The 124505-nt window shown below is 47.5% G+C and overlaps 6 protein-coding genes across 18 annotated transcripts; 3 read left to right on the top strand and 3 right to left on the bottom strand.

Moving 5' to 3' along the window:
• Positions 1-13: 13 nt before the first annotated feature.
• On the top strand, positions 14-8880 carry TMEM151B (transmembrane protein 151B). Its single transcript, XM_027641352.1, has 2 exons — positions 14-163; positions 7153-8880. The coding sequence occupies exons 1-2, from the start codon at positions 71-73 to the stop codon at positions 8587-8589; spliced, it is 1530 nt and encodes a 509-aa protein (XP_027497153.1). The 5' UTR covers positions 14-70; the 3' UTR covers positions 8590-8880.
• An 11376-nt stretch (positions 8881-20256) lies between these two features.
• On the bottom strand, positions 20257-30925 carry TCTE1 (t-complex-associated-testis-expressed 1). Of its 8 annotated transcripts, none has more exons than XM_027641354.1 (9): positions 30756-30925; positions 30087-30238; positions 29319-29414; positions 28540-28596; positions 28216-28352; positions 26981-27235; positions 24492-25060; positions 22972-23421; positions 20257-21012 (listed from the first exon to the last, which is right to left on the bottom strand). In XM_027641354.1, the coding sequence occupies exons 6-9, from the start codon at positions 27162-27164 to the stop codon at positions 20845-20847; spliced, it is 1371 nt and encodes a 456-aa protein (XP_027497155.1). In that variant the 5' UTR covers positions 27165-27235; positions 28216-28352; positions 28540-28596; positions 29319-29414; positions 30087-30238; positions 30756-30925; the 3' UTR covers positions 20257-20844. The 8 variants fall into 8 exon arrangements, with proteins under 8 accessions (XP_027497155.1, XP_027497157.1, XP_027497154.1 ...); XM_027641356.1 differs by having other exon boundaries at positions 28216-28315; XM_027641353.1 differs by lacking the exon at positions 28216-28352.
• Positions 30926-44692: 13767 nt separating this feature from the next.
• On the bottom strand, positions 44693-63337 carry AARS2 (alanyl-tRNA synthetase 2, mitochondrial). Its single transcript, XM_027641406.1, has 22 exons — positions 63098-63337; positions 62523-62711; positions 61732-61877; positions 59736-59930; positions 59072-59216; positions 58476-58621; positions 58068-58176; positions 57428-57466; positions 56629-56740; positions 55972-56099; positions 55070-55220; positions 53071-53240; positions 51969-52082; positions 51433-51573; positions 50664-50801; positions 50151-50260; positions 48914-49022; positions 47283-47405; positions 46837-46947; positions 45884-45967; positions 45634-45744; positions 44693-45242 (listed from the first exon to the last, which is right to left on the bottom strand). Exons 1-22 carry the CDS (start codon positions 63320-63322, stop codon positions 45078-45080), a joined length of 2961 nt encoding a protein of 986 aa, XP_027497207.1. The 5' UTR covers positions 63323-63337; the 3' UTR covers positions 44693-45077.
• A 214-nt stretch (positions 63338-63551) lies between these two features.
• RNF8 (ring finger protein 8) lies at positions 63552-76728 on the top strand. Of its 4 annotated transcripts, none has more exons than XM_027641407.1 (8): positions 63552-63683; positions 66131-66259; positions 67230-67970; positions 69018-69080; positions 70259-70348; positions 71523-71630; positions 72591-72795; positions 74666-76728. In XM_027641407.1, exons 1-8 carry the CDS (start codon positions 63594-63596, stop codon positions 74809-74811), a joined length of 1572 nt encoding a protein of 523 aa, XP_027497208.1. In that variant the 5' UTR covers positions 63552-63593; the 3' UTR covers positions 74812-76728. The 4 variants fall into 4 exon arrangements, with proteins under 4 accessions (XP_027497208.1, XP_027497209.1, XP_027497211.1 ...); XM_027641408.1 differs by having other exon boundaries at positions 72591-72802; XM_027641410.1 differs by having other exon boundaries at positions 63576-63683; positions 66141-66259.
• Positions 76729-79225: 2497 nt separating this feature from the next.
• On the top strand, positions 79226-105651 carry CMTR1 (cap methyltransferase 1). The gene is made up of 24 exons (XM_027641722.1): positions 79226-79474; positions 81002-81147; positions 84525-84667; positions 86979-87137; positions 87538-87630; positions 88356-88427; positions 89384-89478; positions 89583-89655; positions 89834-90032; positions 90767-90885; positions 91138-91234; positions 92481-92613; positions 93818-93997; positions 94411-94467; positions 95442-95499; positions 96150-96218; positions 96394-96525; positions 97025-97147; positions 97860-97951; positions 98573-98641; positions 100019-100066; positions 100646-100758; positions 101303-101411; positions 103159-105651. Exons 2-24 carry the CDS (start codon positions 81018-81020, stop codon positions 103289-103291), a joined length of 2496 nt encoding a protein of 831 aa, XP_027497523.1. The 5' UTR covers positions 79226-79474; positions 81002-81017; the 3' UTR covers positions 103292-105651.
• A 435-nt stretch (positions 105652-106086) lies between these two features.
• On the bottom strand, positions 106087-119109 carry CCDC167 (coiled-coil domain containing 167). 3 transcript variants are annotated; one of them, XM_027641727.1, is made up of 4 exons: positions 119028-119108; positions 111612-111706; positions 109028-109080; positions 106087-106924 (listed from the first exon to the last, which is right to left on the bottom strand). In XM_027641727.1, exons 1-4 carry the CDS (start codon positions 119064-119066, stop codon positions 106821-106823), a joined length of 291 nt encoding a protein of 96 aa, XP_027497528.1. In that variant the 5' UTR covers positions 119067-119108; the 3' UTR covers positions 106087-106820. The 3 variants fall into 3 exon arrangements, with proteins under 3 accessions (XP_027497528.1, XP_027497530.1, XP_027497529.1); XM_027641729.1 differs by lacking the exon at positions 119028-119108 and adding an exon at positions 114383-114484 and having other exon boundaries at positions 106092-106924; XM_027641728.1 differs by lacking the exon at positions 109028-109080 and having other exon boundaries at positions 106092-106924; positions 119028-119109.
• Positions 119110-124505: the final 5396 nt, after the last annotated feature.

Genomic DNA, 124505 nt, shown 5'->3' with positions numbered 1-124505 from the left:
CGCCCGGCGGCGGGCGGGATAATGCGGCTGCCCAGCCCGCAGGCACCGCCAGCGGGGCGCCCCCGCCGCCATGTCCCCCCCGGCCTCGGCGGCCGCCGCCAGCGAGGGAGGCAGCAGCACGCCGGTGCCTCCGGAGGAGGAGGCGGAGGGGGCCCGAGAGGAGGTGAGGAGAGCGGCCGCCCCCCGCCCGGGGCTGACCCCAACCACCCTCTCTCCCCGCCCGCTTTGCATGGCGCGTTCATTGACCGCTCCGCCGCGGGCCGGGCCGGGCTTTGCCCGCACAGGTACGGACCCCCTCTCCGGGAGCCCCTCGCCCCGCTCCGGCCCCGGGGCTGCGGTGCGGGCCGGCGGGGGGGGGGCGGTGGGTAGGCCAGGAAACCCACCCGTCGGTCCCCGCCGCCCGTGGACTGCCCTGGCGCTTCGCTTCTCCATCGCTCGCCTGTCACCTGGGGATCGCCGCGGAGCCGCCGGGGCTGGAAGGGACGCAGCAGCCAACGCCGCCCGCAGCGGGGGCCGGAGCCGGAGTGGCCAGGGTGGAGGAGGAAGGGAGAAAATCACAGAAGAGAGGTCTTACTGCCACGGGCAGTGGTTGTTATGCCTGGTAGGAATGGAAGCGGAGACCCCCACCTTGCTGCGCTCTGGCTTCTGGGGGCATCCAGGAGATGGCACAGCTGCCTAGGTCACTGCGAGGGAAGACGCGGTGGATAGCACGGGAGAGGGCTTGGGGATCCAGCGCCAGGGACTGTTGCTGGTCGCTGCTCCCAGCTGGAGGTTGGCTGAGGAGAGTGGAAGGTGCAGACTGGGGCAGGCCAGGTACCACCACAGCTTTGCCTCCACGTGTACTGCAGTCTTCCCTTTTTGGAGAGGCTTTTCTGGAGTCCAGGCAGCAGATGCCAGAAGTGCTCAAGAGCAGGGTGCCCTGTGCCTAGGGAGCAGTACCGGTAGGCAGGTGTGCCAGCCCCTTTGTCTGCCTCCACAGATCCTGCTTGCAGCTTGGGATTCCCAAGAGGAGAGAAAGCAACTGCACCGACTAGTGAGAAGCACCTTATGCCATGGGACTGGTGACCCATGGAAGTCAGCTGGGCAGTGTAGGAAGGACAGCATTCTCCTGGTGTGGTGGGTTGTCCTCTCTGGTGAGACCACAGCTCAAAGGGCAGCTTGTGGGGTGCTCAGGAGCTGGTGCATCACTTGTCCTCTGCTGCTGAGGAGCTGCAGTTAGTGAGTACTGCATAATCCTGGTATTCTCTGTCTCCTTGGCTTAGGCAGAACATGCATGTTCATGCACTGTTATTCTATATATACAGCTTATATTTAGATATAAATAATTGCAGGAGAGGAATGCTGAAGTTCAAGGACTGGGAAGCTGTACAAATACTGTGTACTCTGCTCTGTGTCTGTTCCTCTCTTCCTGCTTCCATTAAACAACTCCTGATGCCCTCAGCCCAGCTCTCCAAACAGATCCTGACCAAGGTAGCTAAACTATGAGGTCCCATTTTAGCATGAGGACATGGTTGTGCCATGCTGTGACATGGTCTCTTACTGCCAGTGCTCTGCCAGTGCTGGTGCTACTTTCAAGACAGCACAGTGGCTTTTCAGATGCTAGTTCAAGAGCCACTTTGGATGAAATAAGTGTAACAGGGGCGGCATCCAGGTAAGTTTCCCTCACCTGTGGTGTCCCCTTGTTCGCAGGGATTACAAGAAGATTGTCTTGGCTTCGATTGCTCTACTGTGGCTGCCAACTAGGGTGTCAGTGTAATCTTACACCATGAGAGTAGGCAGAAGGGGTACAGTCCATGACCTGCACTTTTTAGGCTAAGGGCATCCTTCCTGTGGCCAGAAGCTGTCACAGACTTGCATGAAGCAGCTGGTGCAGGACAAGAAAGCTGCAGTCTCTCCTGATGGTGCCGTGCTTACTGGTGTCTTGTGATGCAATGAATCACTTTAGTGGGAAGGGGAACCTGGATTCGTGGACTGACCTAGGGCAATCCTCTTGTCTTCAGAAATATTGGGAGGGGAGAAGGACAGGCTGTAGTGATGTCCTCATTTCCATCAGAACCAACTGTTGGTGCCAATATCGCTGAGCATCCCAGTAGTGTGGCTGAATCCCACATGTCAGGGTCTGTTGGCCAGGGCAGGTGGGGAGCCAGAGGAGATGTCTGGGGATTGGAAAATGGGAAATGTGCTCTGTCCTCTTTGAAGGTACCTCGTGTTAACCTATCTCAGGTTGCTGTGTCTAGAAGCTAGGCAGGGCTTCAGGTGCTTCTTGGTCCCAGAAAGGCAAGTAGCAAGAACTAGTGACCAGAGCTGACTGAGCCCATGTTTCCTCTTGGCATTACATGCCTACACATACACATAATGGTGGTTAGCTGAATTTCAATCAGCAACGCATACTTGGAGGGTAGGGAATACCAAGGGAAAAGCTCTTCAGCCTGAGAACAAGCAAAAAAATGTCCTTGTCCTGCTGCTCAGGTGGGATCTGATGGAAGGGACCAGTCCTCCTCCTCTCCTGTGTAAAATGGAGAACTTGGTATCGCTGCAGGATCTGACTGCTGGCAGAGTTCCCTGGCTCCTAGATGCTCAGCCTTCCTCTTTCCTCTGCAGCTGGCAATGCTGCCAGCCTCATCTTGAGCCACCTCAGGTAGCTCCTGAATCTGGGCTGTAGGCACAGGGTGTGTGATGTGGGTGTTTGCTTGGACCATCCTGGCCAGGAGTTGCCAATGTCTGTCCAGGGCCTTGGAAGACAGTGGCAATTCCTAGAAATGACTGGATTTTCCCTGCCTCCCTTATTCTGGGGATTTGAAGTCAAAGGGATCTTATTAATTTCTTGCACGACATAAGTGAATGGTAGGGAAGAGCCATGGAAACTGATGCTCAAGAGTCCCACTGGAGTCACCTGCAAGCTGCTGCCACTGGCACTCAGGAGCTACCTGGGCCTTCAGGCTGCTGCTCTGGGGCTTTTTTGATTGTTTTTTTCAGTCCTGTAGAGGGCCGTCTCTAGAACGCCTAACCCTCTGAACCCCAGGGGGTCTTGTAAAGTGACAGTTTAGCTCTGGAGGTGAATCAGAGATTTAAGGCAGGTCTTTGCAGGGAGAGACAGGTAAGAGGATGAGAGGTGATGACATGAAAACACTTTTTAAAGAGGGGGACAGTGGATGGGGCCAGGGCTGAACTGTTACAGAGAGGAGCTTGAAGAACTTGAAGGATTTCTGAAGTTGTTTAGTGTTCAAAGTTGCAGGGTCAAGGTTGCAGGGGTGATTAAGGTTTTTTGGCCCATGTGCTTAGCCACTGGGGTGCTGGGCATGTTTGTCTCCTCAAGGCTTTTTTTAGAAGAGGATCCCTCCCCCCCCACTTTCTATTGCCTCTGCCCTGTACATTGTGGGAATCTCCTTTTGTTTCACGGCTAGTTGTAAGTCATTCCCTCCATCCCTCCCCATGCATCCCAGAGCAGCAACGTCAGCTATGGGACTCCATCTCTGTGTATCTCAGGGACAATGTCAGGGAGACACCTCAGAGACAAATGCCATGTACGAGGCAGGGGAGGCTGTAGCAGCAGCCCACCTCTTGCCTTTTCAAACGTGTGTTACAGTCAGCACCCAGGTGCCTGGTAAGAGTTGCCTTGTCTGTTCTGTGTGGTGAACTGAGACACTGGGATCCTCCAAAGGGGTCAGCCAAGCCTTGGCCGGACCAGTTCTGCCCTATAGCACTGCAGAGATGTTTCTGTGCACCTGCAATAGCAGATTTGCTTATCGTTCTCCAGTGCTTGAGCCTGAGCCATGAGGGAGGCTCCTGGTGATGGAGGGAAACCCTGTTTGCAGTGAAGTAGGGCAAGTATTTTGCCTCATTCCATCAGACTGCGGTGGGCAGATGATGATGGCATTTATATCAGATACTGCTCTCCTCCCAGTGACACTGTTCTGGGACAGATTTCCCTTTCCCTAGCTTTTTCATCTGCTTGTTTGCTATGCTGGACTTATCCAAGGCTGGTTAATAGCTCAAGGAGACAACCTTTTTCAGCTACTTCTGCGGGGGGAAGCCGTGGAGCTGGTTGTTTGCTCCTGTGAGCCCTTTGCAGCCTGGGAGAGGAGCAGGGATGCTGCAGTTCCTACTGGGATTAGACTCTGCAGCTGGCTCCTCCTCCGTCTCTGCTGTGGTTGTATCCCGTCATAGGCACTTGATCAGCTTTCGGAAACCCCACCAGTGCTGCTGAGGTGTATGTGTTTTACCTCAAAAGCCTAAGACAAAACTGGGTTGTAAACAGTTTACAGCAGGGGTTACTGTGACCCTGTAAAAGCTCTGCAGTATCTAAATGCTGCGTAGTCCTAGGAGGAGACTAATGCATGGACTAGAGCCCTGCTAACACAGTTCCTGGAACCAAGCCTGGGCTGCATCGTGCTCCCTGCCCTGGATAGGTAACCGCAGTGGGGCTTGCCTGCATCTCCTCAGGGTGACAGCCAGCATCTCCCTTCTCCTGCGACACAGGCAGTGCAGAATATGAAGGTCTGGGGAGTGACTGGGAGGTGAAATTTGCTTTTCTGAGGCAGACATCTCCAAAGACTTTTTTGTTTACGCCCATTCCCCAGCTTGGCAAATGAGTGAGCTGGATGCTTTGCTTTTTTCCCTGTGCTCTGTTTGCAGATCTGCCTCCTGAACAAGGTGCTGTTTCTCAGCCTTCTTACCCCACAGACACCCTGGGTTTAGTATGTACCTTGCATCTCCCCAAGGCTCCTGTTCAGACCCTCGCCATGCTCCTCCTTTGGCTGAGCAGCTCCCTTAGATCCTCACAATCAGTGCTGCTGCTGCCAGGGAAGATCTGCAACGTGGAAGGCAGCAGTGGGAGAGGAAACCTTCGTCTGCCTGGGTAGTGGTACAGCATTCCAGCATGGGAGAGTCATGCTGCAGCTGAGCAAAGACAGAGGGATCTGAGCAGGTTCTTGTAACTGCAGTGTGGACCTCAGGAGGGAGGGCACAGCTCAGGAGGCTCTGCCTCCTGAATGGCTCCCCCTTCCTCTCCTCACTCCCTTTTCTCTTACCTGGGGTTCCCTTCTTGTCCCATGACCATGAGGCTGCTGCAGTGTTGGGTTGCAATGTGAAGACTTGGCTGCACATGTGTCCATGCTGGCGCTGCCGAGCAGAGCCACCCTGCACCTCTCCGTGTTGCCTGAAGGCTGGCACTGCCCCACCTGCCAGCCCTGGGCTCGGTGTCTGTCTCCAGCTCTTGCTGTCAGCCGGTGACTCCAGAGAGGGGAGCTCAGTCCTGCTGATGCTTGGGACTGCCAGTGGGATGTACCACCATGCCCCTTGCCACCAGTGGTCCCTCTGGATGTGCAGGCTGGCTGCTGGGGTGGGCAGGCAGGGAAGCTCCCTGCTTCTGGGAGAGAAACCTCTGTTGGAGATTTGGGCTGGATCCAGCCCTGCTGAGTGCAGTGGCAGAAGACCCACTGGCATGGGGTGGACCAGGGTTTGACAAGGTGTAGGGAGGAAAGATAAGCCTCTGGGACTCTAGGGGGCCGAGCCAGCACTGAAGGACTCTTCAGGAGAGCACAACACATTTCTTAAAGGAAAGAAGAGGTATAAATCTGTCCCTAGACCTGCCAGTGGTCTTGTGATCTCTGGTTTTTGCTTTAATTTTCCTTTTCATGCCAGAGTGGAAGTGCCCCTCCTGCTTTCTAGCAGTGTGAGCCCATTCAGCTCTTTGAGATCCCTGGGTGAGAAACCTGTCCAGCCCAGTGTGCTCAGAAATGGAGAAGAATGGAGCCAGGCTTGGACTTCAGTGCCATGAGTGGTGTCATTACAGCTGGCATTAGCCCCTGCCATGGCAGAGGTGAGCTCAAGAGCCGTGCTCCGTGCAGGTGGGGAGGGAGAACAAAGCTGGAAGCCTCTTAGTGAGTTTCATGGCATCTGCACAGTGCTAGGGTTCTTGCCTCCCTCTCTCAGGTTGCCCATTTGGAGACTAATGGATGAAGTGTAAGAAAGCAAAGAATCTTTCTTTGGGTGGGATAATGTTAGGTCTCACAGACCAAGGTGGATCAATACTTGAGACTGCAGAGTGTTGCAGAGTGACAGAAGTTTCCTTAACCAGGGTTTTTTTCATGGATCTGTGTGAAACCCTGCACTGTTCCTCTGGTAAAAGCACCAATGCAGTCCCTTTAAAAAGTCCTGTTTCTGAAGTTCTGCCCTTTCCTCACCATGAAAGACCTGAGAGCAGTTTTCTTCTGGAAGTGTGGGCTGTCACAGCTGAATCCCAGTGCAAGCAGGGACATTTGCTAGCAGCCATGAGTGGCCTCTTGCCCTCCCTGCTGCTGCAGATTGGTGGGATGCTCTTCCAGCCTGAACGCTTTTTAGGATGTTATTCCATATTTGCTTTCTCTCCTGCCAGAGGCGGCTGCATTTCAGTTGTGGAAAAGTACTTTCCCGTTGTTGTGATTTATACTTGAAAAGCACTTCAGAGCCCCTTAGGCTGCCAAGTGTTGTGGTGGGAATTGCCATTGCCATTACCAAACAGAGACATTCCCAGCTGCAGAAGGTCTGTTTCTCCACCTTACAGGCACCCTAAGCAGCTTGTGCTGCCCTGGTGGGAGACATTGGAATATTGCTGGTGCTCGTTACTTGGAAGAGGGGAGCAACTGATGTGTGAGCAGTGAGAGGTGCACTGGGATGAGCTGTGGGGAGGGGTTCAGGTGGGACAACCCATCAGTTAGAGCTGCCTGCACTGGTGGGATGGGTGCAGAAGCTGAGGTATGTGGGGGAGATCCACAGTCTCTGTCTTATTCTGCTTCATTGGACCTCCCCAGGATGTGGCAGTGGTAGGGATTACTCTCCCCTGAAAAATGGGAATGCTCAGGGTGCGACTGGCAGAGTTGTCCTCTGTCACTCTTCTTCACATCCAGCTGGGATGTCTCCTAAGGAGGGGCAGAGCACCGTGAAGGGAAGTGGGGGTGACAGTTGCCCGCACTGTGTGATTGTCATCCTGGGAGAGATCCCGGCCTCCGGCCTGCCCGCTGAGGCTGGGAGCCTCAGGCATCTGCTGTTTTGTCTCCACAGAGCTATAGGTGCTACCATAGCACCCTTCTGCCTTCTCCCTTCCCTCTGCTCCTGCAGTCTACTGACTCCTCTCTTGTTTTCTCTCCCCTTCTTCCCGGTCCGCCGGAGCAGCAGCGGCCAGTGAAGCAGTCTCTCAGCAAGTCTCTGTGCCGAGAGTCCCACTGGAAATGCCTGCTGCTGTCCCTCCTCATGTACGGCTGCATGGGAGCCATGACATGGTGTCATGTCACCAAGGTGACCCGGCTGACCTTTGACAGCGCTTACAAAGGCAAGTCCATGATGTACCATGACAGCCCCTGTTCCAACGGCTACGTCTACATCCCCTTGGCTTTCCTGGTGATGCTCTACGTGGTGTACCTGGTGGAGTGCTGGCACTGCTACACCCGCAACGAGCTGCAATACAAAGTAGACGTGGAGAGTGTGCACGAGCGTGTGCAGCGGATGCAGCAGGCGACTCCCTGCATCTGGTGGAAGGCCATCAGCTACCACTATGTCCGCAGGACCCGGCAGGTTACCCGCTACCGCAACGGGGATGCCTACACCACCACCCAAGTGTATCATGAGCGGGTCAACACCCACGTGGCAGAGGCTGAATTTGATTATTCCAATTGTGGAGTTAAGGATATCTCCAAGGACCTCATTGACCTGGAGAGCTACCCTGCCACGCGGCTCCGCTTCACCAAGTGTTTCAGCTTTGCCAATGTGGAGTCAGAGAACTCCTATCTGACCCAGCGGGCCCGCTTCTTCACGGAGAATGAGGGCCTAGATGACTACATGGAGGCCAGGGAGGGGATGCACCTCAAAAATGTGGACTTCAAGGAATACATGGTGGCCTTTTCCGACCCAGACAACCTGCCTTGGTATGTATCTCACTATGTCTTCTGGGTGGCAGCTCTGCTGACCCTGTCCTGGCCCCTGAGGGTGCTAAATGAGTACCGCACCTCCTATGTCCATTACCACGTGGAGAAACTCTTTGGGTTCGACTACGTGGCAGTGACACCGGCCGAGGAGCGCACCTTCTGCCGGAGGATGCCCCGCGTCAACACAGTGGATAGCACTGAGCTGGAGTGGCACATACGATCCAACCAGCAGCTGGTGCCCAGCTATTCAGAAGCGGTCCTGATGGACTTGGTGGGGCTCTCCGGCTGCACCAGCTACTCTGCTTGCCGGTATGGGGGCTACCGGCAGAACTGCGAGCGATGCCACAGGACTATAAGCAGCTCCTCCATCTTCTCCCGCAGTGCTCTGAGCATCTGCAATGGCAGTCCCAGGATTCCCTTCAGCAGCAGCCGCTTTTCTCTGGGCCGCCTGTATGGCTCACGACGCAGCTGCCTCTGGCAGAGCCGGAGTGGGAGCCTGAACGAGCAGAGCTGCCCCACTGAGCAGACACGCCTCTCCAGCCAGGTGACTGTGGAGGAGGAAGACCCCCCTCCTTACCAGGATGCCCTCTACTTCCCCGTTCTCATTGTACACCGCAACGAAGGCTGCCTGAACCACGACCACCGTCACCTCCATCGCAACGGGTCCTGTGTGGAGACCTCACTGTGAAAGCAGAGGGCGGTGAGATCTCATTGTCTGTTGCCTGGCCCAAGCCAGCACAGGATTTGGGGAGAGGAGCACAGGGGGGACAGCCTAAGAGGACATCAGGATGGAGTGGACATGGCATCTTGCTCCATCAGCCAGCGAAAGCTCCCCACAGTGTGGCTCTGACCTCCCAGAGGGGTGGGTGCTGATGCTCCCCTGACATGGCACAGAACTCTAGGACCAACCACCACATGCAAAAAAAGAATAAATAATTCAACCAAACCAACCCCAAAACCGTAATTCATGGCATCAAGATCCAAAGGGGAGAATAAAAAGATAGGCCTGATGCAGGGAGGGGGTGGTTTTTGGCTCCCGGCCCTGGCTCCAGGCTGGCTCATGCTCCAAGGAACCAGCAGCCATCAGAAAGCACCTTGCTGCACCTCTGCCCACTCTGCTTCCCATGCTGGAGCAAGACCCCTTGCAGTGTGGAGGGGAATGGGCCCCTTGGGAGCAGGGTGTAACTGCTTGTAACGGAAGGTCTGGGGCGTCCAGGCACGTGAATGGAGCGGCAGGTTAAAGCAAAGGCTGAAAGCCATGAATCCAGCTCTTCCCCTTCCCCCCAACTGTTCCCCACCCTCCCCACTTTTTTTTTTTTAGACCACGCTCCGACTGTTACTCTGTTCTCACTGCTGGGAATGGCATCACCTCCAGAGGATCCCAGGCTCCTCAGGAAGGTTCGGCATATCAGCTCTGAGTCAGCATCCCTTAGGTAAAGGGTTTTCTGTTTGGGCACGCAGCACCGGGGGAGGGATGAATGTGCAAACCCAGATGGAGCAGAGATCTGCAGCGCTACTGATGTGTTTGCTGGAGGAGGGCTCAGCTGGAAAGAGAAAACGGTAGGCCCCTGGTGAGCTGAGGAAGGGGAAGAGGATGGCACTGGGACAGGCATCATGGTATCAGGTGGCACGTCAAGTAGCTGGGGACCCTTCCTGGCTTTGAATTGAGTCCTAATTGGTTCAGACAAGCATCAAGGAAGGCTCTGGTAGGTTCAGCTGCAGTTCACCTATTGATAATGGAGCAGCAGGTTGGTGCATCGCTGCGTGAGTGAATTTTGCATGAGATCCAGCTGGGCTCTGGCTGTGGACTCTGAGCTGCAGGATCCTGACAGCCTGGTTTTGGGAGAGAGCTCTGAGGGGCTAGGAGAGAGAAATGCAAAAGCATGCAGGAGCATTGAGAACCTGGGCTGGGGAAATGAGGAGCAAAAGGATTCCCTTTCTGTGGGACCTCACTATGGGTGCAGGACCCATGCAGGAGGCATCTTCCATGAGAGATGCTTTCTGGAACAGAGGCAAGGGATGTGTTAGAGGGGAACCTGCTTAAAACTGAGCAGTTTGCACTACAGAGGTTTTTGCAGGGAGGTGTCAGGCTGTGAGAAGTGAGGTGACTTCTGTGTAGCCCATTAGCCCCTGGGTTCTTCTGCCTTGCTCTTGTCAGCGCAGGTTGCTCTGAGCTTTGTGCTGCCCCTTCTATCCTGTCGGAAGGGATCTTGGTGACGTTGGGCAAGGAGCCTTCCTATTACTGAAGCTTCATCAGTGGCTGCAGCATGCAGACGCCCAACTTTTCCTCAGAAAAGCTGTCTCCTTTTCAGTCAGCTCTTTGGGGGAATGCATGCCAAATCAGCCAGCGATTTCTCCAAACAGCACTGCTTTTCAGCCTCACCACACTTCCCTCATCAGCTGGGGCAAACAGCTAAAAGCAGCAGGTCTTGGGTGACAAGGGTAAGTCCTTCAGCACCTGGGCATTTGAGCTTGATGTCTGCCTCCACATCCATTGCAGAAAGGCGAGATGTAACAGCAAACAGTGAGGCATCGTATTTAGTCCAGCCTATCTTCCTCCTGCCAGCTATTAATGAGGGCTCTGTTTCTCTCATCATGCTGCTGTATTACTTCGCCTCCTAGGTCTTGAGGAGGCTGCAAATGCACCCATGCATCACATCAGTCCTCTTGAAAATCATCTCTTGCTGGCAAGCCTGGAACGGTCAGTGCCTGCGGGTGTTGTAGGGCTCTGCTTGTCTTTTTCCCCAGAGCAGTCTGTTCTGCTCTTTGTGTGCCCTGTGTATCCTGGTCAGTGTCTCTTTCCCTTCAAGTCAGCTTGTACTCCTTGATCCCAAGTGCTGGACTCCAGACAGGGGTTTGGAGAACAGTGGTTTGAACAGAAAGTCCCTTAAAATCTCACTCTGTTATGATTCTGTCTTGTCATCTGCCCTTTCTTGCCCTAGACTTAGATGTTGGCTAAAAGAGGGTCCCTGGGAGGCCAGAGAAGCATAAGATCTCTGGTGTGGGCACATCCCTCTCTGCGTTTTGTTCTCATCATTTTTGGCACAGTTTCAGACCGGGTGAAAGCAACCCTGGGATTTCCTTGCTCAGTAATGACATTTGGCTTGCTGTGCATTTGTGCTTCTCTCTCCAAGGGCTTAATGTAAGCCAAGGCCAATGTTGAGTGTCCACGTGACTCTAGGGAGATAATTGTGTGTTCTTGTATGTCCCAGTGAATTGAGACAGTGGAGCTGCAATGGGTCATTAGTGAGGAATGTGGTCACCTTGTCCTTGCTGACATATTCTCTTTGAAATCTCCTACACATTGCTTTAATTAGGCTGTGATGGCTCCTCTTTCTGTCTCCAGCATCCAAGGTGCCTTGGACAGATGGATTTATCTAAGATTTGGCAGGCCTTTTAGCTCCCTGGGGCAAAGACAGTCTTCAGAATAGGGACAGATTAGCAGGGTCTCTGGGCTCCCCATCCTTTAGCACCTGCAGCAGAGTTGCAGGCACCGTATCCTTGGCTCTTTCTGGGGCTTTCCATGAGAATGCCTCACCTTGTTCTTCTGCCCCATTTTCTCCTGTGAAATCTTATTCTGGAGGTGATCTGTCCTGGTGAACGTGGATCTTCGAGGCATGGCTGCTGCTAGGACCAGCAGGATCCATACAGTCTTCCTGTTGCTGAACACCTTCCCCATTGTACCTGGTGCCAGCTGCAGCCAGGTCCCAGGCATAGTCCCAGTGCCACTGTCTGTGGCTGTCCCAGACCCTCAGTACCCTGAGAAGTGGGACCTCTCTAGGTGGTGCTTCCTGCTGGACACCAGGATTTCTTGGAGATCCCCTTCCTCATATTCTTGGCCCTGCTACCCCACTACTCCTGGTGGAACTGCCCCTCTGGTCCAACTACTCCATTCTTGCAAGGGTAGAGATATTTGTGCCCTGCCTCAGGCTCAGGAAGGGGGGATGACACACATGGACATGGTAAGGAGCAGGACTGGGCAGGAGGAACAGGAGCCGCCTGCTGGCTTGGCAGAGAGGTGGTAGAGCCGAAGAGGACAGACTGAAACTGGGGTTCTTCCTGGCATGTCTAGCTAGGCAGGGAAGTTCAGAGCAGAAAACTGGGCTCTCCCTTCCCTCTCCTGGCATTGGACACCACCAGCAAAGTTTGTGTATAAGTTTCCTCCTGAGTGTTGGTAAGGAACTGCAGTGCCCTCAGCAAAAGCAATTCTTATGACACAGGTTACTAGCACAGATACCTAGAGATGGTCTGTCCCTGCTCTGGCAGCACAGCCTCTCCACAGTGGAGTCGTCCTATCTCCCCGGCACACAGACACCCACCTACCACAGCTCCGGGCTGAGTAGCAGTCAGGCATCTGCTCCTCCTGCAGACTTGTGTCTGCTCTCTGCCGTGTCTGTGTTGGTGATGACGATTCCTTTGGCAGCTCATTCGATGGCCCAGTCTGCTCCTCTCGTGATAGCCTTCTCCCTTATATCTAACCTGAATTCTCCCTGCTGTATCTTAATCCCATTACTTCTCCTTCATTGACTGGTGAGTCTAATTGGCTCTGCTCCTTTTCCCCATGGCCCTCCTGACACAAGCAGGCGTTATCTAGTCTCTATAGCCTTCCCTTCACCAATCCTAGGGTCTTGATCTCACTTGCCAAACTCTGGTTTGAGTGGTGGTGCAGAAGCTTTCTCTGTGTAGTGAGTATGTCACTCCTGCTCTGAGCCCAGCCTGGGCAAGAGGAGAGGGCCAAAGGTGCAAGCAATGCCTTGGTCTGTCAGGGAGGCTTTGTCCTCACTTCCAGAGCAGATCTCATCAAAGTGAGTGGAGTACACAGAGCTGCTGGCCCCTTACGCAAGGAAAGCCAGATAGTGCACATCACCCTCTGGGAAGGTGAAAGCTGTGTGCTTGTCAGTATGATGAGGGCAATAACTAAAGGATCTCCACAGTCAGATGGCTTAGGTTTTCTCCATACATTGTTCACCCATTGCAGCTTTCCATGGGCTGAGAGTCAGGCTCAACATTGCACTTATCAGCAAGCTTTCCTCACATACTAGAAGGAGTGAGACAGGAATGCTACCAGCTCCTCTTCCTGGCCCTTCATGGTGCTAATGCATCCCAGAAGAGGGCTAGTCCTTACTGCTGCGAAGCTGGACAATAAGTTTGGGCTATTTGATGTTTGCTGTTGCTGTCAGTATACTTGTCAGATACTTAAGAAGCTCTGAATTAGCTGATCTTCCAGACACATGACCACCCATTTATCTATCTTTCAGCACACTGGAAGCTTCCCAGATAGCGCCTGGCACTTTGCTTGGGCAGAAGTGGTCGGCAACACCAGCCAGCCTGGTGGTACTTCCTGAGCCCACTGCATGTCGTGTCTCTCTCTACACCAAGGAAGGAGGTTTCAGAGAGGGCTGTCAGAGTGAGCAGCTGTAGGGGCATTTGTTAGGATGGGGAGAGGGAATATCAGCTTATGGTGAAGCCCAGGCCTTCCAGAATTACACACCAGGCAAATGTGCAGTATTAGGGCTGGGGGAGTTGCTATACATTCCCCTCCCTTTCTGCTCCCCATAAAATGCACCTTAGAGATCCAGCCAGTCCCTGCCCTCTTTGTTGTCTTTTCACTCAAAAGGCTGGAGAGATGTTTAATAACTGATGGATGCCCGTGGGGAGAGGACTGCAGGAAAAGGTTTATTTAGTGGAAGTTGGAGAGAGTTAGGTAGCATCCAATGTCAGTGGAACAGTGCCTGCTGATTAGCCAGTGGGACAAATAACACCTTTTAAGCTCTTCTTCCAGCCTTTCCAACCACAGCTTAAGTACAACTGTCTAATATCACCAGGATGCTGCCTTACATGAGCAGGGTACAACCTTGCTGCAATGTGCTCCTACTCTGCCACCGTAGCTGTAGGGTCTGAGTCTGAAATTACTATACCACCACCAAGATGTTGTGTTACCAAAGAGCTGTAAGTCTCAAGTTGGGATATGTGCTTCTGATCATGTTTCATTCATGTTCATATTAGAATAAGGTCTGTGTGAATATGATCTGTATCCAGGTGATCTCAGAAATGAGACATGGTTTAAGTGTAGTTCTGTTTGGTGCTGCTGCCTCCAGTGATGCACTTGGGCCTTGAGTCTCCACCGAGCCAGGTATGCATGGGGGCCAAAGGCTAGTTCATAGGACCTGGGAACCCAGTGAGGAATTGGGGCTGAGCCTACCTAGGGCTGTTTCCCCTGTGGGCATTCTGGAAAAAGTGGAAATTAGCATAGTCACTTTTCAGGTAGAAATTAATGGGCTATGCTCATTCCTAGTGTAATTTTATTGAAGCCAGTGGTACTGTACTAATGTGAGCTTGGCTTAGCAACTCCTCAGAGGGGGTCTGTCTTTGAGTCCAGACAAATTGATCTGTCACAGTGTTGCTTTGATGTATAGAATTTGTGTTGGGACTTGACCAACATAAATGAATGTTGAATATCTACTGTTTCTGCAAGCAGTGGGTTGAATTGTTTTGCTCTACTGCCTCCATCACAGCTGCTCCATCAAGGGGAACGTTATGCCCATGGTGAACTGACCTCCACAGCACTGGGAGAGGAGCCTTCTCCCACAGGACCATAGACTTTCTGCACCTGAGGGAAAAGAGGTCCCAAGGACAGAACTGAACTGGCAAGACCCATGGCCTCGTGGCCTGCCCTCCCTCCTTCCCTCCTTACCTCATATGTCTGTCTTGGGGGAGGGACAGTTTCCCTGTGGAGTTCAGCAAGCTCCTCTTCCTCGTACAGAGGCTCATACACAGGCTCTACCACAAGTATATCATCCACCTATGCAACTCTTCCAGAAGCTGCCAAGTTTTCAGGAGCTCATTACGATGTGCAGCATGGCCATCCGGGACTGAGAATAAGCACAGAGGCTGCTGGAAACCTAAGTGGGTTTTATTCCTCCCCCCATTCCCAAGGACGACTGTTTTTGTTGGGCCATTTTGTTTGTTCCGTTTTTGTAAACTTCATTTGGGGGAAATGAAGCTTGTGAGAAATTGGTGCCCATCCTGAACCCTCCCCAGTCTTTTGAACTTCGTGAATGGATGGATCACCTACTGTGATTATAATTTAACGGATTTTGTAGAACAAAATAACTTCACACACAGACACATGAGGTTCTTTCACTCTCCATCAGCACAAGCTGCTTCTGCGATCTTAGCTACTCACGTTAGTGGAAGAAAAAGCCTAGCTAGAATGTGGTGAGATGACGTAGTACTTTGTATCAGTCCCATGGTCCCAAAGTCCATTAGCAGCGCTGTCGGCTGCTGTGCCATGAATTCGGACTTTGGATGGCAGCCCATGAACCAGTCAGGGTAAAAGTTTGGAAAAACACAAGCCTGAGTCTAGCGCATCTCCAGAAGCAGATGCAGTGGGAGGAGCAGCTGAAAGCAGGCATCACCTGCGGCTTGGCTGTGCCAGGAGCTGGTGGGCTCTGTGCTGCACCTGTCCCCCAGGAAGAGCCTGCCCCCAGGGGCCAAGCAGAGGAGAATGAGAGTAGTGACATGTCTGATGGAGCAAAATGCACAGCACAGCTCAGCCACTGGGAAACAGCAGTGACAACTAGACCCCAAAATAACAGGATTTCACTTTGGAAATGCCAACATCTTTTTTGAACTGAAATGAGACTAGGAGGCCTTAACAGTTGTGAGAAGTGTTTAATGTTGCTGTTCCTTCCTTAAAAAAAAATAATTTTTGGTGATGAATTGGGTTTAAACTCTCCACTCGTTCCAGCCCTTGTTGTGGTGGTGGAGAAGAAACGCTCAAGGCAGATTGGGATGGTGGCCCTGTGGCTTCGCAGTGGGGTAGGCTGGAACAGAGGCTGGAGTTTAAAGTCTTCCTCTGAGGTGTGACCTGGCCATCCACCTACACATGCACGCATGGTAGGGTGGGCTTCCGCATGCTTGTGTGCACAGCTGGGACCCGTGGCCCTGCAGAGGGTTGGTGTGTTTGTGGCTCTGGGCTGGTGACACCCATCTACCTTTGCGGCAAGGGCTTTTCAGGGTGACAGCCTTGCTTGTTCCTTGTGAGAGGAAAATCCTGACCTGGTTTCTGTAAGATGGTGTGAAGTGTCACATTTGCTGCAGTGAGTGCCAAGGAGCAGGGATAAAAGCATGGAGCAAGCTGTGTTTAAGAACAAGCCAATCCATTGCTGGCTGCCTGAAACAGGAGAGCTGCTGGATCTGCTCCTTGGACAATATTTTCCGTCTCTTCCCACCCTCTCCAAACCTGATAGGAAAACTGTCATTCCTATGAGGTAGCCAAAGGGCCCCTCTCCCCTGAACTCCTCTGAGGCTGTGTGTTCACATCATTTGGGTCCTGTCTCTGCTGGGTGTTGTGGGCCAGCCATGAAATGCCAGCAGACACATGATGACCGCAGGCGTGCTTGTGGGCAGAACTCACAATACCCTGCTGGTGCACAGTATTCCAACAGTGCTCCCTGCCCTGGCATGCCTCCTCCTTGCTTGGTGGAGAGAAACCGTGCACATCCTGGCATCACCTTGTGCTTTTCCAGAGAATTTCACAGCACTTGTCTGAGCCTCGGTAATCAGGGTAAGTTCAACAGACCAAAGTTAGAAAATAGAAGGCCTTGACATTTTGGTGGTCCTGGTCCCCAAATCTTTGGTGCTGCCCCTGGAGAGGAGAGGCAAGTTGGCTGTTGTGGGAGTGTGGGGGCAGGGAACAGCATCGTAGTGAAAGCAGCATGTCTGCTGGAGTCTCCAAACGTGTGCTCTGTGCTTCTCTGCTGGGGCTGAGAGCAGCTTTGCTGTGGGCTGCACAAAGTGCACTGATGGAGGGCAGAATAGCATGTGAATGCTCAGCAAGATGTGGAGAGGAGGGTTGGTAGGAGAACAGCTGTAAAAAGGTTTGCAGGTGCGGTGGTTTTTATAGGAGACAGAAGACAAGACAAGGCAGGAGGCTGTGGTGCTGGAGCAGCGGTGATGCAAGGCGAGGGGGGGAACAGAGGGAGCAGGGCATTTGATGGAGAAGCTTGGGAACAGAGTGGGCTTTCAAAGCAGTCCGTGCATGCTCTAGCTGAGAAGACAGGCAGGAGGTATTCCCAAGCCGAAGTGCCCAGGCCATGTCTCGCTGCACTTGTGGAACAGTGGTGTTGCCTCTAAACCCAGCGCTGACAGCTTGAGCACGTGTCACCAACCGTGATGGCTAATGCAGCCACAAGGTGTAAGTGTCACTAATGAATAAATTGCCCTGTGCCTTGGAGAGGCTAATCCATCACGGCCAGAGACAGGGATCTGACAGGCTTGGCTATTTCAGGCATACCCTGTGGGGAGGAGGAATGCTTCTTTTCTGAGCCATCCCCTCCACCTAGGGAAACCAGTGCAGGGTTTGGCTCTGTGCCACCCCTCAGCTTCCCAGTCGCATAAGCTCAGTCTTCATCCCTTTTCACTGCAACTGAAGGAAGAAGCAGTAAAGGATCTAGGTTAGCCAAAAGTTCCCTGTCAGCAGGGTGGTGCATGGGGCTAGCTGGTAAAGGAGTTTGGCGGGAGACTGCTGCACAGAGGACAGGGGTGATGTAGGGGCTGGTGGCATAAATTGGTGGGTCCCCAGCAATCAGAAGAGCTTGTGTGAGTTGTCTGGGTTGTAGAGTTGCATGGGCTGGACTGTGCATTTCAAGCCAGCAGTGCTTGGTGCCATGTTTTACAAGCATGCTGTTTCCTCCCCAGTTCCGTTTCGTAGTTTGCCTCTATAAGAGGCAACCTGGAAATTCTCTGAGCCTGCCCCAGCCCAAGTTCTCCCCCCATCCAGAGATGGCTTCACTGTGCTGTCCCAGAGGCAATGCACAGGACACTCATTTTCCCCCCTGCTGTTGAACCCCAGCCACCAGCACTTCGTCTTAACTGTGCAGAGGGCCAGCAGGTACCCAAGCAGGCAGGGACAGAAGCTCAGTGTGGACAAATCCAGCTCCATGGGAGCAAAGAGAGGCTGAACAGCAACCATTTCAGTGCACAGCCTCTGCCCATCGCCCTGGCAATCTGCTTCTCCTCCCCCAGTCAGTGCTCAAAATCAGCCTGCCATCCTGTTTGCAACATATGCCAGTGTGACACCTTGCAAATCAATGCCTGGGTCGCTGTGAGCAAAAGCCGCCAGGCTTGGGAAGCTGGCCACCGTCTCCTGCTGCCGCATGCACTCTGCTCAGAGCAGTGGAAGCCGGGCTCACCATCTGCTCCATGAGGGAGTGAGCTGGGCACCCCTGCTCCGCCCTGATGGGGCACCTGCTAGCATAGCCCAAGTGCAAGCCCTTGTGTCATTCCCCCTCTTTTACTTTCCGGCCACCCTCATCTCTCCAGCACAGATCCATGGGCGGGGGGATGTTCCCAGCTTTGCTGGGGTTCCTCTGCTGCTGAGTGCCACTCATGCAGCATTGGTGGGTGGTGGTGGTGCTGGAGGTCATTCCCTCCTTCAGACAGAGGCCCACAGATGACCCCCCTCCTCAAAGCCTGACAGTACTCCTTGGGGATAGATCTCAAAGGAGAGCTAAGGGGTCTGTCCTGGCCCTGTGCTGGCACATTCCTTTCCCAGCACAGAGTGATCAGATAGTTACCACTCTGGAAGGCAGTCCCACCGTACTGTAAGTGGACCTGGAGCTGACAAGTGACCCAGCTACAGTGGAAATGTTTACATTCATACAGTCTGCTGTTGCTGGCAGACCTTTAATTTTTAGCCAACATGTGTGTTGTTTGACATAGTTACAGCCCTTGCAGACTGGCAGATAGTTGATTGTTAGTCTTGCGTGTGGGCAAGTGGTGCAGGCAGCTTGGTGTGGACTTTGCTCTTTGGCCAAGAGATTGATGGGAGGGAGGGCAAAGGGTTCTCCAGGCAACAGCTAACTGTCCAGGCATTCCTGCCTGTGGCAGCCCAGGAGTGGGTTTGAGGGGTACTTAGGTGGTGTTAACAGTCTCAGGACTGTTTGCAGGAAAAGGAGCAGTGAATATCCTGGAAACCAAGTCAGCAGTTTTTCTGGTGATGACATGTTTTCCCAAGCCTTTTCTTTCCTTCCTTTGTCCTCACTGGCTCTGGCAGTCAATTCCTCCTCGTGTGCCTGCTAGCATGTCTGCAGGATCTCATCGCTGCCCTCCCAGCATGAGCTTTCATTGCACAACTGGCTGACCAGCTGCAGCCCTGTCCTTAGAGCTAGAGGCAAGCTTGCCCAGGACCAGGCCAGTCCCATTAAGCCAACACCCTCACTGCTGGAGCTGTTGCTTCATCAGCCTGATGCTGATCTGGGTCTTTTCTGCTGTTTCTGAACATGAGTTCTCATCTCATTGAGGTTTGGTTATCCAGTGGAAATATTTTGTAAATGCAAATAAAAATAAATAAGTATATTCAATACCTCGGTCTCGAGGATGGGAAACAAGTAGTGGGAGATGCCCAGATAGGGAGGTTTCACAGCTGCTGGTTCTGGTTAGGAATTCTTGTGGATATAGCCCCTGAAGCTTCCATCAATAGTTGGGAAGGGAGCTACGCAAACTTGTGAGGGCTTGGGGCTGAGCCTTGTCAGCGCCCCTTGTGTGGCCAGTGCCACCGGGGACAGCCTCACACTCCATCCTTCTGATCTGTACGGGTGTGACACGGTGCAGGTAAAGGTCCCGTCGGCCGGGGGCTGGCGGCACCACAGGTGTCTGTATCCATCAGGCAGGGCAAGGCAGAAGCGGGTACGTGGTGGATAAATTCTTTTGTGAACACTGGGAAACAGTTTTTACTATTCAACTCTGTCAATATGATCTAGCTCTGTCTGTCTCTCTATATATGTACAAACAGTATATCACAATGTTGCCTTTTTTGTTGGAAATATCAAAGTACAAAGATTGTAAACCAAATCGGTGTAATAAAAGTTTCAGATGATTCACTGAGGTGGTTGCCAGCGGTGGGTCTGTGAGTACTGGCGCTGGGCAGGTTTAGAGGAATGTGAAGCCCCCTTACCATTGCTCAGAGGGCAAGAGGGGATGGAAGTCAGCCCACTTGCTGAATTCCCTGATGACATCTCCTGAGCAGGGTGGTCAAAGGACCAAGGCAGTCAAGTATGTGCCCTGTCCTTTCCTCAGGTGGCCACAGCTTGTTGAGCAAAAGGAAGCTGCTCCATTTTGCTTCAACCCCAAAGAAACTCCTCCATTTTCAACACTGTGGACTATGTGGGCTAGCAGTCCTGCAGGGACCCCTCTAGCTTAAAGTTTTGCAAAATACAGAATTTTTTTTGTACAGATTTGCACAGAAGATCACTACTAGGCAAGGTAAGCATCTGGTTATAAAGAATTCACCTGTTTGCAAAGCAGGCTAGCACTGATCAAAGGCATAGCAACCTAAAGCAGGAAACCACAGTGGCGAGACCTATGATTTATTGAATTTATTTCTTAGTGCTTTTCACCATCCATATCAGACTCCAGACAGATTTTGCTATAAATACAAATAAATTCTTGAGTAGAGCAGTATCCAGAAAAAGCTGCCAAGGAACTAGAAACAACATTCCCTCAATCCCCTATGCATCTCACATCCTCCTCAGCAAAATCCTTAAAAAAGCTGCCTGCCCTGAAAGTTAGCTCTGGACTAAACTATTTAGATGGCAGAGGCTTCACCTTAGCTGCTTTACAGGTGGAACAGTTACCTGAACTCAGCTTACTGCTGGGGCACTTTAGAAGCACCACAAGAGGTGGAATATAGTCTGGTGTGCAATGAGAGAGGGGCTCAAGAGGCAGATTGCTCTGTGGTGCCACTGTGGTGCCACTACAGTCCCTTCAGGTCTAACGTCTGTCTCCTATTAAGCCACAGGTTGGATGATGGGGGTCTGGGAAAGGCTATGATGACAGCCACAAGATAAGTGTTTCTCAGAAATACAAATAAAACCAAGACTCTGAAGAAAAGTATCTCCAACACTGTACTTCCCAAGCTTGTTGTGCTGGAGCATTTTATTCAGGGGGGCTTGGCAATGGGGTGCTGCAGCCTCACTGCTTCCCTATTGGCCCACACAATTTGGTGAATGAAGTACTCAGCCTCCTGGTCCACCTCTGCCCGGCGGAGGTCAAGCTCAGTCAAAGTCTTGTTGTCTGCCAGCCCTGCAAGCAGCTGCTTCCCACCATCCTGCAAAAGGATGAGAAGGAGTGGTTAAGGGAGGAGATCCAAAAGGGAGGTGTATTGCTCCTTTTCTCTCCTCCCCAGGGCAACTTCTGCTGTTGGCAGTGGAAAGTCCGTGAGATAGTGCCACAAGGGATGAAGGCCTTCACCCAAGCCTGAAATGTTGCTCACAGGAGAAGTGCAGGGAAGGAGTGTAACCTTATGCAGCTCTCAGTGATATGACACATGCTAATGACTCCCTCTGGGTACCATGTCAGGAGTTCTCAAGCTCAGACTGGTTAATAACACGTCTGTCTGGCAGTGATAACCTGAGAGGAGTCTGCTCCCCCCTGTCCCCCAGTCCCCAGCTCACTGCTGGCTGGGGACAAATGGTAGTGTCTGCTGACAAATTAGTGTACTGCTCCTCATTCTGCTCCTCCTCTCATCAGTGGTGTGAGCCCCAGTACTGGCAGTTTCCTGCCTGGATGCCATTTCCCAGACTGGGTTGGCTTTTCCAAGGGGAACATCTCACACAACTGAAGTCCAGCCTGCTTTCGACAGAAAATGTGATGTAGATAGCCTTAGGGAGGCAACTCATTCTGGGGCATTTCCCTTTGTTACCCAAAGCACTGTATTTAGGCATGTGACAAACTGAACTTTTTACCATCTTAGCTATTCTCTTTCAGGTACCAAATACACCTCCTGCCCCATCTCCTCCATCCAGATGGTCCTCTCATCCCACCACCCTCTCTCTTAGCCCTTTTGCCAAAAAGGGCAGAGCAAAAAGGACTGGGAAGAAGTCTCTTTTTTAATGAGGTACAGAGGTCAGAATTTAGTGCATCTGTAGCAAACCCCCCAATTTCCCCAAAGGTAATATCACCAGCTGAGTTTTGGGCTGCTCTGAGGCTTCACAAATGGGTAACAGGAGAGCTCAACAGAAGGAAGATGCTAAGCATAGAGATTATTATTTACTAAACAAAAATCCTTCTATCCTTTCCAATCTTTGCCCACTTGTATCATTAAACTCAAATGGTTTTCCACATCCGGGACCATAAAACTCAGAACTCACAAAAGGTTTTCTGCCATCAAATCCTTTTAAAACCGTTGTCAAACACATTGATGCCAATATTCCTGCCAGCAGGGACAGCTGGTATTGCTGTCTTTTTATTTGACGGAGAGAATAATTGAGGCAGTGCAGAAAGTTTAAAAGCCAGCATGATTGCTTTTGGCTGCCTAGTTTCGGATTTCTAAAGCTCTTTTAAATCAGCAGTGGAGAAGCGGTCTGGTTTGTGGGCATGTTGCATACTGCAGCTCTTTGGGATGTCGTAAGATCTGTGGATGCTCTTCTGTCTAGAAAATGTAAGCCTGTGTTTTAGGAGCCACTTATAAGCACCCAGATGTGACACTTCTGACCCAGAGCACTGCTCCAGGGCTGCAGAGTGAGTTAAAGAAGCTCAGCAACTGAGCCAATTTTCTAACAGTCTCCTCTGAGCATGTGATGGATGGGAGAAATTCTGGGAAGGGTGAGACTATCTGTGTGCTGTTGAGTGACAGATGGCACAGCAGATCCAAAACACAGAAGATATGCAAGAGGCCCTCATCTCACGTCACCTATCATTATTAACTATTCTCACATGTGCAAAGTGGCTGTGATTTTTCCCAGACATACTCCCTGGTGTTCAGTTTCCTGGGAGTGGGAATCCCTCCCTGCCCAAAAGCCCAAAGCCTCAAAGCCAGATTCAGCCCTGTGAATGGAGCTAGATGTAACAAGTGAGATAAATATGTGTGCATGCACAGAAGGTGTCCTTCTTCTTCCTGCCCTCTGCTAGAGTCTCTTTCCTGCTCGCAACTGATTGTTATCACAGAGAGATTCCAAAATGAGGGATTCATTTGCCTCTGTGGCTTTGAGGGAGGGCGGGCTCAGCATCTGCTTTTCAAATCAACCACACAGGCTCACAGACTGCAGGGAGAAGTGGGTTTTCTTACCAGCCCCAGGTGGTTGCATGAAAAGTTGATGCTCCTCAGGGTGGTGTTCTGAGCCAGGACCTGGGAGAACAGTGTAGCAGTTGGCTCTGACAGGTTATTACTTCCCAGATGGATGGACTTCAGGGTGGTGTTGGTCAACAGGGCATGGCCAATCGCCTCCCCGCCCTTGTCCTCCACGCAGTTGAGGCGCAGATTCAGTGAGGTCAGAGTGGACTTCTCAGCCAGGGCTTGAGCAAGAGCCTGAGCCCCCAGGTGATGGATCTGGTTGTTACACAGATCAAGGATTTCTAATCTGCTGCGACTGATCAGCTTGCCAAGAGCTTGTGCCCCCTTGTCCCTGATGAGATTATGGGACAAATTCAGCTCCACCAAGCAGGGGTGATCCAGCAAGTTACGGGCCAGCAGCTTGGTTTTTTCATCATCCACATTGCTTCGTGTCAGCTTGAAAACCTGTGGGGATAAAAAACAAGGTCACTAAAACAGCCACTGCTTTGGACTGAGCTTTGTACAAGATCTCAAGGGAGTTAAGCCTATGGTCCTTCAGACAGGTTTCATCTCCCTTCACTTTCAATACCTTTAGCCAGTAGGTTTGAGTAGTTCTTTCATAGTGGGCAGATACTTCCAGCAGGCAGGGCATGCCACTGGTATCCCATGCCTATTCTAGGGAAACATGGTTTGTCTTCTGGAAATTCCTGTTCCTCTCCTCTGACTGCACAAGGTTTTTAACTGGGGGCTAAATTAAAGCAAGATAAAGCTGTCCAAACGTCTGCAGCAAGTGACAGCAGAGCCCACCTCAGATCACAGTCCAACATTGTCTGAATGAACATGCACACCAGTGGTAACCACAGTGCAATGTCCTGTGCTGCCAAGGCACCTTAACAGCCACAAGAGAGGTCATTTCTCTTTTGGAAGCCAAGTAGACAAATATTTCCCAAAGCATGCTGATCTATGGAGAGAGTGTTCAGCCAGCTTGCCCTGTCTCTGCTATAGATAGCAATGCCTACTGATGTTTTGGAGGGGCTATCTCCACTGCAGTTACCAAAACTGAAGATGCTCCTAATGCCCAGGAGGAAAACCCTTCATCATTCTAAGAGAAGTGCGAGTATTTCCCCATGCTCTTCTTGGGTGTCTTTGCTCCTCTGGGGCAGGTTGACATGTATTTACTCAGCATAACTACTAAAACTCCTTACGAAAAACTCTCTCTGGACTTCTCCTTCCCTCCCAGAACTGTGTGAGGAGTTGAAACAGGAGTTCTGCTGTCCCTTATGCTACAGGCAACATGTTTTGTGGGAGCAAGTATTTTTCTCACTGATCCTCTGACAACCCGTTCTAACAAGGACATTGCAGAAAGAGATACTAAGCACTAGGCCAGCAAGTTACATCACTGCACTCTGCCAGACTCTGTAACTTGCAAAAGGAAGGGTGCTGCCAGCAAGCGAAAACTGGTCCCTGCACTTCTATCCCCAGGTGATTTGAAGATCTATCTGAGGAAGGGGAAGGTTCAGTTTGGGGTACATTACTTTCAGGTTGTGGCACATCTTCACGGCAGCAGCCAAATTGCAGCAGTCCTGGTTGGTGAAGTTAAAGAGGTTCCACTCAAAGTTCATGCCACAGTCCTTCACACCATAAGTGAGATGAAGCTCTTCAAGGTGAGGGAGAGCAGTAATGAGATCTTTCAGGTCGTAATGTTGCACGGAGACCTCACCAGATTCAACGTCACTCCCTGTATCAGAGAGGTCATCCCTCTCCTCTTTTTGATCCACCTTCACTGGTGGCAGGAACTGATCGATCTCCAGTTTCCGCACATAGCCTTTGCAGAGCGGGATGAGCTCTAGGACCTGGTTGGGGTCTGTGGTGTTAGGGATGAAACATTTCAGGATGTTCTCCAGGTGACGTTCAAAGAACATCCGTTTCCAGCTGTCTCCATAGTTGGAGACATCACACAGTTGCCACCGCTCAGTACAGCACCTCTTCCAGTACTCCTCATCGCTTACTAGGTTGGCAGTCACAGCGAGTGGAAGGCCAGTGGAGAGCCTGTCCAGTACCTTCCTTTGGTGTTCAGGCAGAAGATAGTTCAAAATAGGGTTCTCTGGAAGGAATAAAAAGAAAGAGAGGTTGGTCTGGGCTGTAAGAACCAGGGGTAGCTCTACAGTTCTGCCCAGCCCCGCAGCTGTGTGCCCAGGCCCTCCCTTCTACTGATACTGCCTCTCTTCTCAGTTGCCAGAGGCTGGTGCACATAGCTAAGCTAGTAGAAAATATGAAGGATTCACCTCCTACATTTCTGTGTAGGATTTCTAACTTTTACAATAAATATCAGTGTAGTTGGGTTTACTCTCATAATATTTGAGTACTGCATCAGAAACTTAGCTCCCCATTTAAATTTAGTTTGAATGGAGTTTATATTCAGAGCAGGAATTCTGCTCCCAAGAGAGCTAATTCAGCCTTACAGCGATGGGAGAGCTTGGCTTGCCATTTGCTGAACTTTCTCCCTTTTGGTTTCTAAGCATATTGAAGGACAGTATTTGAGAACGACTGTCTTGTGTGTGCTCTACATGCAGGTCCTTGTGCCTATTTATCTTAAGTCAAGTCTCTGTCTTACCCCAAACTGATTCCTCTTCCTTTGCACTGAGACACACTCCTAGCTTTTAGGTCCACATTGTTTAAATAAAAGTTTGTTTTTTTCCAGGAACTCTCTCCCCTCAGTCTCTTTCCCAGTTCTCACCCTAGGCCTGAGCTGGCTTTTGTCTGGTGAAAGTTCTTTGTGGTAGGAAATGCCAGAGAAAACTCATGTGTACCCACATTGTGACTGTTTGGTGACATGTGGAGTCGTGTTGAGTAACAGAAATCACCAGTGGAGAGACCTATCTGCACATGGGAAACCAGATTTTGAGTGGGGTTAGCTTTATATTTCCTCTGTTGCTGTGGCATTTCCTTCATAAGGACACCCAGAGTTTTACTCTTCCCGGAGTCTATTTTCCAGCGTCCTACAGCTGACACTGCAGTGACCTTCTCTGCTAAGTCCCACAACACAAGCAGAGGTGGGACACAATATGGGCAGGACTGGGATAGTTTCACTTGGGTTCACTCAGGCCACAGCAGTGGGCAAGGTGCAGTTGCACAGCTCAAGTAATGGCATGAGCGTCCCCATGACACCAAGCACACTGCTTTTATGCCCACACGGTGTAGGCCCAATTCATTTGGCATCAAATCCTACTGGCTGGTAGGACTGCAAGGGTGTCCCAGCTCAGACCCTCAAGTACCATCAGCTCCTGGCATAAGGCAGCACTGAGCTCCTCTGTACTGTCTTACAGTCCCAATGTTGAGATAGCCTTAGAGCTATCTTTAGTCTTTGCTGCCACTTCACTGAGTCAGCCAAGAAGACAGGTAGGCCCTTCTTTCCCCCCTCCCAGTCAGTTCTCAGATGAAACATGCTTTTTCTGTTTTGCTGTTTCCTCAGTCCACCTGCTTCAAAAGCACATTTTCTGCCCAAGGATATACCTTGTCACATCACCACTGGAAGCTGTGGAGGAGGGCTGAGTCTGTGAGTACAGCACGTATTCTGAGATGGCAGCTCCTCCAGGCAGGGGGCAATTCTCCATCTCCTTGTACAGCACTCAGTATAACAGGGCTCCATCCTCAAGCGCTAGCATAACACGTATATTAATCAAGAGGAGGAAACAGCAACTCTACAGCCCCAGCCATGGTCGAGGTGAGTCCAGAAGAGCATGGATGGAAGGAGATATGATTGAACAAGGTCAGGGCAGAGTCACATCCTGGACAGCAGCCCAGAGGACTACAGTCATCCCTGGAGTGTACAGGTACATACTTAGCAACTAAACAGTTTGTTTAACTGGCTGCCCAAAGGGATATTTCTCTCCATCTGTCCCTTTGGCAGGGCTGGGTACCACACTCTGCCTTTCAGATGCATCTGCCTGCTTTGTTGGCCCTCTGCTCCCTGGGACTGATGCTCTCTCTCCCTGTGCCCCAGGGTAAATGCACTCCCACTTACTTTCAAAATTGCGAACAATGTGCTGGAGGCAGAGCTCAGTGAGGTGAGGGACAGTGACAAGGGACCAGTTGGGGTCCTCAGTGATGCAGCGGCGTGCATAGTACGAGCCAGCATCAAAGCTGGCCTGAGATGGACCTGGTGAGGGAATGGCTGTGCTCCTATCACCAGTCGCTGGCTGCTGCATCCTGCTCAGGACCCACTTTGCCCTCAGGAGAAGTGCTTAAGACTCAGCACCACATTTTCCAGCTGGACTGCCTGCAAAAGAAAGAGGCAACTTCAGAAAGAGGCCAGTGATAAGAATGGTCTGCTCACACTGCTCTCCCGTAATGCACGTGGCCCCTGCCCTTTGCCTGCCTCCTCTGCTTTGGACTGGAAGCACTGCAGCCAAACAACTATTACTCAGCCTTATCTTTATATCCTGCCCTGTGCAAAGAGGTCTCTAGGCGCTACATGCAATAAGCAGATAATAATGTGGTGTTAATTCAGAGTGCTGCTGAAGAGGATGGACGGGAATTGATTGTTTACTGTCTTTTCCAATAAAAGGAACAGGCAAAGCTGACAGGAGCTGGGTTTAAAGCAAAGGGAAATTATGGTTCTTTACATGGCTGCAGTTGAACTGGGGAATTCCTTGCCATGGGATGTTGTGGACGCTAAGAGACTGTGCAGGTTCCAGGACAAGTCCATGGAAGAAAAACCCCTTGAGAATGATTAAATGCACAGAAATCATGTGGCTCAGTGTGAGCTGAACACAGCTGGAGGTGGGGAGGCTGCTGGAGGAAAGAAGAACATATACTTGCATTGTTTTTCTACTCTTCTCCAAGTGTCTGCTTCTAGTCACTGTCAGAGATGGGTTGTTGGACCAGCTATCCCCCGATTTGTTCCAGTATGCCTGTTCTTATGACTCTTTAAAGAGAGATGCTTTACAGATGAATACATTATAAGTGGGTTTTTTTCCTGCATTTCTCAATTACTGTCCAGCTGAACTCCTTCCAAACATCCATTAACAGATGAGATGGGTGAGACCTGTTCAGACTGCACTGAACCTAAGCAAATATGAACTAAAAAACTCAGCCTGGAACAGGAGGAAGTATGCCCAATCCTATTAGCTCTGCAGAGCTCTCCCAGACCAAAGTTTTCCATTTGCTGTTTCCTATCCCAACCTCAGGGCCAGTGCTTTATGCCATCAGAATCCCACATGTATGGTTATTGCCTGGAAGTCTTAATGGTTCTCTTACCAGCACTACCAGTCTGAAAGAGGCAGAGAAGACACCAGGAAAGAATCTTCCACTCGAGTTCTGGGTTCAACAAGAAAGCAGGAGGATGAAGCTATATTTCCTGGGAGGCACTGGTGTACAGATGGCAAAGACAAAGGCTGTAGAAAAAGGGAGCCTGGTCTGAAGAAGGGTGGATGTGGAAGAAGGCATGAGCGACAGGCAGCTGCGAGGATGGACTGGGAGTTGTTTTCTTGCAAAGCTTCTCACCCCCAAAAGAAGGTGCTTTGATGGTGGGCCACCTTTCAGGGGGAAGAGAAGAGGCCTGGTTCTCCACAGCATACTTACCCCGCTGAAATCCAGGTCTTGGTGCTTGATGGACTTCAGCAGAAGGGCAAAGCACAGCTGGAAGGCAGTGAGGTGGCATTAATAGAAGAGAAGTGACTGGGAAAAATGTTTTCTCCCTGATAAGTCCTTTGTCCTATTCAAAAACCATCTGTATCACTCTGTCCCCCAGGCCAGTCACAGCTAATTGGAGCTTCTCATGGCTTTCCTGACCTTTTGGAAGGAATCATTAAAGGCCAGCTGTTGGGGAGAGCCAGTGCAGCATTGGTGGCCTAGGATTATTTCCTGTCCGTGTTCCAGCAAATGATCCAACTGCCAGTTTACCAATGGCAGATTGCTTTTTGAAGGGTAGGTAAATCATGGCACATGTAGGGACTGCTGGAGAGGAAGCAGGAGACACAGGCAGAGCTGAAACCCATCTCTAGAAACAGTGCAGCTGCCTCCATGCACTGGATGAAGCTCTCTGAGTGACACATGCCTGCAGTGAGAGGTCACTCATTGTGCAGTGCTCAGCTGTGGGCCAGCCCCAATGTCAGGTGGCCACAAAGGAGAGGCAGATAGCTTGAGGTGTCTGTGTCTGGGCTGCTAAGAAGCTTTCCCTTGAGCCCCAGAGCAAGTAGTTGACTCTGCTATCCCCACTTGTCACTCACTATGAAGCCAACAAGAGCAAGGCCTCAAGGCCTCCGAATCAACCCCAGTGCCAGGTCTCATGCTGAGTCACCACTCGCAATTCCATTCCCACCATGCCAACACAGTGAGCATACCCTGCCAGGTGTGCTTACCACCAGGGGAAGGACCTCGTTCAGCCCACATCCCCTCTGACTTGGCTGCAGAAGTCTCACCCATCCAGAGCTGATGTGCCAAGCCAGTTTCCATACCTGGTTTTGTTAAGCATGTATTTAAAAATGGAGAAGCATTGTAATTCACTATCAATAAACCAAGTCAACAGCATTAATGCACGCTCCTTAGGACACACTCTACATGCACAGCAGTCACCTATGCTAAAAAGGCTTTATTAAATGATATATAATGAATGGGGTCATGTAGTAAACTCCCACTGTGTCATTTAACACCCAGGTTAGACTGAAAGGTAAATAATGCTGAAATTCTTTAAAAAAAAATAAAAAAAATCACACTTCCCTTCCCAGGAGGAAGCTGACAGAAGTCTCTACTACACAGCCAACTTATGCTGCTACTAACGTGCCTAACAAAGCTTCTCCAGTTGAGCCTGTTTTTATCTGGAAATAAAAATTTTTGTTCTTCTGATTCACACCAAAGCCCATAGAGAACAAAAAAGAAAAGCTGTTTGGAAACTGGTGACCTTTGGCTGATGCTTCTTACCAGCATTATGGAGATCCAAGATATGGAACAATTGTAAACACTGCATTTACTGGAAAGTTTGCAAGTGTGGGAGAAATTCTTTCTGGTTATGCCCCAGCCAAGATCACATTCACATTGAATCTCTGTCTATCCACGAATCAAGGAAGCTCTTACACCACTGCAGCAGTATGCCAGTTATTCTGCACATGTCCTGACCTTTGTGCTGTTACCTGTAGTCCAGGCAAGCAATCCCAAGTGCTGGCTAACGCTGCTGATCCTGCTGCCACATCCGAGGACTTGCCACACTCCCTTGCGCTTCCAAAGGCTGATGCTAAGTGTGCATTAAGACAGGCTAATCAAGAGGCTCAGTGTCTGCACTGGGCTTCAAGAGAGTTAAAAAAAAAAAAAAAAAGGCGTGTCAAATGAGGAATCTATTTAGTTTCAGATATAATGAAATTTGTCTGTAATGGAAGATTGGGCAGAACGAGGCCAGCCGGCCTTTTGGGAATATGGTTAATGTCACCACTGTAATCCAGGTGGTGTGAAGGGCCAACACTATGGTCCTGGACCTCTGCCGGCATGACCCGGAAAGGGCCTCTGCCCCAAAGGGATGTCAGAAACACGAAAGCCCTTTTGGACCTGAGCATCGCACACCGCAGCCCAGCCACTGCGCGCAGCTGGCTCTGCCGTGCCAGCCCCCGGCCACTCGGAGAGGAGTCCCTTCCCCAGGGGCAAGGAGAACGCCTGGCTGCTGCTGAACTCTGCGGCCCCCGCCAGCCCGGCTCCACGAAGTGCGGGCGGCACGGCCTTGCGCTAACCCCCTCCCGGCCAAGCTCCACTCCAGAGACCCCGAGAGGGAAAAAAAGTCATTAGCCCGGCCGCTTCGTTAAGAATCAGACCTGCAAACTGCAGGAGGGTGGAAGTGTCCGGTCACGCCAGGTGGACGCTCCCGGCCCCCGCAGCGCCGCGGGCGCGCCCGGGCGTGAAACGCGCGGGGTCCCTCAAGGCCCCTCGGCCCGGGGGGCTCCGGCTGCCGCTGCGTCCCTTGCTGAGGGGCGGGGGGGGGCAGGAACCACCCGGCCGCCGCCCTCGCCCGCCGCCGCTGTCGCTGCGGACGCGGCCGTTGCCGGGCGGAGCCCCCGCGGGGCGGGAGGGACACCCGGGCGGGCACGCGTGCGGCTCCAGGGGCAGCTGGTCCCGCATCACGCTGAGGAGTTCGCGGTGAATGGGAGCCCTTCTCTTCGAGCGCGGAGGAAATGTGTGAGCTCACCACCATGTCCCTCACGGGGATGCTCCAGGGGTGCTGGAGTGGGGCGGGAGGGGCCGAGGTCCCGGACACTCCTGCAGCGACAGGTGCTGTGGCATCACGGCATCGTGGAAAGAGTAGAGCAAGGCTTGTGAATGGTTCAGTACCAGTATTCAAAGGGCGAATGCTTTGCAGTCCTCAAGATACCTCTTTCTTATTGCGTGTTTGTAATGCTAAAAATATTAGTTTCAGTGCGTGAAACAGGCTTGCTTCAAGGTCATATTTTGGGGCCGTTACCCCTGAACAGCAGATCACAGGGGGGAGAAAAGCAAATTTGAGAACTCCACTGAAGGCAAGATCTTGTTCCGTCTGCTGTGTGCCCATCTCTCCTCCTTGATTTGCTCTGTTTTCATTCTGCTGTTAAGCATCCTCTGTAGAGGAGGGGAAAGACCAGAATTCTCATCAAGGCAGTGACTACACACACATAATGCTGTGGAATATAAAGAGTAAACAAAGGGATAAAAACATTCGCTTCCTCTTTCCATTCCTCAGATCTAAGCATTTCAGTATTTCCCAGGGGATTTTCAGCCTGAAATGTGTCTTTCTTCCTCTTCATCAGAATGCTGATACACTCAGTAGTGGGCACATGAGGAGCACAGCCAGCCTGTGCCCTGTGGGAGCATACCTAACACTGGTGCCAGCTCTCATGATTGTCCTGTAAGTCCCATAATAGCTGGCATTTTTAGGAAGCTGTGCTGACTTTCGTATAAAATATACCTCCTGGTCGTGAAAAAGATGTTACAAGCATGATCTGAGAATGCCCAAAAGGCCCAGCAACATAACAATAAATGCAAAGAGGCATAGATTAAAAAAGGGATCAAGATTTTGAGGCCTCCTTTGTGAGTTTCAAAGATGGGAAGTTAGGCTTTGGCAGCAATGTACTTCTTTTTCTAGGTGTGGCCTGATTCTGTCACTCAACTCTGCAGAAGACAGTGACACTGCCTGTGAGTCAAGCTGGTGTTTAACACAGTGGGGGTGTCATAAGCCTTGCAAAGCCCTTCAAAAACACTGACCCCACACTGACCATGTTATTCCCGGGAACACATCTTCAGGGCTTTTGAGACCTTGAAAAGGAGAAATGAGAGCAATATAAGACCAGAAATATTTTTTCTTGCACTGATTCCCATGCATTCATTCAGTCAGACTCCTGAATAGCAAAGGAGATAGCCAAACGGGAACCAAAGAAATAGCCTCCCTTAGTTGCCTCCACAACAGTGATCAATTTCTGAGCTGAGCCTTCAACAAGCCATCAACTGACATTTTTAGCCCACCTTATGGCTAGCATAATGCAAATGTCATATTTTGGACTTCACGGTCCCGTGGAGTCCAGCTGTGTCTGTCCAGTCATTGATTCCCAGAGAAACAGTGCCCAAGTATTGCAGTCAGTTGTTGAACTGGATGCAATCAGGTGTTGAATCATATGCTGAAAACAAGGAGTGGTAGTCAAAAAAATAGCTGTGTTAACTCTTTATCTGCCTTAGCATTTATTTCCATCTGTGTAGGCATCAGCACCTGTTCCCAGTGGGGTGTGCAGTGGCAGTTCTTCCTCAAGTGGAGTAGCTGATTGTGCAGGGTAAAATACCCATATCCATTCCCATTCTCCCTGTTCACATCTGAGGGTGAGGATGGCGGAAGGTGTTGCTTCCTGGCCTTAGTGACTAGAGCATTGTCCTACCAGCAGACCACAGATGCCTTCTGTATCCCCGCAGCTGCCAGGTCTCAGGTTTCTCCCAGACAGCACCTGTGTCGGCGTTGTGCATTATCAGCTCTGCCAGCTTTGCCTGGAGTTGGAGGACAGCGTAACAGTAGTCAAAACTCATATCACAACAAATAAATAGGACAGGAGCCAGGTCCTGCAGTGCCTTGTGTGGGAGGAACATATCCCACAAGGCATTTTCTGCTGCTAATATGAAGATTCAGGTGCTGTTCTGGAAACCGAGATATGGCTGTAGGGTGACAACGTTTTTTAGTGTCCTAGGCATGATGGAAAAGTAACATGTTATCCTCCCTGGCTTTGCTCAGCCACCAAGACACCTTGCAGCCAAGCAGCTTCCCTCCTTTCCCCTCCCATCCCCTCCCCTCCTCTCTCCTCTTTCCTCTCCTCTCCTCTGGTACCAGGACCAGCTGTCTCCCTGGGGGACTGCAGGAACACATCTGGTGAGGCTTCTGCCCATGGCAAGTGGAAAGCTGTTTGTTTGCTCTGGCAGCTGAAGGTAGCAGGAGAGGAAAAGAAAACCCCTCTGTGGAGGTGTCCTCCTATTCAGCTCTGCTGGTGCCTATTCTGCAGCCCCCTGCGTCCTCATACCCCACCATGACAGACAGAAGTCCTCTTGTGTTGCCAGAAGTCACCATACCAGTCCATGATATCATTTATTTGAGTCCTTTACTCCATGTGGGGCAGCTTCTCTAGCTGCTGCCCAGAGCAAGGCTACACCCATCTGTCAGATGTGGTTCATCTCTCCATGGGGAAGAACCAGGGGAACAGCTGAAGGTCAGGTTTGAGAGGAGGCTGTTGGTGTTTGATTTCTGCCTGACACTAAAGGGATTTGTTAGGGCAGGAGCCAGCAAGGTTTGTCCTTGGCACTGGTGGAGTCCTCTTTCATGAATGGCTTCTACCCTTTCAATGAAGAGCACAGAAAATTGCCAAAACTGGGAGGGACTCAGCAAATTGAGGATACTGAGGAGCAGGGACTGGCTCCAAAGCCCTGTCTCCAGGCCCTTCTCTGCTGGCTCCCTGCAGCTCTTGCTGGAAAACACTGCTTGCAAGCAGCCGGCAGCTCCTGGAGTCCTGGGGGAAGCAGCAAAACAAATGACATCCTGGAAGGAGGAAAAAGGCCCCTGCACAGCCAGTGCTCAAGGAATGGGGAGCAGAATGCTCTCTGTGCTGTCACTCTCCCAAAGCTTTCTGGTCTCCCTAGGTCCCAGCAGGAACCATGCAGCTGCTGACAGCTATTAATAGATGGGGAGAATGTGGGCTCTTTTTCCTACTGCTTCCTGGGATGAATGGTAATTACCCTTAATGAGACTGGTTCTACCTCCTACCTTCCAACCCCCTTGCCTGCTCTGGCAGGGAGAGACCAGCTCATCTGCTGCCTGCGCTGGCTTTGTGGGGAGCAGGGCTTGGCAGCAGGAATGGAGGCTCCAGGACATCCTGCAGGCCTTGCCCATGGATGATGGGCACAGGGGCAGAGGCAGAGCCTGCCAGATGACAGGCTGCAGCAGCTCATCTCAGCCTGGTCTTTCCAATGGCACACAGGAGCCCTGTGGGGAGGCAGATAAATGATTCCATCTAACCCTGAGGGTGTGGGTGTGCTCTCTCTTTGAGATTAATTAAAAAAACAAAACAGGAGAAGAAATAATCAGGGAATCTGACCTGTCGTTATGGTTGGCATCCCCATCACAATGAATTGCACCAAGGTCTGTGAAATGGGGCATCCTTCCTCCACTGCTGGTGCAAAACAGCAAAATACATCTGGACTTGGCCCCAGTCTCCCACAGGGCACAGCCTAGATGCCATGGGGTTAGTCAGGATATGACCTGCCCAAGGGAGGGATGTTTTTGATCTTATGCCACTGCACCTCTGGCCTGAACTCTGAAGTAGGAAGGTTTCGTTCATTCAGTTTACTTCAAAAATACTGCAAAAATAGTGCATGAGGTTTTCTTCATCCACTGAGACTATGCCTCCCAGGAATCACATCCCAAGAAGATGGAGGAAAATGTGGATGGCTGTTAAATCTTTCGTGAACATCCCAGACTCTGGCTCTGGGGCAGGGCACCCTCTGCACCAGTGTTTGCCCAAGATGTTTAGTAAGGTTGCACTTCACTAACCCCACTCAGTCCACCTGAACAGCCACAATGTCTTAATGAATCCTTGCTGTTCCCCAAAACTTGGCCTTTTCCCTGCTTGGTTCAGCTAAATAGCTAGTAACACCTTCCACCACAGGAACCCCTTGCTGTCACTGATCTTTGCTGCTTGCAGCAGGGTGAGAGCAAAAGGGTGGACATACTATCCCATCCTACCAAGCTGAACCTCCCTAGGCAAGGCAGTTTATTTGCCTCCTCTTAGTTTTTAATTTCTTTTTTTCCCCAGATCATATGTTTTCTTAACTGATTCTAGAAAACCTCCTTCTGGGCAGGATCTGTGCCCAGGGACCTCCTGGCTCCTGTTTGAAAAACCCCTGTCTCCTTGCTGCTGGAGTCTTCTCTCTTTCCCTCTCTCCAGGATCTCTCCAACGTCAGACCAGAAGATTCAGGTCCCTCTACTGACTCCCACTCAGCCCCTTGTGTTGCATCCAAGTGCCAGATGGCACTCTAGGCTCGGGAAGGAGCTGTGCCAGGCTCCCCTCCCTTTCTCTCCACCCTTCAATCTACAGAAAACAGACAGAGAACCAGCACTGCCAGATTTCAGGCTACCATGTTTGTGCCAACTTCCCCAGTCTTCAGCTCCAGTTGCAGTGGGATTGAATGGGAGGTACTGAAAGTACCCCAGACCAAGGGGTGCCAGGGAAGAGAGGAGCAACTCTGAAGCTCTCCCCTGTGCCCAGCTCTCTGCTATAATTAACAAGCAATGCTGAGGACACAACCGCAGCCACTGCTTCCTCCATGCTCCCCCGGCCCTGCTTCCTTCCTTACTTGTTGGAAAATTTCTTGTTCATCCAGGGTTGCTCACCAACACTGGGTAACTGCCTGCAGAGGTAGTTACAGGTCAGAAGATCTGAAGGCTTAGAAAGCTTCTCTTGTGTAGGACAAGTGCCGAGGTCCCCTATATTGAAAAAAGGAGGAGGGGATAAGCAGAGCTACTGTCATACCAGACAGTGGGTTGCAGAGGCTGTGGGCAGCAGAAACATCCTATTTGTGAGCCCTGCTGGGAGCATGGGGCTGTGTTTGGACAGCAAAAGGAACCCGGGGAGGATGTGGTCAGATACTTCCAGCCTTTGTGTTTCAGACAGCTGCGTTAGCACAATGCCTGCTGCTTTTGGCTCAGAACTGGCCCCTTGAGCAATCCCTCCTTTCCTGTAGGGATTCTGGCACTTTTTGCCAGCTCTTCTTGATACTCAGGGAGGGGCATCTCCATTAGCACTGCTTGAGCTCTAGGGTCTCAGCTGTCACTACTGTGTTACAGCAATCCCCACAGATCCCATCCCCGGAGCATGTGTCCCCTCACTGCCAGGTTGCTGTCACTCAGCTCCTCGGAGGGGATCAAGAAGATATCTCCTTTAGTAGAGTCCAGGAAGAGACATGCACAGAAACAGGGCTAGCTGCAGCAGTCTGGGTCATGAAGGAGGTATTTGATACAGAAACCCCGGTCACTAAGGTTTTGCTAGCCCTCCTCCTCTCCACCTCAATTCCTGGGGAATGGGGTGCTGCTGTGTCCTTGCTGAGGATGCCAGCTGTGGCCAGCTCTCTCAGCTGTGCTGGTCACACTCCGCCTTCTCTGTACACCTGGCTGCTGGCTGCAGGGCTCTGCAAGTGGACGGCATCATCTCACTCGACAAACCTGGCAGTGGATGTGTGAGCCAAGCTGGGGTGCCATGTGGGAGAGGAGAGCTGGCTGCATATTTGGTTGGAGGAGGGAAAGCATCTAGTTAGTGACTTCTATTCCTGTCTGGGCTTGTTGCAGACTTCACGACATTCAGAGCAGGTGTGAAGCTTTTCCCTTCCCAGGCTGGGGATGAGTGTTAGTGGGAGGCTGTTTTCCAGCACTCTCATGGCGATGATCCACTGGTTTTGCATAGTCTCTTTTTTCCGTAGGGTGGTCCATGCTTTGCACTTTAGCTTGTGACTCTGTGTCATTCCCTTCACTGCCCCCATTTCCACCTATCCCTGTCGTACTGTGATTTGATAAACTGAAGTGCGTGCAACGGGATAAGTGCTCTAGAGAGATGTGAAACGGGATCAGATCCTACAGCACAGGCAGCGCACAGGGAGATTTTGAAAATGCTGGGGCAGGCAGTGCAGCATCCTTCCCTCATGCGGGCACCCAAAAGCAGCTCAGAGGTCCATGTCCTTGTTATATTTGAAATGAGGGCATCATCCGTGCTTGCCTTATTTACCTTCAAGGCCAGCTTGGCTATGATAACCCTCGCAGAGGGACACCTGATACCCCTTGCATGGGGACACCCCCTCCCTTGAAGGCTGGGGATGCTCCTTGGAGACTGACTGATAAAAGGAGAGGAGTGGGAAGGGGTGAGCTCTTCCAGCATCCCTGGGTCAACTGGGCTGCATGGGCTGGGGACATGGGGGTACCTGAGGAAGGAGGCACCTTTTCTGTCTCTCAGGCCCTTGGTGTCCCACAGCAGCTCCATATATCTTGTATCAGCAGTTGCAGGGTCTGATGTAGGGCAACTTGTGGAGGCTGAAGGGGGGCCCTGTCCACCCCGTCACAGCAAGGACAATGTTGGGGCGGTCGCTGTGGTGGGAGTCGGACGCTGATGGGATAGGACAGCCTGGGAGATTGCGCGCCAAGGGCTGCTGAGTTGACACTGTCCTTTGGTGCCCTCTCCCCAAACCAGCGGAGCCCAGCACTGGTAGAGCTCGGGAGCTGCCAGCTGCCATCACTGTCCCTCCAGAGCCATGCTCTGTGACAGATCTGCTTCTCACTGCTGCAACACCCAGCTCCCGGGCACTCTCTGGCCTCACAGCAGGGTGTGGGGGCCATGGCAGAGGAACGGGGGCCACAGTCCCCTTTGTGTTCCCTTTCAGGGCTCAGCTGGTGGAGCAGGGGATCCCAAAGCATCACACTGTGTGCTGGAGGGAGTTGGGTGCACACTGCCAAATGCCTCTGACTGCAGCTATTTGCCACTGCTTCCTGAATGTCTCTGCCATGTCCGGCAGCATCGCAGGCCAGCTCAGGGAGAACCACTGGGCTTCCCTCTTGTGCCCCATCACCACATTGGGATTGCACTGGTAAAGGGAGCTGGGCTCAGCCCTGGCATGCTGCAGGCTCTGCTTGCAGCTGCTGAGCCAGGCTGTCTGGAAAACCCACACTTTTTTTGTTTAAGGGTCAGAAATTGCCTGATGCCTGCAGGGTGCTTTTGAACCCACAAGGAGCAACCTGGAGCATTCCCAAGGACTTCTGTACTGCCAGCAATGTGCCAAGGCCAGCTGCTGCCTCTGTGCCTGGTCTACCCCGGCTTATGCCCTGTGGTGCATCCTCTGGACCAGTGTAAAGCTTTCCATTTCTGATTTCTAAATCCAGCTGTACCCCTCTACAGTAAGGCCTCCAGTTCTGCCTGATAGGGGCAACTTATCCTGCTCAGCTGTGCTTTTTGGTTGCACTGCTTGCTGGGTCTGTCCTTCTTCCATGTCCCTGGCTAGATGCCCAGGACTGGGTGCCCAGGGTGATGCTGCTCCCCCAGGGCTGGGAAGCCCTACTGCAGAGCCCACACTTGCTGTTTTTTCCACAAAAGAAAGCCACTGTGGGAGCTCACTGGCCCTCAGATGTGGACAAAGGGGTCTCTTCTCCCAGAGCCTGACTCTGGTAGGGAGCGGTGGTGCCCATAGCAGGGACACCTTACACATCCTAGCTCATGCTGCTGCTGCAGGGCCGTGAGAACCGGCAACTCCTGGGTCACTCTCGGGGTGACAAGCTCCAGCAGGAACTCTCCTGGCTCTCCAAACCTCTGGTCTGTTCCAGGTGGGTGATTCCTGTGTTTCTAATAAGGCAGGGGAAGAAAATTAAAAGCCCAAGTGAGCAAAGCAGCCAGGCTGAGCCACGAAACATCAGAAATGCCTCTGTCAACACTGCAGCCGAGGCAAGCAGGCAGGCAGGCAGCTTTTTAATTATTGATGGTGCTTATAAATAAATGCTGGGGTAGGGAGGAGGTTACAGCAGAGCAGAGGAGCCACTTCTGGGTGGGGGAGGGAGCCTGAGAACTCTCTTGTTTTAAAGGTCATTTAGTTTTGTCTCTCTTTCCCCCTTTTTCTGTAAAACTCGGTGATATTTGAGTTGATGGATTGTCTTCCTTGTGCATCTTCTTCTTGCACCTGCCTAACCTGGCCAGCCAGGAGGACGGAGAAAAGACACCCACAAGTGAGGGCAGTGAGAGAAGGAAGGGGGAGGGAGGGAGGAAACACTGTGTGGAATGTGGGACAAACAGGCAAACGAGGAGACAACAAAATTAGTAGAGCAGCAAATCCCAACCCGAGTGTAAATAATTCTTCACCATGTGAAAAGAAGGTCTATGTAGGCTCAGATTTATCTCCCTGTTCCTGGAGCTCAAGCCCAGGCAACCTCTGATGCAAAGCAAGAGGAAAGTGCGTGACACAAGGCTGGGCAAGGACTAGGAGATGCAGGGATCTTGGTTGGGGACTGGAATAGTAACCCAGTGTCTGCATAGCCTCAGGAACTTCTGCAGCAGGCTCAGGGTGGAGTGTCTCAGAAAAACCAGACTATCTGATGGCAGTAGCTTTGGCATAGGGATCCCACAGCCAGCTGAAAACATAGGAAGAGTTTTGAACTGGAGTTGCAGCAGTACTTTCAGGCTGACAGCCCCCATGGGAGTCTTAAGTGATTGTGGATGATAGGACTTCACAACTTAGTCTGAAGCCCTCCAGCTTGCAAAAGTGACACACGGGCACTGTGTGCAATATGGACTCAGATGAGATGAGTCTATGCCAGTCTACACCAGAGCAGACCCTACAGGGCAGGGTCACCTTCCATTCCTCCTTCAGCCTCAAGGGAGCCATTACAGGTGGTGGGCAGCAGCACCCCAATGCCTGGGGCTGGTCATGAGCATAGCTTTGCTCATCTTCCCATGAGGGCCTGCCATGTTTGCACAATTGCAGGATGAGCAGCTCTGCAGTGCACAGCAGATGCAGCAGCATGCAGCTCTCTGGATGATGGATCTGGATGCATCCCTGGTAACACCACAACAGCCTCACTGCATACCCTGTGTTGACATCCTGGGACCCCACAGTCATCCTCCAATAGACTGAGACCCAGAATGACATCAATAAATCAAAATTCATCCCTCCATGGAAATGAAGTGTGCCCTTTCAGAAGGGTGGGCTCAGCAGCAGGGTGCTCCTGACAGCAGTTGGGATGGTGGTGGGGAAGACGTAGGGGGAAGCGGAACCCTTTTCCTAGCCCTGTGGGTTTTCCTGGTACTTTCTGGAGGAGAGAGGATCTTTGGGTTGTAGCTGAGCAAATCATGCCTCTGGGCAAGCAGCACAGAAATGCCAGCTGCAATCCAATCTGAGGAGCTGACTGCAAGGCGCCAGCGCTCTCGCACAGGGAACTGGCTGGCCGTGAAGGGCATGCAGCAAAGACGAGCTGTTGGGATTCCCCACAAAATGCCTCTCCTGCCTCCTCAGGCTCTCAGCGTGCTGCTGTGGGCAGTGTTCTGCTGCAGTGGAAACTTCTCTTTTCCGGGAATGCTCTCCAGAAGCTGAGGGGCCAAGACCGGAGGGGTGATTTGGCCATGGGGCTTTCCTGCCCTGCCCACATGCCCTAACATGCTGCCTGTCCCTCAGCTGAATGCCTCTAGCACAGAGCCATCTGCTCCTTTCCCAGGCATCTAGGACACAGAAGGTGAGCAGCAGCACCAGGTCGTGGTGGCTCTGAGCCGCTCCTGAGGGATGGAAGTCCCACCTTGTCACCAGTGCTCTGGGTCCATGGTTCACCACTACAGCCTTGTCCGTGCTGTGCAGCAGCTGCTCATGTGTGGGTGTTGGCTGCTGCAGGAGCAGGGAGCCCACAACACAGGGCACTGTGATGGTGAAAGCCTGCAAGGGTAACTCAGAAACCCACAGATAGGTGGATGTGTGGGTTCCTGGATGACATGTGTGTACATGTGTGATGTGACTAACTCGGTGCACACTATCACTATGCACGTAGAATCACAGAATAGTTTGGGTTGGGAAGGACCTTTAAAGGTCACCTCTGATTCCCCACCACTGAGCTGCTTTTCCTCCCTGCAGGGCTTAGCTTGGACATGCTGCATTATGTTCAGTGTCTCTGGGAGATGTTCAGTTCCAGCTGTAAGGGACCAAGCCTCACAGCTTTCGAGCCTGTGGCTCAGCAATGCATATGGCATCCTCTGCATGGCTCGGCTCTGCTACCACTACAATCCCAGTACATTCCTGAAATGAGTCCCTCAGGACCCAAGGTGCAGCACCTCAAGTCCCTACAGAAGCCTGCCCCAGGGACCAGGTGGCAGGGGTGCCTAGGGAGAGTGGGCTTCTTGCAGGCACTGCCTCTCATGCTGCAGCCCAGGATACAGAGAGTAAAGCTCCTGGAGCAAAGTGGGTCAGAAGAGACACCCAAGTACTTTCTGCTCCCCTTTTGCTGATGTCAGGTAGTTGCTTGGGGTTGAGGCCAGCAAGTCCTTGCATTGCAGGTGCCCTTAAGGGACCTCAGGGTCCATCTGGCCTTACTGAGGTGTTGCCAACCTGACAGCACCTGATCACAGCAAAAACACTTTTGTCTTTCAATTAGTTTCCCACTTCCTGCTGTCCCTTTTGTGCATGTGTTCAGAGTTGCAAATGTTTGCCCAGGATACTGCTTGCACCTTAGATCCCTGATGGCTGTGAGGGAACGCAGGCTGCTATTTGGGCCAAAGAACTGTATTTCAAACTTGTGTTTCATTCCCTGAAGTCCTCCCACCTGATCATTGCTCGCCCTGCTGCTGACATGCAGGGCATGCCAGGCAGAAATGTGGCAACTACTGCAGCTGCAGCATGGGATGTGAATGCCTTGTCCCTGTGTGGCAGGAAAAAAAGGAGGACAGGAAGTAAGTATGGGTGCTGGGGGCTCAACAGAACAGGAAATGCTCTCTCATGAATCAGTGGTGGCCTGGCATGGCTGCAGCACAAATCCCAGCATTTCTACTGCAGCAACCCACTTTACCAGCTTGAGGTGATAGGGGCACCACAGGTGCCTCCACAGAACGACTATTTGGTAGGGTAAGATCCTTTTTCTTCTTTGATTACAGAGCAGTTTTAGTGCAACTGAGCTTATAAGATCTAGTAAGATCACGACTTGGTTATGCTGTGACTTCATTGATCCTTGCAGGCTCAGAAAGAGGAAGGGAAATACAAATTTCATGTTCATAAAAGCCAAGAGCAGCAAAGGAGGAGAAAGAAAATGGGCTCCCCAAGACTGCCCCAGCTGAGGCAGAAGAGTCAGTGCCTTTGCAGCAGGCTGCAGCCCTGCTTGCTGACTAGGTGGTTTTTAAGGTTTACAGGAAGGTGGTGCAGGAGATGCAGCAGCCGAGGTGCAGTGGGTACTGGAGCTGCTGCAAATACCATAAGAACAGGAAGCCACTTTTCTCATGGGACACAGGAGGGGACAAACAGAGCTGGAGTGCCAAGGCATCAGGCCTTGGCTGCTCACTCTTCACACAGTGCTGAGAGCCAAACAGTTCCTACAGGCGAGATGGACCTCCTTCCAACAGCTCCAAGAGCCACTGCTCCACGGTGCCTCTGTAACAGCAGCCCTTGGCCCTCCAAGGGAATGACAACAACGGCTCAACTTCCCCATCAGTAAAGGCATTACTTTGAAGGTCAGCACGCAGACCTCTGCCCCTTAAGGGGCTGGACAAAAATCTACGAGGGGTCAGTGGTTTTTAAGCTAACAGCCAAGCCAAAGAGGGTTAATTACATAAGGCTGCTGCTGGCAAGCTCAAGCTCTACTTTTGGAGCATCACGCAGGAGCAGCTCAACCCAGCATTCCTTTCCTCCTCCTCACACCTACTCTCCAATACGGAAAGGAGACATCATCTCCTGTAGCAGTTATTAATATAGTAACACAAAATCACTCTGGGAAAGTGTTTTCCCTGTAAGACAGAGCACCCCTTCCCACTTGGTACTGCTGTGGCCCAAGTGAAACACAGGGGCTGTGCGACACTGAGCACTGATGCTGCTTTCAACTGATGGCACAAACCATTCCCTAGGATTCCACACACACGCTCCAGCACCTTTCCAGCCTTGTCACAAGGTCCCCAAAGCCCCGGGCTAGATGTTCCAGTTCTCTCCAGGGCGCAGGTTCCTTGGAGAGATGTTACGAGCACCAAAAGTACCTCTGCATTCAGAAGTGGAAAGAAATTTGAGAAAGCACCAAGCTGCTCTGCTACAGCACAGAGGAAAGCAGACGGGGTCTGGGGTGAACAGCAACCTGCCCCACTGGCAGGGTGATGAGAGAAAGGGGCCTATGCACCCCTCTGGTGGCTGAAATCATGGCAGCAAGGGCAGATGTCCAGAGACCTTGGCTCACAGATCCCTTTGCCACAAGCTCTGTTTTAAGCTCCCTGGCTGGAAGCAGCATTTACTGAACCAAAGGTTTAAGGTCTGCACTCTTGCTGCAGCTGTCAGTGCTTTGGGGGAGCAGGGGGTGACAGTGGGAGCACCGCCCTAAAGGGCTTCCTTCTTCTTCTGAGTCCTCACATTTATATCTGGCACTTATCCAATGCAAACAACAGCTCTGGCACTTTGAGAAGATGACTAGGAGCCACATAAAGCCCCATATGAGATTTTGGGCTGGAGAGCCCAAACCTCTGAGAAAGGGAAGAAAACCCCTTGTCTGCTAGTGATGCCCCTTAAGTCCACATTCCTCCCCCCCCCCTCCTGAGATGAGCTGCTCATTGAAGAGAGAAGGGAAATGAGGCTCTGCTCACAGCAGCTATTCACCCTCCCTCCCTGAGGAAGACAGCTAAGTGGGAAGTCTCTCATTAGGACACTGGGCCATTCCCCTCTACATCCTCTTCACCAACCCTTATCTGTGTGACAGCCATTGCCTGTTACCCATCCATCAGCATCACATGCTTCTAACCCTACTCCCTCTCCTCAAAAGCAGGCAGCTACTGCCTCCTCCACCTCCCTTCACAGTGCCAGGCAACCCTACCTGCTGGTGAAATTCATCCCTGTTAGGCTGCTCTTACAGTGAAACCTGCTTGTATCACTATCCCATTGCACCTTTGCCTCAGCTACCATTTGTGATCTCTATTTAGGTCAAAACTGTATCTCAAATAATGTGGTTTGGCCAGGAGCTCTAGATATCACTCTAACAATGAAGTCTGAAATGTCTTTATGAATTGAATTTGCTGGGTCTGCTACTGCTTGTGAAAAATGATCAGTTTATAAGAGAGACCTGCTCACCTCAAGACTAGGTGTCCTGCTGCAGGGACTTACATGCTGTGACACAGCAACAGTTCTCATTCACACAGTTCACCAGATCAGTGGTGATTTTTAGGTAGGAGCTGGTAAGAAACCAGAAGGAAGGAGTTACAAGGAAGAAACAGGGATAGGAACATTCATCCAAAACAAAGACGTGGTGACTGGGATGATTCTGTTCCCTCCATGCTGAGGACTGGCTTCAGCACTACGCACTGCATAGCCTAACAAGCCTGAGCCCACAAGCAAGGTGGGATTTCTCTTCCCATTTCTAAATTACAGTAGCATTTTTAATCAGAGGGGTGTCCTGAGTTCTGCAGTAGGACTGGGCTTCTTAGACACAAGTGTGTGCTGATTTCCAGAGCTACAGAGGACCCCTCTGCCAGAAGAGAAAAAAATGGTGCGCTAACAAGAAACATAAGGGGATCAGACACTCTCTACCCTTTAATAGCTTTAGGATAACACTGTGCCATCTCCCCATGTTCTCACAGAGTCTCCGTGCTGGTCTTGTGGCAAGAACTGCACTGTTCCAAGAGAAGGACCTGCTGTTGCAACTAGAGCTTTCCAAGGCTCTATCGCCATATGCTCATGCTGAAGAACAAGCAGCATCATTCTGTCAGTGGGATCAGGAGCAGGGTCTCTGCTGATCCTGGATGGTCAGAAGTCAAGTGCTCCAATACAGTGGTAGCAGCAATGTTCAGTGTGGGAGCTGTTAAACTTTTCAGACTAGCAGAAGTACATGCTCAATATCGAGTGTACACATAGCTTGCAGCTGGGTGCATACAGCTGTCCTGGCACTAAAGCATCACAGTTTACTGTGAGCGAACTCCAGTGCAGTAGTCAGGGCTCCCTGCATGCCTTTGGCATTTCCACTGCCCTTAGCAACGATGGGAGAGCCTCCCGCCTTGCCTTCCATCTGTGTACACACAGCCATGGCCCAGTCAGCAGCGGAGAATGCAGGGAGGCAGTTCTGGGGAAGAGAGACAGAAAAGTCATTTGGACTGTGGAGCACTCTGAAGTGTGAATAAAGAAAGTTAAAAACATCTTCTCCTCACCCAGCCTGGGCACTCACTATCCTGAGGCAGTCATGACTGTGAGGATGACAAAGGCTGAGCTTACATGTTAATGCTGTGTCTTGCCCTTGGGCAAACATGACCTGGAGGATTCAGGGATATCTGTGCCCAGTAGAGACTGAAAGCACATCTGGTCCCAGTAGGGTCATCTCAGGTCCTGCCTCTGTGTGATTAACCACCAACTCTGGGCAGAATCCCAGGAAAAGCCTCAAGCAGGACCTGCAGACCAATGGGTCCAATGCCCCTTTGCAGGCAGGTTCCCCGTGTCTCTACCAGGGTTCTGCTTACCTTGGACACCTGACAGGCACAGAGCACCTCACCAGAAGCCTGAGGGCTGAGCAGCAGGACCGATGTGCCAGGAGACTTGTCACACAGCTGATTCACTACCTTCATTAGGATCTAGGAGAGACAGGGAGAAGGGGGGTCAGGCTACAGCAAAGGAGACTGGCATCCAGCAGAAAATGTGCCCAGCAATTCCCTCTTACTGTTTGCGGCATCTGAGGTACCGCTGGGCCAACAAGGAATGTGGATTACTCACAGAGAGGGAATCAGCTGGGACAGTATCAATGATGACAGGTTGATTGCAATGTTTTGCTAGCAGGCTTTGTGCCTTCTTTTCAGCCTGGAGGGAGAAATACACAGCATTTTGAAAGGCTACAGGTGGCACAGGGTGGGCTGGATGGGGATATATGCATGCAACAAATATAAAAAGGGAATGCAAGTGCTGCTCTGTGGGACAGAAGGGAGCTGTACGATAGCAGAAATCAGACTGGCAGACTGAAATCTTCATGTGGAGACCTGTACAGCCCTCCTTCCTTGAAAGCAAGCAGAGATGAACCCCTGGCAAAAGTGGAATAGACAGTGACCCATTCAGTCCCCAGCCTCTCCTGGACCTATACACCACCACAGATCTCAGGAAGGCTTCTTTGGCAAGATGCTTCTACTTGTAAGAAAGGGATAGTTCTTGCTGAAATCTTTAAAGTCACCAACAAGCATTTCCAAAGGGCCTTCAATGTACATTGGCAGAATACAAACACATGTGGGAAGCCACAGCAATATTCACATAGCTGGGAGAAAGGTTCTGTCCTGCCACTGTCTTAGTGTACGACCTTGTTAAGCCCACTATGACAACCATCTCATCTTCTCCACGTATAAACAAGGAGATGATGCCAAACTGCCTGTTGGTGTTGGCCAAAAGTGCTGGTATGGGGCTCTCCATCCTCACAGGTAGAGATGTGGGAATTCTGCAGCTGCTAAAAGCCCAGCCAGTCATTCACTGCATTTTAAGCAACAGCACCAGACAATGCCAGTGAAATCAACCCAACACAGGGCTTGTGTGGCACTGTGTGTGACTGTACCTGCCTTCTTCTGCTTTCTAGTGGGACCTACTGACTGAGTGGCTGTGAAGTGTGACAGAGACACCAGGTCCACTGGTGTGTGCCACACAGTGCTATCAGCTGGCTGCAAGTCAGTGTGCTGTTGCCACAGTACCTGCTGCAGCTCCAGTTTCTTGATAGCTGTGTTGGCTGTTCGCTGTAGGGCTTTGAGGATGGTCTGTAATTCTTTTCTTTGCCACTGGGGCATTGCAGTGCTGGACACTACCTGCAAGACAATTTCCTGTGTAAGAACATTAAACTGTACCTCTAGATGTAAACTGCCAGTTCTCTGGGAGGTCAGGCTGGAGCCTGGCCTCTTTTCAGACTCTCCTACAGCTCATGTGATCAGGCCAGCCAGTCACTGTGGTAAGTAGCTTTCTTTTTCAGCTGGCTACCTAAAACAGAGGCATCTGGGCACTGGTAAAAATCCTGCAATAGCAGGTAGCAATTTGTCCTTGCTATTGACCATGGTAACACGTTAACCTGGTAAGGAAAAAGTCATGTGCCTCAAGCATATAAAGCCCATGCCAGGATCTTTCTGTATGGGAGTGTAGTCCTTACTTTGGTCAACTGGCCCACTTCTTTGGAGAGGTTCTGCATCTCAGGAATAGAGGTGCTCCTCTGCTTCATTCGTAGGGAGACAGAGTCCACTTCCATAGCCAAGCACTGGCCTGCTTCCCGGGCCTGGAGAGGTAGAAAGAATGCAAGCCTGAAATGCAGCAGTAGAAAAAATGAGCATGGATGGAGAAAGCAGGGAGGCAGCAGGGTCATAAACACTGAAGTGTTGCTCAGGATCCAGTGGAAAGACACCTACAGATGTTTTAAGAATGACTGTTCCCACAAGACTCCGAAACAGAACGTTCTGCTCCAGATTTGCAACCAACACTAGATGGTTACACCCCAGAGACCGAGCTGTCAAGCATTTATGTTTCCTCACTATCTTGAACCAAATCATCAGGATTTCATTGAGGAAAAACTGGGGACCAAATGGCATATTAGAGCTATTAGTAAATGCGATCTTGAAACTACTGAATGAAGAAACAAAAGAAACATTAAAAGAAACCTTATCAGCTGTTCAAGCATCTTTCCTTGGTTCATCTGTCTTGGTGTATTTCTTATTGCTTTCCCCAACAACAATGCTACCATTAATAAAAAAAAAAAAAAAACAAAAACCAACTATTACAGGTTTTTCTCATCAGTGACACTCCTTATGGTTTGGAGCATTTCCTCCTGCCAGATCTCTGTGCCCGTGATGGTCCTGTGAGACTTCAGACCAGGACAGCAGAGAGTACACAAGAAAAACTGTGGAAACTGTGGACTGCTCTGCCTAGCTAGGGTACACAACCCTTGTTTCAAGTCATTCCCTCATGCCTGCAGTCTCCCTTATTTCATTAACACATGCACAGAGCTCCTCTTGGAGGCTTCTCCAGGTCAGCATTTCCAGCAAAGCATGCAGATGTGCCCTGCAGCTTTTTGTTCTTCTGCACAAACAAAAGCCTCACTGGGACACAGATGCACAGGGGACAGCCAGCCAAAAAGTAACAGATTTGCAGGGGTGGGCTTTGCCTTTAGTCTTTCCAATTCCACTGACTATGAGTCACTCTCCTCTGACTGCAGCCTTAAAGGAAATGAACAAGCTTGTGGGGCACCCGACACTTCCAGATATTAAAGGACAGAGCGATCTCACGAACACAATAGTAGGTTGCTTACTTTTTATACAGATCCAACCAGACCAGAATCACAGCTTAGCAAGAAAAAGACTAAAGAAAAGAAGCAAAAGGGCTGTAAGAATGAGGCCAAAGCCCTGTAATCATAAAGTGCAAATCCAACTGTGATAGGCAGGAGGTGAAACTAATGCACAAAGGATCACAGCTTTAAGTGTCAACCCAGGGACTGAAATTTATAGACCAGAGACTTTCTGATATTTTGTGCCAAATTTTTCTCTTGGAAATGTAGGTCTGGGGGAAGAATGAAGGTCAAGGAGACAGAAGACTAGGATGCGGGTAAAAGAGGTGAATGGTGAGGTACAGCAGCAGAGCTGAGTCCAGGGGTGAAGCAGGAAGCCAGATCAAGCACAGCAGGGAGGCTCCAACCAAAGCAGCGGAGAGCTAATTGTCTATGAGGAATCTACAAAGTTTGGTCCTTCTGGCATTGCCTTGACATGGCAGAAATCTCAGTTCCCCCCTTCTTACCTGTTTGGCTTGGCTCCCTGTCACTGCAATGACACGGCTAATCCCTTTAACGAGCTGACGCTCACTGATGATGGCCAGATCTTCCACAGATCCTGTTTGTAGAAGGTGCCTAAAAAGTCAGCAGAGAACAGGAAATAAAACAAGCTGCTCTCTTGAAACAGAAATCAGTAAGCCTGCTTTCTTTTTAAAGAAGTCTGAAGTCCAGTAGCCCCTTCCCAATCCCAATAGCTCGAATCCTTTCCCATCCCTAAAATCCTGATGGCACCCTGTCAGGCAAGAGACAGCAGCATTGAGGCTACTTCATAGGAACCTCTGTGCTACCTGCCCAGCAGGGTTCTGTCAATGATGCATAATAGCCAAGTTCTGCCTTCCTTTCCTCACCTTTCCCTCAGCAGTGGGATAAATTAGGATTTTTCTCTTCTACTCAGCTGCTACCAAATCTTGTAGAAAGTAATCTTATGCTCCAACTCCACCACTCGCTTGCCAGGCCAGCTCACAGCCTGGCCAGTAGACTCCAGTCACAGGATAGTTGTGCAGTTTCAGGGCTCTGACAACTTCCCCTTTCCTTCTTGGTTGTTTAACATTGGATATGAAAACTATGGTGTCTCAGGTTCTGTTACCACAAGTAATCATTTCAGACAGCTTCACAAGAACTCTACTCACAAGCATCTCTACTCCCATGCAGTTTCTTATCCCAGTACTCCCACAAGAATGATCTCATGGCTAGAAAATTGCTCATTTTCAGCTCAAGGCCAATTTGTTCCTGATTTTTCTTTTTTTTTTGTCCGCACTGTCCTAAGATTGATTAACTTTTCTTCTACTCCCATTACTGCTAAAAGCAGAAGAGAGTGAAGATAATTAATTAAAATAATCTGAGCAGTCTCAAGTTTGCACAATGATCTTGGAGTCTCCAGCTGGGTCCCCAGCCCTCCTGCATCCCCAAAGGCAAAGCACTGGTGTGACAGGCCACACACACCTTTCCCATACCCTGTTGGTGACCTGTGACTTCTAGGTTGGTTTCAGACTTTCAAGTAAGGAAAACGCTTTGCATTTCATTAAAGTTTGCTCAACCTGGGACTTCCAAAGCTTCACAACTAGCCAATCTTGTCCTCACAATATCTTCCCAGTGAGGAAACCTAATTTCACGAGAATGGGAGTTAAGCTCGCAATGACATCTCTAACTTCAGCCACCAGTGCCCAAAAACATGCCTTCTCACTGCAAATAAAAGTCACTTACGTCCCACAGCAGAGCTCCACAGAGGTCTGCATTGCAGCCTCGGAGTCACAGGTCAGCACACTCTCCACAGGGACCCCCAGAGACACTATCCTCACTGGATCTGGATACCCCTGACAGAGGAGACAGGGATCAGCAGCTAACAACATGGTCCTTCAGGGGCACTTACAGACCAACTACATGGCTTCAGGTGTCAGCCTCATTTTTCCCCTATTCTAGAATAGCCCCAGACTCAGGGGCAGCAACTACTTCTCCCCCACAACCAGCCACCATGGGGAGAAAGAAACAGTTGGGTGACACTACAGGCTTTTGGTCCAAAGGGATGAGCAGAAAGCCTATGCATCACCAGCCTCCAGATCTCAGTGTCCTGAGATCTCATCTCTGTCCTATTTTCCTTTCTTGGTTTTGGGAGTCAATTCCCTTGCAGAAACACGTTGCGTCAACATCTCTTGTGTCCCAGATGATTCCTGCTGAAGGAGAAGGCTCATGAAGAGTTGTGCTGCTATCCAGTCATACCTCATCCACTGCACGGAGTCCTTGAACTCTTTTTGCCAGTGTGAGGGGGACCTCAGCCATGTGCACAAGCTCATTTCTTTTGATCATATCCTGGACCACTTGCTCCACTTGCTGCAGCTGCTCCACAGTCACAGGGCCCTGAGGAAGTAAATCACCCACCTTCAGGAGAAGCCTCCTGAGAGGAACAGAATGAAGTAGGAGAAGTGGGACAGCGCCACTGAGCAACTCAGCTTGGGCACACCACTCTTCCCGTGTCTCATCTTCTCTACTTGTAAAAGGGAACTGTGAGCATCGTAGCCCTCCCATCCCCTCCTCCCATGAGAGATTAAGGATTTTTGATGAAGAGCATCAGCCAAAGCCTTCAGGAGAGATACTGCAAAGAGTGACAGGTTACCAGGGCCAGCACTCAGCCTGACCAGACAGCTTTCAGTTCCCAAATACTCTTACCTGTGACACACCAGGTACGTGTCACAGCCAAGCACCATCTCTCAAAGACCCCTTTACACTATTTCATGTCAGTCCCATGACCACAGGCCTTGCTAAGTGTTTTCCTTCTGATGCCCATTCATCCCCTCAGCAAGCCCTGCTCAGGGTCAGGTCAATGCAAAGCAGACCCCACCACATCCAGAGGGCCAAGCTTCATCACTCAGATAAAATGTGACCCGTCTCCAAGGAGTGATTATGGTGAGAGGAGAAAAATCCCTGGAGAGAAGGCCAGTACTGGAATGTTGGTACTGCTGAGAGCAAGGAAACTGAATTTCAGAGTCACCTTGGTATCAAAGTCGAAGCGCAGCCGCTCTGCTGTCACATGGGACCCACGCTGCTCTGTGTTGTCACCCAGGACGTGACGGAGCGCGAAATTCAGCAGGTGGGTAGCGGTGTGGTTGGTCATGCAGGCCAGACGCTGTGCCTGAAAGCACAGACAGGAGGTTGGCAGGGAATGCTGGTTCTCCACAGCTCAGGGGAGTAGGGGATGGCATGAAGAGATAAGGGAAAGGCTGCATGTGAAGGGATGGGAGAAGATGGGGGGAAAACAATGGATAGTACAGCCGCCAGATTAACTATGTCGCAGGGAAGATCTAAATTCTTTTCCTATGGGATCACCTCTGCAAAAAAGCAAAGGGTACGCTGGATACTTTTGGACAGACCAGTGGCTCACAGAAAATTACAGAGTCACTTGTAATGTTTCCTTCCCACTGCACATTACAATGAGGAACAGTCTCAAGAATACAAGGGACAAAGATCTGCTGTGCCCAGGCTACTCAGGACATCACAAGGAAAAGGTTAAGGGCAGTGAGTTATCACCTCATCCACAAAGAGCTGCACTTGGTCACCAACACGCAGGGTTTCCACAGCAGTGACCTCATGGATTACGTAGCCACCACAGAGATGAACTGACTCTACAGGGAAGAGTACATCCTGAGCAAAGAGACAGAAAGATGAATTAGGACACAGGAAATATCCAAATACCTGTGCTAGGTACCTGCTTGCTCTGACCAGGAAACACAATATCCATTGATCCCTAAAAGACAGGGATTGGGTGGAAAAAGCAGAGAGAAGCTTGCTGCAAATGTAACCAGAGTGCCTCAGACCTTCACTGCACCCAGCCACTCTTTGCACAACATGCTGAGGCTGCCAGCTTGCAGTGGAGGGGCAGTAACACCACCCATGCTGATGAATTTTCCTAACAAGGATGCTTGTTCATGAGAAAACGGACAGCATTTGCCAAGGCACTTGTCTCAGGCATCCAAGGTGCCAATTCTGCCTCTCTGGGCTGGCAACAGAAACTGGATCCCCACTTCAGCCTGGGGAGAAGTGCTGAGCAAGGCACTATCACATTCTGCAAGGCTAAAAAGGCAGAATCAATGCCCAGGGGTGATTATCAAGAGCTGGAATGTGGGAAGGAGAAAACGCTGCACCTGTGTAACTTTCGATGAGAGGGTCAAAGCTCTCCCTCTGGCAAGGCTGAAGGAACATGCTGCATGAGTGGAGGTCCTTCTTGATGTTCTCGGGAGGGATAAGAGATTTTCCAGACTGGGCACTGCTTGCAGTCGTTCAGGACTGGCCAGAGACAAGTTACTCAGCTCATGGACTCTCTGATCATTGATTGCCCTCTCTCAGCATTACACTCCCAGCAGGCAAGAATACAGTACATTGAAGGGAGACCTAAGAAGACTTTACAGTCTTCCCTAGCAAGATGAAATTGCACAGAAGAGACAACCAGAGCAGCAAGTACACCTCTGTAAAGTTACTACCGCCTCACCACACCAACCCTGATGCAAAGCCAAGGGAACTGTCAAGAATCAGCATCTTGCAAATTTACACAGTAAAACAGCTCATCACTTGGGGAATTCTGCCGGGCCTCAGTACCCATGGCGGCCTTGGGTTAGGCAGCAAAGGGCCTTACCTGCTGTCCTAAATGTACCATGTAGCCTTGGTCAGAGTCTTGCCCGCCCTGCTCTGCATAGAAGTTAGTCCTGTCCAAGATGACACCGCAGCGTTGCCCTGCCCCAACCTCTTTCTGGAGACACTGATCTCTGTACAGCATCAGGACAGTGGCCTGGCATGGGCTGAACTCTGTCAGGGGGAAGAAGATAGCAGCAATTAGTGCATACACCCTGTTAGACTGCAACAGGAAAGGAAGGACCACTTCCCCATGCCAACCCTGCCAACACCCAGGCTATACTGAAAGATGGCACTTTGCCTTGGTAGGAGAGGAACAGCTACTGGCAGAAAGAATGAAGGATCTGTTAACTGGAACTAAGTCACCCCTCACTTAACTAATGACAGGACTGCTGAGGAGCAGCCACATAGGCAGGGACACCCAATCTGGCTCCACATGAGCCTGATAGAAGAAAATGTGGCACAGACATCTGCATCTTGCTATATGGCAAGCTTGGCAAACCTGCCTGATTTTTATGAAGAGATGACAGACATGGTGGACAAGGGACAGCACAGATGTTACTTTCCTTGATGCAGCAAGCTTCTAATATACTCTCCTGCAGGTTCCTTCAAGCCAAATTTGGGCAATATGGACTGGAGAGGTGGACCATAAGGTGGATGTGTAACTGGCTGGGCAGCTGGCCCCACAGAGAATTGCTCAGTAGTTCACTGTTCAACTGATATTCAGTTACTAGTAGAGCTACCTCGTGGCTTATATTAGGGCCAACACCATTTAACATCTTCCTTAATAACTATGCATGACAAGGTGAGATGTACCCATATCCCACTTGTGTATGGCAATGACTTGGCAGGCACTGGTGGATACATTGAAAAACTGGGCTGCTCTTCTAAGGCATCTCAGCAGGCTACAGAAATGGACTGACAGAAATCTTGGGGTCCTCGGGAGCAAGCTGGGCACAAACCAGCAGGGTGCCCTTTCAGCAAGGAAGACTGCCTGCCTGCTGGGCTGTCTAAACACAAACATAAACAGCAGGTCAAAGAAAGAGATTATTCATCCCTATTTAGCATTTTTGAGACTACATTTAGAGTACAGGAAATTTTGGCTGTACGTAAAGAAAAAAACTTCACACTAAGAGTGATAAAGAACAGGGAACAGAGAGGCTGTGGGATCTCTGTCCTTAAAGATACTGAAAACTTAAATGGACAAGGCTCTGAGCAACCTGATCTGACTGTGAAGCTGATGTTCCTTTTATCAAGAAATTGGACCTCTAGAGATCCCCTTCAACCTGAATTATTACATGATTTAGAGGCTGAGGAGGTGGGACAGTTCTAGCTTGGAGATTTCAGCCAATGTCACTGCTGGGTTTTTTCCTCCATTGTGCTCTTGCTGTATTATATATAGCTTGAATTGCCTCACTTTCTGCTTAGTATGGGCTGCCACCAGCACATTAGGTAAGAGGGAGCTGGTTGTGCACAGCTATCTCTAATTGTCTGTGACAGCCACACCACCTCTTGCTCCCTGTGGTTTATCTTCCTGCTTTCCCTAGAGCATCAGCAATCTTAGTTAACCTAAATAATAAAGAGCCTGTGCTGGCATCTAGTGGTCTGCCACGGAAATAGCAAGGGCACGGTTTCAGACAACTACCTAACCCCTTTGCGTAACTATCCTTTGTTCTTCCGAGCACACACACCCACAGGCCTAATTGTTGGAGATAGATTCATCTCTAGAAGAAATCAACAGTCCCTTCTTCACCACTGCACGCAGTGGTGCCAACCCAGAGCTCACAGCCTTGACACCAGCCCAAAGGCTTCCTAGAGACTCGGCACTAAGAAAAGCATCTACTTTGGGATGAGGTACAGGGGCAGGGAAAAGATGTGCCAGCAAGGTGAACAAGTTTGGACCACAATGGACATGTTCTGCATGCATGAGGGTCAAGCAGTAAAAGCAGGCTTGTGAGGGACTCCAGTGCCCTCAGGCAGAACCTGCCTTACTGGTCACTTACCATACTGCCCGTGCTGCCCAAGCGTGTAGGCGTACTTCGGGGAGTCATCGGTGGCAGGCACGTTGCTGCTCCGCAGCTGAGCCAGTGAGTGCACATCAAGGTGTGTGTTTGTGTTCTCTGGCTGTGCTGCCTGTGGGCCACCAGCCTTCCGCTGCAGCAGAGCACAGGCACAGTTAGATGGGAGACATTGGGGGGCACACACACCAGTAACTGGTGCTATAGTCTAGGAACAACTTCTTCCCCCTTTGTGAAAAAGGCTTGTTTAGATCCAGGCTGATGGAGCCTACTGCTAAACCAACTCCATTCCTTCAAACCTCACAAGCACTCAATACCACTCTGTGCTGGCCTTGAGCCAGGCCATAAGCAACAGCTAACACAACCTCCCTGGCACAGCTTGCTGTGTAGTTGTGAAACTTCCAGGCCATTAAAGCTCAGGAGAGCAAGGCCTTGAACCAATTACTGCACAGGTGGGGTGGGGTGGGGTGGGCAGCACAAGTCTTCCAGCACTACAGAGACCAAGGAGATTTTGTAAACTCTTCATAAATAATTTGCTGCTTGGGCTCTCTAAGCTGGCTCTGCTTTGTGAGAGAAGTTGGACTACATGTAGACTCACATGGCACTCTCCTAATCTATGTAATTCTCTTATAACCTTCACTCCAGCATAATAAACACTTCTACCAACCTGAAGAAAATCACCAGCCAACACTTCTCAGTCCCACACTCACAAGCAAAGGCACTGTGATGACACTGCTATTTCAGACCCCTTCAGGGAGAAGCCATGTGGCCCTATGGTGCATTCAAAGAGACTCAGCAGTGAACTTCTCTCTCTCCTGTGAACTTCTGTGTTCACAGGAGAGAGAGAAAGCTTTGAATTCTTGTGATACAGTGAGTCTCCCTCTTACCTTTGCATCTTCCAGAGCAAGTTTGTTAAAGGCAGCTGAATCCAAAGTGATTCCCTTTTCTTCAAGCATCAAGTCAATCAGATCCAGAGGGAATCCTAAATTCCCATAGAGAGACCAGGCTACTTCAACTGTAAGACAAAAAGGACAGGAACTCTGTGTGAATACAGAAAGCAAAGGCATCCCAAGATTTGGATGGGACCAATCTAGGGTGTGCCTTGGTAACTGGATTCACCTGTGTTGTGTGCAGCTGCACTGGTAATGGGAAAGAGACGCCATGCCGTTCTTGTATAGGATTGAATATTAACGATGCTCCACAGCCTCATTCCTGCTAAAATTCAGTGCAGCACATCTAGACAGGCAACCACACTGGTTGGGTTCTGTGCTGCTCCTTTCAGCTGCGTCTTGTAAGGACCTAGTTATCAGTCAATAAAGCAGCAAGGAAATGTTTCTAACTTTCCTGGTGCCCAGTTTGTTGTGAGAACAAAGTACTAGAAAACAACTGCAATCTAGAGAAAGGAGCAACATCTGCCTGGGGCTATAAAGTCACAAAAGACAAGTGGGGGAGGCAGACATCCACCAGTTTTGACTGCAGTGCTTTTGAGGATCAGGATCTGGAGCAAACTGTCTCTAAATGCAGCTTGTCAGAGGGAGACTAACCTGGGAAATTCGTGGAGGGTTCCATCTGCTGCACTGTCCGCTCGATGATGTGCCTCCCACGCTCGAGGGAGGACAGAAACGCGGCCTCATTCTCATTGATGATATCCATGATCTGCCCAAGGATCAGAAGAAGGGTTAGCCACAACACTTCAGGGAGTTCTCCTGCTCAGCTCAGCCCTGCTCAGTCAGCTCAAGGCAAATCAACCAGACTTTTTGTTCTGCAAGTATCCATCACAACATGTCTCCAATGCACTATTAAACAGTGCCAAACTCATTGTGCGTCCTGTCACCACACCTGTCAAGGAAATATTGGTCATACACCTGGGTAAAGCTTTAAGTTGACAAATGGTCTCTGTCAGACATTCATGTCTGTGACCCAATTACAACTGTATGTCTGGAACCGCCAGAGAAGTTGCTTGTCATAGCTGCTGTCAGCAGAAGCAACTTAGTTCTAGCCTTAAATCACCAATCCACTCTAAACAAAGGGCACCCAGGCTAGGACAGGCTGTCCTTGCACTCAATAAAAGAACTCCTGTAGCTTTTTTAGAGCAACAGCTGCCTTACACCAGGACACGAAGTCCCTGGTAAGGATCTAGTTGAGCTCCCACACGAAAATCTGCCACAGATACTTCTTGTGCCCAACACATTTCAGCCCACCCACAAGAACATGGTTACGGAGGAGGCTATGCAAACTCCTCCAGCTATGTCCCAAGGAAGGGCTGACTGCTGCTGCTGAGAGCACTGCCTCACAAAGACAGTGAGATGGAGGTTTCTCTCCAGGGGATTCCACATTGCTCACCTGGTCTGTATTCTTCATCAGCTCTGGATAAGCATCTCCCTGTGGAGTGAACCTCAGTTAGTGATAACATTCTCAGCATCACCCTCAGGGAATCTCAGAGTATGCCACAAACATTATAGAGGTTTCTCAGGCAGGTGCGTGTGAAGGGAGCCCCAGTGCAGAGCTCCAGGGTCAGCAGCACAGAGCAAGAATCACACTTGGACCATCTCCTGCCTGTCTCCCTGTGACTGGCCTCTGCTAGACCCTGCATAGCATCCCTTGGCCAACACATCCGTTCACAACAGGAAAAAAGGATTGTCTTTGAAGATGCTGTTAGTACTGACAGAGATCAATTTCAGATGGCTTTCTCCAGATACAACACCTTGGAAGTCACTGCCCTTGGAAACAGCAACGTGCACTTGCATACACTTACATGTGCTTGGGCTGACTGTACCAAAGGTCACAATAGGCCCCTCTCTCCCATCACAAATGATCAGGGGACAAAAGATTTTTACTGCTGCAATGCATAGCATCAAGTACACATCCTCCTGGAGCTCCTTCATATCCAATATTGTCTCCTAACAGTGTGCACGAAAGGGACATGGGGCTGAACGGGACACGTGTGATAATCTTTTTTCCCCAAGGCAGCAGTTTTACTCACCAGCACTTCCACTACAGTAGGCACCAGGGAGGCCAGGAGCCCAGGTGGAGCCTGAAGGACTTCAGAGCAAAAGCGGACAGCCCTGCGCAGGATACGGCGCAGCACCAGTCTGAAAACAGGGCAGGATTCGTCAGGCAGGCATGTGAGCGTCCCTGCCCAGCTCCCACAACCAGCATCCCCCGGATCCTCTGGTCTGATTCATCAACACAGGACAGCTGCTCCCCACACTCTACACCCATCCAAGGATGAGTCTGCAGATTGGAACCCTTTACATTTTCTCACCTTCCTGCCTTCCCAAAGCTCATGCACTCCCTATCTTGGGCCCGCACCAGAACCTTTCCCCTGGCTGTCTATATTCCTTTGTAGACCTCACTCCTTCCACCCTATGCCATTTCCTTATGTCCTTACTCTGCTCCAGAGAAGCCTGGGTAGATGCCATCAGTGATGCACACGCACAAGGTGCGCACATGATCTGCCACCACACGGTAGGCCATGTTCACACGCCCAACATCAGCATCCCCGACCAGACCCTGGTATCTGGGTGCCCCGCAGCTCTAAAAGAGAAAGTAGGAATATAAATTAGCAGAAACTAATGGCTGCAGAAGAAATTTCAATACAAGAGGCAGCCACTCACACTTGACGTCATGTTTCTCAACTACCTCTGAACCTCATGCATCTAGATGTACTCATTAAATCCTTCTATAGCATTATAAACCAACATGTCCGTACCTAACACTGGTCAGCCAATGCCCTAGCACTGAGAAATTTAAGAAATTCTGGAGGAAAAATGGATCAGCAATGCCAATAATCCAGCAGATTTCCAACCTGAAATTCTCCCCAGTTTTTCTAAAATGTTGCTCTGGACCTGGCCAGACATAATCTCCTCTCAAGACATAACCATCTCAAAATGTGCATGTAGAGAAGGCTGTCCTATGGTACCAGGCAAGCAGTCTGCATTCAAGGATCTTCTGCTGAGCTGTGATTCTGAGCAGAAGCACCATCACCTTGTGAATGGCATCTAAGATGGGAGTGAAGAGATCTGTGTCATAGTTGGAGCGTTTGTTCTGCAGAACTGTCACCAGCCTTTCCAGACCCATTCCTGTATCCACATGGTGCTGCGGCAAGGGAAGCAGATTCCCCTCCACTTCTCTGTCAGCCAGGTAGGAAAAATAAATGGTAAAAGAGAAGAAAGGGTCAGTTCATGCACAAAAAACAAAAGAAGCATGTAAATCAAAGCAAATGGGAGAGTGACAGGGGATGGAAACAGTGGGAGACCAAGCAAAAGGAAGCTCAGGGACAAGACTAACAGTAGCCTGCCTTGGCACTGTCAAACAGCCAGGATCTGACCATCAGACAGTCAGGATAGGCTGTAATGTAAGGAAAAAGGCCTTCCCTGACAGGGCCAAAGGCCTTCTCCTCCTTCTGCAGGTTTCTCCGGGCTGCTGCAAACCTCAAGAGACCTCTGAAATGCAGCAGTAAGGGAGAATAGACAGCAAAGGTTGAAGGAGGACAGGGCAAATAAAGTGAAGCAGACCAATAGCTACACTGGAACATCGTCCCAGCTTCCCTCTTGCTTCTGGAAAGCAGTGGGATGTCAGAGTATACACATATGATTTTGGAGTCAGACAAGAGGGAAAGGCTTTGGAGTTCAGACAAGACACCTGGTACCTGCTGTACTGCATGAAGACCAAGTTCCAGATCTCCACTACATCAGGGCTGCCCTGGTTCACCAGTGCTGCAGCATTTCTGCCACCACCCACATGGTCATAGTGGATTTCTGTGCATGGACCACAGGGACCTGTGTCCCCCATCTCCCAGAAGTTGTCCTTCAAGGGGAAAGGAAGCACGTGACTGGCAGGCACCCTGGAAAGGCAAACAACAGAGGTGGCAGCACTGAGGCATACGCACATGTCTCCTCTGGTGGATGTGAAGGTCCTGCCTCTTCGTCATCATTTGCTATACGGACTGATTTAGTCTTTGATTTCCTTTTCTGGACAGGGGCGACTGCTATTGGTTTTGGTTGTTCTTCTGGCTCCTCGATGGTTTGTGTGGACACGGTGCCGGTTGATTTATTTCTTTCTCCCTCTGACTCAGCTGTGGTTTGGGTGGACGTGGTGCCTGTGGATTTGCTCCTTCTCTCCTCCCCCTGACAGTGCTGTACCATGTCAAGTAGTGTCCGGTAGGCAGTGGCCAGGGCCCAGCAGGTTGCTGTGAGCTGGCCATCTCTGGAGCTGCCAGAGCATTTTTCCTTCACCAGTCTTATCATGCTAACAGGATCCTGCAGTTGTTCAGGGGTGAATTTCCAGATCATTGGAGGAGAAAACTTCTCCAAATACTGGCCGATGTCCTCCCACTTCCAGTGCCACTCAGCATTATCCACTCCCAGGGCAGGCGTCCAAACAACCTCCCTAGAAGGCCCTGTTCTGACCCTAAACATGGTGTACACAGTACAGAGCAGACAAAGCAACACTAACAATAACATTATGCTGTCCTTAACATCAAAAGGGAACTCAGTATTTTCAAAAACTGTTGTAGCAGGTCTGAAGGGGAAGAAGGAGGTGAGAGGCTGGAAACAACCATTCCCCCCTGTTCCCCCAAAGGACTGGGTGCGATTTTTAATGAGGCCCCAGAGATAGCAACCCAAACCAGGACAGGCAAACAAGACCGAATACACGTTTACAGTGAAACTCACTGCTTCTGATGTTATGATGACATAAACATAGTATACTAACAAAGCAATTTGGATCCCTCTCCCTGGTCTTAAAGAGAGCATCAAAACAGGCAAATAGTACCCCATCTGTGGAAATATGAACAGGCTCAGATACAACATCCACGTGAATGCATCAAACAACATTGTGATCAGGGAGTTTCTATATCCAAACAGACAAATGCTTAAAATGAAATTGTGATTCTGACTTCTCTCTCTATGCCCCACGTTGGGCGCCAAAAATTCCATAAAAGGGTATGAGGACGCTCAGTCCTTCCCTCAGAGCGAGGAATTCCATAAAAGGGTATGAGGACAGGAACATCTTCCTATTTCGCAGGCCTCTACTGATAACAGTTTCTGGGGAATGGCATGGAAGGCTATAGAATACACAGGTTTGGGCTACACCAATCCAGTGATGAATCGGTCCCAGCTGTTCTAACTGGGACAGGGAGACATGCTCTCCACTGGGTCTGTGGAGCACCTTCCTCCTTGGAGCAGAGGTAAGACCTGATCACAACAGACAAGACTGTACACCAACAGTATCTCAGAGCTGGCTGCCTTGGGTTCAAAGCCCACACAGAGCCTGGAACAAGCTTCCAAAGCACAGCACTGTTCTGCAATGGCTTCACCCTCTCACTAGCACTTGTTAGCTTTTGGAGAACATGCTCTCCACAGCTCATGATGGAGAGAAAGCAGAGAATTGAAGATAGTTCACATACTTCATCCAGGCCAGCCAGTGTCAGGCATATAGTTCCTAGTGATACCACCTAAGAATGAGCTTAAAGGTCAAGTGCCCTAGTCAGAGCCTAGTTGACTTTTACCAGCCCAAACAAACCAGAAACAAAATAAATTTAAACCATAACTTTTGGCCCCCATATCAACTAAGAATTAAATGGGAAACTGTGGAGATCGAAATGTCACCACCTGCTAATCAGAACCTTTCTCTAACACACTTACCCCAGGCGGAGCCACACATCCCTGCACTCCTCATCTGCACTCAGCCCCAAGGTAGAGTCTCCACCAAAATAGGTGACGTAGAGACGATCTTTGGGGATCTCGTAGACCTCTGTCAAGAGCTCCCAGGCCATGCTACATGCCTCCTCCTGAGCAGGTAGGGAACAAAAATGAAGCACTGTAAGCCAGGATGCATAGTGATGCAGGAAGGCTCTTTAGAATGGGAGTGAAACACCAAAGAAGTTAAATTCAGCTGCTCTCTCCCTTTCCAATCTTAAGGCTCATTTCAAAGAGCAGGATGAGGGTCAGGAGAGTGAGACAGCTCTGCTGCCTGTGAAAATCTGGCATTCCTAAATTGTTGTAAATCACAGCATGATTTACTTCTGCGTGTTTACCAGCAGAGTTCCATGGATTATTTTCTTTCTAAGGGAAAAATATACTCACTAACAAATAGTAGCATCCTTTATCCTTCTTCCCTTTTCAAACTTCCTAGTAATAAGCATCAAATGAACTGGTAACCTCTTTTCACCATATTAAATGGTCTACACTGGCATTCTCACAAAGAACTTTGATTTGTGTGTGTTGTTCACAGCTTTGACAGGCTGAGTGCTTCGAGGGCACATTTAATGACAGAGCCCACCAGCTGACCACTTCTGCTCCAGGCCACAGAGCTCCCAAGGAGTAATAAGGAGCTTACCAAAATGTCTTCTGCTGACAGTCCTGTGGCACTAAAGCACAGCTCTGAGAGAAAGGCCACGTTTTTCCCTGGAGAGGGTTTGCTCCTGTCACCTCACCTTAAAGTAATCTCCAAAGGACCAGTTCCCCAGCATCTCGAAGAACGTGTGATGGTAGGTATCTCGGCCCACATCCTCCAGATCGTTGTGCTTCCCTCCTGCACGCACGCACTTCTGGCTGTTCACTACCCGTTGGTACTGCGCCAGCTCGCTCCGGGGGTGCACCGTGCCCAGGAAAATGGGCTTGAACTGGAAACGAGAGACACCTGCTATTGCTAGATGCCACCTAGAGCGGGGGGACAATGCCTGGGGCTCTTGAAACACAGACACAGAATGGGTCAGGTTGGAAGGGGCCACCGTGGGTCATCTGATACAACCTCCCTGTTTAAACAGGGTCGCCCTAGAGCACATGGCACAGGACTGTGTCCTGACAGTTCTTGAATATCCCCAGCAAGGGAGACTCCAACGGCACTTTGGCACTGCGAGAGGCGACCAGGAGGGCAGCGGCGCGGTCAGGCCAGAGCACTGCCGGACACCTCCGTGACAGGACACTCCCGGAGGCGGGCCGCGCTCCTCTGGAGACCCTCAGGGAGGCGGAGACGGGGACGTGCGGGAGCGGGACGCGGCGGAAGCACCTGGTTCATGCCCGCATTGACGAAGAGGAGCCGCGGGTCGCCGCGGGGCCGCACGGGGGCCGAGGGCACGCAGCGGTGGCCGTGGCGCTCCTGGAAGAAGCGCAGGAAGGCGGCGCGGACCTGCCCCGCCGGCGGGCAGCCGGCAACGCCGCGGCGGGGGCTGCGGGGCCAGCGCCACGGCACCACCAGCAGCAGCCGCCCCCGCAGCCGACCGGCCGCAGCCATAGCGCCTGGGGCCGGATGGCGGCGCCGGGGCGCCCGGAAGGGGCGGTGCGGGGGCGGTGCCGGTGCCGAAAGGGCGGGACACGGAGGAGCGCGGCGGGACTGCGGGGAAGCGCCGCGGGATAATGGGATAGTGCCAGCGGCCCGGAGGGCTCCTGCGGCGCAGGCGCGGGGCCGGGCAGCGGGGCGGCGCCTCGTGTTCCGCCCCGCGCGAGGTTCGTCACTGCCCCGTCACTGCCCCGTCACTGCCGCCGCGATCCCTCTGGGGGGAGCCATGGCCGTGCGCGGGGTGCCGCGCCTGGCCTGGTGCCTCCGCAGAGTCGGGGCCAGCTGCGAGTGGCTCTTGCTGGAGGCCGGCACGCAGGTGAGTCGGGCCGGGCTGGGCTCCCCGCGGGCCCCTCGGAGGGGGCGGGCGGGTGGCCGAGGCGCGGCCCTCGGAACCGGCCCCCAGTGCCGGCCCCGCTTAGGCTGAGCTCTGCCGCGGCTGGCTCCGCCCTGGGCAGCGGGGGAGCGGCCCTCGGAGCGCTTTGTTTCGGGAGCTTCGTTGTTCCTTATGGCGCTTCCCAGGAGGAGAAAGTCCCGTTTAAGGAGCAGCCCCGGTGACGCGGAGGGAGCGCAGGGCGGGTCCGGGCGCTGCAGTCGAGTCTTAGGTTGTTATTATCTTTAAAAGTCTTATGTCGTATTTAGATAGGAGTTGTTTGTGTGACAGTAACCTAAGTGCGGATGGGGGAGGGAGCCCATAGCCTAATTAACAGGCCGATGCTTTGGCGAGGTTAAATAAGGCACTGCGCTTGTGTGGTTTAAGGTGTTCAGGTGTAAACGAGGTCACGTTTTAAATATGTTTTGGTGCGGCGCAGGAATAACCTTTTTTCAGCAATCGTGATTTTAATTGAAAAGGCCAAATGGACCCTTGTATTCTTTCCCTTAAACTCAGCAGGAAAAAGATGTGTGGTGAGGTTGAGGCGGTTTAGGAGGAGTTGGTGTTCTGGTGGTCAAAACCAGGTGAGTAGTTAGGTGGTGTGGATGATGCTGTGGCCAGCTCCTTTGTGTTTATGCACTGCAGAAGGTGCCCGTTCAAACTCACTTTTCAGTACTAGTCAAGTCTTTAAGCAAATGTATAGTTTTCTTACTCTCCCATCGTGGATTTGAAGCCCTGAGGTGTGCAAGTATGCTTAGTGAAGGACCGGAGCTCATACATCTGCAGAACTTGCAGCCAGAGCTCCACTAATTGTGCAGAGAATGCCATTTGGGATGTTATTGCTCCAGTTGTCTGCATGGCACTTCTCACAGGCAGCAAGAGGGCTGACAGCATCCTGATGCTACAGGTGTGCCAGGCCACAGAGCACAAACCAGTTTTACTGGGATTTAAGTCACAATATTAGAATATCGTGAGTTGCAAGGGACCCACGAGAATCATTGAGTCCAACTCCTGGCCCTGCACAGGACAACCCCAAAAATCACACCATATGCCTGAGAGCATTGTCCGGATGCTTCTTGAACTCTGTCAGGCTTGGTGCTGTGACCGCTTCAGTGCCCAAGGGCATGCCCAAGGCATGGGGATGTGCTGTGGTGTGCTGGTACTGCTGGGCAGCACTGAACTCCAGCAGGCAAGTGGTAACACGTCTTGGACCCCTGTTTGCTAACTAAACTTGATCAAGGGGAAGTTTTGTGACTGGCCCTACTTGGTCTCGCTCATATTCGTGTGTGAGGCCTTGCAGATGGGTGTGACTGGGCCATAAGAATCATTCAGGTGGCTTAGGCACTTCTCTTGCTGCTGCAGGGACAAGTGCAAAGCTGATTTTATATTTGAGTCCACATGAAGTGGGGACTCTTTATCCACCTGAGTTTCAGTATCTCTTAAAGATGCAATCCATATTGACAGAACCTTAATGTATATGAAATATTTAAGAAGACGGGAACAATGCGATTAAGTTTGCTTTTGTCATCTTAGTTTGCTTCCTTGCATTTAGTTATGACATTGGAGTGTGAGTTCTGGCTTTAAACTCAAGGTGAGGCCTGCTCAGGTAATGTGCAATGCACAGATGAATAAGTAAAGTGTGCAGAAGAGGCAGTGGAGGGAGGTAGAGCAGAGATGTGCTTTAAATGGCAATCTGCAATTAGATGGGATTTAATAAGATACTGTGAAATGGTACAATTAAATTGTGTCCCTTCTTCCAGAAGATACTATTAGAGTGTAATTAGATTATTTAGATCACTTTCACTACTGGTTATGAGCTGCATGTAGCTTAGATTCTGAGCCATAAGATTGATGGTGTGATTTACAAAAGTATCGTGCATTTAGGGCGATGTTGTGTGTGCACTTTTCTGTGGCAGTTTTCTGGGCTATTTTTCTTGCAGCTTTCTTGTTCACAGACAGTTGAACAGATGCAGCCACCAAAGGAAGAGGGTAAGAAATAATATTCAGACCCACAAACAGTAGTGCTGGTTTGGAGAAATGGTGTTTAGTTAGGTAATGACTAAAGTGGAACATGGATGGATTGAGAGTGTCTTTGAGCAGCTTTGCTGCTGAAGGAAGATGTCCATGAAACCATGAGGTCCATGAGGCTGTAATAATGTGCCTCAGAGAAATCAAATTTTCCTCAGTGGGAGAGAAAGATAATACTTCAAAATTTGTAGGTTTCCATTTTCTATGTACTCTTGAATTTAAATGCAAAAAAACCCCCATCATATTATGCCAGGCTCTTTCGAAATACCTATAAGATGCTAGAGTTTTGCTGTACTTAAATTTAAATGACATAAACTGAATTTACCATGTTAGTGATTGCAGTTACTAAACTACTTTATTTTTAGGTAACTATAGGCCGAGGATTAGATATCACGTACCAGCTGGTGTCAAAAACCTGCCCCTTGATGATCTCTCGTAAGCACTGTATTTTCCAGCAGAATGCAGAAGGGCAGTGGACTGTCAAGGATAACAAGGTACAGAGACTTATTGAAGACCTTGTACTCTTGAGATTGATGGAAAAGAATGCCTTGTTGGGATCAAGCAATGTATGGGCCATGATATAGTGTAATGTAAGTGTGATAGAAGGTTCATGGGAATTTGTCTTGCCTGTTGTGCACTCCCTTCAGGAAGATTCAGTCTGCTGCAATTTGGATGCAAATTGTATTACTTTCTGGATGTAGATTCACCTTTTGGTTTAGCATTTTTCAGACCATTGTGGCCTTGCCAAGGGCACTTTGCAGTCTGTGAACCTGTTTTGTGTTGCTTTCTATAAAAAAAATCGTATGAATTTTGGCATAGGATTTTATCCTTTCAAAAGGATAGTGTTCTTGTAGTGCAAATGAAAGAATAAGCTGGAACTCCTTATTGTAGTGACACAGGTGCTTTAATTATAATCAACTGCAATAAGAATCTGTTGTTAGAAAAGACATGCTTCGTGTTCAAACAAGTTTCTCCTGAAAGTCCTTCTCAGCTAATTAGAATAAAAAGTTGAGAGTCATCACTCAGGGCTCTCTTTGACTTCAGTGATCTGTTTTTTGAATTGTGATCTTGCCACATTCTTATTCGGACTGAAAACTGTAAAATCAGTAATTTGTTTTAAAACAGCACTGGTAGAAGAAAAATGTTCAACAAGCTTTTGTGCTGTTTTTTCCCCTCAGACTTCATTCTTTTTCTTCTGCACTAGCCTGCATGTTAAAATGTTGTTCTTAGTGCTTGTACACAAAATCTGTATTGCAAGAATAATGCACAATAAATTATACAATGTAGCAAATAATAAACAGAAAACCCAGCCAATAACTTGGATATTGCAAGGTTTATTTAAAGAGGTGCCTTATTCTTATTGCAGCACTGAAGAGGTTGGATATGTTTACAGTTGCCAGAAATAACCTGGAAAGGAGTTTGTAACTACATATTAAATTTTGCTGATTCTGTGTTTGTCGGCAGAGTCTAAATGGAGTCTGGCTTAACAAACAGCGCCTGGATCCATCAAAAGTCTATCCCATTGCTGAAGGAGACCGTATCCAGTTGGGAGTGCCTTTGGAAAACAGAGAGACTGCTGAATATGAGTATGAAGTAATTAAAGAGGAATGGGAGAAAATTAGGCCCTTTTTAGCCCAAAGAAGTGACCTGGGGAAAGCTAAGAGTTCAAGAACTAAACGTAAATTTAATTCGGAGGAATTAGAGACATCTGGATCAGAAGGCCCTTCGAACTCCAAATGCAAAAGAGACAGAGTGTCCTGTGACAATGAACCTTTGGATAAATCATGGGAACGGGTAGAAGAGGCCAAACGGTTAACAGAGAAGATGGATATCAAGCTGCCTGCTCCTGGACCGAGTGAGGGGGATAGCGGTCCAGTGCATACTAGCCCTGTTCAGTCCAAGAAACCTGTGTCTGTCCCCCATAAGGACCAGAAAGGCTCTGGTCTTACAGAGTCGTGGACTGGCTTGAAAATGCTGAGGAAAACTCTAGTAGATGTAATGAAATTAAAGGTCAAAGTGCAGGAGAAGCAGACAGCAGTTCTGAATGTGAAGCAGAGGCGTAGAAAGTGTGCTCAGAAGGAGATCCTGGTAATGGAGCAGGAGCTGCAGGAGTTGCAGGACCAGCTGTGCATGGAACAAGAGCATCAGCAGCAGCAGGTGGAAGAGCTGGAGAGGACATTTTGTAAAGAGCAGCAGAAGCTAGAGGTATAATGGTGGTAATCATTTTTGCCTGTTTTCATTTTTATGGAATCCAAAAGAGCTCTGAAACTATAGAGTAACACAAATAGTGTTTGTGTGAATTACCCCTGTTAAATTTTCATGGACGTACTTAAGTTGTACCAAAAGAAAGTGCAGAGATGGAAGAGATTTGGCTGTATGGGGAATTAGGAAAAAGGTACAAAGTAAAGCATTTCAGTTGGTAAAGAAACTTGCTTTTTAATAAAAACTGAAAAGTCTCTGCCTGATCTCCTGTGGTTACAGAGAGGACAAATTGAAAAGTATTTACTTTGAGTGTGAATTTCTCTTGGTATATGGCTGAAATAATGTCCAGTTTGCATGGCAAATCCACTCTCCTTCCAAGTAATGAATTATTGCATACCTTAATCCTTGGAGGGATGGAGATTTTTTTATTTTCCTGCTTTTAAAGAAACCTTTCTTGCAACCCGTATCTTCAAGCAGTACATGTATGTTGATAAATAGCTTTTTAGATAACAAACTGAAACTGCTCAAACTTGAAACTTCTCGAAAATAGTTTAAAAAAAAGTAAAGCTTCATCTCGGGGCGAGTTTAATAGTTTATCAGTTACTTCCTCTAAAGTCTACTGCTAAAGGCAAGATACCAGTATCAGAAGTACAGAAAGTCTGGAGTTGTGTCCTTAGGCACAGTGTGAAGTTCAGCTGGAACTTCAGGTATGTCTGACCTCCTTGGATGTGCTCAAAGATAGAGTTGCAGCTTTTAAGCTGTTGCTGACCTCTTTGCTTCTACAAACATGCTGGTGCCTTTAGAGCTAGAATACTGTGGAGGTGTTCCAAAAATGTAACTGCGAATGATATATCCATTTTAAGTCTTCACAGTAAATGATAGCTCAAATTTCTGTGGTACACTAGAGTGGGACATCTCAGGGTTTTTTGAAAATCAGTGTTCTTTCTTTAAGCACATCCTCTAAAATGAGAGTGTAGAACAGTAATTTTCTGTTTCTTGCTTTCTTCAAGTCTTTTTTTTTTTTTTTGTCCCACTTCTTACCCCACCCAGGGAGAAAAGTGGCAACATGGGGAAGAGAATCTGAAGGAGCAGCTGGCCCAGGTCCTGCAAGAGGCAAGTGGTTATGAGTCTAGGTTTGGTCTAACTTTTTGACTCAAATTTTTAAATCTTTCTTGCTGCTGTGGCCTCTTAGTAGAAGATGAGAACTTTGCCTTAGCTGACTGTGTAAGACTCCAGCCCCAGGAGCTGCCAGCTCCTGGGCTTAGCTAGGAGTTTAATATATAGATACAGTGTTCTTTAATACTTTGAGGTAGCATGAAGAGAATAAGTCACGGTCTTGTTCCCAAGGGATTTCTCTATTAATGTAGGGGAGCAAATAAGGGTACTTGGCTGAAGTTCAAAAGCACACCACACAAGCTACACAAAAATGTTCTACCACAATACTGACTCAGCATATACTATTAATCCACAACACTGAAGATGCAATCCCTCCAGCTCCAAGCCACCCAAAACATCAAGAAAGGAGCAAAGAAAGAGAAGTAGAGAGAGCAAAAAGGAGAAAAGGAGTAAGAAGGAGAGACATTATATAGCTACCACTGGAACCTTGTGGAAGACCAGCTCTCACACGTCCAAGTGGCAGGGCCATGACACGAGGCAAACACATGGTTTATCTACTCTGGTCCCTGTGGCCAACCCCTCCAGGCAGTGTCTCTGACTCACCAGCCACTTTGGGGTTCCAGCCTCGAGTGAGGGGCAGTGTTCTCACTGTCCCTGCCAGTCTGAGCCTGGTTTAGGGGCTCCAAGAGGTGTGGTGTGTTATAGTTTTCCCAGGCTGTTTGTGGCTGACAGCTACTCAGGGGCTTTCCCATGTGGGGTCCAGGGGCCTGCCATGAGGGATACAGATCCACCTCACCTCTGTGAAGTTTGAGCCATCCCTTCCCCCTACACACACACACACACACACACACACACACACTCCCCACAAGGTGGTTCGGACCCAATAATCGCTGATCTGGTGTCTAACAGACTGTAAAACCTAACTGAGTACCTGGGAGAGGGAATGCAAAATGCAGTGACACCGGGAAGGTCATAAATAACTGGCAGTACATTCCAGTTTTAAGCTAAGGATAAACTGCTCAACTCATATATACATGAGTTTGGCAATGGCAATATTGCTCTTTTAGGAGGAGATTAGGAGAAATGAGTATGCTGAAACTTATGACTATGACCATGTATATTTAATAGGATAGTTTATAAGGCCACTCAGAACTTCTGGGATGGTATTGTTACAGCATCATGCTTTGATGGAAGAGCTGAGCCGTAGCAAAAAAGACTTTGAGGAGATAATTCGAGCCAAGAATAAAGAACTGGAAGAAACAAAGGTAAGGAATAACTGAATTCTCAGTTTTATTCATAAGTCTAAAACGATATGCTGCAGCAGAGAAAATAGTTTATTTTACATTTGTCTTAGTTCTACCTGGCCTCCCATAGTGCAAAAATTTCTGTGTTTTGAGGTGGCAGCTGACTCTGGTTCCCAGGACTGGGAGAGGATGCACCTTGCCCTGTTCATAAACTAGTGTTTAACAGTTGTTACTAGATCTTTCTCAGTCATAAAGAAAGCCAAGAGCACCTGAACTGCGCATTGTGCAGGAGAAATGGGCCTATTCTACTCTTTCTTTAAAAACAAAAAAACAGACCAACACCAACAGAAAAACACCCAGAAATGTTTGAAAAGTGAGGTGCTTCATTTTCAGTTAAAGTTCATATAAGTAAAACTGTAGTGTGACAGCAATTGTATAAAGGAGTGTAAGACTAAAGCAACATAGAATTTGAATAATGAATAAGCCATATTTCTTCCTGCTCATGACACAAAGTGATGAGTGGGAAATAATTAAGGAGATTCTTTCTGTGTCTTACTCTTGGAAATTATCATAATATCTACCTCTGGCAGTTTGCTTTTTTTTTTTATGTTATCTTTGGAACTCTGCTGCTGTTTCAACTATAGCTTCAACTGGAAGAATTTCTCTGTTATTTTTAGAAGATAAAGCAGGTACCTAGCCTAATCAGCCTAATTTAACACCAAACAACCAAAAAAAGATTATTGGGCTGTTAAATGCAAGTAAATGTTTTAAACTTTTATGCTTCATTTTTTTAACATTTGAGGTGTTTTGTCTGTTGGGTGTTATGCTTTTTATATCAGACATCAGAAGAACTGTTGACTTAAGCTAAACTCATGCCAGGAATGAGTTGAAAAAGATTTGAAAAAGTGATCCAGCTGGTAGTTTCTTAGGGCTGAAGGGAATTTTGGTAGCGGCTGCTGTTCTTCTGTCTAAGTTCTCTACAGTGCATGGGAATATTCTCAATACTGCTGTGACTGCAAAGAGGAGGGAGGTTACATTGCTTGGTATTATAATAGACACAGACTTGACATGTGGAGACTTGCAGTATGATTTTCTATTTGTACTACCTTCTCCTGCACACGTGCTTCCTGCCAATATTACATTGAGTAAAATCTTGTTCTTTGTTGATACATGACCATATGTACTATTCCACTAGGAGGAGAAGGAAAAGGTGAGAGCCCAAAAAGAAGAGGTGCTGAATCAGATGAATGATGTGTTGGAGAATGAGTTGCAATGCACAATCTGTTCTGAGCACTTTATTGAGGTATGTTTAAACCCGTATGGGTTTGCCAGTAAAGAAGAGGCTTGAGTAGCTTTTCCTAGTTCTATTAAAACAATAGTTAAGCCTGTTTCTTTACTTCACTAGTTTAACAATCCCAACAGACCTGCAGTGCGTTGTTATGGGAAAGGGTTGATCCAGAAATCCATTCTGTTTGCCCTGACTCTTCTGGACAGAAAATTCAACTTTAATGTCTCCACCTGCATAGACACGCTTAATCCTAAAATGCATATAAGCTTGGAGCACTTGTGCAGGTTTTTGAACTGGTGCTCTGAGTCGCTGCTGACGGCCTTCTTGGGGAGGAATCATTTTGTAGTAGACCTTGCTTTAAGTTGGCTGCATTTGGACTGTTTCAGGTTTAGATATATGGAGAGGTTAGATCAATCAAATCCTGAACCGTTTATATTGTTCAGATAAACGCTTTCTTTGAGAAACTGGCTTCTTTTCATTTGATTCTAGATTTGATAGGATATGTCTGACATGGAGACTGTTAGTTTTGTTCATGTTTTGCTGGAACTTCAGTTGCATTACGTTAATTTCTACTATGGGGAAACCTGATGTTTTAGTCTTGCTATAAGGGCTTAAGAGCTAGCTCAAATTTTAATTTCTGGTTTCGCAGTAATTTAAAATACTATTCTGCAGTATCTGAGCTTTTTCATAATTTATCCTTTTCAAATTGGGGAAACTTAATTCATTTTGTCTGTTTCTGCCTTGCTGTGACTTACAGTGACTCCATTAACTTGCTTGTAAAACTGGCCTGCCCTCTGGCATGGGAGAGTTTGTGTGTGTAACCCCTTTAAAGCTAAAGAAAAGGGGCTTTAGGCTCTCCCCTCTCTTTCCTTATAGGAAGTGTTCGTCTAATATTTCTCCGTCTTCAGTATGTTTTTTCTTTACAATGCTTGTATGGGCACGCTGTGACCAGTGTCATTCCATTGAATTCCACAGGCTGTCACTCTGAACTGTGCGCACAGCTTCTGCTCCTACTGTATCGATGAGTGGACGAAACGTAAAGTGGAGTGCCCCATCTGCAGGCAGGAGATCAAATCAAAGACACGCTCTCTTGTGCTGGATAACTGCATTGACAGGATGGTAGAAAAACTGGATGTGGAAATGAAAGAGCATCGCCTGACCCTTATCAGAAAGCGGAAAGGTGAGAGGTGGGTGGATGTGGCATGATGAGTACAATCTTTTATTCCATCTATTTTATACAACTTTCTTTGGCACCTATATACCAAGAAGATGCTCGGGGAATGCAGCAGAAACACTAGAAAAGTAATCCTGAGATCTCTTGAGTAACTAGCTTTACTGCACAGTAAAATAAAGTTAATAAAAAGATTGGAAAAAGACTTAAGTATGAATTCCACAGTCTAGCAGGGTATCTTAATGTAATCATGCTAAAGGTTACACTGTTTCAAAGAGATCACTAAATGAAAACAAAACTGTATAGAATGGTCCTTGAATAATTTGCCAGGCACTTTTGGTTAAACTGTTGAGTACACAATTTCAAAAACTCAGCAGGGCAGTGCCAGATAAGAAGCTCTGAATTCTCTTCCATGTGCTAGATTTATATAGGAAATCTCTGAAAGGGACATGAGTATATCATATAAGTGTATGGCTGAACTGGCAGTTGCTCTGCCATGTTTATTTTTGTGGAATTAAAGTCACTGTGGCCTAAAGACATAACATCTTGCCTAGTTGCAGCTAAAAGACAGTGCATGGTGTAGATAGCTTTAAGAAAAACTCTGGTATGGGCTATTCCTACTCTGCTTCCTTCTTCCAGATTTGTTTCTAGAGCACTTAACACTGGTATCTAGGTGCTAAAATGTAGACATCTTTTCCTGCTGCTGTTTAACAAATTTCTATTGCTCTGTTCCCTTAAGTAATTGTCTTCTTCTATAGAGGTCAGTGCCTGATCCTTCATTTTGCAGTGTGTCAAGCCTTTTATCTAATGAAAGAAAGGTGCTTTTGAAATGTTTCAGGTGCTCCATGGTGACATAGAATGACATCACTAAGCAGTGCTAGTTCAAGCCTGAAATTAGAACCTATGTAACCACCTCAGCCCGGTTCCCTCAGGAAATGCTGCACTGCTCAGAGAGTGCCTGGCTCAGCTTCATGAATTGCTTTCACCTCTGCAGAACTGACATAGCTCTTGTGCAGTGTGCATGTAGGCAGAGTGTGCCATAGCTCCTGGAGTGTCTCATGAGGTAGCTAATGGGCACTGGCTGCAGTGGTGCCTTCATTGGAGCCCTCTGCATGCTAAACCAATGGTCTTCATCCTTGGTTGAAAAAAAAGGAACTAAGCTCATAGTCTACCTTCATAAATAACTATCTGTAAGGAAATCATTTAACTGAACCGTGACACACTTCAGGAGGAAGGTTAAATGGTTTCTGTGCCATATTTTATTCAATGATGGAAACATTTTGATTGAGATGAGGATAACCATGTGTCTATTTGAAATTAATTCCTAAGAAGTAAACCCACTGAAAGAAGAATAATGATGAAAGTGGCACTTGAGAAGCTGTCAGAGCTTCCCAAGAAACTTTTCCAAGAGCCTTAGTAGAATGGGCACCAGAAGGACAGCTTGCAGTCTTAAATGTATGAAGGTTTTGATGGGCCTGTAAGTGTCCTGAGCAACTATTATTTGTGTGAGAGCTTCTTACCATGTTTTGTTCCTTCTTCTTTCTTACCTGTAATAGTTAGCCAAGGCACTGTAATAGTTGGCCATTTCCATTGCCAGTTGTGTGCCTGTGAAGGGATGGAGAATATCTCCTCCTCATCTCTGTTATCTTAACAGGAAAAGACAGAGAAAACACTTAAGAAAACAAACAAACAGAAAACTCCCAACCCTTTGTTCTTTTAATGCTGAAAACTGAAAAGAAAAAGGCCCATGCCCTGCAGCTTGAAAGACATATATCAATCTTCAGTGAGAGGCTGTAATATAATTTCAGACAACTGGTAATTAACACTTGTGGGTACTGCAGTCACAGCTAACTTTTGTATCTGTGTCTTTTGAATGCAGAGAAACAGAATGTGATGGTGAAACCAGCCACAGACAATGACAACAATGTCACGTCCTCCACCTACTCCATCTTGTCCATAAGCAGTTGTGACAGTGAGGAGTCTGAGGAGGATTCTTACTATAATGAAAGCTATTACATTATCTGAACGCTGTTACTGCGGACTTGTTTGCCTGTGTGCTGCCCAGAACCAACCTAATGGTGTTTGGTTGAGTGCTGCTGGAGGAGCGGACTGGACATCTGGAAGCAGAGACTCAATGAAGAGGCTGGAGCTCAGAACTAGCAGCATTTCGAAGAAGTACCTTGTTTTTTCAATGAATATACAGAACCTTGATCTCTAAAACAAAATTGGGGTTGGGAGAGAACAAACTGCTGTTATGCTAGCTAGTTGACCTACAAACCCTAAGCTTCCATGATAGCTTGTGACCCGCTTGGTGTAATGTAATAGTTTGTATTGCATCATTGCCCTTTTCCTCAGTGAATGACATGTTTAAATGTGTACATCAGCTTCCCTTATTTCAGGCAGCAGAGGGAATGGCCCAAGGTATTTGAGAACTTGGCCATCCCCACCAGCAGGCAGGAAATTCGTATGTCAGGAAAAAGTGCCGGGGTGGGTTTTCCCCTTGAATTTCATACGGCAGCTAGAGTCATCCCAGGCCTCGGGCAGTAAAGGTAATAAAGGGTGGGTTATGGACCCTGTCAGCCGTAAGTGCATTGTGAGCTGAGCTACTGGTCATCAGCTATCTTTTTATGTAATTCATTTTCCATTAGATAGGGATGAAGGAGATTATATCTTCCAGAATTCCTTAGCTAGTGCTCTTTTCATGTAGTGTCTTTGGATTGCTCCCTCTTGAGGCTTTTGCATAAAGAGTTTTAGAACTGGGAAGCAGCAAATCCAGAAATTATTAGCAGTGACTTCAGAAACATTTAGTCAGCAGTGGAGAGGAACCTCTGCCTCTTCAGAAGTGCTGCTCTCCAAATTATTGAAATGTCCTGTTGGCAGGGTAGGAAAGCAGGATCTGTAGGCAACCACAAGGCAGAGAATGAAGCACTTAATTTTATTGTTTACAAAACATCACTGTTGAACTGTGGGTTATACTACTCTCACAGAAAATCACTCGTCCCTAAGAGACTGAGCAAGTCTTGCCTCATCCTATCAGTTATTTGTCTATCAAGCTCCATTTTCCAGTGGCTTATGCTTTTGACTTAGCTGTTACGTGGAAAGGACTCATAGAAGATGGGGAAGCCCTTCTCATCTGTAGTATGTCTTCAGCTATTTGTATGTGCTCTTTTGTTTCTATGTTTATTTTGTTTAAGAACGAAAATATAAATCCGTTTCTGCATTAGTCTTCCTTTGTGCAGCCACTGAGATGAATGTCTTTCTCCTAGTCATCTTTAGATTTATTTTTTTTTTGAGAAAAGAGAGGCCATCTCATTTAATGACTTTGCTTCATGTTTTGATTGCTGTAAGCAGTGTGGGTACTGTAAAGTTACTTGAAAGACTCTTGTATTGAGGAACTGATAAAAGACTGTGACTACCCTAATACTAATTTAGTAGGTACAAATCATACCTCTTACCTTCTTCCACAGGAAGAAAGATCCCATTAAAAAGGTGATGCTGTCCTTAGGATGTTAGTGCATTCTGACATTTGATTGGTAGGACTTAAACGGGGGGGGAGGGGGGCTTATCTGAGGGCCAGGCAACTTGCTTAAAATTTTAGTGTAAGATTAGTGAAGGAGACATTATGTCTTGCACATTCTTCTTTCTCTTTTAATATTCACTTGCTGTATGTGCTTTTGAAAGTTTCTTTTGTGAATATGTGCTTTCTAGGATGTGCAAAAGAATGCTCATGAAATAGGCTGATGTAAAACAGGCATTCTCAATGAAGAGGAGTAGAAGGAAAATACTCTGGTTACCTAGGACTGCAAATTCTTCTACTGTGTATCTCTTCCATGGTTTTTTTTGCTCATTTCATTTTGTGAAATATATATATATTTTATTATATTGGTGTTGCAGAGAAGGAGAACGCTTGCCCGGGTAACAGAATGGTAATCTTTGGTGCAATTTCTGAGTGTGTCCTCTTTTCACTAGAACATGAAGAATGTAAGTAGTATACCAAACCATTTCCACTCTTATTGGTAGGTGCATAATGTGTAAAGGTCCACAGAGAGAGGTTAAGTAATAATACTGTTCACTTGAAAAAGCTTTTCACAGACAAAACCAGACCTGTGTTTCTACCAGTGTGCTCTCCTTTGGTCTGAGTTCTGGATCCTTTCTTCTACTTGGTTGTACATCTGAATGTCCCCTTGGAGATGTTATATCCTGAACATAACATTCCTGTCTTGGGATGGCATCAAGCACTTCCAGAATTCAGGTTACAGCTGAGCTAGTCACAGCTGGTGCACAGCAGTCTTGACGCAGGTTCAAGACTTGCTGCTTTCCACTGGAAGACAGCTGTCAAGCAGTGTGTTAATCAAACACTATCAGAGGAATACATTGTCTAGCAGCATCAGAGGAATAGTTGGGAAAGAGTGCTAATGGATTATGGAAGGGGATCATCACATCACATCACAGGGGAATGTTTAACTCATGGAGACTTACAGAGCCCAAGATGAATCTGACATGTGCAAGAAAAATCTACCATCTTAGTATTTGGTGAGCCTGTCACAGGCAGAATGGGAGCTTCAGACAAAAGTTTATTAAGAAGGCCTCCTGTTGAGTCATGAGGTGCAGAAAGGGCACCCTTGCTTTATAAACTCTGAGAGCAGCCTGGCTGGATCCAGCCTTAGCCCCAGGCTTTGTCAGCGGTTTAATTGTAAAGGATTATATAGGTGTAATTGAACCTTTTTATACAACTGTGTCCCATGGGATGGCAAAACAGATATATTTATATAAATGTATATGATTTATTATGACAATAATCAGACAAAAATATCTTAATCAGAATTATTTACTACACACCATAGGAGCTGTAACAACTATTGTAGTACACTATGAAGCAGTATTGAAGCAGTTATATTAAAGCAATTGTATTCAAGCTAGCAAAACCAATTATTAAGTAGAGATTGATGTTAACCCATACCAATGACCAAGCCTCGAGGAGTAACCTTGAAGGGTGTCTCCCCCCAAGGCAGGAATCTTCACACATACACTCCAAGAAGGGGTATGTCAGAAGACCCTGCCCATTAAATTTGGGACTGGGCTTTTATAGTATAAAGTGATTGATTGATTGTCAGTCATATGTCTCCAGGCCAGCTATGTCAGCTCAGCAGCTTTAGGTATGTTATCAGTAGTATCACTTGTTTATTCCTTTATCTGAATACTTCACCAGGTTTATCACATCTTCATCTCTCTATCAGGATATTTAACTTTAGGGTTAAGAAGTCAGACTGAATTCAGCATTAATCAACACCAAAAGCAGCATGATGACCCCTTCTTCATTTACCACTGATAGCTTTGCAAATAGGACATTGTTGTTTTCCCCATTCCAGGCAGAGCATCCTGCTACAGATTGTTGCAGAGCCTTAGCAACAACTGTCATTTAACTTTGCAGGACATGTAACAGGCAATTTAATACTCCAGCTGTGCCCCTCTCCCCCCAGGTGAAGTCTGGGTTTTCTTTTCCAAAAGTGTATTCTGACTAGTCAATGTTTTATTTCCTCCTCCTTGTCCTTCCCTCCTCCTGGTCCCTTTTGCCATAACTTGACCTAATCAAACACATATCTTATAGCAACTAGATAATCTTGAACTACACTGCTCAAGTAGGATCATCCTATCCCTTGGTGTTACCATGTTTGCTTTGGTTTTTGAGACTAAGCATTCAGGCCTGTGTGCTGAGCTGTATGTCCCCAGGTTTACAGCTTAATGCAAAGTACAAGGCAGCTCACAGAATCACATAATCAGTTTGGTTGGAAAAGACCTCTGAGATCATCGAGTCCAACCTTTGACCTAACACCACCCTGCCAACCAGACCATAGCACTGAGTGCCATGAACAGCCTTTCCTTAAACACCTCGAGGGGCGGTGACTCCACCACCTCCCTGGGCAGTCCGTTTCAATGTCTAATCACCCTTTCTGTGAAGAAATTCCTCCTGATGCCCAACCTAAACCTCCCCTGGCGCAGGTCGAGGCCATGTCCTCTTGTCCTGTCTCTAGGTGCCGGGGAGAAGAGGCTGACCCCACCTGGCTACAACCTCCTTTCAGGTAGTTGTAGAGAGTGACGAGGTCACCCCTGAACCTCCTCCAGGATGAACAACCCCAGCTCCGGATACGACACACGATAGACACACGTTTAGCCATCCAACATATTTACAAAAAAAAAAAAAAAAAAAAAAAAGAGACTATCTGGCACTTTACATGTAATCCCGGTACATTCACACCACCTCCGGGGCTGCCCCCGGCCCGCCTGCGGGATCGGGGGGTGCGTCACTGCCGCGCGCCGGCGGGCCGGGCAGGCCCCGCGCGAGGGGCGGGACGGAGGCGGGGCCAGCGCCGCGTCCGAGCGGGGAAACGAAAGCGACGGCGGCGCAGGAGCGGCGGCCTCGCGTCTTCCCCCTGCCGCGTCCTACAAGCCGGAGCCCTCCGGAGCCCGCCCCGGCCGGTGCTGCCGCCACTGCCCCCCGCTCCAGCGCAGCGCTGCCCGCGGGCCCCGGCCGTGTGCGAGTCAGCGCGGGGCGCGGCCGCCAGCGGTTCCCGCGGGCTCCCTCCCCCCGGGGGGACCCCGCGGCTCGGCCCCGGCACCGGGGGCTGCGGTGCGGGCGGTGCGGTGAGGATCCGGAGAAGAGCAGCAGAACTGGTGAAGGGTCTGGAGGGTAAGTGCTGTGAGGAGTGGCTGGGGGTGTTCAGTCTGGAGAAAAGGAGGCTCGGGGGGACTTTAGTGCTGTCTACAACTACCTGAGAGAAGGTTGTAGCCAGGTGGGATCGGCCTCTTCTCCCAGCCAACAGGCGACAGGAGGAGAGGACATGGCCTCAAGCTGCACCAGGGGAGGTTTAGGTTGGACATCAGGAGAAGTCCCTTACCAGAAGGGGTGATGTGACATTGGAATGGGCTGCCCAGGGAGGTGCTGGAGTCGCATTCCCTGGAGGTGTTTAAGGAAAGACTGGATGTGGCACTTGTTGCCGTGGTCTGGTTCACACGTTGCTGTTCGGCCGTAGGTTGGACTCGATGACCTCAGAGGTCTTTTCCAACCTAATTGATTCTGTGGTTCTGTGCGAGGCCGGCTGGGAGCGCCCCGCGGGCACATCGGTGGTGCAGCGGAGTGCCTCCCGACGGACGGGGTGTCCCTGACTTTGCCCTTAATTTTGCACGGTTTGAAATCTGTCGGGAAGGCAGATGCGGCGAGCGACCCTTAGTGGGGTTCTCTAGAGGGAGCTGTCGGGGGTAAACTAAGAGCTTTTTAGCCTAATAAGAGACTATCTCAGAAAAAATAGAAAAAAGGCCAGTTTGTTAGAAGCAGGGGAAAAAGCAAAACCCTAAATTGAGGCAAGAGTAGATAAAGGTGAGTTGTCTGTAACAGAATTTCTTGTAGAATGGAAAAGATTTTCTAGCCATAGTGCAGTGAGGTTATGGGATCATTTTGCAGTCAGGATTGTGGGGATGAATACAGCTTTTGGCCTTAAACTGCCCTGTATGTGCTTGTGGAAATAAGTTAGATAACAGAGGGTTTGAACTGGTGACCTGGGGCACCGTTTCTAGCCCAGTGTTCCTATGTAGAATAATAAACACCAATAGGGGTTTAATTTTCTTTTTTTTTTTGTTCAATAACAGGGAGGTTTTAGCTAGTGTGCTAAGTGTTTCTGCCTTTTAATTTTCACCTGCTTTCCTGTTTCTTGGTTCTTGTACTCTACAAGCCTTCCCAACTGGCTTCTATTAACTCCATCTTAAGCATTCGTCTTTTCTCTGGGTTTATGTGAAATTTATCAGCCACACTTAGAAGCTTCTTATCTCGCCAGTGGTTTCTGGTGAAAAACACACCCCCACCCCCAACTGGAGCACACATGTTTAATAATGTTCTGTTACAAAAGTCATGTAGGAAAGCTCCTTTATTAATTAACATTTCCAGAGGTGAGGTCAGAGTTGTTCAGAGTCTCTTGTGAGAAGCTGGTTCCACCTTGCACATTCTCCATTAGATTGATCTTTCATTTTACTCAGCCACACCAAAAAAAGTGTCTTTGATTCAGTAGTAGTAATAATCAGCTGCCATGTATTTAAGTTATCTAAATAAATTTGAGAAGCATAACACTGAGCAGTCCATAAAATGGTCTATGTCACTATGCTGCTGTACCTTACAGAAAGTTAATTTGCTTAATGTTTGCCAAGTGTGATTATCTTCTTTCAGCATTTCAGAAAAAAAAATGAAGAGAAGGACAGAACCCGAGTTTAGCAGCCCCCAAAACAAGCAGAGGAAGAGGCTGGAAGACTTGGGATTAACCCTCAGTTCTACTTCAGATGATGAAAATCAATTTAGTAATCATGCTACTCAAGGTAAGATTGGAGATTTGGTAAATGTTGCTGCAGGGAATCTAAGTAATAACTAGGAGTTAAACCTACATTTCTTAAATCCTAATTGATAGCCCGAACTTCAAGAGGATGCTCTCTCTTTAGAAAAAAACTACATTATTTCTTTTCACAGCCTTGAATTGGTGTGATTTTTTTTTAAACTTTTTTAAAATCTCACGTAAACATTTTGATCTGGGAATTGTATGAATTCAGACGTAGAAAATTGAGTTTGAGGTAGATGACGTGTGCATCATCCAAAGCTATAAAGATTCTTGTAATATATGAGCAGCGTTGATCTTTTAAGTCCCAGCAGCTATTTCTGGTTTGGAGACTCTCAGTAGTGAGGAGTTATGGATGTTGTACCACAAAGAAGCATTGCAATCTTAATTTTGTTTAAAAAATAGGAAGAAATTGTTAATCTTACCATATTTTCGCAGATGGGAGAAATTGAGATGAACACAAAGGGGCAGGTTGATTTAGGCTCCTACACTGTAGCACCATTTCTTTTGCTGGCTCAGTGTGATTTTTTGGGGGAAAGAGGGGAGTTGTGAGAGCTCACAGGTGTTTCTTTTCAGAAAGAAAATCTGTTTCAGAGTTAACTAATTGCCTGCTTTTTGTTGGAGTGTGCTTTCTCACCTGGAGCTTGGGGTATACCAAAGATGAGGCGAGTGCTCCACACAATTGGTATTGCTGTTGCAGGATGCTTTAAACTCTCTCAGGATGGTACTTCAGGTTGCCTCCCAGTCATGCCTGCTGCTTCTGAGTCTTGGGATTTCCTGTGGTATTGAAGTGTTAGTGAGGAAGGGCCTGCACACATGAAGAAGCCTTCCTCTGGTGAAAATGGAAAGGGATGTGTATGGGAGATAAGTGGGTCGGTCTGCAAGTAGCTGCAGTTGCAGGGTATTGTGTGTGTACCTGATTGGCAAGGCCCCAGGTGAGTGAGGAGGTCAGAGGTGCAGGTTGTAAGAGCTGGGGTAGGGAATACTCTGTGCACTCAAGGCTCAGCTAAACAACTCAAACCAAAGTTTTTTTCATTTTTTCCCCCCTTTTGATTAATGAGTTCATAAATGGGTCAAAACAGGCTGTGACCCTTAGTGTTTAGGAAACAAGTTGATACAGTTCTAGAACAAGGTTTTAGATAGCATAAATTGTTTATTAGCCCATTACACCCATTGTGGTTTCCGGGTAAAGAAGGGAGTTCAGGGGAAAGAACTGATTTGAGATCTGATCTCAGCTGAGCACGGCCTAGCAAATATTAAAAACAAGAAGAGTTGTGAACAGATTTCCTTAAGACTTATGTAGTGGCTATTGTGTTTAAGGCACATTATGGATCTCTGGAAAATAAGACACAGCTCAAAAGCAGGTAGCAAAGTTAATTGAAGCTGTGTGTTGAAGAAGCAGAATGCTGTAACTGACCCCAGAGCAAAAGTCCTTTGTGAGCCTGTTCTTAGCTATGAACTTTGTGAAGGAAAGAGAAATGTAGCCTGTGTGACAGATGTTTGAAAATGAAGATGGGTGTAGAATGTTGCAAATGCAAGTTGAATTGTAGCCTTCCTTCTCTGAGCTGGAAGCCTCTAAGGTTGATACTGTAAAACTCTACTGTAGTAGTTATGTGGGGACACAAGTCCTGACTCTTAAAAACTGATAGTTCAGCAACAAGTTCTAAGGACGCATTGAAAGGATTTTTTTAACTACAGTCATATATTTCACGGTGGTCTCATTCATTTTCACTTCATTTTTTTTGTAATGGCCTTTTTTTGCTAATTTTTCAGCTATTTCCTGTTACTTCACTGATGCTCAGTTTTCCAGAACAGGAAAATAGAGAGATCTGTGAGTTGAGAGAGAAATAGTCTGATTTCTCTTAAATTAGGCAAACGTAAGAGAAGTTCAGTCCTTTTTAGGTGATTATAATGTCTCTTTTTTTTAGCACATCTGTGGAGCTAAATAATTCCCTTTTAAGTGATACACAGAAAAAGATCAACTCTTCTAACAATTTTCTGCTTTATCTCTGGGCAGCTTTTGTAGATCAACTTCTCCTAGTTGTACAAACTAACACAGAATGATTTCTAGCGCTTGGCTAACAAGGGGGCTCAAGAGGCACAGATCCAGTGCAGAGGGTGGCTGTACTTGCTGTGGATTGCTGCTCCTGTGGTCTGTATGGTCAGTCCCACAGCATTAGCTGTAGTATGACTGATGAGGTGCTAGGCAAAGTTAAAAAGGAAACTTTTGCCACTGCTTCATCCTCATATTGATATTACCACATGGAAGGACTCGCTGGGTTTTAGGGCCTCCCTCGTCACCCACCTGGTGCAGAGCAGGCTGAGAGAAATGATGACACTACCATGATTTCTGCCCAGATCCCAGTTACGTCCAGCCCAAAGCAAATAGGTTTGGGCATCTCACAGCTATAGAACTCAGCGAGGAGTGTACAGTTCATACAGACCGAGGTTCCTCCAGGCTAGATCCAAAGGTGAAAATGGGCATAGACAGAGCTTCATTGTCTAGTGCCCATGAAGGCTCTGATGCATCAGTTTCAGGTGACTTTCAGGTGACAAAAGTTTATTTTGAGTGTATGGTGGTACTTATTACCTTGATTGAATCACTGACTTGGTTGTGTTCCCACCCATGGCAGTGGGGGTGGAACTAGATGTTCTTTAAGGTCCCTTCCAACCCCTTAATGTGATTTTATTAAGTTCGTCCTCAAACCTTTGTTTCTGTCAGAATATTTTAAAAAAGATTGATGTCTTCTGATCTTTTCTTTTCATTGAGTTTGTATGTATTGGTAAACTCTAGAGGTAAAAAGCTGTCTCAGTTGCTGTAGTGAACTTGTGGATCCTTGCTACTGAAGTGGGTAGTGGGGCTCAAAGTTTAAATTTCTTTCTGCAGTGTTAGGGATGCATTTATACTTGTAGTTGGATAGGATACAGGGGAAAATTCAGCATGTTTCATCAAGGTGTAACTGTCATTATTCTCGGGAGAGAATCTCTGAGGATCTTCTCAATTTCTCAGGATCATTGCAAAGGTCAGGCACACCGCAGTACTATCATGGTTATGCTGTGGCTGCTCTACTGCTGTGATGGGATTTGCCCAGCCCTTTGTGGGGCCTGGAATCCTTTGGCTCAGAGAGGCTTTGTGGGTCCTTGAGACATAGGGGCAGATAACCAGGTGTTGGTTCCACAGGGTATTTTATATTACACCTGTGTGCTTCCCATAGCACGTTTGAGTTACTGAAATGTCCTCCAAGTGTGTGTTGAGAGGATTTAATGAGTCACACTGCATTCTAATGTAGTTACTGAGCTGTCTGTCTGCCATTTTATTTTTATTTTCATTCTCACTTTTCTCACATTTTCATTTTTTTTCAGAGTCTTCCAGTAGCAGCAGTGGATCTGACAGTGAGAGCGATGAAAAAAGACCGGTCTTCAGCAATGAGTTCAAACAAGACTCTCTTGTGGAGGGTACTTCATCTCGCTACTCGATGTATAACAGTGTATCCCAAAAGCTCATGGTAGGTCCACATAGTTTTGGACTGAACTATAAGAAACTGATGAGTGCAAAGTGAAAGGATCGCTTTGTTATAAGATATTTTGATTCTGATCCTCTTCACAGCACGGTTCTCTGCATCTTTGAGTCATCTACTAGCAGCAGGTGGGGGAGGCTGAGAGACCTTGGCTTAAGAGGATCTGTTAAAAAAGAAAGTTGATTCGTGTTTGAGTCCTTAGAGCAGGGAGGTGAATGAGAAGGGAAGGATCACTGGGTCAGGCAGTTTGCTGAACTTCAAAAAGAAGTCCTACCATGTGTTATTTTGCAATGCTTCAGCTAAAAAATGCCTTGTAAGAAAGGCCCTAGCAAATTCTGTGGTTGACATTAATTTGTTTGGTCTTGAAGGCTGGCTGGTATACTCTTGTATTATTACCTTAATAATTAAGTTATTTCTTTTTCTTTCAAGTCATACCACTCTGCTTTATGTAGGGCTGGAAATTTCTCAGAAAGGCAGGGAGTTGTTAAGGGTAACGACTGTGACAACTAAACTTCGACAGTGATCAGCCACCCCTTGATTACACAGTGTTAGCTTGGAAGAAGAAATTGCTTTTAGAAAGTTCTAAGAAATGGTAGCCTATCTCTGTCTCATGGTAGTCCTAAATCTGGCAGCTTGTTCCTGAGTGTGAGGCAACAGTGGGCTGTAGAGTAGTGGAGTTTCCTGATGCATCCTTATTTCCTGATACAAACTTAGTCACCAGGGTGTCGCGAGTATCTCATAATCATGAAAGAATAGAGAAAGAAAAACGTTGATTTCCAAGGGCAGCAGAGAAGATGAGGTGTATAGTTGTGTGTTACTTCAAACATGACAAAGTTTGGGACTCACTGGGGGCCCAAATGTGGGTCTCCCTTTGTTCTGTGCTGGTGCTGTACTCAGTCTTTCTGTGATGGTAGACCAGCTTGTACCTGCCTTTGCCAAGTTACAAGTTCAGTATTCTGCTAGAAGCTGGGAAGAGCTAGCTGCTACTAGGGGTGGGACCAGGGAGATACTGCTTCTCAAGGAGGTGGAGTGCTGCTGACGAGCAGGATCATAGCTCTACATGAAAAAAGAACTTTCTTGCTGAATTCAAAACTCAGTGGGATCCAGAGACTGAGTTGCTGATTGTGCCTCTCTGTAGTTAAATCGTGTTGCTGGTCATTCGAACTCTGTCCATGTGCATTTTTGGCACCAGGCAGCAGTTTGCTGATTCTAGAGCAAGACTGTCTTTGGAGAGTTCTCTCCTGAGCCAATTAAGAAGTGTGCTTTCAGTTGCCACAATACAGGAGCTTTTACTACTAAATCTGGGAGGCTTTTGTTTGTAAGGCCTCATAAATTTGAATATAAAGATTGATATCAAATGATACCAAGTGTGGTTGAATGATTTGGCAGCATTAGGTAAGTAAAAGTAAAATGGTCCTTAGCTGCTAGATTTTCAAAATTCTGTCCTCAGAAAACTGGTATAACAGATTTGGTGACTGTGACATTTGGTGTACATAATTCAAGGCCTGATTCAGAGACAGGTAGCAAAGGCAATGGGAAAACACCATGGCAGATATTCTTGTGTTGTTTCTCATACAGATTGGTAATAAACAATGTTTTTGTTGCTTCTCACAGGAAGGAGTATATGGATAGCATTCAAAGTGAAACAGTCATTAAGTCTTCTATTTACTTACTGTCTTGTAGATGCATACTGGAAGATGTGAAATTGAATGCATCCCTGCTTTTTGTTCTTATTCTCTTTTTGCTATAATTTACTAAGAGAAAAACCAGAAACACTGGCAGTTAATGAACATAGTTCTTTTAACCTGAGAGATGGGGATGTGTTTCGGGAGCAGTGTGTCTTGCATTCCTCCTCTGACCATTAGGTGAAGTTTTAGCTGATGCTTGAAATGCGTGTGAGTGTATGTTCACAAAAAAGAATATCATCACAACATGAATTTTTTCCTGCACCAGCATCTTTTTTTTTTTTTTTTACAAGCCTTCCATGCTTACTGAACACTGTGATGAATGGCTCCAGACTCCTCACTACTTCTCCCTCTGAGCAGGCTGTTGCCACATTACTGAACCTTTTGTAATTTGTTGTCATCTCAAACATCATTCTTCAGATCTAGTTTTTTTGTGTCCTGCCTCACTGAAGTGAACTCACTATTAAGTCCTGAAAGCCACAACTGAGATTAAAAATGCTCAATGCCTTCAAGTCACTTCAGGGTAATGTGCCATTTCCTGTCTGACCTCAGTCGTAGTACATAAACTCGAATCCACTTGCTTCACTGTGTTGTTCCCTTTGGTTTCTTTATAGGCCAAGATGGGCTTCCGGGAAGGAGAAGGTCTGGGAAAATATGGCCAAGGAAGGAAGGATATTGTTGAGGCCTCCAATCAGAAGGGAAGGAGAGGCTTTGGGCTGACCCTCAAAGGATTTGATGGGGAACTCAATATTGATTGGCAGGATGAGCCAGAGGTATGTACTTTTTGTTTTGTTCTGTTTCCCATTTATGTTGCTGTGTTCAGCAAGAACTGGGAGAAAGGATGTGTAAAGCAAGTGTGGGTTTTTTTTGGCAACTGTCTCTTTTCCAGTGTCTCTCAACTGTACTTTGAGAGTATTAGACTCTTGCTTTGTCTTGATTGTCAGACTCGTTTTTTTTTTATGGTGGAGGTGTTTGGTTTTGGTTTTTTTTTTTAATTTTAAAAATAAACAAGTAAGACACATTTTAGTCTAGGAGGAGAAAACTATGGTTGGCCCTAAAATCATGGCATAACCCTTTATGCTAAGATTGGGAGGCAAACATTTGGGGGGCAATTTGTTTTTATATTTTACTTGTGAAAACATCTTTGGCTCTTCCCACAACTTGTGGTTGCAGCCTAGTGCTTACGAGAAGGTGGACTGGTGTCCCGAGTGTACCACGGAGATCCCAGATGCTCAGGAGCTGAAGGAGTGGATGACTGTGGGGAAGGTAATTTTTTTATATCTTGGTAGTTACCAGCCTAAGACAAAGCAAGGCTACCCAGCCTGAAACAATTGCCATGTCAAATAGTTCCAGAATAGCCTAGGTTGGGAGCAATCGCATGAGACTGCTAGTGCAGCTTCCTGCTTAAAGCAGAACCAACTAGGTCAGGTTGCTCAAGGCCTTGTTTGGTTGAGTTCTAAGTATCTCCAAGGATGAAAACTTAACAACCTGTTTGAGCATCTACTTCAGTGTGTGATAACCCAGTCGACAAAAGAAAATTTCTGTATGGCTGATATTTTTTATGTGGCTCCTGCCCATTGTTTCTTGTCCTATTGCTGTACATTTCTAGGAATCTGTGTTAGTCTTTTCTGTTTCCTGCCATTAAGCACAGCAGTAGGATCTCCCTCTCTCTGTTCTGAACAAACTGTTCTCTCAATCTCTTCTTGTACAGCAGGTGCTTCTGCACCCTTTTCATCTTTGGTGGTCCTTTTCCTGGTTTTGCCCCAGTATGTCTGTCTTGTACTAGGGAACACAGAACTGAATGCAGTATTCCACATGTGGCCTTAAGATGCGTAAGAGAGGAGAATAATTCCTCAGCCTGATTGCCAAACTTTTGCTAATACAGCCTAGTATGTGGTTGGCAGCCTTCATGCATTGCTGATACATGCTGCATTCTGAGCTGACTGATACCATGTTTGCTAATTGTTATCTGTGTTCTTGTCCTGTTCCAGAGGAAGATGGTGATTGAAGATGAAACAGAGTTCTGTAATGAAGAGCTTTTACGTAATGTCCTGCAGTGCAAGGTGAGTCCCCTTTTTAGAGAGGAACTGAAGTTTTGGGGAAGTAAGTACAGTAAATAACTGAAGAGGATTGAGTAGTTAACTTAGGTGATTGGCTAGTGCTCAGAACGTCCTCTTTCACCTTCATGTCACTGGTTTGACTTAGCATCCTGGTTTTTACTGTGTCTTTAGCAATCTGTTTTGAACCTCAGCATTCTAAGAGACCATCTTGGTTTAACTCCAGTTGGCAGCTAAACCTCATGCAGCTGCTCACTTGCTCCCTCACCAGCAGGATCAGGGAGAAAATCAGAAGGGTAAAAGTGAGAAGAACTTTTGGGTTGAGATAAAGACAGTTTAACAAGTAAAGCAAAAACTACTCAATGCAAGGAAAGCAAAACAAGCAGGAAAGGCCTTGATGCTGTTCGAGTGTTGCTCAGCAATAGCAAAGCCACCTCTATTATCAACACTGTTTCCATCACAAATCTAAAATATATCTCCATACTTGCTACTGTGAAGGAAATTATCCCAGCCAAAATCAGCACAGGAATGATTGAAAATAGTTCAACTGAAAGACTGAAGGCTTGAATAAGCTGAGGAAATAAGCTCCTTTTCTTGTGTGTTCCATCTTCCATCCTAGATTTTATCATGCCCTTGTAAATTGTGGTAGAGTGTGTGTGTGTGTGTATATGTGTGAAAGAATACTTTAGGTTGGGACTGCTTTTGAGGTGGCTAACCACATTATCAGGCTCTGGAGCTGTCAATACAGAATTCATCAGCGTTGCTAAATTTGCATAAGAGCTGAGGTGGCTTAGAAGAAGAACAAATATTATTATGTGATGGAAAAATGTTTTGTATTGGTGAACCAAAGCCTGCATGGAGTTTGCTGTCTAAGGAGAGGATATGAGGATAGGAAATACTCATGCCTACCTACCCCTCCAGCCTGTGCCAGGTCCAACTGAACTTTGTTTCTGTTTTTGTAGAGTGTATTTGATGAGCTGGATGGAGAAGAAATGCGTCGAGCTCGAACAAGGTCTAACCCCTATGAGATGATCCGTGGAGCTTTCTTTCTGAACAGGTTTGTAGAACATTTGGTATTATAGTCCCTTTCCCATTTATGTCCACTTTCAGCTGTGGGAGCCAAGGATGGAACTTACAAGGGCCCTATTTATGTGTTCGCAGGGCTGCAATGAAGATGGCAAATATGGACCATGTCTTTGACTACATGTTTACAAACCCTAAGGACTACAATGGGGTGAGTGCCTCTGGCTTTCAAACAGCAGTGCTTTCTCAGAGAATTTAGAAAGTGGGAACAAAGGAGAATCTCTAGGATACTAGCTGGCAAAACAGGTGCTCAAAAGACTTCTCTGAGTAGTGCAGTTTATGGTGTATCTGTTATGGGTTGGTAGAATTTCCTCAATTTCCTCTTTCAGGTGCCTTTGATAAAGGAGTATGATGCAGAGCTGCTCTACTTTGCTGATGTGTGTGCTGGTCCTGGAGGCTTCTCTGAATATGTATTATGGAGGCGGAAGTGGCATGCAAAAGGATTTGGCATGACCTTGAAAGGACCTAATGATTTTAAACTGGAGGATTTTTATTCTGCTTCCAGTGAGCTCTTTGAACCTTATTATGGTATGTAGTGCGTGCATGAGTGTTATCTGATGGTTTTGCTTATACTGCAGCCTCTGCATTAGTAGCAGGGCTGGTATTGATACCAGCATGAGGATCTAGGAGAAGTCTAGGGAACAAGTTTGCAAAGTAGAAGGGGGCGACCATCAGGGAAGGGGGTTGAAATTGGTGAGCTTGCATAGCAAGTCATATTTTTGCACTTATTTCCCTTTCCCTATTTGCTTTATAAACTTGTTCACAGGGTTTTTTTGTGGTTGCTTTTTTAAAGTCCAGATTATATTGTGTTTGGAAATGAGTATTGTGTTTGTTTGGAATGATTGGACTTTTTATTAGAAGGTTGCAAATGCACAAGGTAAATAATTTTATATCTGTAATAACATGTTTTTAATAGGTGACCAGTGCAGTGACATTGAATCTTTACATTTTTAGTAGGTTCAACTATGTACCGTTCCTACTTGGATGAGAATATTATGTTGCCTTGAGGCTAATGTACTACTCATCATTTGAGCATGGTTATTATATGGCTTCGTTTTGGCCTGACCACACAATCTGAATAATTTTCGTAAATTAAAAAGCATCTTTGTTTGAAAACAAGAGAATGTGTTAATGCTTATTGGCCTATCAGGGTTTTGTAATTTCTGACTAAATGTTGCCTGAGTACAGTAGATCATCTGCACATACTGATCTTCAGTTTGTGCTTGCAAACATGTTAGTGATCATCTCCTTTTTCCCCTTAGGAGAAGGAGGGATTGATGGAGATGGAGACATCACTCGATCAGAGAACATTACTGCTTTCCAGAATTTTGTTTTGGACAACACTGATCACAAGGGAGTGCATTTCTTAATGGCTGATGGGGTTGGTCAATTTTTTTTTCTTCCTGCACTAAGGACCAAAACTGATACCTCAGTCTGCATATAGTAGGGTATTTGACATGTATCTGTAACTATGATGTGAAGTACTTCAAGGTTTGCCATTAAAATTCCTGGTAGCAGTTCTTTTACCTTGAAGAAACAGAAGTTATCATGATTCCATGATTTATCTCTGCAGAATCCTTTGCTTGACCAGCAGATTTGTGGAGATACTAATTGCATGCTATGTGCTTTGCAGGGTTTCTCGGTGGAGGGTCAGGAGAATCTGCAAGAAATCCTAAGCAAACAGCTCATGCTTTGCCAGTTCCTTACAGCACTGTCCATTGTCCGGACAGGTATGTTTTATCAATTAATCTTTTCCTCCTTCTCTAAGGTGTGGGTGGCAGTGTGGAAGGTTGCTGTACAATTTTTATTGTACAGCAATTTTTATTGTGCCTTGAAGTCTGCTCTGCAGTGAGGCTAAGTTGCACAGAATTGAATGTGTATACATACATCCTGAGATGGTTGTCACAAAGCTAAGAGAGCTGGTCAGAAAAATAAGATTTTCTGTGTTTATTTTGCTTTTAATTAAAAGCATGAGGTAAAATGCATTAATTTAAACCTCTTAATTTGTTAGGTTATGTACCTGTCTTGGGCTCAGGTCACTAGTGTGATAGCTGGACAGTATATCTGAGTTTTATGGCACTAGCTGGACTGGGTGCTTCCTGAATATGCCAGCTGATTAGAACAGAGTCTTTATCCAGATCATCCTTTTCTCTAACATGTGGCTTTTCTCCTTTAAATTTGCCATCTGTGTGATCAGAACAAGATAATGTCTCCCCTTGTCTTACCTGTACCTCATTGTTGCTAAATGATAGACGTTACAGCTGTATCTGATATGGATGGCTCCTCTCTTCCAGTGAGTTTAGTTAGCCTTTGGCACTGATGCAGGAGACAAATGGCAACATAATGATCATTTTTATCTTGTGCCCTGTGTGTAGAAGTACCTGAGGCAACGATCTGCTTAGCAGTAGTCTCAAATGTGATATGGTAAAAGGGGCAGCCTTTCAGTCTTTCCTACCTGGGTAGATAATAGTTCTGTAAAACTGCCTGCATTTTGCTTGGGGAAATTGGGAATCTTGTTTGAAGGTGAGGGGCAACATAGACTCTTTTTGTCTCTAGATGACAAGTTATTCTGTTTAGGTAACATCTTAGTTTTTTCCTCCAACCTGAGGTTCCTTATTGCACATACCAGAGCCCCTCTTCCATTAAGGGCCCTGGCATAGCATGCTGCTATGCCACAGGGCACAACTTGTGCCTGGAAGGGAAGTGCGGGGGTAGATAGAAGGTTTGCTTGTGAGACAGCCTATGTATCGATTTGATTCTGGTCAAGGGAATGCTTTTCTCTCTTTGCTTCAGAGACATGGGGAAGATGTTTCATTAAGCCTTGCTGGTGCACTTCATAAATGTGTTCTAGATGCTGTTTAGTTCTACAGAAACACTATTAGTAGTTCTGCAGAAGAGAAAGTTTTTGAGGTGCCTGGTATCTTCTTGTTTTCTTATAATCTGCTGGTTTTGATGTACTTCCTCTTTGTTTTCCAGGAGGACATTTTGTCTGCAAAACCTTTGACCTGTTTACTCCTTTCAGTGTGGGACTTGTTTATCTGCTGTATTGTTGCTTTGAGAAACTGTGCATCTTTAAACCTGTGACAAGCCGCCCTGCTAACTCAGAGAGGTAAGATTCTTGAGCATGAGGGACTACTAAAGAAACTATCCTCTAAATACGGTGATAAATGGATTCGGGTAAGCCTAGTGGAAGCTTTGTGATGTGCCTCAATTGGCAACTACCTTGGAGAAGGAAGCATTTTAGATGTTCAGCAAATTATGACAAGGTAAAAATGATATTTGTGAAATTGCCCTTATGGAAAGAAAGCTGTGGTAGTGGATATATAACAAATTCTGTTTTGTGTGAAACAACTACGGTTTCAGTGAAGCCAGAGTGTATATGAGAGGCTGGACGTGAGCTGACAACGTGTGCTCACAGCCCAGAAAGCCAATGGTATCTTGGGCTGCATCAAAAGCAGTGTGGCCAACAGGTCCAGGGAGGTGATTCTGCCCCTCTGCTCTGCTCTTTTGAGACCCCACCTGGAGCAGTACATCTAGCTCTGGGGTCCTCAGCACAGGAGGGACATTAACCTTGGATGCTGGAGCGAGTCCAGAGGAGGGCCACCAAGATGATTTAGAGGGATGGAGTACCACCTCTCCTACAAGGAAAGGCTGAGAGAATTTGGATTGTTCAGCCTGGGAAAGAGACAGCTTAGAGACCTAACTGGGGCCTCTCAATACCTCAAGAGAGCCTAGAAGAAAGGTGGAGAGGGATGTTTTACAAGGACATGTAGTGATATGAGAAAGTTTAATGGATCCAAAGTAAAAGAGAGTAGGTTTAAGTTGGATACTAGAAGGAAGCTCTTTGCTATGAGGGTGGTGAGGCACTGGAACAGGTTGCCCAGAGAAGTTATTGATTCCCCATCCCTGGAGGTGTTCAAGGCCAGGCTGGATTGGGCTTTAAGCAACCTGATCTAGTGAAAGGTGTCCCTACCCATGGCAGTGGGGTTGGAACTAGGTGATCTTTAAGGTCCCTTCCAATGCAAACCATTCTATGATATATGTGTTTTTCTTTGTACCTGTCAAGTTTAGCAGAATTGATTTACTACTTGATGGAGATCTGTGGGTGTTGTGCATAAGGTTGCATTTCCCAGTCTTTCCAGTGCATAGAAAACATCATGATTTTGTGATAGGTGAGATTGCACCTTCCTGGGGATATCCAGGAGGAAGGAAGTCCTGGAATTTGGGAAACTGTCCTTATAACGGGAGTGTGGCAGAAAAGTTGGCTCTGTGGAAGAACTGAACCCACATGATGTCGCTGCCTTGCTCTGCAGGTATGTGATTTGCAAAGGATTGAAGTCAGGGATTGATGACGTGCGGGACTACCTCTTCACAGTGAACATCAGGCTCAACCAGCTGCGCAACTCTGACGTGGATGTGAATCTTATTGTCCCACTGAATGTGATCAAAGACAACCAGGATTTCTACAATTACATCGTCCAGTCCAATGAAAAGTGAGTGCCTGTGGGTGATGAGAGCTGCTGGCTCTAGGCAGGTTAACCGGCATGGCTTTCAGCTGTAACTTCTTGTGCTCATGGAGATACTTGTTGATGCTGCCGCACTGCTCTGCTTTTGCTCCCTGAGGGGCTGAGCAGAGCAGAGGGACTCTGTGCAGATAGAAATGCTGTATTAATATGTTAGTTACTGTTTGGCCTCTGAGTACTCTGTAGAAAAGAAAGGAGGGTAGTACCTAATTCGTTCCAGTGATCTTCCTGTTAGTTTGAAGCACGTTTGTAAAGATCCCTCACTGCTCTGAGGATCAGACTGGCTTCCCCCTATTGTCCCAGCACTCTTTCTTGTTTTGAACAGTAGAACAATCTTGGTGGTGATAATTTGCTCTCTGAATGAAACTTTTCTTCTCTTTTAGCCACTGCAAAGTTCAGATAAAGGCACTAGCCAAAATTCGTGCTTTTGTTCAAGACACGTGAGTATATTCCTCTGGCTTTTTGCAAGGATGGAATTAACCCACTATAAATTAATTGCTTGACCCTTTAATATGCTCTTGATTTGAGCTGGTGCTTGTCTTGGTCTTTGGAGCCAGGAAAGTGAATAGTGCTTTTTAGGTAGCTCAGTTTGTGTCTCTGCCTGAGTTATTTGCAGAAACATGTGGGTGGCTGGAGGAGTCCTGAAAATTGATGGTCTGTTATCACCCTTGTTGAGAAGGCTTCTTCTATGCATTGCATGATTTCCAGTTGCCATAAGTGAGCTTGCTTCTTAGCAGGAGTGTAAAAGCAGAAAAGTAACTCCCAGCTGGTATGTTCAATTCAGCAGTAGCCATCTAAGTTGAGCGTGGTTCATAGCTGTTCATTTTCCAGGGGCAATTAAAAGCATTTAACTTACATACCTAGAATTACTTAAAGTTTATGAAGTTAATTTCTTGCATAAAACTAAAGCCATTGCAGTGTTTTCCTGCCATGACTTTTCTGTTCTGGTGTTATTGAGAGATAATATATGGTAGAAAGTTGAGTGAGTTTGATAATTAGGAGTTATCCAAGAGTTAATCCTAACATTGACACTGGTTTTTGTGTGGCCTTTAGCAGGTTTTCACTGCTATTCTTAAGTAGGGCTGTATACCCAGCTCTTAGAGACTAACATAAGTTCATACTAATACATAACTTCTTGAAAATATTTATACCCAGTGGTACTTCCATGGAATGGAGTGGTAGCTGCTAATCAGCAGTGCGGGCCATGAAATAAAGCTAAACACAGGGACTGGAAGTGGGTGGAGGGTGGGGAAGGAAGGCATCATTCCTCTTTTGTATAATCTGTTGTGGAGCAGTGCATGTTTGTCATTCCCAAGCCAGAGGCTGAAAGATCCAAGTGCTATAGGGCTGGGATATGTAAGGCTGCAAGATCAAGGAGGTTTCACTGTCTCAGCAGTCTGCTGTCTTTCTTTAGGACACTGATTGAGCCACGGCAGGCTGAAATACGGAAGGAGTGTCTCCAGCTATGGGGGGTAAGTGAGCTGTCAAGCAGGGCACTTGTGCAAGTGTCCTTGCTGTGGTGAAACAGGAGTGGAGCTGCAGTACAGACAGGACTTTTAGCCAGAAGTTTAATATATTGTCTTGTAGGAAAGTCGGAGACCATTCCAAGCTGTTTATGTAATGAAACAGGATGTCCCTGATTTATTGTGTATGGCTTAACCAGGCAGGCTCCTTTGCTGCAGTTCAGAATATTTCATTGTACGTGGAGTGAACTCAGAACCTGGATCTCAAGCAGCAGAGGTCTCCAAAAGGTCTTGTTTTATGAGTCTGCAGTTTCTGTTTCCCGAGCTGTTGACTGTGGTGGAACCATCGATCTGGCAGTCAGTTTCACAGGCTAATTGTATGTCTTCACTGAAAGTGTATTTCATCAAAACATGCATGAAATCAAAGGTTTAGGCTGTATCTTTCTGAAGTTGCCTGTTGGTTTCTGGGAGATGTGGTATGCCTACATTAAATTTGCAAACATGAGACCTTTTAGATGCCATATGATGTCTCTTCAACTGGAATCCCAAGAGCAGGAGTTTTGGGGGCTGGATGTTCTGTGAAGTATTGAAACAAGAAATGTTCCTATGAATGTGCCGAAGAATAAAACTTACCATCAGTTGTTTGGATTTGCTTTCAGATTCCTGATCAGGCTCGTGTTGCTCCTTCATCTTCAGATCCCAAGTCCAAGTTCTTTGAGCTGATCCAGGTGAGACCTTGCCCATAAGCTAGTTTTGAGTCCTTTCATACTATTCTAACTTCTTTCGCATTGGAATTAAGAGATGAAGAAGCTAGTTCTGGATTATTGTTTCATGTAGAAGTTGTGTTTACCTACCTGTTGATGTAATATATCTAATTTGCCTTTTCCATACTTTGTTCTTTAGGGCACAGACATTGATACCTTCAGTTACAAACCCACTCCTCTGAATTCCAGCACACTGGAGAAAATTCGCCAAGTGTTGGATTACCGGTGTATGGTATCTGGAAGCGAGCAGAAGTTCCTCTTGGGCTTAGGGGTAAGTGCTAAGGACAGTCTGGAAGTTTTGCTGGTTCATTTAAATGGTATTATTCTGCCTTGCATTTTCAGCCTATCCTTTCTTCTGCTCAGATGCTTAAAAGAATCCGCATCAGCAGCATCTGAGACTGCCAGTTATATTTCTTTCTCCTGACGTCACTGCTTTTCACACTTATTAACTCTGTTTTTGTAATCTCAGCCTACACAGAGACCTGTACTCCTGCTAGTGTCTCTAATTATCTTCACTGTTCTTTTAAAGGTGTTCTATTTCTGGTTCTTTATGCAGGTATGAAAAGTCACTGGCAGATTAGAATCAGTGTTTTTGTTCCTTTGCTGTAGAGATTAAAGTTCTTCCTTAAAACTTCTGACAAAGAAACTGCCTGTGACAGCTTAGGACAAAAAGATTCTCTGAGGGCTGCTCTGCAGTTAGCCAGAGGTCTCTCCTCCACCTCTGCCCTTATGAAGCTTTGGCTGAGTTTGACTCTGCCTTCTACACACAGAAATCACAGATCTACACCTGGGGTGGTCGCCAGTCAGATCGCTGGACAAAGCTGGATTTGAAAACTGAGCTGCCACGAGATACTCTTCTGTCTGTGGAGATTGTTCATGAGCTGAAAGGAGAGGTAGGAGCCTATTCTCTTGCTTACCAAGTGGCTGCAAATACAAAGAGGAGTTTGCCTATTCTCTGTAAGATACTGCAGAGTAATTGTTCCATCTGTGCCGGGTCCAAAGTTTTTTTTGGTATATGATCTTTAGAGTAACTATATTGGATGAAGTTTCTTCTTTCTGTCCAGTGCTAGAGGTACGAACTTTTAACATTGTTTTGCAAACACTTTGGACCTGATGTTGCTGTTCCATGTAGAGCAGCATATGGCATTGACAACATGACTTCATGTGTCTGTGGCTCTTCAGGTACATAACTGCTCAGTAGTGATTGCAGGCTGTGGGGAAAAAAATCTCGTGGTATGTTCACAGTGTAAGGCGGAAACTCTCAGCTGCTTGGGACTTTGCCTGTCCTCTGGTACCTCAGATGAGGATGCTGTAGTGCACTGGGCTTTGTGCTGTGGTACCTGATAAGCACAGAGAGCTGGTGATGGCAGCTGTGGTACAGCCCTCTCTTCCTCCCCTTAGACTGAACGGGGTATTTGAGATATACCAGTTCTTGGAGGATGGCATGTTACTGTATAATGGGCAGCAGGGAATTTGTGTGCTTTTAATATCTGGGAAAGGTGCTTTCTTGATAGAAAAGAGTGATTTCCTATCAAAAAATGAGCTATATATTAAAGCTGAAATATCTCCAGTCTGAGTAGTAAATCTCTGTATTGCCCTCCTTAGGGGAAAGCCCAGCGAAAAATCAGTGCCATCCACATCCTTGATGTCTTGGTGCTGAATGGCAATGATGTTCGAACACAGCATTTCAACCAGAGGTATGTGGGATTTGGAGAAGCTTTTTTTTTTTTGTACTTGAGGAGTGACTGGGAAACAGTGTTCACCCAAAAAGCAAAATGCTGAGCACAGGGAGACAAGTACATTCAGCTGAAACAGTGCTATAAAGATGAACTGTGAATGAAGCTGCTCTGAAGTGAAGTGCTTATAGATTTTTCCAGCTATATCTTCTCTGTGTATGAGGGCAGGTCTAGCTCCTTCCTTAGTCTGGGTTGAACCAGCCACAACTGGGGTAAACTGAGCATTCTGGGAATATGAACAAGCATAGCTGATAACTGGCTGAGGGAGAAGGAACAAGCCCCTCTGTTTCCTTAGGGACATGATGTCTCTGCTAGTCCTACTATCCTGCTGATGTATCAAAGCATTCAACAGTGCCTGGGCCTGTGGAGTAAACTATGATGACTCATTCCTAGTGGATAATAGCCAGTATCACTGGGCACTGAACTGGGAGGGTGGGGTGAAAAAAGTCTTCCTCAGACCCATTTGGCTGGCAGTGGAGGCAATCTGCATGTGTTTAGTCAGTTATTCTGCTGAGACTGTTACCTGTCCACTGTGCCAAAGCTCTCATTAAATTGCTGGGTTCTCCTTCCATTTTCATTCAGGATTCGGCTGGCGGAGAAGTTTGTTAAAGCTGTTTCTAAACCAAGTCGACCAGATATGAACCCCATCCGGTGAGTGACGACTCCTTACCTCAGCCTGGCATGCTTTGGTGTCAGTGTGTTGGAGGATGAAGATAAGGAGCTGAAGGGGAGTTAAATTTCAGACTGACATTCATAGTTCTGTTTATATTCTTTGGAAAGAGGCTAAAAGCACTTTAAATATCTAAGGTAAATATTGTTAGAGGAGAAGTTGTGCCCTCATTTCAAATGTCGAACAGCCTTATTTTCCTTGTAGGTGGATTGGCTGGTGCTGATTTCAGATATGTGCAATAGTAGGTCTAGTACCCAGTTAGCTTAGTTGTTGCAAAGAATTCTATGCTGACTGCTAGTAGATGAAGTACTGACCAGCAATTTAGCAGGACAAGACTTTAGTTACAACGCCAAGAAAGTTCCTGACAATGGGCTTCAGCTTTGATTGTCTCCTGACCTTCCATTTCATTGATTCTGCTGCGGTAGAGCATAAGAGCATTGCTGTGCTGGGCATCAGATAGGTATTATGGACAAAACAGCTTCTCTTTCAGAAGCTAGAAGTGCAGCAATATTAGGACAGAATCTGGAGGCAGGGAAAGAGAATGTTCTTTTTGGTAGCTTAATGAAAGATAATGAGTGGGATCTCAGACTCAAGACAGTTGTAGTATTTGGAGGAGCTCAAAGTGTTGGGGAGGACTGAAAGTGAAGTGAGAAGGAGAGCTGTGGAAATGGAAAAATCCTTTGCTGTTCTTGTGGAAAGGTGTTAAAGGTGTTCCAGCTATGCTCTTCGAAGCCTGATGCTTGTAGCAGTATATGGGAAATGGGTGGTTGGGGTGTCAGATTAGAGGCAGTGCTTTTGAAACTTAATGATTGTTTTTCTCTATCTCAGAATGACAAAACCAGTTTGTAATGATGGAATGATGACTCAAAATCATCTTTCCTGATTTAAAAAAAAAAAAGGCAAACCAAAACTGTTTTTACCTCGTGGTAATTAGGGAGTCTGTGGCATCCTTGAGGATAATAACAGTGAAGATCAGGTTGTTTAATACTGTGAGGCCAGAAGCCGCCTGAGACTGATTGTGGTGAATTTATCTGATGGGAAAACAAAAGCACCTGACTTTCACTGTTCTAACTCTTCTTTATACTCAACCTGAAGTAAAAATGCACAGCTTCCTTACCAGCAAGGATGCTCATATGCTGCTTATAGCAACCCAACCATAAGCATGCAGGTGTCAGGTTTTCTCAAGCCAGGAAAAATTAACCACTGAAGCGTAAGACTGAGGAGAAGGGTGAACCTCAGTCGTGCCTGACTACCTCATGCTGTACAAAATCAACCATTTGTTTGCTCCCTGTAGCTGGAACAGGAAAAAAAAAGTTAATTTTTTTTTTTAAAATCATACTTTTGTCTTTTCCTCCCAGGGTGAAGGAAGTGTACAGATTGGAGGAAATGGAGAAGATTTTTGTGAGGTAAGCAACTGGTGCAAATGAAACTAAGGTTATCAACCAGTGGTGCACAGGAATTGAAGGGACGTGCTCATCTGTGGTAGAGGAGTCCTGGACCAAGACCTGTTAGAGCTCATTCAGCTGGTAGCTCCTGTTCCTGAGATGCTGCTGCCTCAGAACATCATTCTGCTGCATTCTAATGCTGTAGATGTGACCAGGGCACTTTAAAACAGCTGGAGTAGCAACAGTGCTGGAGTTTGTGTGCAGCAGTATCAGTGGATTCTCACTGACTTGAAAGATCAAGAGTTCATACTTGAATTGGGAACTGTATTTGGATTAATTATGGTAGTTCATCACAAATTCTTCATCACAATACTCATATTTGCAACCTGACCTAGGCAGGTCTGGCTGATTTCTCTAGCCCTGTATGGGAAGGCAAGAGACTGAATTCTCCAGGATGTGATGATTTGGTCCTGTCCTGTGCAGTGCTGTCCATTCACACCGTGACTCTCTAGAGAGGGTGTGCAAGTGGTGCATTGTGTGCAAGGGAGTGGTAAAGGAAGAAACAGGCAACCTCTATCACTGCCTTCTCTCAACATTTAGGTTAGAGATGAAAGTCATCAAGAGTTCAGGGGGAATGCCCCGGCTGTCCTACACTGGCCGAGATGACCGGCACTTTGTGCCCACAGGACTCTACATCGTACGGACTATGAATGGTAGGAAGAGACAGTCCTCACTCTTACTCAACTTTTCTTTGCCTCTCCAAGTAAAAAGTATTCACCAGGCTTGTTCCTGTTGTAACTTGGTAGAAAATTAATGGGAATATTCCAATGGCTAGAGATTACTGTTTGCATGTAATGAGGGTAGCTTGGATTTGGATAAAGGTTAGGGTATATTTATATGATAGGTTTTTCTGTTGTGGGTTGATTGGCTATTGTGTGGGTAATTCTGTTTATTTACATGACTGATTATTTTTTTTAGTGAGAGAATTTTTCATCAAGATGTTTTCTAGAGTCATGGTACATGGAAATATGCAATTTGGAATGTCAACTTTTAAGTGCAGGGAGAAGGGATTTTTCTCAGTGAATAGAGAACAGCTTGGGAAGGAGGACACCTTGGGAGGAGGAAAGGAAAAAGGAGTAACAGAAAGATCACAATTATTCTTATAGATTCTTCCTTTTTGCTGGTACTGTGTGTGTATTTATACTGTGCTTTTTTCCTCCCTTTCATTTTCTGTCTGATCCCTGTGACTTTTACTAGATCCCTGGACAATGGCATATAGCAAAAACTTCAAGAGGAAATTCTTCTTCAACAAAATGACCAATGTAGCGACATACAGCCTCCCTTCTGAAGCCATTGCACCCTTTCAGTGAGTATGAGCCAGAGCTGAGGCTGTGGAAGGAAAGCTGAGTGTCTCTGTGTGTGTGTGTGCCTGGGTATTTGGAAGGGAGTTCAGGAGTGCTGAGTTCTTGCAGTGCAAGTGCAGCTTGATCACCGGCAGGGTGTGCTGCAGGAGCTGGCATCTTCTCAGACTTTCAGGAAACTGCAGATCTGGAATCCTGGATTTTGTGATTAATGGCTATGAATAACAAACGTCTCAGAACATTGTTTTCCTGTCTGCAGCAGAGTACAGGTTACTGACTCTCCTGCACACAGGGAAGTAGAAATTGAGCCCAGCAACTGTAGTTTGCTGTATCTCTGTATTTTAACGTGCTTGGTTGGAAGTTGCTAATTTAAAAGCAAATCCCAGTTCATTTAGCCCAGGCTCTGGAATAAGCTGTGGGAAACTGGGAGCTTTCTTAAGGTGGGGAGAGAGAGAGAGAGAGAGGGGGAGAAAAGCAGTAGCTCCTTGGGAAAGGATGGCGTGGCTTGTCGTGGGACATTAACACTGGCTCTTGAACTCCATCTGACTACTAGGCTAAGGCCATTACTTAAGTACAGCAAATCTGTCTGTGATACCTCAGGGCACTTCAGACACTCCACATGAGTGGAGATGTTCTGTACACCCTGCCCTCAGGTAGTCTCAAGAGATGCCCTCTACCACAGTTACCCAGGACTGTGCCTCTGAGCAAGAGCTTGGTGTGAAATAGGGCTCCTGATTTTCTCCCTATGAATCTCCTTACCTACCTTACAGCAGTGGTCTCAAGAATCCTGAAGCTTTCCTTAGTGGGGTGAATGGAAAACGGGCTTAAAAAGCAGAGGCACATGATGCCTTTTCCCTCTATGTGTCAGGATGGGTTTAGTTCTGCCTTTGACCTGGAAATAGACCAGCACGAACCTGCAGGAATGGCTGAGGAGGTAGAGGGAGTGCTTGTGTGGGACTCTAGAAGGGACGTGTTGTGTTTGTGTTGTGGTTAGTGAGTACTAATGTCTATAATTAGCCATTGACATGTGCTCTTGTCGCTGTGCTAGTACTGCTTTGTTAGAACAGAAGCACTAAATAAGCTATGAATATTAAGTGTCAGTAATTGTACAAATCTAAAGGCTGCTGTGTTGGCAGTAATTAGCAGCTCTGATTTCATTATGGCTGGGACTATGTTGATGCAGTGAGGGAGGGCTGTGCTTGATGGGTGGAGTGGGAGATGGCTGTAGGACTAGAACTGTCAGCAGCCAAGCTGAACTCTGTTATTTCACACGAGGGGGAAGAGGGGATGATCCTAGCTGCTTTCCCGTAAGTGGGAAGTGCTGTTTGTTTGCAAAGCTCCATAGGACAGCTATTACTGATTATAGTAGGTTTGTGGTGAGTGATTAGGTTGCTGCTCCTGGCAGGCTTTCTAAATTCTTCATTAAGGCCTTTCCATTGCCTGCAATGACAGTTTCATTCTCTGAAAAACATGGGGGGAGGTAGGTTTTTTTCCCTAATGTCCTGAGTCCTTCCAGCAAATACTGAACTGAATTCAAGTGAAGCTAAAATTAAGAAGTTTGTTTTTGTGGAAATCTTTCAGGCTTGGCAGTTGCTGTACTTTGGGAGCTGTAGAGGTGAATGAATGCACCAGTCTTTTCTAAGGCACTTGTTTAGAGTATTTATCTGTGGCTCCCATTGTTTCTGGATAGGATGAAACTCTTTTCCTTTCTCTCCCCCGCCAAACTAATCTTTCTCTCCTCTCTGCCCGCAGCATCTGCCATTACAGCCGCCTCTTCTGGGAGTGGGGGGAAGGTGTCAAAGTGCACGACTCTCAGAAAAGACAAGATCCAGAGAAGCTGTCAAAAGAGACTGTCTTGTCTTTCATCCAAGCGCACTACCCCTAACCCTGCTCCCTTGAGGGTGCAGGGGGAGTCTGAGCCCAGCTTGGATTCTTCAGGGACTGATGAGACTGGGGAGGCTCCACAACTTCTATCCTGGTCTTCTCCAGAGCTGATTTCCTGGAGGTGATCGAACTAGGGAGTGGTATGCAGAAGGCACAGGATGAGGCCCTACCTTGGCAGTGTATATAGAGTACAGCCCAGGTAGTACCTGCTGCTGGAGTACCCATGGTGACTCCTGGAGCCAAGGCCTAATGCCCTTTTGTCCTGCCCTGCATGCATGAGGCCAAGGGGCTGGCAGCTTTCTTTGCTCCTGCTCAAACGTTCAGCAAGGTTTGTGGAGCTCTGTGTGTGCCAGAACTTTCCAAGCTTGTGCTTCTCTGGCAGTATGGGAAGGAGCAGAGATGTTTTGATGGCAGAGCTTGGCAACTGCACGTTGAAGCAGCCCTGCATTGTTCCTGGCAGCTATGTCTCCTTAGCCTTGTCAAAGGCCTACACTGCCCACTGGAGGGTGTTAACTCCTTGGGGAATGCTAGCTGTGGGACACAAGTTATGTATCCTTGTTGTCTCCAACACTTCTGTTTATCAAGGCACTCAGTTGGCCTGGCAATTCTTACATGATGGTATCCTGTTGGACAAATGCCAGTGCAGATGATGAGTAGAGCTCCTGGCACAGATCTGAAGTGCTCAGTGCCAGGGCTTTCTCAGACCTCTAGAACCTGCTGTGACAAGGATTTCCCCTCTCTAGGTTAGTGACTGATCCCAAACCAGCAACCTAGAGTTAATTTGTGAACATGTACCATGGTTGGTGTACGTGCCTCATGGTACTTCTGAGACCAAGGTGCTTTGGTTCTGGGTATTCAACACCATTACCCAAATCTTCAGGGAGAAAAGCTGATGTGGGAGGGAAGACAATGGAAGGCTGGGATGCTGGAGTCTTTGGAAGAAATTATGGGGATGCCTGACTTAATTAAAAAGACCCAGGGCTTCAGTGAAAAGGGATCTTGACTTTGACCATGTTGGTTAATTGGAAGAAATCGTGTCCCCTGACTGTACCCCCTGGCAAGGTAACCAGACTTTCCTTTTTAAATGTCAAAGTGGCTTTGAAACCCTTTGTATCTCATTTGGCTGTGGAACTGCATCTGGGGTGAAGGCATAGAGCTGTGAAACTCTCAGCATGGTATTTGTGTCCAGACTTTTCCATGCACTTTTGCACCAGGCTCAAAGTTGGCTTCTGTTGCATGTTTTACCTTCACTTCTGGCTTCCATGGCACTTTGCCAGGTCTTCCACGTAAATCAGAAGATAACACATAGTTGAATGCTTTTGACCAAGCAGCAAAATTGCCCTTTTTTTTTTGTTTGGTGTGTTGTTTTGTTTCTTTTTTTTTGTTTTGTTTGTTCTTGTTTTTAAACACAGATTGGCAGTAGGGAGAAAACTGATTTAGGTCTGAAGTGTGCCTTAAGGAAAACTATAGTTATAGAATCTACAGCAGTTATTAGGGTTTTTTTCTCCACAAGCATACATATGATTTGAACAAGCTTGTGTAGCAAAACAGAAATTTTCACTTAGATACAGGTCTATCAAAGCAGTTGAAGGACTGCAGGCTGTTAATGCTTCTTCTTGCTGACCTGGAGACCCCCCTCGGCTCTCAAACATCAGTAAAACATGTATCAAGCAAGTGGTGGCCCTTCCTCCAAAAGAACAAAAGTGTTTCACTGGTACCTTTTGTCTTGGCACACGCACTTCCACAAGGAACAAGGAGGAATCTCTCCCACTGGGCAGTGAAGCACCTCCAACTGTGTGGTGTCCGGGCCTGTGTACAGTTGGCTTTTTAAACCAACCAGTAATTAAGTTCTGGCACTTGTGTAGACTGCCTTGAGGCTGTTCCAGTGCCACCAGAGCATGCTGCTCCCTCTGCCAGACTCCTTTCCTGAGTGTTGTACCCTCCACTCAGGGCTTTGACTTCTGTGGGCTGGCAGACAGAGGGGTGACTAAGAGGGACACTAGGGTGAGTGTAGGCCTCTGAGGGTACAAGAATGCCTGGTCAGCCTGCAGGCTAGCTTTTATGAACAGATACTTTGTTTACTCAGTTGTCTCCAGCTCCTCATTTAAATTTGCTTTTAATTTTATTTTTGATGCACTGAACCTTGATTCCAAATCTCCCTTCAAGAAGGCAAGCTTGAGCCACCGTGCTACTTGCTTCCCTGCTGAGGGATTATGTTGGGAAGGGGTGGGTGAGTAAGGTCTTGCTGAAGGGAATGTTATATATGTTAATTGCACAATGTATTATTAGGCTTTGTATCATTTTGTGTTGATTTCTCTGCTTTCATTGTCTCTATTACCAATACAGCCCCTTTAGTTCACAGGAGTGCTTGTTTACTTTGCTTCCCCACAAAATTCTGGCTAGCAGTGTGTGTCAGTGTGGTGACAAAGATATGCCTTGCAGAGTTAAATTTTCAAGGCAGTCCCTTCTAAAGGCTTTCTGCCAAGTTAGAGCATGCTGAGGGCTACTTACTGTATGTCCCTGCATAAGAATGAGGGGACTACAGGGGACAGTCTCCAGTGCTCCTCTGCAGCATGCTAGGCCGCTTTTCCTCTCAAAGGAAGTAGATTCCAGGCTGCAACAGACCAGTAACCACTGTTGAAACCTCACTAACCAGGGATGCTAAGTGCCTAACCCAGTCTAGGCTTATTGTGTGCAATGTGTGCCAGCAGGGAGATGGTAGGATGGGAATAAAGCACTGCCTGAGAAACAGGACAAAACGAGAAATTAAAAAAAAATAAATCACAGAACAGGAAATTACAAGGTCGGATTATTTTATTTAAAACCTTACATAAGCACTTCCATTTCTGGCAGTTGCTAGTAAATTCTCTTCTGCGAGTGCTGATTCTCAAAGGCACAAAATGGCTACCAAGCTCTGATGCATTGGAGAGGCAGGCAGATCTTCTCAAAGCCCAAGCACCCAGATCTGAAGTTGTACGCTACTTGCTTGCAGAAAAAGACATACCTATGTACCTATAGTTTTTGTGGAGGTAGGATTCCTTTGGTCCTGTAAGTCAGGGTGGAGGAGGAAACATCTTTAGTGCAGCTCTGCAGCAGAAGCACATAAAATCTTAAGGTCGCAATTCCTCAAGATTACCCTTCAATTGAGGTTGGTGTCCCTTCATCTTATGGCTGAGTCACAGGAGCCAAGAAAGTGGCACGTCTGCAACCACAGGGGTCCTCTTCAAAAGGGAGAACAAACTGTCTTCCTGCATCAGGCTGGGTGATCTTGACTGTGTTTTGGGTAAGATGGCACCACCTTGAGCTCTGCTTGACCTGATTTTCACGTGCAAGTGTGCTGTGATTTCTGGTTTGTCTCCTGTCCCCCTCAATTTGCAGAGAAAAATCTTCCCTACAATGAGGCTTGGAGACAGTAAACAAGGACAACATTTTGAAATGCTGATCCTCACTCTTGGAGGCACAGTGGTGAGAGGAGGAAGCACTCCTTGCAGGAGAGTCATTTGGTCAGCAGGGAGAATTCTTGACTGCAATCACATCGTCCAGCAGGCGTAAATAAGAGCAATCAGCAACGCCATGGCCACAGCAAGGGCAGCATTCTTGCGATTTTCCTTGCGAAGCGCACTCAGTTCTTTCTCTGGGAAACAAACAAAAGCCTTGCCTGTGAAGGTTTGTCATGTTGCAGCCGCATCCACTTTCAAAACTCTCTTAAAAGCACAAAGCTACCTTGGCCATGGGCAACATTTTGGGAGCGGTATGCAAAGCTGCCAATTATAGGATGTGCCAAACAGGAAGTAAACTAGCGGGAACCCTTTCATTTGCTAACTCTCATCCTGGCTCTTGTGCTTGGGAACACTTCAGTGCCAGACTAGTTGCTGTTCGCAAACGACATTGCTGTAGGCCTCTACTAAGGACAGAGTTTGTCATTAGAATAATTGTTTGTTCCCTAAAAGAATGAAGGAGACAGAGGGCTAAGAGCTATTTCTTCTAGAGGTAACAGCCTGGTGGCTTTTTCTAGCGTTAAAATTTACTTAAATACAATTGTGGCCGCCTTTGAATGTTGCAGAATGTGGGTTTCCTTGTGCTTCAGAAGGATGAGTGTGGAACAGGTCTGAGCGTAGACACTCCTTCTGTTGGGGTCTGAAGCTTTTTAGAGACAGGTTGCTATTCCTTGCCCTGGTTTACAGAACCACCACAGATACACAGAGATGAAGGAAGTGGCTACTGCAAGTATGGAGCCTTCTGATCTCCATTTCATTTCTGTGTGCTTTACAAAAGATGAGCACTCCAGTCTGGCTAGTTTGGTTCCAAAAACCTTTGCTGGGTGGCACAGGCAAGCAGTGAGGCCTACAGCACTAAACACTGCATGGTCGAACAGCAGTAATTGTTTGGCAAGGCAAGGTTGGGTGGGGCCTGTCTCCAGAGTCAGACTGCTTTTGCTGCTGAGTTCATCTGCAGTAACTGCACAAGTTACTGCCTCTAAAGTTTGCACAAGCAGCCTCCAGCAGTTCCTAAACTGGTGTTCTATCAAAAGAGACTCTTAGCTGTTCTTTCTGCCCCCATTCTTCATGTAATGCAAGCATTCTCATGCAACTGCAGAGCAACCTGCTTAAATCTGCAAGGCCACAGAGGAGGTGACACGGGCAGGAGGTCACATAACCTCACACACAGCAGTGCCAGCTTGAAGTGATGGAGCAATGCCATCGTCAGCAGCTGCAGTTCATGACCTCAAGTGTGTCAGCTGGAATAAGTAAAGATTTAATCAGAGGCCATAGCAGTGATCTAAAAAGACTCTGTGCACATGCACTGTGTGTTCTGTTCCAGAAGGAGCAGCCATCACCATTAGGTGAGGCTGTTGCTGCTGTCTGAGCTGCTGTCAGACTACTTTGCTGCCAGTGCTGGCTGACTGCTGGCTGGTGAAAGAGTGGCAGTGATGTGTAGAGTCTTCTGCTGTCTCTAGTGGTAGTTCCTCAGGGAACAGCTTTCAATCTATTTAAAGTAATGGCTACTCTTCTGGAAACAGTCCTTTAACAGGAGTTATAATTAAAAAGTTGCTGGCTTTCCACTCTCCAGGCCTTAAAGTACTGTCAAGCAGGTAACACACTGATCAACTCTAGGAGTCTGAAGATGTGCAAAGCAGCATTCCTGGTGGAATGGACATGCTGTCAAGTTGTGGTAGCTCGGAGGGACTCTCATTTTGTCTACAGCAGGACTTGCAGCAAGGAAAGACCCTGGCTCTCTAGAACTGCAGGGAGCACATCAGTGTGAATCCCTATGGTCTTGTGCTGAGTGGCCCCAGAAACTGATGCAGTAAGAACCTTCCCCAAGGAAGGTATACTTTGCAACACTCCTGATAACACTTGCCAGCTTGCTTAGCAAGCTTCTATTAAAAAAAAAAAAGGAAAAAAAATAAAAAAGGGGGGAAGAAATGTTAAAAGCTACTCAAGCTGATCTGTTAGCTATGATTATCTAAAGACTAGTAATTTGGGGTATGTGAAAGGGACATTTTCCCCCCTTCATTAGCTGATGCTTATTTTTTTCCTCTATGGTAGCACAGCTCAAGCAAGAGGATACAGACTCCTATTATAATATGCTGACTATATTTCCCTCAGTCTAGCTCCCTTTGGCTGAACTTAAATTCAAAGGCAGAAGTCAGAGGTGGCAGGAGCTTGAAGACAAAGCTAAGCTGCAGCACTGATCCCATCCAGCCCAGAGGGACCATTTTTAATGAAGCTCTTACCATAGTTGTCAGCTTTGGTCATTAGTAAGTTTCTCTCTCTCTCCAGTGACTTTCTGTAATGAGAAGAGCAGTTCATTACCTGCGAGGCACAACACAGCCTATTTCTTTGCTTACATGATGGAAGAGAGACTGTCCCACTGCTGGGGATATCTGCTCACAGAATGAGCCCCTCACCCTTCACTGTGGAGTGATGACAGTTTAGAAACACCCAGTTGGGCAAGAGAAGCGATGCAGCATTTTAGATTATTTTTGTCTTCCCTGAAACTGCTTCCTGTCTCTTCTTTCAGGACAGTGTCAGTGTTCCTGAAGCAGCTACAAAGGGGTCTGTGTGTCAGAAAACCCCTACTCTAGTTCCCCCAGGTGGGGTAGGAAGTTCTGACATAGGGCAGGGCCCCCAAGTGCTCTCTGCAGAATCCTGCACCTCCAGCACACTGGCACAGTGCTGCAACAGTAATTCTTCTCACTGATAGAAGCCGGGATCCCTGTGCTGGGAGGTAACCAATTTACACAAATTGGTAAACTCAAGGAAACAGGCTGAATCCAAGCTCAGTAGCAACCAGTTAAACAACCTGTTATTATGCTGAAAACTCATGATAATAACAGGCCAACCCAGCCCTTGTCTTAAACTGCACAAGATGATTAATTAATACACAGTTTAAAATATAAATGCAAAACAAAATTCCTGAAAGCAGCAGCATTTCCATTCTGGCAGTGCAGACACAGTCACTCCTTTCAGACTGTGAACATCAGTACACATGCATTAACAAATTATCTCCTGGTTCAGAGAAGGCAGTAAGTGTAACAGAGTTTGTTGTTCCCCGTGGGGCAGAGCAAGAACTTGTAGGAGGAAAGAAATCCAAATCTATTTGTACAGATAGTTAAGTAAGAGATGGCAAGAAAGCAAACTACAGCAGAGCAGCAGGAGAGGAAAGGGCTCTTAAATAAAACTGGGGAAAGGCAATGGGGAGAGCAGCCAGGAGGAAGTGAGAAGACATTTACCAACACGACTGAGCTGCTACTTAGAAACTTGCCTTGTGAAGAGAGTCAAGGGAAGAAGCTTTGAGAATGAGACATGAAGAAACCATGACAACTGAACTTCAAAGTGGGAAAGCAGAGCTCTCCTTTGTGTACTGTGCACCGAATCAATAATTTTCGTCACAGTACATACCTTCCTTCAGGGTTTTTCAAATGGTCTGGAATAGGGCAACTGAAGTTCTGTTTCTATCTCCATACAAGCTGTAAAATTCAGAAAAGGCCCCAGGAATCCCTATTTCTAATTCTTTGCTCTAGGCCCTATATTTCAGAAAGAAACCATCATCTATTCCATCCTGTCAAGTTATCACAACTGTAGGTTTGGTTGTTGGCCATCTAAGTACCAGATAAAGAATACACACAGTTAACAAGAATAATTTAGGCCTAGAAAAGGACTGATGAGATGAAGAGCTAAAGAGATGAGGGACAGGACCCTGTCTTAAGTATGGATGGGGATCCAAAACCCCAGTAAAGGAGCAGGGGAGGAGGCAAATGAGAGTTTAACAAAGAAGTTAAACTGAGGCTGATAAATATCAGGGTATGGAGACATCACCACTGCTAGGATCATTTCTAACGGGTTCTGTTGGACAGCTTTATAGAGCAAACACCAGGATCAACAGAACCACTCCCTGGGTCTGTAACTGAGCTTCCTGGCCTTTTTTGCTAGGAGCAGAGCAGTAGGATGCTGGGCACAGAGTCACAAAATATTCTGAATTAGAAGGAACCGACAAGGATCATCAAGTCCAACTGTTAAAGGAATGGCCCCTACAGGGATCAAACCCATGACCCTGGTGTTAACAGCACCAAGCTCCGACCAACTGAACTAATCTCAGGTGACTGAAAGAATATCCTCAAACTGAGAGATTTGAGAATCAGTTGGAAGACTTAGGATCTCTTGCTTCACACTCAAGAGAAAGCAGGTTCTGCCTCTGTCTGCTACAAAATCCAGGCCAAAGTCCTTGCTTGAATCCCAGCTCTAGAAGCCGACAGTTGCCACCTCTACGGCAGTGACAGATTTCAGGGGGATTGTCCCTCTTAGCTTTCCCAAGAAAAGCCACTGTGTCAATGCATCCCTACATCCAGACACATGTGCAACATAGGCACAGGAAATCTCCCTCAGCCCCTTCTGCAGTTGCATCCCAGCCTGGTTTGGTCCTCAGTAGTAGCTGCTGCACATCTCCCCTGACTGAACTCATGCAGCTTTGGCAAGGCTTGAGCAACAGCGTGCAGCAAACCTTTGCCAGACTCACAGAGCTGTCTCCTAGCAGGCCAGGAGTCAGATCTGCAAATTAAGTGGCAAGTTTTGGGCACTGCTTGTCTGGTTGTGGTGCAGGTTGGAGTCAGGCTGTTAACAAGATAAAGCTCTCTCCATATATCACTGAACTTGTCACACAGCAAGTTCCCCAAGTAAGCTCCAAGCTGGGGGAAGAGAGTCTTGTCATGGGGAACCATAGACTCCCATCCTTTCAAGAGCCCTTGCTCAGTACTACAGCAGGGTGACAGGTAGCTGAAGTGCACAGCCACAGCTGCAGAAGGAGGTGGTCATCACTACCTTCCTTCAGGGCTGAGCTTCTCCCTGCGCAGCTTAAGATCCACCTCTTCCATGCTCTGTCTGCAGCGTGCCAGCTTCTCCTCCAGGCCATCGATCTGAAAAACATCACACCAGTCACCATCATTTCCTGCCTCAGCTAACACTGATCCATTCCCACGCAGATGAGAAGGGTGGCAGCTCAGCCACTCCACCTTCTTCCTGCCCTAATCAAGGGAGGAGCCCCAGCTCTGTGTAGAGATCACAGCACAGAAAGCCCTTCACCTCCCAGATCAGCCTGTATTATACCCCAGGCAACTATGACATTGTAATGCCAGACACAGCCAAGCCAGCCCTGATGCTGCCAGTTGTGTGGCTGGCCAGCACCCTTCTGCTAGGATCTGGTCCTGTTCCAGCCTGTTCTTTGCGTGTGGGTCCACAAGCAAAGATGTGATCTAAGGCATCTTTAGGCAATTAAGAAGAAAAAAAAGAGACTGGCCTAGGCCAAAGCCTGAGGGACAAGGTCTTGATTTAGCATTGTGAATGGATGCAGAAGTTCATGGGATGTGCCTACGAAGCACCCTCAGCTGTCTGGTTGGGTGAAAAGGGGGAAAAAGGGGAAAGAAACACTGATACCTACCATCTTTTACCTAGCTAAATCTACAAGAGCAACAGTGATCTGCAGAGCATGCTCAAGAGAGCATTCAACCCTGCCTCCATACCTTCCACTTGCACCAAATTTTGGCAGCAACATGATCCCAAGCAGAAAAACACTGGTCATCTCCTTGTGTCTCCTCATCAAGCATCCTAACAGCTACCCTCCTCCTGTGTCTTCCTGTGGAGAGGAGTAACTGTGGCTAAGCACAGGAGGGGTTGATCTACTTGTGTGCAAAGGGATTGCCCAGGAGGGAATCCTACCGTGGGCAACAGTTCTGGGAATCAGTCCTCTCTTCTCCCTGGCAACCAGAGCATAGACATCTTTAGGAAAACTTTCTTTCAAGCTTGCTGCCAGCAGGGAAACAGTAGGACTAATCAGATAATATGAACACAACAACCTAGCCTGAAAGCAAACACCCTTGGTGCCCTGAGGTGGCAATGACCTCTCTTTTTAGCTACTTAGCACAACACTCCTGCTGTGCCTGGTTCTCCAGGGAAGGCCAGGGCTGACTAGATGGAAGGCAGCACAGCCTCTCTGTGGTGGGAGCCTTAACACACTAGAGACTGAGAGGTGGCACAGTCCCAGGAAAAGTACTGAGGTGGAATAAGCTGCTCTGAGGTGGCTCAGAGCACAAACACTCCCATGAACAGTGATAAGGGAAACAAAATCAAAGGTAGTGATCCCTAATTATTGTTGCTTTGGGGATCAGCTCTGTCCAGAGCTCATTAGCAATTCACACCTTCTGCTCAGGAAAGGCAGGCAAGCATCATAAATAAGCAGGACGTGAGAAGAGGCTTGACGCAAAAGGGGGAACAAAACAGACAGTTTAGCCAGTCAGCTGAATAGTCTCACTGCAAGGAGCACAGCAGAGCTGGGCAGGGGGACACATATAACAAGGCTCAAGTCTTTTATTTACCAGATAGCAATTTCAAAGTCCTGTGTTATGAGGCAACTCTGCTAGGGCTGTTGAGATGCCAAGCTCCCCAGAGGCACCTGCACAGCTTCCCCTGAGCCCAAGGGGAACGCCAAAGCACATCACCTGATCCAGAGCACATGGAATGGCACTTCTGTGTTTGGCAATGCTTGGGTTTGCCTGGATGGGGAAATGGATATTTTTGAATCATGTTAGCTAAAAATGCATTTGGTCAGGGCAAAGATAATTGTTCTCCTCCATTTCTAGCTGTGCCAGTTAGGAATGTTAATTCCAGCTGCTCATCAGTATGTCATCCACTACAGGTCAGTCAGCATGATGCTTCAGGGCCAAGTAAGGGCTTTGCCCAGGTCAACTCTGACCACAGTTATCAGCAAGTTAATTTAATGGCCAAGTGCAGCAGAGTAGAGGTGGGGGGTCCATCCAGTCCAGTTTAAGAACTACCATCACCTTCACCAGTTCCTACCATTTAAAAATTACTATCTCTGCTCCCTTAGATATTGGAAACCCTCACATGCACACACAGCAAGGGATGCTCCAGTACGTGTTATTTGGCTACTCCTTAGCCAGTAAACTTATTACAATGCACCATGCCTTCCTGGGAAATGCATTTAAAAATAATGTCAAATAATAACAATAACAGCTTTAGTCAGCTGCCAACCCCACCACTAAATTAATCCATGCCACTGCACTCCTCTCCTCCAGAACTGCTCCTCCTGGGCAGTCTGCAGTTGCTCTCACTAGGACATTCTCTGCCCATACTTCCCTCATTTCATGAGACTCAACAAGAGGATATTCCACCCAACTCTGTCAACGCTTTTACTTTCTGCTGACTAAAAATCTCCAGATTCCACATAATACTTTAAAAGTTTCAACTGGTGTTACTGCTCTTAAATCAAAACCAAAGTTTGGGTTCCCTGCTGGAAGCAATAATTTGCTAATAAACCACATGCCCTAGAACTGCACCATCAGCTTTGCTGAGCTGAGGGCACAAGGGACAGAAAATAATCAGAAAAAAAAAAAAGAAGTAAGGAAGGAGAAACAGACTGCTGAATGAACAAAATACTTTTCCTTCAGAATCTCTCTATTTCTGCTCTTCCAGCTAGTCTAGGGAATTAGGGGTTGTAAGAAAGGACAGAGTGAGGATTCACAGATGTTATCCATTCACCATGCCTCAGTTTTCCCACTTATAAACTGGGACAATACCATCTGCCTCCTGAAGGTAGCTCATTTGCACTAGAAGCCTCAGACAATGCCGCTACTTCACTTGGGATTTGGGATCAGTTCCTGCAAGCCAGGAGTCTCTCGGCAGCTCAGTCATCCAAATAATTCTTCACTGCAGGACAAAGGAAAGGCAGAAATAGAAAATAAGCACAGGGAAAAATCAGACTAATGCCTGGGATTTACTGATTACTCTATTGGTTGCTCAGGAAACTCCCAGGGGAGCATAGTCTATAAAACTGTAGCACAAGAAAATCTGTTGAGCTTTGGCATAATTCCCTATGCAGCTCTCCAGGAGAGCAATCCTAAAAGCAGGGACTCACCTGAGCTAGCTGTGGATGGAAAGCTTTCCCTCCTACTAACTAATACAGGAGAAGGTTAGTTGGGGTATGTACCTAGGCATACTGGAAGCCCACAGGAAAAGAAACAGCCAAGCTCACTTAGCTGACCCATCCCTGCACTTCACACCGCCTTATCATCTTAGTGGCAAGCTCAGCTCAGTGTCTCATAAGTTGCAACGACGAAGCCTTCCTCCCTGTAGCTCTCCTTTCCATGAAGGGAATCCTCTGGGACAGAGCTGAAATGCAGCACTCAGAAGGCTCACATGACAACTCATCATGGTTCACAGCCGGTAGCAGGGACACGGGACTTCACTCACAGCATCATCTATAAGTAGTGCCAGTTAAAAGAAGTGAGTGAAATGGGTGCTTCACATCCAGGCAGCAGCTCAGAGCATGCAGAGCTGCCCTTCTGAAGCTCATCATTAGACACTCCACAAAGTCAGGTCCCAGCAGCTTTGGATGCACACAGAGATCTAAGACCAGATGCCTCCTTTGCTCCACAGGTATGACAAGGCATTGGGCTATTTATGTTGAATTCTGGCAATACTCGCTCACAATCTGGAAACCTTATTAAGCCAGAGGGACCTGGAATGGATTTCAATCCAAACTGACTTATGTGCTGATTACAAATATCATTTGCGGGGACCATCTTGGGCAGGGAGCCCAAAATGGCTCACATAAAGGCAGAGACAAAGAGAGAAGAGAAAAAGAAGCAGCTTTGCTTACAGAGTTGAGACAGATCCCATTCAATACATTTTGTAATGAATTAATAAAATCTTTCTTTCCAGCAGAAAGGCTAAAAGCACTTTTCAAGAACTGGCATCCACCCTCTGCTTTTATGAATTCCCTAATTAAGATACTGGCAAAGAGCCATATCACACATACGTTGACATCCAACAGCATTAGGTAATGAGGTTTTCATCTTGTGACCCTCATAAAACAGATCAAAGCCAACTGAAGAGGTAGGGGCAAACGCAAAAACCCTTGTCTGAGCAGTCTTTACATGCCTTATCACCTGCCAGCATACTTAAACCATTCTTTTCACAGAAGAATTAACGGTTCCTTCATCCACAAATTTGGCTGGATTATTATCAGTCCAGCAGAAACAAGTTTTGTTTAAATTCAAGCGCTAACTTGCAGTTCATGTACACACTTCCATTTTCTCCACGCTCCTGGAATCATTTTGCATGCTGGCAAATAATTTCACACATGCTCTACCCACGGTGTGCTTGGAAATATTTATCAGACAAGCTACTACACAGCAGAGGATGATCCTCCAGCAAACTCTAAGATAAATTTTGCAGAACAACCCTCTGCATTGCTAAAGGAGAAAAGACTAGATCCTACCTGCATCTCTTCCTTCAGCCTTGCAGAAACTATCCTGTAAGCATATCCTGCCTCAGCTCAGACCAGTGCTTTTTGAAAAATTCTGTAAGAACAGCTTTACTGAGTAAAAACTATGTTGGCCTTTTCCCTATTCTTTATGCTCTTCCATAGATAGTCATTGGGAACTGCCCTGTCAGAAGCAGCAATACACAAAGTAACAGTACTTTCTCTAAACACACATCTGACATTTTACAGCTTTGGCACTGTCTGAGTGCAGGGTGTTCTCTTTGCATTTAATGCACTGTACTGCTTCCGTTATTTTTTTTCAATTGTTGTCTGATCCACAAGTATATTTTTAAGGGTTACAACATCCTCTGGCAGGGAGTTTCACAGCACAGCCACAGGTTATGGGAAAGAACCCCTTCTGTTTGTTCTGAGCTAGTCAGCTGCTTGTTTCATTTGATAGCCCTAATTTTTTATTGACAGTGAAGGTTCATTCTTTGTTTAAAGTTACAAATAGCATGCAGAGGATATAGACCTATACTGGGTCCCCTTGCAGTTGTGTTTTCAAGCTTAAAAGAACCTGGAATGCTTGGCAGAATCTTGCATAAAAGTTTTCCACACCTTTGATCATCCTTGTCACTCTGTTAAGTTCTTTCCATTTTCATTATTTTGCTACAAAATGGACCAGTCTCCTCAGTTTCATCTGCCTGATGAGTTTCCTCAAAGGAGTTCTGTGCAGCTCAGCATTGTCAGTAGGGCTGCCTGTCGAAAGACCAGAGAGCTATAGGAAAGAAGTGAGATGAGTTTAAACCACTACAACATTATGCAGATGCATTTATATCGGTTCAAACCAGATCATATTAATTACACCTGCAATTTGTAAGTGCAAGCCAATCTGATAGGAAAATTGCATTCATTTAGCATCATGACTTCAGTTAAACAAGCATGACTCTGCCTAGATGAGGCCTTTCAAAACTATCATGTATAATGTCATATTAAGACATTTGGAAAGTTTTCTTTACAATCATAACAGCTCAGAAGGTAATACTGAACAGAATAAAAGTTTATATTATGAAATCAATATCTTGGTTGTCATGCATTCTGATACCTGAAACACAGCTCTCTGCCTCTGGCTTAAAGGGATTTGGTTTTCTTCCTCCCTAACTGCTATTCAGTACCTTTGTCATCACTGCAAGTGGAAAGAATTTTATCTTTTAGCAGTATCTTTGCACTGAGAGGTTTTCACCTGTAACACACCAAAAAAAGAGTAGTTCTACAGTCCTTTCAAAACTAGTGTGTTCCATCACAACAACTTCTAAAAAAAACCCCCAAAACCTAAAGCAACTACAAGTCCCCAGACACTCTGCAAGAATTTTCTCTGGCAGCTAAAATCAGTCTCTTTTCACTCTGTGACCAAGAGATCCCTGACAGGCTCAACCTTTTTACCATCTCTCTTTTTGTAAGGTAGACCCTACTATTTCAACTCCCCTTGTCTACCATATCTCAAAAAACAACCACCAAAAAAGGATTTCAACTCCCTGCTAGACTCACTGAGGGGAAGCTTGGACAGTCAGCACACTCTCCTCTGGACTCCCTTTGGTGGTTATATTTGGGTTAGAGTGTCTAGAAATGTCTGTGTCTCTAATGAAAGCCTAACCAATGAAACAGACAAGAAAACTACTATAAACTAAACTCCCAATCATATGACATAGTAGGACGAGAGGGAATCTCAACAACAGTCTCAATCAAAGGTGGGTGCCAAGAGGATGGTGCCAGACTCCTGTCAGTGGTGCCTAGCTACAGGAGGACGAGCAGTGGTCATAAACTGAAGCCCAAGAAGTTCCCCCTCAACATCAAGAAGAACTTCTTTACACTGAGGGTGGCAGAACACTGGACCAGGCTGCCCAGGGAAGTTTGGTTCTCTCTCTCTGGAGACATTCAAAACCCACCTGGACACGTTCCTGTGTAACCCGCTGTAAGTAACCCTGCCCTGGCAGGGGGATTGGACTAGATGATCTCCAGAGGTCCCTTCCAACCCTAACGATTCTGTGACATTCACCTTTAGGTTAATGGCTGATGACACAAACACTACAAGCCCCAAATCCTTTACCTGGCCTTTCTACTCTGGTTATTTTGGTCTGCTATGCATAATCTCACCCGAAAGGCTTCAGGACAGAAAGGTGACCAGTGAAGTTCAGAATCCTGGTTCATGGATTCTGCCCCATCTCAGCCATTTGCGATGAGCTTTCAGGCCTTTGCTGTCCCCAAAGTATCCCCAAAGTATCCACAACCCTCAGATTTGAACTACAGGCTCTCCACTGCCTCCTCGGAATCACTGTTCAGCGCAGGAGCCAGGACGACGTATGCTTCAGAGAGACCTTAACTAACATGACTCAGACTGTTAACACAAATGTAAACCTTCAACAAAGCTTACCAGCAGCCCTCCTGCCACTCAGCAGATTACAGAATCATGGAATCACAGAATGGGTCAAAGTGGAAGGGACCACTGGTCCAACCTAAGGTCATCCTAGAGCACATGGCACAGGACTGCATCCAGACAGTTCTTGAGTATCTCTGGTGAGGGAGACGAAACACCCAAGTGCAACAATAAAAAGGCACTTTTACAAGGGAGGAGTGTTATTAAAAACCAGCCTTTCCCCTTCCTCCTCGCTATGATTTACAGGCCCCTCACATGCTGGTTCGCCACCGGGCTCCTCACAAGAAGCAGAAGGAGCTGCCCGCCCCTGTCCCGCACACGGCTGACTCCCACCGCAGCAAGGCCCACACCGCGCTGGGGCCGCAGCAGCGGGCACAGCCCCACCGCCCCTCACGGCACTGGCTCCAGGGCTCGGCGGGAGCAGGGACACCAAGCGCCACCGCTCCCGGCCCGGCGGTGAGGACGGTGCTCGGTGCTCCGCGCTCCCGCTCGCGGCCCGGCCGGACCCCGCCCCCCCCCTCACCTCCCGGGCCACGCTCGGCCCCGCGCGCCGCCTGCCCATGGTCCGGCCCGGCCCGGCCGCGCATGCGCACACCTTGGTGATGGGCCCGCGCTGGGCGGGGAGGGGAGCGAGCGCCATCTTGGTGAGGGCGCTGCTGCCCGGGCCTTCTGTCGGAGCCGCTGGGCCTGGCCCTGGGATCCCTCTTGGCGTGGTCTGGACACAACCGGGAGCGAGTGGCAGCCGGAGCGGTGCCTCTTGCGTTGTGTCGGTGCTGCCCGCAGGCTGTTGTGCCAGTTCCAGTGGTGATAGATGAGGGTTGGTTGGAGGAGGACGAGCAGGCCGGAAAGCTGAGGTGGGACCTATTGGTCCTGCCTCGTCCTGCCTCTCCACCCCTCAGAAACCCCTGCTCCCTCAGGCGGGGGGTCTGTAGGGTGCTGTCTGTCCCAGAGGGCAGATCCGAACTGATCAGCTGGTTTTCCCCCAAAGGGAGTCAGTGCAATCCTGCTCCTGGCCTGCACTGGTCAGGACACTCCAGCCCAGCTCTTCTATTGCTGGGGGTCAGGGCTCACCTAGAAAGAAGGCAATCTTGGGAACACAAGGCAAACCCAGCACAGCTGCTTTGCTGCTTGTTAGGACCACTGAGAATTTTTTTCTGGACGTCAGGACGAATTTTTTCACGGAAGGGGTTGCTAAACATTGGAATGGGCTGCCCAGGGAGATGATGGAGTCACCCTCTCTGGAGGTATTTAAGGAAAGACTGAATGTGGCATTTAGTGCCAAGTTCTTGTTGACATGGTGGTGATCAGTCACAGGTTGGACTCAATAATCTCAGAGGTCTTTTCCAACCTAAATAATTCTGTGATTCTGTGATTAAGGCTGTCCTTGGGACTTCCTGCTCAAACATCAGCTTTATGCTAAAGCAGCTGAGGAAAAGCAGGCTTTGTGATGTACCAGCAGACAGCACTTTGTGCATGCTAGCCAGTTCATTGCAAGATGCTTATCACAATGTTACATATGCATGGAAGCTCTTGTTCTGTCCCAAGAAAGCTTTTTATGAAACACTGCTATCTGGTATTTAAAAAAGAAACAACCAACCAACCAACCAGAAAAAAACAACCAGCCAAGAACTACTGAAATGCATTTGTCTTCAGGGTAGGAAATGATTGCTACATGAAAGAGAACAGCAGGTCTATTTGCTGACCAAAAAATAGAAGGCTGGGCAGCAGCAGCATTTATTAGACACACAGACTGAATTTTCATTTTGACTAAATAGCCTCTGCTGACTGAAATTTTGCTAGGATGGCAGAAGTGCAGATGCCTGTCATAGAAAGAGTGATATTACTGATACCTAATTAGTGTGTTTCATTTTTCTTTCAAACAACAGCCCCCTACATTTTTACTGTGTGAGGTAGTATGTGTTGGTAACAGCATCAATCTCATTTTATGTCTGGAGAAAATGAGGGACAGCTGTACTGTTTTCTGCTTCCCAATCTGGTACTTGACTCCATGTTACAGAGCCTATACTGCTGAACCTAAAGGAGCCAGAACTCCCACCTCCAAGGTGAGACACAGATAACTGCTTTCCAAGCAGAAGCAGCTCAGTCAGAAGGCAGTAAAGAAGCTGAGGAGGACCCACCCAGCAGCTCCAGAAAAGCACAGCGTCAGGGGGCGGGAGAAAGTGAAAAAGAGGGAGAATGTTATTTTTTCCCCTCTTAGACAGAAGACTTGCTTAGGGAGTGTAAATACAATCTAAAAATGCATACAGGTTTGAAGAAACCCATCTGTTATGGTTTGCAATCGGCTGAAATAGCCATCAGTTCAGCAGAAAGCATTTTCTCCTTTACAAAGGTGAGTATTGATTCAGGGCAGGACTGTCAGTTCTCACATATACACTTCTCCACAGAGACAAACATACACCATTTTCTGGGCAGACGACTGTGGCCTTTGTTGTTACATCTTTTGGGAAGACAGAAAAGGGGAACCGGTTCCTCTCTCACCAAGAAGCCACCATTCCCACTGTTGCAAGCAGCAATTTTCAGTTCTCATGTTACTCCTCCTGGCACTCCTAAATCCATCAAGCTGATAACTTCATTATGCCTGTAACGTGGTCTTGGGTCTCCTGGTTCTGCCCTCAGCTGACACCTTCTCTTTATTCTTCCCTGTGTTGTATCTTAATTTCCTTTGTAATGTCATTCAGGTCATCTACATGCTAATGCAAGAAAGAACAACTGTTCTTTTTCCTCAGCAAAATTATAATATTTTCCTTCTTGAAACCTGAGGAAAAGAGATGGAAGTTTTTCACATGCAATGTCATCAGCTTCTGTATTTTAGAATAACCACAGACATGAGTATGAATTTGAAGTACTCCATATCAAGCTGACTTGATGGCTGCTGACTGGCTCTGCACATATCTAAGCTGGAAATCAGAAGTTTCTAGCTGTGAGAGCAATCATATTATGGAACACATCTCCTGCCAGAGGGGTAAGAGGAAAAGAGTGGAATAGTTTTTAGTAATCTCTTGAATGGGATAGTCTAACAGAAAGCTTGTAAGAGGAAGGTGTAGGATGTGATGACGTACAGGTGAACACCAAATAACATATCCAGTACTGGGATTGGATTAAAGTCCTGGTAAGATTGCTCAGGGTCTCTGATTAGGCTGTCCCTGCACTGGGGGTCACATCCCTTCAGCCAAAATGAGTGATGAAGTGATGTTAGAAACTAAAAATACACAAGTGTCAGTCTGAAAGGAAAATTCAGAAGACACTCCACCTACATGCCCAGAGGCAGGATCAGGTACCCTGATGCCACCCAAGCAGATGTTTGCCTTATCTGTGCTTAACACGTGCTGGGGATGCTGCCACCTCCTACCTGCTACACTGCTCATTGACTGATGGTTGGGAAGGTTTCCCTCCTCTTTGTAACCAAACTGAGCTTGTTGCATCTTGACCTATTCTCAGCACACATGGGGAGGAATTGATCCGCATCTTCTAACAACCTTATGTATTTGAGGTTCATTATCATATTCCCTCTTTTCTTCTTGCTAGACTAAATCCTCTCCTTTCAACCCTATGTGTTTTGCACCTATTATATGCCATTTGTTACCTTTCTGCAGTCCAAACCTAGACTAATCCTCTTTAACTTGGGGGTATGGAGAAAGAAAAAATTACCCCCCATGCAAGACCGATATGTTGTTGTCTTAAACATTGTCAAAATCATAGAAAGACTTTTTGTCAAACTGCAAGGAAAAAACTGTCTGTCTGCGACCACAGAAACACCCTCCCCCCTCAACACCCCCCCATATGCTTCCTGACTGTAATTTAGACTGTGATGGGAACTTGAGATAAGATTATTGTCTAATTATTTCAGGTCTAAGAGGAAGTAAACAAGGCTGAGTGAGTGGAGGAGGAGAAGGGTTTTGGGTGTGTGTAACGAAATCTCTCCACACAAAACTGACTAACTCCCCCCTCCAGGAAGGCCACATACACACTGGACTCTATGTTCTGTGGGACCCTCACCACCAAGAAGACCAGAAGAATCAGACTGGCAAGACGCCACTGGGTTTCACAGAGTGGTGATACATTTTCTGTTTAATCTCCTTCACTCTCTTTCTTCCCTTCCCCCACCCCTTTTTTCCTATTTCTTTCTGTCTCTCTTTCTGCCTCACATTTACTGTTAAATAAAATCCATACTATTGACTTTGGCATATAGTCTTGTTTGCACCTTAATTTGGGCAGAGGCATTTCTAATAATTTTAATATCTGGATCATGACACCCCCTTTGTCTTATAGGCAGTGCGCCCTAGTTATACAGCCAAGAAGGAAATTTGCCTTTTAATGCAATACCTTCGCAATGGCAATTCATAATCAGTTCATGGTCCTGTAACTCCTCAATGCATTTCCTCAGTGCTGAGGTCTAGGCACTTTTTTTCTTTACTGGTGCATTTAATTTCTTCCCCTTCTCAGTTCAGTATTTTCACCAGTTTTATGAAATTTTAGATTGCAGATTGTGAGCTATTTCTCCAATTTGTCAAGATAATTTTTTTTTTCCCGTCATGCCTTCAGTCTTGCCTGCTCTTCCAGACTTGGTGCCAACTATGCATTTTATAAACACACTTTATTTCATCATCTAAGTCATTGGGGAAGCTAGTTGATAGATCTGGCCAGGCAGCCCTGGGACTGATCTCTGTAAGTCCTCTTGGTCTGATAGCAAACTACTGATAAGTAGTTGCAGAGCACATATCCATGACAAATATCATACAGGATTGTTTCAGAAAGCCTTACTACACATCAGGATAGCCTTCACTGCTGGGCTTACTCTCTCCACTATTCCAGTTACTGTGGCAAAGAAAGTTAAACAGTTTTACATGATTTGTTCTTGGTTTTCTTTCTGCTGGCTTTTCTTATCACCTGATTATCTTTAAGTGATAACAAATTGATTATTTAATAATTTGTTCCACATTCACTGAGGAGATGGAAAGATAATCACTGAGAACTGAAGAATCAGAAACCACCTTTTCAGGAAGGTTTAGGGACCCTTGCTGATTTTTGTCAGGGCAGTACTGACTTTGAGGGTAATTTAATAGAACAGACATTAAGTCTTCACTATTAATTAAGTCTTTACTAGTAAATTAAAAACCATCAGGAAACGTTCCTAGAATACAAACTCAATCGTCAGAAGTAAGTGTCAGCACACCTCTGGCATGGTTTGACTTGGTCCCACTAGGACTGTCCCAGAAAATTTCCAGGCATGACTTGGGAGCTGTAGGCACAGGACCATTCCCAATAGGCTTTTTCATAAGGTCACTGTTTTAGAGGTGAAGAAAGTTTAGTAATAGTGGTGTGAGCCGTTAGGTGCTAGTTTACAAGGTGTGTCTAGGAGAATGTTCCAGGGCACTCCTGATTTACTGCCTTCCTACCTCTTTTTGCTTTCTCCATCTGTAAGATTCACTGTGCTTTGTAAGCACAAATGAATCAGTCCACTGACAAGTCTGAGAGGAAGCTGAGGCCAGACATCTCACTTTATAGATGTTAGGCAGTATCTGACCCAGTCTGGGCTAGCACTGAATCAGGGGCCTGACCTCTTATCCTTGGCTATACCATGGGAAGCAGCCCTTCATCTCCCAAGCACGTCCTTCCCCAGCTTGTCAGACAATGTGTCATGGACCATAAGCCAGGAGGGACCTTCCAGGGACCTTCTGAGAAGAGGTTTCCCCAGCATAGAGGATGTCCAGCTGTATCCAATGCCATGTCTCCTCTCTTCTCCCAGCTCTGCTGTACCACATGCAGCTGGTCATAGGGATCACAGAAGGAAGGAAGTCACTGCATCATGTCAATGTCTGCAGGGGAAAGCGGATGTGAGACTGTATACTTGCACCTGTGAAGAGATGGAGGGAAGCATCTTACTGCTGAGGACAGCCAAAGATGAGCGTTTCCTGGGACAGGACAACTCCCAACACAAAGGAATAAGCAGAAAATGCTACCACTGTAGAGGTGTCGACCT

This window comes from Corapipo altera, unplaced genomic scaffold (genome assembly GCF_003945725.1).
Source record: "Corapipo altera isolate COAL_440 unplaced genomic scaffold, ASM394572v1 48b, whole genome shotgun sequence".
Lineage (NCBI taxonomy): Eukaryota > Metazoa > Chordata > Aves > Passeriformes > Pipridae > Corapipo > Corapipo altera.
This window is presented reverse-complemented; position numbering and strand designations above follow the sequence as displayed.

Bases quoted from the DNA above. Each gene is read 5' to 3' on its own strand.
- TMEM151B (XM_027641352.1), top strand. From the start codon at position 71: ATGTCCCCCCCGGCCTCGGCGGCCGCCGCCAGCGAGGGAGGCAGCAGC. The intron at 164-7,152 runs GTGAGGAGAGCG...CCGCCGGAGCAG, and splicing joins CGGAGGGGGCCCGAGAGGAG to CAGCGGCCAGTGAAGCAGTC.
- TCTE1 (XM_027641360.1), bottom strand. From the start codon at position 27,164: ATGCAGCAGCCAGCGACTGGTGATAGGAGCACAGCCATTCCCTCACCA. The intron at 25,061-26,980 runs GTAAGTGGGAGT...TATTCCTTCCAG, and splicing joins CATTGTTCGCAATTTTGAAA to AGAACCCTATTTTGAACTAT. The intron at 21,013-22,971 runs GTAAGAAAACCC...ATCCTTTTGCAG, and splicing joins CATGCAACCACCTGGGGCTG to GATGGTGGGAAGCAGCTGCT.
- AARS2 (XM_027641406.1), bottom strand. From the start codon at position 63,322: ATGGCTGCGGCCGGTCGGCTGCGGGGGCGGCTGCTGCTGGTGGTGCCG. The intron at 62,712-63,097 runs GTGCTTCCGCCG...TCTCGTTTCCAG, and splicing joins TCAATGCGGGCATGAACCAG to TTCAAGCCCATTTTCCTGGG. The intron at 49,023-50,150 runs GTAAGTGACTTT...CTGACTTTTTAG, and splicing joins GTGGAGCTCTGCTGTGGGAC to GCACCTTCTACAAACAGGAT.
- RNF8 (XM_027641407.1), top strand. From the start codon at position 63,594: ATGGCCGTGCGCGGGGTGCCGCGCCTGGCCTGGTGCCTCCGCAGAGTC. The intron at 67,971-69,017 runs GTATAATGGTGG...TACCCCACCCAG, and splicing joins AAGAGCAGCAGAAGCTAGAG to GGAGAAAAGTGGCAACATGG. The intron at 69,081-70,258 runs GCAAGTGGTTAT...GTATTGTTACAG, and splicing joins TGGCCCAGGTCCTGCAAGAG to CATCATGCTTTGATGGAAGA.
- CMTR1 (XM_027641722.1), top strand. From the start codon at position 81,018: ATGAAGAGAAGGACAGAACCCGAGTTTAGCAGCCCCCAAAACAAGCAG. The intron at 89,656-89,833 runs GTGAGTGCCTCT...TTCCTCTTTCAG, and splicing joins ACCCTAAGGACTACAATGGG to GTGCCTTTGATAAAGGAGTA. The intron at 95,500-96,149 runs GTAAGTGAGCTG...ATTTGCTTTCAG, and splicing joins AGTGTCTCCAGCTATGGGGG to ATTCCTGATCAGGCTCGTGT.
- CCDC167 (XM_027641727.1), bottom strand. From the start codon at position 119,066: ATGGGCAGGCGGCGCGCGGGGCCGAGCGTGGCCCGGGAG. The intron at 111,707-119,027 runs GTGAGGGGGGGG...GATGTTTTTCAG, and splicing joins GGCCGAGCGTGGCCCGGGAG to ATCGATGGCCTGGAGGAGAA. The intron at 106,925-109,027 runs GTAAGAGCTTCA...TTTGTTTCCCAG, and splicing joins GACCAAAGCTGACAACTATG to AGAAAGAACTGAGTGCGCTT.